Genomic DNA, 138,164 nt, shown 5'->3' with positions numbered 1-138,164 from the left:
TATATCATTTTAGATAATGGAATTGAGCATCCTCAGATTTTGATGTCCTTTAACAAATGATCCTCAAACACCAAAGGAGTATTGGTTATCACAGAGCAAGCAAAAAGAATGAATTTGGAGCCAAGAAGCAATAAATTTAAAACCCACACAAATGCTCTCCAGTGCTGTGATTATCACACTACTGAGCGCTATCCTTCCTCACGGAGAAGCCAAATAACACACTACCAAGCATGGTCCCTGGCACCTCTTAAGTATATCTGCATGCATGTGACCTGGAGCAGACACGTGACCTGAGCTCCTCCAATCAGATGCATCCACAGAAACTTGGATTCAAAAGTGAGCCACAGGGGCGATGGCTCAGGCCTGTCATTCTAGCAGCTGGTGAGGCTGAGGCAGGAGGATCTCAAGTTCAAAGCCAGCCTTAGCAACTTAGTGAGGCCCTGTCTCAAAATAAAAAATAATAGGGGCTGGGGATGTGGCTCAGTGGTTAAGTGCCTCTGGGTTCAATCCCCAGTACAAAAAAAATGTGAGCTATACATGTCCACACAAAATCTTATATGCAAATGTTCATAACAGCTTTGTTCATAATAGCCAGACACAAAAGATCACACATGGTACAATCCAACTGATGTGAAATATCCAGAATGGATGCAGCCACAGAGACAGAAAGTCGATTAGTGGTTACCTGGGATTACGGAGGGGAAGGACTTGGGGGGAAACAGAGGATGGCTATTAAGAGTGTGAGATTTCTTCTTGGGGAGGTAAAAATCTTCTAAAAGTGATTGTGGGGCTGGAAATGTGGCTCAAGCTGTAGCGCACTCGCCTGGCATGCGTGCAGCCTGGGTTCAATCCTCAGCACCACATACCAACAAAGATGTTGTGTCTGCTGAAAAATAAATATTGAAATTCTCTCTCTCTCTCTCTCTCTCTCTCAAAAAATAAAAATAAAAATAAAAAATAAAAGTGATTGTGGTGACAGTTTCACCACGCTGGATCTGCTGAAGTCCACTGAATTGTTTGTTTTACGTGGGCGAGCTAGATGGTATGGGAATTACACCTCAATGAAGCTGTTACCAAAAAAATATGTAATAAAATGTCAAGCAAGGATATGGAGTATGAAGTCTCATTAAGACAGGCTCAAGTGTGGCGTCTGACTTGGCCACTTACAAATTGTTTGACCTCGTGGATTGCTTTACATTTCCGATCCTTAGTTTCCTCATCTATAAAATTGGGATACCATCCGTGGGGTGATTGTGAGAAATAAATGAAGTGAATAATAGTACCTGAGATGTAATAAAGTGTTCAATAAATGTTGGATTTTATTATTAAATAAAAATAAGAAGCAATCCCCAAAAGAAGGTGGCCATAAAACAGAGAGCAGTTACCTGGTGTCCACTGCAATAGAACCAGGCAGGCGGGAAAGAGGTTTCTGGCTGGGCACAGTGGGCACATGTGTAATCCAAGCAGCTCAGGAGGCTGAGGCAGGAGGATTGCAAGTTCAAAGCCAGCCTCATCCAAAGTGAGGTGCTGAGCAACTCAGTGAGACCCTGTCTCTAAATAAAATACAAAATAGGGCTGGGGATGTGGTTCAGGCCCCTGAGTTCAATCCCCTATATGCCCCCACACACAAAAAAAGAGTTTTCTTGGGCCGTGTCCTGACTATGAGCAGTTCTAAGCTGCATGTACAGAGATTTTCTCCAGAGAGGCCCTCGAGGTGTGGTTGGGGCTTGTTCAGATCTTCAGTTTCATAATTTGCCTCTTGCCCCTCTCTCATAATCTGTGAGTTTCCCGCTCCCCTCCACTGCTCAAAAAGTGTCCAGTGTGAATTCTGTTGTCTGCAACCAAGAGCCCTAAGAGACACAGTTAGGAGAAATAAAGTGGGGAGACCAGGAGGAGACTGCTGTGGTCATTCAGGTAGAAGCTGATAGGAGACAAGATCAGGATGAGGAGGGTGTGGAGAGGGGACATGTGGGTGAATTTGGAAACAATTTGAAAGTACAGAGCTGGGCAAAATCAGCGTACTACAGTGACACAGCCACATCAACGTTGATAGCAGCTTAATTCACAATAGCTAAGCCCTTGTGAACCAATCTAGGTGCCCTTCAACAGATGAAAATGTGGATAAAGAAAATGTGGTATGGGCTGGGGATGTGGCTCAAGCGGTAGTGCACTCGCCTGGCATGCGCGGGGCGCTGGGTTCAATCCTCAGCACCACATAAAAATAAAATAAAAGATGTTGTGTCCACCAAAAACTATAATAAATAAATAAATATTTAAAAATTCTCTCTCTCTTTAAAAAAAAAAAGAAAATGTGGTATATATACACAATGAAATATTACTCAGCCATAAAGAAGAATGAAATTATGGCATTTGCCAGTAAATGGATGGACCTGGAGACTATCATGCTAAGTGAAATAAGCAGGTCCCCCAAGACCAAAGGCCGAATGTTCTCTCTGATATGCAGATGCTAATTCACAATAAGCAGCGGGGAAAGAAAAATAGAAATTCATTGGATTAGACAAAGTGGAATAAAGAGAAGGGAAAGCGGATGGGAATGGGAAAGACCGTAGAATGAATCGGACTTAACTTTCCCTTGTTCATATATGCACACACAATCAGTGTGACTCCACATCATGTTCAAGCACAAGAAGAGGGAGTTGTACTCCATGTATGTATGATAGATCAAAATACATCCTACTGTCATGGATAAGGAAGATGAAAAGATAAAAAAGTACAGGGCTGGGGGTGTGGGCTCAGTGATAGAGCATATGCCTAGCACACAGAAGGTCCCAGAGTCCCTGGCACATGAAAAAAAAAATATTTTAAAAAATCACCTTTAAACTGGGCACAAGGCCACATGCACACAGTCTCAGCTACTGGGGAGGCCAAGGCCGGAGGTTTGCTCTAGCGTAAGAGTTTCAAGGCCAGCTGACCAGCCTGGGCAACCGTGAGACCCTGTCCCCAAAATAATAATCGAGCTAGGGATGTAGCTCAGTGGTCGAGCGCTTGTCTAGCACGTGCGAGGCCCTGGGTTTGATCCCCAGCACAGCAAAATAAACATGTATTTTAAAAAATACATAACAAAGAATAAACACAATGGGTTTTTTTTAAAAAAAAGAAAGCAAAGCCACTTTAAACTGTCTAGATAATAAATTAAGACATTTTTAAAAAGAAAGTACAGCTGACAGAATTTGCTGATGAGTTGAAAATGTGTGTGTGAGACAGAGAGAGGTGGGGGCCGGTGGCTGGGGGCTCCACGGTTACAATGCGGCCTCAGCCTCTCAACGGGGAGGGAAGAGGAGAACATGCCGCCTCGGGTCGTTGGGAGGCGTCTCATCATCGAGGGTATAAAGCACTTAGTGCATTTTGTGAAACACAGTCACTGTCATCATTATTTATTACGGGGTAGGTGTGAGACAAGTCATCCAAACCCATCATCTTTCTTCTGGCACCCCCCCAAAACTCCTACATGTGTCCCCTAAGATTCCAAGAAAGGCCTCCTCCGTGCCCCAATTTCTTTAAAAACATCTACCTCCTTACTTTGTACTTTCGCCATCGCTAGAAAATAGGGGTGACTCAGGGCAACTTCCTCTCCTCCCACCACTCCCTGAGTGCTGAGGATTCTCCAGTCGGGAATCTCTTTCCAGAATTCCAGCTCCCTGCTCCTCCCTCTTTCCTGATTCCCTGTGTCATCCGCCGACCACCACCCACCTGGGCTTCCCCAGCCCTGCCCTGCAGGCCCTTCCAGAGCCTGGGATGCAGAATTCTCCTGGAACCCTGAGACCTGAGGAGTCTCATCATTACACACCATCAGGGGTTCCCAAACTTGAGGGTGCACAAGAATCAGCTAGAGGTCTTGCTAAAATTTAGACCCAAAAACTGTTGATTCAGGAGCTCAGAGGATCTGCCTTTCTGACAAGTTCCCAGGTGATGCTGATGCTTGTGGTCCGAGGACCACACTTTGAGAGTCACTGTTTATCACAGGTGGCCACAGGTGTGATGGTTAAAACTCTTGATCCTCAACGTGGGAGCATTAGAATCATGTGGGGCTGATCCACAGACCAGCAGCATCAGCATGGCCTTTACAGAGCGGTAGAAATGCAGACTCTCGTGCTGGGTATGGTGACCCACACCAGTAGTCCCAGCCACTTGGGAAAAGGAGGCAGGAGCATCTCGTGAGCCCAGAAGTTGGAGGCCAGCCTGCGCCATGGTGAGACCCATCTCTACACTTTCACGCTGTCCACAGGTGATTTGTGGACATATTAAAGTAGAAGAAACACTGGCATCAATGCCAGGGCTGCCTGTTATTCATTAAGATTTGGAGATTTGGAAGAGGAAACCTCATGTTGAGGTCTCCGTTTCCTCATCTGTAAAACGGGAGTGATGGAAACGCCCCCATCACAAGGTCGTAGTTAGACCTACATGAATTAAATGTAGGAGATGGGAGCTATCTTTGCCACCGTTATTATTTATTATCAATATCAGCTCCCACGAGTCTCTAATGTGCAGCCAAAGCTAAGAAATATGAAGCCAGGCCAAAACCTGTCCCTGAGGACCCCAGGAGCTATGGAGAGAGATCCCTAAAGATGTCAAAACAGACAGACACGGAGAGGCGACACCAGGACAGACGGCAGAGCTAGAAACACAGACGTGGGCAGCGCAGACATCAGAGACAGAGACCCAGGGATTCAAAGCCGAGTGGAACCTTCCAGCGAGGGGGACACAAGGTCTCCAGGGAAACATACCCCGCGGGGGACGAAGCGAAGGAGGCTGACCCCTCCCCTGGTCAGCAGCCGGCCAGCTGTCTGTCCCACTCCTGCCCCACTCCACGGCCCAGCCAGGTCCTCATCCCTCGCCACCCACCCAATGGGCAGAGCCTGGGGGGCCAGCCTGGTCCTGGTGGCCGCAGCTGGACGGGGGTCATCTCCTCGCCTTCAGAGACTCAGGTAGCAGCGGGGGAGGTCGAGTCAGAGGCACCCAAAGTGGCACAGGCCGTCACCCTTGGGAGTGTCCCCGCAGGGTGATTGGGAAGGGGAGCTCCGGAGTCAGGAGGCCGGGCGTGAATCCAACTCTGTCACCTACCAGCGCGGTGCCTCCTAAGGGGCCTGAGGGGTTCGGAGCACACCCCCCTCTACCAGGTACAGAGGTGCCTGGTACAGGGGGCGTCCGGAGCGCTCTGCGGGGCGCCAGCTCCCACTTGTCCCACGGAGGCTAGCCTCAGCCCTCTTGCTCCCAAGGCCTCTTGCTCCCAAGGCCTCTCGCTCCTTGTGAACCCCGCTGCCCCCTGTTGGCAGAGCTCGGTAGTGGCGCTTCCCATGGAGATCTGCCTTGTTCCCCAAGCTGGGGGCTCCTCCCGTCACTGTCCCCAGACCCATTCCCCCCGCAGGACCATGACAGGAGACCCGTGCTCATCCCTGGCGTCTAGGAGGGGCTTGACCATATCTGATGGAAGAAAAGACGAATTCCTTGGGCCCCAGCTAGGGCAGAGGGCCAGCTCCCACCTCTCCGCAGGGCCTGGGGCCTGGGGCCTGCTGCAGCAAGTGGGAGGGGAGGGCTGCTCTGGCTTAGACCTGAAATGTCCCCCAAAAGCTCACTGTTGAGGAGCTGGGATTGTGGCTCAGTGGTGGAGCACTTGCCTTGCATGGGTGAGGCCCTGGGTTCGCTCCTCAGCACCGCATAAAAAGACACAAATCTACAACTAAATATATGTATATAAAGCTCATTGTTGAGGTCTTGGTCCCCAAGGCAGCAGTGTCCCGAGGTGGGAGGCGGTTGGATGATGAGGGCTTTAGCCTCATCAGTGGATTAATCCACTTAGGGACTCATAACTTACTGGGTTCTTTTGGTGGAGACTTTGGGAGGTGGGGTCCAGTTGAAGGAGGTGGGTCCTTGGGGGCATGACCCCGGGGCTGTCCTCTCTTGCTCTCTGCTGCCTGGCCACCATGCGGGGCACATCTCTGCCCCACCGCCTCCCCCCACCACCATGCTCTGCCTCATCTCAGGCCCCAGAAACAATGGAGCCAACTAATCAGAGACCAGAACCTCTGAAAATTTGACCCAAAATATAACTTTCCTCCTCTGAAATGATTTTCTCTGGCATTTTGTCACAACAACAGGGAGATGACCAACAAGGACTTAAAGGAGGGGTGCACGGGAAGGACAAAGGGGAGAGGAAAGGTGTCTTTCGTCCCCGAAGACCAGTGAGGGGAAGAAGGCCCATGAGGTCAAGTTGGAAACACGCTTTGAACTCCCATCCTCCTGCCTCAGCCTCCCGAGCTGCTGGGATGACAGTCCGGCAACACGGCGCCTGGTGCGTCCTTATCATTGATTAGATCAAGTGACACATGAAAACATTAAAAATGTATGTACCCTCGGGGTGCCATGTGATGTTTTGACACATTGTGTCATGTTTAAATCAGGGGAAACATGCCTATCTCTTCCAACAGTCATCGTTTCTTCATGGTGAAAACATCCACATGCCATTCTTTGAGGTTTTTAAAATTTACAATACCCGATCGTCACCTTGCGTCACCCTGCGTCACAGAACCATGCACCAGCCCACCAGAGCTATTTCATTATAGCTTGGTCCCCACTGGTCATTTTGCCATCCCTCCCTCCACCCCATCGCCCCCCCCCACGGCATATAAATTTTAAGGGGACACAAATAGGCAAACAACAGCACCCCCTCAGGGGTTCCTAGAGACACAACAGAGAACCCACGGTAGCAGGTCTGGCACTGCGGAGGAGGGAGGCGACGAAAGGGGGGAAGTCCTTCTGCTCAGGGTCCCCAGCTCAGCTCCTCCTACCCCCACCTCAGAATTTGTGCCTTGTATCCCTCTCCCCTGGACCAGCCCGCACCAGTGCAGCCATTGCCAGGAGCATTGCAAAGGGAGAGCAAGAGGTCTGAAAATGTATATGGTGACACAGATGCCCCCAGGGAACCAACAGGAACAGGTGCTGGACCTGCCATTGATGGGTGGGCAGAGAGAAAGCCATCAATTAAGAATGGTTGGCTAGCCCAGTGCGGTGGTGCTCACCTGTCATCCCGTGGCTTGGGAGGCTGAGGCAGGAGGATCGTGAGTTCAAAGCCAGCCTCAGCAAAAGAGAGGCACTAAGCAACTCAGTGAGACCCTGTCTCTAAATAAAATACAAAATAGGGCTGGGGATGTGGCTCAGTGGTTGGGTGCCCCTGAGTTCAATCCCCAGTACCAAAAAAAAAAAAAAGAAAGAAAAGAAAAAGAATGGTTTGCACACCTGTAATCTCAGCACCTTGGGAGCCTGAGGCAGGAGGATCCAAGTTCCAGGGCAGCCTCAGCAAATTAGCAAGGCCCTGTGTCAAAATAAAAAGGGCTGGGGATGTGGCTCAGTGGTTAAGCGCCCCTGGATTCCAATCCCCAATAGAATGGTGTCAGGGTGAGCTCTATTACAAAAGACAGGGGTGGAGAGGGAGGAAAGTGAAAAAATACACCTTAAATAGAAAAAAAATGCATGGCATTAAAATTCTTCTTTCAGTATTTTGACCTTTTAAAAACGTTTTTATTTTAAAAAAAAAATGCTATAGACTTACAAGAAGTTACAAAAACACTACCAAGAGGCCCTCTGTACCCCTCAGCCAGCTTTCCCTAAAGATAACATCTGACATTCTGAACACAACATTGTCACAATACAGTGCACTCGATGACAGACCTTCCCGGCACCTCGCCAGTCTTAGCAGACACTCATATCTTTGTGTGCGTCTTTGTGTATAATTCCGGGACATTTAATCACATGTATAAATCTCATGATCAACATGCAGAATTGCTTCTTCACCACCAAGAACCACCTAGTGCCACCCCTTTCCTGTTCCTCCCTCCTGCTTCCTTCCTTCCCCTTGACAACCACTAATCTCTTCTCCGTCTCTATAATTTTGTCATTTCAAGAATGTTATATGGCCAGGTGGCGCATGCCGGTGATTCCAGCTGCTCAGGAGGCTGAGGCAAGAGTTCACAAGCTGGAGGCCAGCCTGAGTAATTTCGAGAGACCCTGTCTCAAAATAAAAAGAACTGGGGAGGGAGCTCAGAGGTACAGGACTTGCCTAGCAGTCATGGGCCCCTGGGTTCAGTTCCCATGAATCAAACAACAAAAAGTTACATAAATGGACACTTACAATATCTTTTTTTTTTCACTCAACCCAATGTCCTTAAAATCCATGTGAGCTATGTGTTATCAATGGTTTATTGCTGAATGGTATTCTTTTGTGTGATTGAGCCAAATTTGAACCATTTGGCTCTTGAAAGACATGTGTTGCTTCCAGTTTGAGTGTTTTGTTTTTGGTGGGATTATTTTTTTAGGCATGGATGGACACCGTACCTTTATTTATTTATTTATTTTTATGAGGTGCTGAGGATGGAACCCAGTGCCTCACACATGCAAGGCAAGCGCTCCACCCCTGAGCCACAACCCCAGCCCCAGTTTAGCATCATGACGAATGGTGCTGCTATAAGTATTTGTTTCATGTTTTTGTACAAACATAAATGTTGATGGACACAGTGGCACACCCCATAATCCCAGCAGCTTGGGAGGCTGAGGCAGGAGGATTGCAAGTTCAAAGCCAGCCTCAGCAATTTAGCAAGGCCCTAAGCAACTTGGCGAGACTCTGTCTCTAAATAAAATATTTAAAAGGGCTGGGGATGGGGCTCAGTGGTAAAGCGCCCCTGGGTTCAATCCCCAGCACCAAAAATAAAAAATAAAAAATAAATCTTCAGAATAAACGCCCAGGAGTGTGATTGCTGAGTCACACATGGTAAGTGTATGCTTAATTTTTAAGAAACTGACAATGTTTGCCTGGCATGTGCAAAGCCCTGGGTTCAATCCCTGGTATCACCACAAGAGTGAATTAATTAATCATTTAAATAAATAAATAAAGTAAAAAGAAAGAAAAGAAAGTGACAAATGTTTTCTAGAATGACTGTCATTTGATAGTCCCAATAGTCCCACCAGCAACATATTCACATCCCGCCAGCATTTGGTCGTATCAGTATTATCATGAGTCATTCTAATCGGTGCATAGTGATAACTCAACATGGCTTTAATTTGTATTTCACTAATGACTAGTGATATTGACATTTTTCATGTTTATCCTCTTTGACGAATTACCCGCCCGTCCCTGTCTTCTGCCCACTTTCTCTTGGATTGTTTCTTGTCTTTATGGATCAGTTTTGAAAGTTACATGTGTGTAAATAGGTCATTAGCCCATGTTGGATATGTGATTTGCATTTTATTTTCAAGTTAGTGACCTGTTTTCTCATCTTCTTAACAGGGTCTTTCACAGAGCAAATGGTTATTTTCATAAAATGCAGTTGATCCTTTTCCTAGTTTAAAGATGTGTTTCAGCGGGGTGTGGTTGCCCATGCCTGTGATCCCAGGATTGCAGATTTGAGGCCAGCCTCAGCAACCTAGCAAGGTCCTCAGCAACTTAGTGAGACCCTGTCTTCAAAGAGACAGGAAGGAAGGAAGGAAGGAAGGAAGGAAGGAAGGAAGGAAGGAAGGAAGGAAGGAAGGGAGGGAGGGAGGGAGGGAGGGAGGGAGGGAGGGAAAAAATTGTGTCTTTTTTTTTTAAGCCAGGTATGATGGCACACACTGGTGGTCCCAGCTACTTGGGAGGATGAGGCAGGAGAATCTCTTGAACCCAGGAGGTCAAGGTCAGCCTAGGCAACATATTGAGACCCCACCTGATAAAAGAAAAAAGAAAAAATAGCTAAATAAACCAAATCAAGCAGAAGGAAAGGCATAATATGTCTTTCAGATCCATCTTCTTTTGGTTCTTCTGGAATTTCAGTGATATGAATATTAGATCTTTTCTTGCTGTTCCAGACGTCCTTGAGGCTCTTTTCATTAAAAAAAAGAAAAATCAGTTTTTCTCTTTTGTTTCATTCTTCAATCTATTTACTACTTGCTCCTGTTGTTCCAAATGAATAATTTCTATTGATTTTCAAGCTGATTCTTTTTGAATAATTATTTTATTTATTTGTATGTGGTGCTGAGGATCAAACCCAGTGCCTCACACATGCGAGGCCAGTGCTCTGCCACTGAGCCACGGCCCCAGCCCTCACTGATTCTTTTCTCCATCATCTCCATTCACTAGTTGGCCCCACTCTGAGTTTTACTTCTTGTATTTTTTTCACTTGTAAAATTTCCATTCATTTCTTTGTATCTGCTGTTTCTTTTTTTTTTTTTTTTTATTAGTTATTGGCGGACACAACATCTTTGTTTGTATGTGGTGCTGGAGGATCGAACCCGGGCCGCACGCATGCCAGGCGAGCGCGCTACCGCTTGAGCCACATCCCCAGCCCCTGTATCTGCTGTTTCTTTACTGAGACTTTCTATTTTAAAATTTGTTTCAAGAGTATTTCTGATTGCTTGTTGAAGCATTTTTACAATAGTTAACTTACACCTCTTCTCGGCTAATTCCAATATCTGTTTCACCTTGATTTCTCCACCTGTTGCCTGGCTTTCCCAATTCTACTTGAGCTTTTCCTCGTTCTTGAGATGACAAGTATTTATTTATTGATTGTGGTGCTTGGGGTTGAACCCAAGGTTTCACATATGCTAAGCAAGTGCCCTACACCTGTGATAAAAAATATATATATATATATATATATATATATATATATATATGATGAATCATTATTTCTTGTATCTTGGAATGTTAAAGACTTTATATCATGAAGACTTTGGTTCCTTTTTAAATTTTGTCATTGCCAAGGCAATCAACAGAGTTCTGAGAGGGGCACAGTGGTGCAAGCCTGTAATCCCAGCAGCTCCCAAGGCTGAGGCAAAAGGATCTCGAGTTCAAAACCAGCATCAGCAACAGTGAGGCACTAAGCAACTCAGTGAGACCCTGTCTCTAAATAAAATACAAAACAGGGCTGGGGATGTGGCTCAGTGGTGGAGTGCCCCCGAGTTCAATCCCTGGCACCCGTCCTCCCCCAAAAAGAAAAAAACACACAGAGCTCTGTTCACACATTCCCAGTGACAGCCACCTTGCACAGTGACAGCATCCCAAGTTTGTTACATAGTAATTATAGCACAACATGCAAAGAGAATAAGCTTATTTGCATGTAAAAGGAAAGACTGTATATGTATGCATATGTAATTTCTTCATTCGCCAGAGGCAGGGGAATAATTGATCAGAAATGACTGCATAGGGTGCTTGGTGGAGTGGGAATTTGAGAGATGAGCCTCCACCATAGTTTAGGGAACCTAAGAGCTATGCCAGACACCCGAGTCGGCTCCCTCCTGTGAGTGACAGTTTTTGCCAAGTGAGGCTGGGAGCATGTGGTCTAAGAGGGACTGGCTTTCTCACAGGGCACCTGGCCTTTCCCAGAATGAGAGTCTCAAGAGAACCAAGCAAAAGATGCTTAGTCTTTTCTGACCTAGTCTCAGAGTTTATGCAGCACTGTATAGTTGAAGGCCAGCTGTGTTCAAGGGAAGGGAACAGATTTCTCAGTAGCAGAAGGATCAAAGATTTTGAGGATGTTGCAAAATCATTCATCTCTCTCCACCATCTCAAAAGTCTCATCTATCATGCCAGATTCAGATTCAGGGCCCAGGAGGTCATCATCTAAATCAGATCCCAGTATTGGAGAAGCTACACTAGTGCTAGCATAGAGGAGCTCCCAAACATCTCTGGAGGGGAGGAAGTAGGCACCATAAGGAGGATTTAAAACTGCTGTCTGCTGGGCAGGCACAGTGGGTCACACCCGTAATCCCAGCAGCTCAGGAGGCTGAGGCAGGAGGATTGCGAATTCAAAGCCAGCCTCCGCAACTCAGTGAGAGCCTGTCTCTAAATAAAATACAAAAAAAAAAAAAAAAAACAGGGCTGGGGATGTGGCTCAATGGTTAAGCACCCCTGGGTTCAAACCCCGGTACAAAAACAAAAACAAAACCTACCAAACTGTGCTACCCTAGTGGGGTCAGGTGGCACGTGCCTATCATTCCAGCGATTCTGGAGCCTGAGGCAGGAGGATCCCAAGGACACAGACCAGCCTGGGCAACTTATTGAGACCCTGTCTCAAAATAGGAACTAAAAAGGGCTGGAGATGTAGCTTAGTGATAGAATGCCCCTGGGTTAATCCCCAGTATGGGGATAAAAAAGTTGGAAGCCACTAGCTACCTATAGCAATTAAATTGAAATAGAATGAAAATTCAGGTTCTCCTTTGCATGAGCCAGATTTTAAATATTCAACAGCTGCATGTGGCTAGTACTATACAGTCATCCCCAGGTATCTGCAGGGGATTGGCTCCAAGATCCTCCATGGACACCAAAATTCACAGACACTCAAGTCCCTTATATAAAATGATGTAGTATTCATATATTCCTATGCACATCTTTCTGTACACTTTAAATCATCTCTAGTTATTTATAATGCCTATTATGGTGTAAATGACATGTAAATACTTGTTATAGTGTATTACTTAGGGAATAATGACCAAAATATAGTCTATACACACCCAATAAAAATGCAGTTATTTTTCCGGTCCATGTTAATCACATCTGGGCTGCAGAACCCACCCTTACAGAGAGCCAACCACAGTACAGTATAAAGACAGAATATTTCCACCACTGCAGAAAGTTCTACTGAGCAGATGTGCCCTGTGATGCAGCAACCCTGCTCCTGAATATATACATGTCTGGGTTTGGGTATCCCTAAAGCCTACCCTGAGCCAAGAGTACATGTGGTTGATTTGGGAAATGCTCCCTAGAAGCATAAGTGAGAGTGGACATTGAGACCAGAAGAGCAAAAGGCTAATAAATGTCAGGCACGGTGGCACACACCTGTCATCCCAGCGGCTTGGGAGGCTGAGGCAGGAGGATCGTGAGTTCAAAGCCAGCCTCAGCAACTTAGTGAGGCCCTAAGGAACTCAGTGAGACCCTGTGTCTAGAAAAAAAATACAAAAAAAGAAAAGAGTTGGGGATGTGGCTCAGTGGTTGAGCGTTTCTGGGTTCAATCCCTAGTGCCAATAAGTAAATGAATAAATAAATAAGCAAAACAACACAAATGAATGGCACAGCCTGGAATAGAGGTGACAGTGAGCACACCCCCCCTCTTCAATTTTGCACCCTGTGACCCCCCCTTGCCTCACCCCAGTAGCAGCCTTAAAAGGGTCACCACCGTGAGCAACCAGAGCTCACTACACTGGTGGCCCTCAGAAGACCAGGACCCGTGTAGAAATGCCCTCGGAGCTGGCCCCTGGGGAACAAGGCACCTGCAGGGTTCATCCCCTGACTCCGACCATCACTGGCCCACCCTGGGGAATGGGCCCTGGGGCTTCCGATCTGCCCTGCACGCAGACGGGGGAAAAGGCCTCACACTCACCAGGAAAGCAGGCACCCGAGGCGGGCGGCTGTCGCTGTGTGGGAACTGCCCACCGAGTCTGCAAGTGGCTGCACCCGCGAGCTGACGGGATGTGGTAGGAGGGCACCAGCTGGTGTGCTGCAGTATATTCTAGAAAATCTCCCACACAGAGGACAGGTGTGAGCCTCGTGACGGTGGAGAACTGGAGGCAACCTAAGTGTCCATCTCTGGGGGAGTCGGTAAGCAACAGCGCTGTGGGCGCACCCTGGGATCCAGCACAGCAGCGAGGAACGGGAACTTGATGTCCAGGGCTATAAGGAGAGCTCTCAGCCATGCAGCGTTCAGTTTCAAAGAAAAAAGAGAGAGAAGGAGAAGGAGATTTATAGCACGATCTCATTTATGTAAATTGGAAACACATACACACACAAAATCACAAATTATGAAGGTCTATCCTTGCAGCCGTATATCAAGCCCATTCAACTGGGCACTTGTGAGGAGGAGGGGTGGCGGGGGGAATGGGCAATGTGGGGGGGGACCGCAGAGGGTCTTTTATGGGCCATTTGTGATGCTGCGTTAGGATATGAAGAGTGTGATTAATAACTTCCTGCACCTAAGGACTAAGAAAAAGAAATAAAGGAACGAAACACGCAGGCCGCCTGCACATCAGAGCCATTTCTTACCTGGTCCACGATGGTTATGACCGCAGGGCTGGTGACAGCAGAGCCATCAGCCTGATGCCTGTCTCGTGGAAGCCCTCCTCAAAGCCTGTAAATGAGGGGCTGCCTGCCCCTTTCGTGCCACCCTGAGGAACAGAAAGAAGAGCCGGAGACGGCTGAGGCTCTCTGCTCCCAGCCCAGCCCTGTAGCCAACCAACTGTGGGCCCACGGGCAAGTCACTGCCTTCCTAGGCCTCAGTTACCACATCAGTGAAATGGGGATGATCAGCGCATTATCCAGGGCTCTCCAGAGAACAAACAGTCATGTGCCACGTAACAGCATTTCTCTCAGCGATGGACCCTCTACACCACAATGACCCCATGAGGTCACATTGTCTAATGGCGGGCCAGTGGTGCACCCCTGTAATCCCAGCAACTCAGGAGGCTGAGGCCAGAGGATCGTGAGTTCAAGTTCTTCCCAAACAACTTAGCAAAACCTTTTCTCAAAACACACACACACACACACACACACACACAATTATATTACCTAGTGGCATCATAATTTGTGTAAGTACCTTCTAGAATGTTCACACACCAACAAAATAAACTAACAATGCTTCATCACTCAGAACCTGTTCCCATGATGAAGCACTCAGGCTTGTGAGGAGCTATGTGCACAGCTAGGAGAGAAGGGGCGTAGGGGAATTCACTGGGGGCTCGTGTAATTACGGTGGCTGGGAAGGACCAGGGAGGCTGATGGCGTAACTCTCATCTGAGGCCAAAGGCCTGGGAACCTGGGGTCTGAAAGTCCTGGAATCCAAAGGCCAGAAAAGGTAAAGCTCTCAAGTCCCAGGGTAGGACAAGAAGGGTGCCCCAGCTCAGAAGAAAGAGCCAATTTGCCTTGCCTCTGCTTTTTGGAGATACCGAGGATTGAATCCAGGGGGGCTTTCACACTGAGCTTTCACACCAGCTGGGCATGGTGCACACCTGTAATCCCAGCAGCTCAGGAGGCTGAGGCAGGAGGATCACAAGTTCAAAGCCAGCCTCAGCCACTTAGTGAGACCCTCGGTAACTTAGTGAGACCTACATTCCCAGCCCCATTTTTCCTTTTTTCATTTTGAGACAGGGTCTCACTAAGTGGCTGACACTGGCTTTGACCCTGAGATCCTCCCCCTCCTCCAGAGTCCCTGGGATTACGCCATGCCCAGCTCCTCTGCCTTTTGGTTCCATCTGGGCCTCAGCTGAGTGGAAGGGGCTCGCTCGCACTGGGTGAGGGCGGCTCCTCCTCGCTCAGTCTGCTGACTCAGTCTCTTCCAGAAACACCTTCACGCTCACATCCAGAAATGATGTTTCTCCAGCTACCTAGGCACCCCTCAGCTAGTCAGGCTGACACCCAAAATTAACCATCACAATCACAAAAGGAGCTACTCATGGACTGTTAGGAGCATGAAATGAGCTAGTGGTGGAATGTTCTGGTACAAGGGCTTGAATCCAGGGCCACTCTACCACTGAACTGCATCTCCAGCCCTTTTTATTTTTTTTTTATTTTGAGACAGGGTATTGCTAGGTTGCCTAGGGCCTCCCCAAGTTGCTGAGGCTGGCCTTGAACCTGAGATCCTCCTGCCTCAGGCTCCCCAGTTGCTGGGATGACAGGTGGGTGTGCAACGCTGGGCTCACCTGGCCACGTGATACCTGCTTACTCGCTGGCTCCACCCATTCAGATCTTCCAAATCAAGGGTTGCATGTGTTCCTGGCCAACATGAATTCAGGTTGCACATTTAGCTGGGGTTAAAAAAGCGGAGCCAGGAGCCAGGGAAGCTGTTGTGATTTGGCCAAGACTCTAACAATCCCCATAGCAGGCGCCTGGTGTTGGTGACTATGGTGCTGGGCTTGGCCAGAACAAGACCTGGCCCCACCATCAAGCCCCCTACAACCAGGGTGGTATGTCACATTGACAGGTTCAAATCACTGTCAGCACAGGAGCTCCAAGCCCCACAGTCACTCAGCTGGCCGCCTGACACACCGATCCCCGCCAGGCCCATGTCCCCACCCCCCACCCACCTTCCTCTCAATATCCCAACGCAGCCCCTCCCCTGACCCTCGGCCTTTCTTTCAGCCATCTCACAGTCCATCCACCTCCTAACCACCCTTCTCCCACAGGCAGCCACCTGTCCCCACCCACTGTCCCCACAGCCCTCTGTGACCCAGGAGTCCCCTTTCACTTGTGCCCTCCCTAATCCTCCTGCCTCACCTGGATCCCCTGCGTTTGCAATGTTCCCTTCTTGCTGCCTCTCCCTGGACCTCTCCTGTCCCTGTCACGTGTTCCATGTCACTTGTCCGTTCCCTGTTCTCCACACTGTTCCCTCCGGGGCATCCTTGCCTGTCATCCTCACTGTCTCCCCTCGCCTGTTCTTTGTCATCTCTTCCCAGGTGTGGGAGCACCCTGTGGCCTCGAAGGCTGAGCTGGCCCTGACGCTAAAGGTTCTGGGGACCTTGAGTGACTCGGCCCTGGGGGGCGTCCTGGACCAGCCTCTTTGCACCCTGTACCCATCCGCTCCCAGCTCATGGCCTGTGAGTGTGCTTGGCCCCCGGCCAGCGGTGCTGTGGCTCTGGTCACCGCACTTGCCCTGTGCCCTGGCCCCACTCACATTCTCTTCTTGCCCACGAACCTCAGCTTGGCCCACAGCAGGCCACAAGGTCCAGTGGCTGCCGCTGCTGCCAACGCAGCCTGTTCCCGCTGGGTCAGAGTTCCAGGAGGCTCCAGAGAGGGTGACTGAGCGGGAGACCCACTGAGCTCTGGGACTCCTGGGAGCCCTGACCCCAGCAGCCACCAAGCCCTCCCTGCCTCCCCACAGAGTCCCTGGGCTGCCTCGCCCTCCGTCACCTCCAGTCTGTCCCATCTCCTAACCCGGGAACTGAAGTGCGTCCAGTGGAGACCTGTGTGTCTCAGGTCTGGACCACCCCAGCTTATCGGGGAGCCTGGCCTCATGTCTGCATTGGGCTCCGCCCTTATTTATGGAGTTACAGTCCTGACTCTTAACCCAGGACTGAGCTTATTTTTGTGCTTTCATAAAACATGTGCAAATAAACAGGAAGGAATTGGGACCTTCTGTGGCACATGCATCCTTCATGGTGTTTGTGGTTGTAGGTCAATGGCTGAGCATATCTGTCTGTGGTGCAGGTAAGATCCGTGACTGGTCAGGTGACTGCTGTGGCTATGCATCCAAGTGTCTTCCAAGCCTAACCAAAGCTGCACAACTGTGCATATTCGTACCTGTGTTCATGCATAGATACGTGTGCATATTCAGTGTGTGTCTTTAGACGTCTCTGTCTCTCTCTGTCAATGTGAACTGAATCTCTCTCTCTCTCTCTTCTATGTGTACCTGGGATGGATGGGGATCTATATCAGTCAGAACACTTTATTCTGTAAGTAATAAAAAAAACTCACATGGGCAAAATAAAAATGAGTTTATAATTACACATAACAAAAAGTTGGGCCTGGCGCAGTGGCACATGCCTGTAATTCCAGTGATTCAGGAGGCTGAGGCAGGAGGATCGAGAGTTCAAAGCCAGCCTCAGCAACTTAGTGAGATCTAAGCAACTCAGCAAGACCCTGTCTCTAAATAAAATATAAAAAGGGCTGGGGGATGGATGGGGCTCAGTGGTTAAGCATCCCTGGGTTCAATCCCCGGTATCAAAAAGGGAAGGAAGGAAGGGAGGGAGGGAGGGGATGGGAGGGGAGGAAAGGGGGGGAGGGAAAATGGAATTACAAATATCATCTCAAAGTGATCAAGATTCCCCCCCAAGGCTGAAGAAGAGCCCTCTCTTTGAAAACCTGCCCCCAGGAGGGTGAATAGCAGAATAAACTTGGAGCCCCCTGTTGAGAGCCCCAGCCCAATGGGCCCCAGCAAACTTTCAGACTGCCAGCTGATGATTGGCTCACAGCGGCCCAGCAACTTCTAACTGATTGGCTCCTCTGCGGTGATGCTCATTGGGCTGTTTCCCTGCCCTTTCAGACTACGAAGCTGCTCATTGGGGGACTTTTTTGGCTCCGCCCATGTGACCCAGCCAATCCGCCTCAAGAGCAGGAGGATTGTGGGAGGTGGAGAGGCTTGTGGTTGTGAGAGAGGCTTGTGGGAAGCTGTGGTGGCAGTTGGGCTCTGAAGGTTTTCCTGAGGAGCTGTTTTGTTTGGCGTGTGTGGTTCAAAAAATAAAGTTCGTTTCTTTTGACAAGTGGCTCCTGAATTGTGCCCAGCCAGACTGCGGCAGCCCCCAAGCGGGGGTGGGGTGGGGGGTTGGGGGTGGGGGGTGAGTTGGGAGAAGGGACCTGGGTAGAGGTTGTGCGTGGAGGTTCCGAGGTTCTGGCTCTCTCCAGGACTGATACTTGGCGGGTGACAGAGGGCAGCGTTGTCTCTGTCGTTGAAACACTGAAACGCTTTCACATCGGTGGGTAAATAGCTGATCCTCCAGCGCATACCCTCCTCATGCTGTCCAGCCTCTACCCTGGGACTCCCAGACCTTCCTACAACTCAAAACCAACTCAAAGAGTTAGTACAGCAGCCCAGCCCTCCTTATCCCCGGGGGACTCCATCAACCACGGGAGGAAGATATGTGAGAAAAAAATTGGGTCTGTAACGTACATGTACAGACCTTTTTCTTGTCTATTTATACAGGACTTCCGTTGTCTTAGGTATTATAAGTGATCTGGAGGTGATTTAACTGATTCAGAAGGGTGTGCTCAGAGCTCCTACAAATACGGTGATCCGCCACTGTATACAGGGGTCTTGAGCCCCAGGATTTTGGTATCCTCAAGGACCCTGGAAAGAATCCCCTGAGGATACCAAAGGACGACTATTTGGGTTAAACAACAAAAAGGCTTCATTATAGTGCTTATAGTATGGTAAAGAGTTCAAGAGTTGACTGAGAAAACATAGGGCTGGAAGGAAATTCCAATTTTTTTTTCTTAATTTTTTTTTTTTAGTTGTCAATGGACGTTATTTTATTTATTTGTATTTGGTGCTGAGAATCGAACTCAGTGCCTCACACATGCTAAGGCAAGCATTCTGCCACAGAGCTACAACCCCAGCCCTTATTTCCTTTCTTATGACACCTGCTTCCCTGGTTCCTTACAGCTTGGATTGGTCATGCACTCAGGACTTTTTAAGCATGCTAATTGGTGAAAATAACTCCCCCCACCCTTTTTGTACTGGGGATTAAACCCAGAGGCAATCTACCACAGAGCTATATCTCAGTCTCTTAAGAAATTTTTTTATTTTAAGTCTAAGCCTCAAACTAAATAAATAAAATAAAGGTATTGTGCCCATCTACAAGTAAAAATATTTTAAAAAAGACTAGGTCTGGGGATGTGGCTCAAGCGGTAGCGCGCTCGCCTGGCATGCATACAGCCTGGGTTCGATCCTGAGCACAAACAAAGATGTTGTGTCCGCCTAAATAATAAATATTAAAGCTAAAACTAAAAAATAAATATTAAAGATTTTCTTTCTCTCTCTCTCTCTCTCTCAAAAAAAAAAAAAAAAAAAAAAAAAAAAGGCCAGGCCTCTCTAAGTTTCAAATGCTGGACTTGACCTTGAGATCCTCCTGCCTCAGCCTCCAAAGCCACTGGGATCACAGGCATGTGCCACTGTACCTGCCTATGAAAATAACTGAAACAGAGCTTGACACAGAGCGAACACCACATATGCTGCTACTCTTATTACTTTAATTTTTTTCCTTCCCTTACATAAGGAAAACCCTTTTCTGTTCATTTCCTTCCTTCCTGTTTAATTTATTGGCATGAGGATTTGAGACTTGGAGCTGTGGCAGCCATTTTTAAGACAATAAACCAGCAAGCTTGGGATATGAAGCTATCATTCTGAGGAAGGCAGAACAAAAGATTAGTAACTTGAGTTTTGCTGATATCAATAGCCATTGCACTGGGCACCGGCACAGGCCTGTAATCCCAGTGGCTCAGGAGACTGAGGCAGGAGGATCTCAAGTTCAAATTCAGCCTCAGCAATTTACTGAGGCCCTAAGCAATTTAGCGAGACTCTTGTCTCTGAATAAAATTTTTTAAAAAGGCTGGGGCTCAGTGGTTAAGCACCCTTGGGTTCAATCCCTGGTACCAAATAAATAAATAAGCAAGCCATTGCACCAAACCCCAGCCTTACGTTTGATCACATGACTGAACATCTTTATGCTTCAGTCATGTTCATTTGGTTTCTGTTTCTTGTAGCCAGACGTAGCCCCAAAACACCTCTGTATAGCCATCATGAAACAGAAGTGACCATCGTATTTAATAATAAAAAATTCAATCATATAGGACACTTCTGAATTCAAGCATATGACTCTTCAATTATGGGTATTGCAGCTGGGGGTGGGATATGAAGGGGTGGGCTCGGGAGGCTGAGACAGGAGGATCACAAGTTCAAAGCAACTTGTGAGACCCTGAGCAACTCAGTGAGATCCTGTCGCTAAATAAAATACAAAATAGGGCTGGGGATGTGGCTCAGTGGTCAAATGCCTCTGAGTTCAATCTGTCAGTACCCCCCCCAAAAAAAAAATCTTGGGGATTTCTATGGAATAAAATCAATATGTAAATCTCCGGAGATGACAGACCTTGGAGAAGAGGCTTTGAACTGGATATATTTGGGTTCTGCCTGTCCATCATCCATTCCTCCTGGAAACAGCTCCCCAGTGTGCCCACCAAATGAAGGACGCCTGGCTCAGGTGTGATCAGTCGGAGCCTGCCATCCCCAGGGCCCGGCGACAACCTTCCCTGTCCTCTCCCATGACGGCCTTGGCTTGGGCTCTGCTCCCTGCTCAGGGCATTCCCGTCCCTCCACTGCCACCAAGGGGGGTCTCTGAGTCTCTGTCCAGCCACCCCATGTCTTACCAAATATCAGCTCCCCCTCTTCCCACCCCCTCCTAAAGGAGCACAGGGATTTCTTTTCCTTGTGTACGCCCCACAGACTTTCTCAACTTGGTGACTATTTGGGTTCAACCACATGAAATTGCCAAACTCTACCCTTCTCTTTCTTGGGGGGGGGGGAAGCTACTAGGGATTGAACCCAGGGGCACTCGACCACTGAGCCACACCCCCAGCCCTATTTTGTATTTTATTTAGAGACAGGGTCTCACTGAGCTGCTTAGCGCCTCACTTTTGTGGAGGCTGATTTGAGCTTGCAATCCTCCTGCCTCAACCTCCCACTGGGATTACAGGCATGTGCCTGGCTACTGTACCCTTCTTAATATGAAAAAAGGGCAAGTTCATGTTGGTTAACCTAATATTAGCAACCCCCCTCCCCCAAGCCACACAACCTGACATACGCCCCCCACTTAGCCAATCAAAGCATTCTACTCCCTTTGATGCCACAATCAGTGGGGGTGGGGAGGGCAGGTGACCTCATTTGAGCCAATCAGAGTCCTTCCCTGGGACTTTTCTCTTAGGACCAGAGCGTCTGCCATTTGACCTCTGGGCTCCGGAAGGGCTGAGTCTGTACGTAAATGACCATGCAGCTGAACAGAGCTGACAAGGAAGGAGGCTTGGCTCAGGGGTGTTCCTGTCCCTGAGTCCTGCTTCTTGTAGACTTACCCTTAATGCTGTTTCTTTCCCAGCTACATGAACCAAAACAAAAGTCACCTTTTCGTGCCTAATCCAGTTGAGCTGAATTTCTGTCCCTTGCCACCAAAAGGCCCTAATACTTGCCCTGATCCTTCAGGGTTCATTGGGCAGCTCCTCTGAGCTCCCCTCGCAGCCCAGATCCACAGCCATCTGCCTGTCTGAGTCACCATGGACACGAGTCACCACCATCTCCAGTGCCCAGCACAGGGCCATGCACAGTGCCCAAATGTCACCCATTGGTGACTATATGCCCTCTCTCACTAGAGTGCCCATTCTCTGGGTTTAAAGCTTTAAATTTTGAAAAACAAGCATGACATTGACCTTGAGAACTATTTCCTATTAAATGAAGGGCTCAGGGCTCTAAAGGAAGGTGGGCAGGGTGCCATACACAGGGCAGGACAGGACCAGGTGGGCCCCAAACATGTTGATGAGTGAATTCCAAGTTCTGAGATGGCAGTTCTTTACTTTGTTTTGAAGACAGACACATCCCACCCCAGAGCTGGGGTCTCCATGGAAATCAAACCACATACTCATGCAGAAAGCCCCCCACAGGCTTCCCACAGCTCTGAAACAAACTGCCACATCTTTTCTTTATTCTTCTTATTAGTAATAGTAGTAGTTGTTGTTGTTATTGTTGAGGATTGAACCCAGGGGTGCTTAACCACTGGGCCACATCTCCAGCCCTTTTATTATTTTTCATTTTGATAGAGCCTTGCTAAATTGCTGAGGCTGGCTTTGAACTGACAATCCTTCTGCCTCAGCCTCTGAGTTGCTGGGATTACAGGTGTGCACCACCTCGTCCAGCAACATGTCACTTCTTAATCACAGCCTATAAGGTTCTGCAGAACATGCTCTGTGCTTGCTTCTCCCATCTCATTCTTCCCCTCATTCCAATCCAGACAAGTCACCTCCAATACACCAAGCATACTTCTACCTCAGGGCCTTTGCACACGCTCTTCCCTTTGCCAGGAGTGCTTTCCCCCACAATGTATTCCTTCAGCTTTAATGCCACCCACATTTACTCCTCCCCCAACCTTAAATGGGTCTCATGGTCATACCCTGTGCCATCATCCTGTTTGCATTCTTTGCATGGCACTTATTTATCCTCATGTGCTATTTACTTCCTTATTTATGTTCTCCTCCCCTCTAGAATAAAAGCTCCATAAGCCAGGGTTTTCTTATTGTGTTTTCTCTATTTTGTTTGCTGCTGTAGCCCCTGCAATGGGTCAGGCATGCAGCACATGCTCAATAGAGTTCTATTAAGTGAAATGAAGACAATATAAGTCTGATGGTTAGGTTGCGGGATTTGGAGGTGATCAGCTGACCCATCATTGCTCTGCTCTTACGGCTTGTGATCTTGGGCAAGCTCCTTAACCTGCCTGACCTTCAGTTTCCTCATCTAGAAAACTGATTGCAACACGGCCCATCTTACAGGCCCACACTGCACGCATCAGATGCAGGCTTTCAATGTGATCTTGCTTATTATCAGAGTAACTCCACCTCGTGAGCGCCACGTATGGTGCACTGGGATCCACACTCTTTATTGTTGCACCAGGAGGGTTGGGAGCTGGGTGCCTGGCTGGTGGGAAGCACTCGTACCTGGCGTCGTCCTGACTGCTGCAAGTGAGTGTGGCCAGGCCCCTGGGTGAGGGAGCCTCTTGGCCTGTGCCTGACGTGCCTCTGTCCTTGCTGCCTCCCACCCTGTCTGCCCAGATTCATCCTCCTCCCTCCTGCTCTGTTTCTATTTTTGTCTTTCTCTCCTCCTCCCCAGGCCTCAGGGGGCCCCTCACTGGCTTGAAGCCTTCTTCCTGCTTCCCCAAGATGAGGAAGGAGTTTTCACTGCAGGGTCCCTGCAAGGGCTAGGGTGCCCCAGAGCCCCTAACCAGCCTTCCCTCCCCAGCCCAGCCCTCAGCCTCACCTAAGACAGCCCCCTCCCACATCACCTCCACATTCCCAGCTGACTCCGTCCACCTAGGACCCCTCAGATTCCAAATCAGTGACTCACCTAGGCCCCCGCCCACCCCGTCACTATACTGGCTTTAGATAGCTAAGTTCAGCTGAAGTCATTAGGGCCATTTCCTGGCCTCCATACACAGCCACCAGAGGCAACCTGCCAGCTCCACTATATATTCATGGGGGTGGGGAGGCAGGGGAGGGGCCCTTGGGCAAATGATTTTACCTCTCTCTGGTTCAAAATCCTTTTTATAAAATGAAACAAGGGCCCAGGTGCAGTGGTGCACGGCTGTAATCCCATCAGGAGGCTGAGGCAGGAGGATCACAAGTTTGAGGCCAGCAACTTAGCGAGAAGGCCACTCAAAATAAGAAATAAAGCCCAGAGCAATGGTGCATGCCTGTAATCTCAGCAGCTTGGGAGGCTGAGGTAGAAGAATCAAGGCCAGCCTTAGCAAATTAGCAAGGACCTAAACAATTCAGTGAGAACCTGTCTCTAAATAAAATGTAAAAAAAAAAAAAAAAAAAAAAAGGGCTAGGGATGTGGCTCAGTGGTAGGAGCCCCTGGGTTCAATCCCTGGTATGTATGTATGTATGCATGAATAAATAAATGAGCTGGGGATGTAGCTCAGTGGTAAAGCACTCCTGGGTTCAATTCCCAGTACTAAAAAATAAAATAAAATAAAAAACAAAGAACAAAGGCCTCCCACCTCACACAGTTGTAGGGGCTCAGAGAGTCAAAAATTCAGTGACCCTCAGCAGAGTGCTGGGGTTATGAGGACAGACCCAGAAGGCAGGCCACCTGCCTTTTAGTGTTGAGATGGAGTTAGGCTGGCCTAAACTTCCAGGTTCCCATGATCCTCTGTCTCAACCTCCCAAGTAGCTGGGAACACAAGTGTGTCCCCAGCTTCCACTCCACCAGCCTTTTAAAATGCCAATTTTGCCACCTTCTGCTTCTGTCACCATGGGCAGGTTAACTTTCTGGACCTCAATTTTTCACCTGTAAAATGGAATGGCAATACTATACTGATGTCCAAAGCTGGTTGTGAGGATTAGATGACTTAAGTGCTTAGCCCATAACGGGCATCTCCCTATGTGTCGGCTTCTAGTACCAATTTGCTTGTGTGATTATCCCCTCCCCCTCAAGTCTCTCAAAAGATCGGAAGCTGTCTGCCAGTCCTCCCGGCCGCCCGTTAGTCATCTTCTTTCAGTCTGACTTAGGAGTCCTTATGCAGCTATCTAGGTCATCCCCCCCAAGGCACATGACACACACTGGTCAGCAGAGCGGCCTCAGACACAGAAAAAAGTTTAATTCTGCTGCGGCGGAGGGTCCCGGCTCCGGTAGGGAGGGGGATTTGGTTTTGAATTTTGTTCGTGTGGGGATTTACTGGGGGAACAAGGGAGGCTGGGGAGAGTCTGGTCCTTCCAGTGGGACCTGCCCGGGAGAATGGGTGGTGGGGAAAGGAAATCGGGAGTCGGGAAACTGGACAAAACAAGGACAGAGGGAGAAGAGACACGACGCGGGGACAGAGAAAGGAGAGACAAGTAGGGAAGGACAGAGACGACAGAGGAAGGACAGAGACAGACGAGCGGAGAGAGAAAGGAAGACCCCAAGCCAGATCCGACGGGACCAGGGAGTAAGTGGGGTGGGGTGGGGGGGCTTTGGAGGCCGCCGCGGGACAGAATAGGATCTAGTCCAGCCAGATACAAGAAATGGGCCCCTCGCCCCTGCCCCGGGTCCCGGGCTGGGGGAGGGGGCTCGTGTCTCAGTGCTGCAGTGTGGGGGGGCCTGCCCCTCCCCGCGCTTCGCTGTGTAAGGCACCGGCTCCAGCGAGGTCCGCGAGCGCGCGGGGGGAGGGGCAGGAGGGGCGGGGCCTGAAGGGGAGGCCGGGCCCGCCCCCAGCCCCTGGCGCGGGGGCGTGGCCTCCAGCGCGGTCGGAGGCCGCCCCGCCCCTGGCGGAGGAGAAGCCGGGTCTCCCCTCCACTCCGACGGCCCGGCGCTGCGCGTTCTCCCCGAGTCCCGCCCCGGCGTCCGGGCGGCTGGGCGTTGGTTCTCGGCCCCAGGCGTCCCGGCGCCCGCCCGCCGCTCACACGGTACTCTCCAGCATCCACTCGGTGCTGGTAAAGGCCAGGCGTGCCCTGGCGGAGCCCAGCCCCAGGTCTCCATCCTCCCCGGCCGCGCCCCCTCCGGCCCCGTCCAGGTGCGGCGTGGACCGGTGGCGCTTTGTCCGCCGGGCGCGGCGCGGGTAACTGTGGCTCTGAAAGAGCGCCCCGTAGTCCCCGTCGAAGGAATAACGCTGCTGTGGCCTTGGCCGAGCCGGGGCGCCCCCAGGAACCAGAGCTAGAGTCGGGGGCGCTGAAGCTGGCGGCCCCAGGGCCCCTGAACGGCTCCTCCGAGGGCCTGCCGCGGCCCGACATTCCTCCCCAGAAGTTTCCTCGGAGGGCAGCAGGCACAGAGAGGTGGCCGAGCCGCCCAGCGAGCGTCCTAGGACCGCCTCCGGCTCCGCAGAAGCCGCCTCCACCGCGGAAACCTTAGCCTCAACGGCGACGGCTGGGGTGGCCACCTCGCGCAGCGCCTCGTAGCGGTCCTGCGCAGGCGGCGGTGGGGCCTGCTGCGCGCCTGCGCCGTTGGTCTGCGAGCACACGTGGCTGACCCGTGGGGGCGACCTGGAGGTGCCTTTGACCCGGCGGCCATCCCCATCACCATACACCTTGTAGCGAATCATGAGCAGAACGATGAAAACGAGGACCGAGGCGACGATGACACCCCCGATGGCGATGATCATGGTGCCGCCCAAGAAATGGGCCCTCAGCGGGCGGCAAGGTGCAGGATCCCCAGCCGTAGTGAACTGCACGCAGCCCACCACTCTCGTGGCTGGCAGAGCCGTGGCCCCGTCGTCGTAGACTGCCAGCACGCACAAGTCGTAGGCGCGACCTGCCGCCAGATCATTCACCAAGAAGGTCTGACTGGTGGACGGGATCATCCTGCAGGAGGGGGCATGATCAGGGCGGAGTTAGCCCTAGTCTTGAACCGCATCCTTTCACTTTATTCCCCACCCCTGGTGAACAGTGGGGACTGAACCATACTGCCTGTGTCTCACCCCCAACTCAGGCAGCAGCAGCCATCCTGCATCAGCCTATATACCCAGGCTTACGCGACCACGGCTACCACCCTCTCATCTGCATGCCTCAGACACACCTGGCTCTCTGAGATGCTATCAGCCATTCGACTACATCCTGGCTCCCACATGGGAAGAGCGCTTCATCTTACATCCCCTGCTCTCATGGGACATGCTCCCTCAGAGCGTCTCACTCCTACCAAGTCAACTACCATTCAAACTCCCTCATCTGCATATATCTAGCATATATGGGACTGGTGCTACGGGCCACACCCCCTTATCTATATGCCCCACCCCCACATCAGTGGATACCCAGTTCAACAACTCAGAAACCCTTATTCCCACTGGTTCCTCTTTTATACATATTCCTGCCTTTCAGGGGAAACCATGATGCAGGTCACACTCCCTCATCTGTATGCCCCACCCCCACATCAGTGGATACCCAGTTCAACAACTCAGAAACCCTTATTCCCACTAGTTCCTCTTTTATACATATTCCTGCCTTTCAGGGGAAACCATGATGCAGGTCACACTCCCTCATCTGTATGCCCCACCTTTGGGTAAAACATAGCTTCTGGGTAAAACATTTACTTCTGGCACAATTTCCAAGCGCTCAAGTAGACATTCCAGCTCATTAAGGGGCCACTGCTACAAGCTACTCTGCTTCTGACTGAAATGTGGCTTCCAAGCCACACCCCACAAGGTCAACTAGGGATGCTTCCCTCCCGTGCCTCGGACCACGTGCACCCTTTGCATGCCCTGCTCTTTGTCCAGGTAGTAGAGGCAGCCACCCCTTATGTGCATGCCTAACTCCGCCACCAGAAGTCACCATATCATGCTTCCAAACATTCATCTTTAATTGGGTCAAATGTAGCCAAGCTCACATGCTCCTTTCCTGCAACAGGTCCCTCCCCTCAAAAGAGGAGGAATATAGAGAAGTGGCTAAAAGCCAACCAAACCTGGGAGCCAGACTGCCTGGTTTTGATATCTCCTCTGCCCCTTACCAGCTGTCACCTCAGGTAAGTTTCTTAACCTCTGGGCACCATTTTCCCTACCAGAAATAATAGGAAACGCCACATCATAGAGATGGTGTGGGGAGTGAATGAGTTCACACATCCAAAGTCTGGCTCTTAATAACACCATTAGCTTAATGTCCCACCTAAAGTGGCCAGAAACCCTTGCTGGGGTTCCCACTCTACCTCGAGTTGCACTCCTCCTTGGCTGTAAGACTCTCCCCTCTGGAGGACATTCCTCTAGGCCTTGATCCCCTTCTATTGAGCACATCCCTTCCACCCTGTTGGCCGCATCCAGCCTCAGCTAACCCAGGACTGCCAGTCCACACCAATTTGCACACCCAACACCCAGCCTCACAAGCTCTTCTTTCCTGCAAGGCCTGAGTGGCTCACCAGGGACTGGAACCACACCTTCCTCTACCTGGGACCACGTGAAACAGCTGCAACACTGCTGAAAGGCCCTGCCCATCTCCAGGCCCTCTTCCCCTCCAGCAGGGCCATCTTCTGGTCCTGAAGCCCCACCCCCAGTCATCCTGCCTCCCAGGGCCCACCACCATGAGCCACCTTCCCACCCAAAGACTTCAAGTATGGCCACACCCCCAAAAGGGCCATCTCTCCCACTTTTTGCAGACCACTGCCAGCTCAGCCAACACCCTTGGCCTCTGGCTTTAAGTCTCCCTTGTCCCTCCTCATCTCCTGTCTTTGAGCCTTGGATTCCTCTTGCTTCTTCCCCTAAATAACCAGTTGCTAGGGGCTCCCCCCTTTTCAAGGACAGAGGCGGGCTCCTTAAGGAAGCTTGGGCCCATGTGTCTCTAATTGGCTGCAAGACCAGAGCAAGCAGCTGAGCAGGCTTCTGGTTGGATGTCACCTCCGCCCATGGCGGCAGCGAGGAAGTTAACCCCTGCAGTGCCACAGTGCAGGTATCTGCAATGGAGTTCCTGAATGAAGAACAGGAACTGAGGCCCTAAGAAGAAGGGAAAAGTCCCCAGCTGAGGACAGGGGACCATCAACATCAGTATATATTCAAGGTTTGGGGCCTTGAACCTTCCCCCATCCTGCCAGATGGTAGCCATGGGTCAAAAAGAAGCAAAGAAACAGGTGGAGACTCACAAAAACTGAGTCATTTACAGAAATGTATTATCCACCTCCCCTCCACCCTGCCTGGCAAACAGTAGGTGTTCAGTAAGTGTGTGTGTGCATAAAAAGGACAGCTCTGCTATTCCTGTGTGACCAAGGGCACGTGCCTTTCTCCACTGAGCCTCAGTTTCTCTGTTATAAAATGAGGAGAGGGCAGGGTGGGCATGGCAGAGCACTTGCCTAACATGCAGGCCACCTGGCATCACAATCCCCAGCACCACAAAAAAAATCAGCAAATCAAATCAAATCAGCAGGGGGATGCTGCCTGCTTTGCAACAGAGCTGGGAGTCAGCTGCCAGCTCTGGAGGTGTCTTATGAAGCTCTTTGTCTCATTCATTATCTACTCTTGGGACACTGGGCCAGTCTACCTCAGTGGGCCCTGGGACCAGCACAGGGTCTGACACACAGTAGGCATTTACTCAGTGTTTGGTGACCAGAATTAAGAAGACAAAAATGAGGAAAACAGACAAGGGAAAAGAGAGGCATGTATGCATGCAGCCAGCAGTGGGAACGGGCCTGCTCCATGCCAAGACAGTGGCCCAGGGAGCCAGGCGAGGATGGGGAGCAAAAGCCAGGCCTTTCTGAGAAGGTTTCCGCATTCCCAACAGCCGGGGCTACCCACAGTAGGGAATGGCTCTGGCCACTTTGGCATCTACAAGTACAGTTAAGCGCGAGGCAGGCACTCAGCAGCCCCTCTGCAGTGTGCACGAGGGAGAAGCATCTGTGAAGCCAACGGCTGTTCATGAAGTGCCCACTGTGTGCCCATCTGTAGCCAAGAGTCATACTGAAAACTACCATGATGGAGAGACACTGCGGGGCCATGACAGGGATTTGTGGTGCATGTAGGGCCCTGAAGGCAAGGACTGGATCTCTTGGTCTCCTTGGGTCCCCAGCACCCAGGTCAGGGCCTAGCAAAGAGCAAAGTCTAAGTACTTTCATGAGGAGAGAGAGAAGGTAGAGCAGATGGAGAGATGCAAGCAGGGAAGTAGGAGACAATGGGAGGAAGTAACTCCTTTGTCTGTCCACGCCATCACACCAGGACAGTGACTTCCAACCCACGGGAGGGTGGAAATAACTTATATTTTTGTCATGCATTTTGTTTTCTAGGCTGGGGTTGTAGCTCAGTGGTAGAGCGTTGCCTAGAATGTGTAAGGCACTGGGTTCAATTCTCAGCACCACATATAAATAAATAGAATAAAAGTCCATTTTTTCTGTATGATGTACCCAATGTGTTGGTATAGTACTTATAATTCTATAATTCTGTTTACAATTTATGAATAGGAATCTAAATATATATATTTATATGTGTGTGTGTGTGTGTGTGTTTGGGGCTCCCAAATGTGTAACTGATGAGGTGCACAAATCAGACACCTTTGGTGAGCAGTGACATTGATCATGCATCAGGTGACAGAGGGATCACAGTGAGCTCCTTCACTCTTATGACTCCAGTGCCCAGCCCTAGTCTTGCTCATGTAGGTGCTCAACAAATATTTGCTAAATGAAAAGAAAACAAAGACAGGAGGAAGGAGAGTAGAGAGAGGAGACGGGGACTGAGATCACCCTGCAAGGCCATCCAGAACCCCAGCTAAGCAAGAAGCCAAGGGAATCGGCTGGTGGGAGGAAGGGACCCTGGGCTGGGAGGAGATGGGGGTCGCAGCATCCATACCCACCTGTAGACGAGGGAGTCATCCACAGAGCTGTTGTACTGGACCTGGTACATGCGGATGCCAGGCACGGGCCTCTGGGCGGGCCAGCGGATGAGCACGGAGCTTGAGGTGAGTTCGGCTGCCACAAGCCGTCGCTCAGCAGCTGAATCGTTGGCACCAGGTCGGCCAGGGGTGGCGATGTCAGAGGAGCCAGGCTCGGTGAGAGGCGGCGGGGCGGCGGGCGGGGGCGCCATGAGCGGCAGAGGTACCACGCACACCTCCACAGGCGCGGTGGCTTCCCCCGCAGCATTGGAAGCGATGCAAGTGAAGGTGCCACTGTCCCTCAAGGTGGTGATGGTCACATCCAGCGTCCCGTCCCCACGGACCCGGGTCCGGCTGGAGTTCCCCAGCAGACGCCCATCTGGCGCCACCCAGTGCACCACAGGCTCAGGGTCCCCCACAGCCCGGCAGCGCAAGCTGACAGCCTGGCCCTCCACCACCAGAGCGCGGCCCCCCGCCTGCCGCGTGATCAGCGGAGGTTCACACAGAAACTCCTCCTCTGGGATGGACCAGAAGTAGCGGTCGGTGAGGTGCTCGGGGGTGGCGCAGGTCTCCAGGTCGTCCTCCCGGGTCAACCGCCGCAGCCAGAGCAGCTCGCAGTTGCAGTGGAGCGGGTTCCCGCCGAAGCTGACCGTCAGCGGCGTGGGGGGCTTGGGACCGCTGCCTTGGGACCTTAGGAAGAGCCCATCAGGGGGAAGTTTATGGAGGCGATTAGAGGTCATGTCCAGGCGCACCAGTTTATGCAGCTGCACAAAGGTCCCCTCGGCGATGTGGTCGATGAGATTGTGGTCCAGGGTGAGGGTGTTCAGGTTCACCATCTGGCCCACCGCCTCCCAGGGCAAGGCCTCCAGGTTGTTGTAGGACAGATCCAGGTCCTCCACCGTGGACAGGAAGGCGTCGAAGGCAGCCGACTCCACCCTGCGGATCTGGTTGTTGCCAAGGATCAGGTGGCGGAGGTTGCCCAGGCCCCGCAGCTGGTCGCCGCGCACCTCCGCCAGGCGATTGCTGTCCAGGTGCAGGGCGCGGAGGGCACGGAGGTCGGCAAAGGCGCCGGCCGCCACCTGGCCGATGGTGTTCCGGGAGAGGGTGAGGTGCACCAGGCTGGTCATGTTGGCGAAGTCTCGGCGGCGGACAGCGGCAATGAAGTTATCGGTGAGCCGCAGCTCCACCACGCGACGGTCGATGGCGGGTGGCACGAAGAGCAAGCCCGTCTTGGCGCACAGCATGGTCAGTGTGGGCGCCACGTTCTGACAGATGCAGCGGCCAGGGCAGGGCTGGCCTCGAGATGCCCCCGCCCAGAGCAGCAGCAGAAAGGACAGGGCAGCAGGTGGCGGCGAGAGGAGCGCCGAGGAAAAGGGACCTGGAGCCATGGCGCAATGAAAAAGCGGGAGGTGCGGGAGGTGAGACCTGCAGGGAAAGATACGGTTACCCACGCTCAGGGCTCCTGGGACGTCCTGCTAAGAGTCAGGCCCGGTTTCCTCCCCGCCAAATCACTGTATTCTATAGGACAGCGACAGGACTCACCATCGGCCGGCATGCATTTCCTATTAACAAATTACAATATTTCATGCTGGTCGGCAAATTCCCACTGCTCCTCCCTTGAGTGTCCCACCCGACCCCTGTCCCTCCTCTAGGTGCTCCCAGACCTTTTACGACCTCCTGATCAGACACCTGGCCCAGCCTGGTACCTTCCATACCCAACAAATATTTTGAAATAACTATTGACTGTAGTTTAAGGCCAGGAATATCAAAGCCGGACTCTCTGAGCTCAAATCCCTGCTGTAATACTTACTAGCTGTATGACCTCGGGCAAGTGTCTGAACCTTTCTGAATCTCGGTTTCTTCATCTGTAAAATGGAGATAGAAATAAGTCTTATTTTTTTGAGTATCATTTGGGTTAACAAATAGGGCAGACTTAGAACAGTGCTTGGCATGTAAAGTGGGATCAATACATGCTAGCAGTGACCGCCATCATCATCATTGAGTGCTTAATGTGTACCAGGCACAGAACTGTGCACTATTATTAAAAGCAAGTATAATAAAATCAAACAGATTCAAGTGCAAATCCTGGTTTCCCCTGTGGCTAGCTCTATGACCCCACACCAGTGACTCCCCTATTTCCCCACTGTAATTTCTTGATGCATAAATGATGGTCACCACGCATAGGAATGACTGAACACAAAGCCTGACATACAGTAAACACTCAATAAACATTAAGGTCTCCCCCACACACACACACTTTTGCAGGGAGGGGCAGAGAGAATGTTCAAGTAGGAGGGGCAGAGGAAAAGACATCAGTCTCCCAGCTTAGCCTCAGGAAGTTCCTCTATGAGTCTGGCTTTGTCTTAGGCTTAGCTGAGTCCCCAAGCAGGGCCAGCTTTGGTGCTCACATCAGTAGGTACACTCGAGGCCCCATGCATGCCTACACACACACACACACACACACACACACACACACACACACTCATGCTATGCCTCTGCTCCAGGCAAAACCTTCCGGCAGGGATTCCCCCTGCGGCGGCTACAGCCCACGACATGTCATTTCCCATCACAACACAGGGTGGGTGGGGGGTGCAGAGGAAAGGATGGGAAGGGGCCGTCCCAGAAACTGCTTTCATCCCACCCTGCCTTGTACCCTAACCCCTGCTGGCCCTCTTCCTAGAATCTGCCTGGGAGCAGTGGCCCTGTGAGTCTTGATCTTTCCGCCTGTGGGAGGGGAACTGGGACCAAGAAGTCAGGTGTAGAGAGGCAGGGAGGGACGGGGACAGGGATGGACTGGCAGGAACAGACAGACTCGGAGAAAGAGGCAGAAAAACAGGAAAAGTCTCAAAAGAAGATGAAGGTGCAGGGGGCATGGCTCGTGGTAGACCCCGCCCTGCATGCTCCAGGCCCTGGCTCCTCCCCAAGCACCTCAAAAGATCCATCAATCAATGTGAAAAGATGGGGTGACACTGAAGCAGAAAGACCGAAAAACTGAGAGTGGAAAGACAGGGGACAGAGGGACTGAGAGAAAGGGAGAGAGAAAGCAGAAGGGAGATAAGTAGAATAAAAAGGCCTTGGACAAAAACAGAGGAAGAGGAGTCGGAGATGGGGGGAGATGGTGACTGGGCTGAAGAGTGAAAATGAGACCCGGTCCCGGCACCCCACCACCTCTGAGCACCCACCCCCAAGTGTCCTCCTCTCCCTCTAGGACACTGTTCTGGATTGACTGAAATCCCTGGCCTGGAAAGTGGGGTTCCAAGGACAGGAGCCCGGTTCAGCCCCTGCTTGGCTGTGAGGTCACCAGCGCTCAGAGCCCACGCTTTGCAACAAGCACAGAGTTTTGTCAAAACTGTACACTCCCTCAGCCAGAGAGGGACCCAAAGGACCCACAGGAGCAATGACAACAGCATTTATTGAGCGGCCCTGCAGCACTGCAGGACAGGACCTGGACCCCACTGCCTGGGTTCCCACCCCAAGTTCCCGCTGTGTGACTTTAATCAGGTGACTCCTCCTCCATGCCTCAGTGTGCTCATCTGTAAAAAGGGATAACAATGGGACCTACCTCCTAGTACTGTTGTGAGGATTCAGTGAGATTGTATTTTATAATGCTTCTAGTTCCCAACAAGGAAACCCTACATAAATGTGAGCGGCTGCTGTTATTATTATTACTATTATTAATTTATTATTTTCTCTTACTTTCTCTCAGCTACCCAGCAGGTCAGAATAGCAGGTCTTCTACACACACGTCCAAACACATCTCATATCCACATCTACATCCAAGCCATTACTCATTTTGTTTCCTGAAACCCTCTTGTACCCATTTTGATATCCTGAGGGAACCCCTCTTTCCTGACTACCTTTTATCCATCCTGTGAGGGGATGCCTCCTGGCCTGAGACCCACCCCTGTCTCAGAGCCTCCTGAATGCCATGAGCCAGACATAATGCTCCTGGGCTGGCCACCACTTCTCAGCCTGGGGCTGGAGTAGGCAGGAATCTGGCCCCTCTGGACACTGCTGCACCCTGTGCCGGGATTCCTGTTGGGCAGGGCTCTGGACTCTAGCAGGTTGGACAAGCCTCATCACCCCACATCTCTCTCCCCGGCTCAAGGGCTCTACTCACCTCTCTTCAGCAAGTCAGGGCCTGGGCCAGTACCTGCAAAGGAATAAAACCACCCTGTTAGCATTCTGCAGCTCCTTCCTAGGCACCAGGGCAGGCCTTGGGGGATCATCTGAGCACATGAAATCCCTGGGGTGATCAGTCTCTCAGCCCTTCTGCAGCAGTTCTCCAGTGCCTCAGAGGCCTCAGAAGTTATCTCTGAAGACCTAGGAGACTGAGCCTCAAGACTGTTGATTCTCCAAAACCCAGGAGTCCAGGATGTTGGCCACCAACTCCCCACCCGCCTCTTCCCTTAAGATCCTAGAGTCTGGGATTTTCTCCCTTCTCTCTCAGACCCAGGACTCTAAGTTCACAGGCTTCCAAGAGTTCAGATCAGATGCTTCCTCCTTTAGGACTCAAGGGTTTACATCCCAGTTCCCCAACTTTAAAGGCCTAAGTAGGTACCAGGAGCTGGAGAGGGGATGGGCCAGTGGTTCCCATCTTTACCATCACCCTGTTTCCCAACCAACCTGTGTGGACCTGTCCAAACCCACACAGGCCCATGCCCAAGGCGCTACATCTGGATCTCCATGGACACACCAGCATGTTCTGGGCGCTCCCTGCCTCCCATGGCTCCTGACCAACAATATGGGCACACTGTGTCCAGGGACTGCAGGCTGGACCCGGACATCCTATAGGTCATGCCAATGGGCCTCAATCCTGGTGAACCCAGAAGTGAGGTCAGCCTTGTGCTAGGGACACAGCACTTGCATCCTGTACTTAGGTTTGAATGGATATAACCCCTCTCCCCAGAGACCAACACTGAAGCACGAATGGACTCTCAACATAGAGGGACACACCTGCATCCAACATCACACAAACAAACAAACTGACCTTCCTTCACACACTCACAGATGCACAGACACAACAGAGAAACCCACATGCCCCCTAACAGCCAACCCGGTACCTGCACCTAACACCTTGCACTCTCACCAACACACAGGGGCACCCCCAAAACATACACACCTGCACAATCAGCAGTTCATAGATGCACATTCTGAAATGCCCAAACACACTCACAACTCCACATTCTCACGATGCACAGTCATGAAGCTGATCTCTTCCCACACCGACCAACACACATGCATACACTAGCTGGTACACACCTCACACATGTACTCTGAACTACAAGTGTACACAGACACTTGCAAGGCTGGGAGATCCTGGAACAAGCAAACACAGGCACAAAAAAGATCCACCTTCTCAGGCACTCCTAGATGTTCACTCACACAGACACATATTCATACAACAGTCCTGTGAGGGATTTACACACTTATAAATGCATACAAAATACTGAACCACAGTAGCCCAGACAACCCACAGGCCCAGATTCACACTCACTCACAGGCATGGACACACATTCCTTCCAGCCCTGAGGCACCCTCACCCCACCTACTTCCCAGACCAAAGAAATGCTAACATCCCTCCCAGCACACTCTGCACCGCCCCTCCTCAAACCCAGGCACAAGCCTGGAGCCAGAGGTCAGAGTTCAGCAGGTGGAATCTCAAAGGATTGGGGGTTGAGTCCCAAAGCACCATTCCAAGGAGATCTCCCCAGCAGCACCCCGGAGGTCCCCCAGCCTGGCCACGGGGATGCAGACAACTCTGGCCCCATCTGCAGATATCTGGCCAGTGGGGGAGTTAGGGTGGGGTGGATGGGGAAGGGCCAGGTCTTTGCCCCCCCCACCCCAGAGCCCATCTGTCCATCCTTCGGCCTCTCATCCCTCCATCTGTCCACCTCCCGGCAGCCCATCCCCCCCAGCCACCGGGAAGGGGAAGACATGGCCGTCTCCCCCAAGGACCGTTGAGGACCCCCCCCAGTTGACATGGACCGAGGGAGCGGCAAACTCCCCTCCCCCAAACCCACACAGAGGCCTGGACCCACAAGGCACCGAGCCTCAGCCCCCGGCAGGAAACCTGACGTGGACTCACAGACACACACCCTCGGAGACACACAACCCGCAGACACACACACACACACATACACACACACACAAATGGACACCGGAGCGAACACACCCGGCTACACAGACCCTCGGATGGACATCCAACCCGGACACAAACACCCAGCGCGGCCAGCCGCGCACGCCGGCTGGGGGACCCGCACCTGGGCACACAACCCACGCACACACACCTGCACACGGCCCTCCGATGGGCGCAAGGCAGCCCCCCGACACGCCGCCGGAGGGCCAGCGCTCGCGGGGACACACACGCACGGCCGGACACGCCACCCAGCGCGACACCCCGCACACACCCGGATGGCCACACTAGCGGGGCGCCGCACACGCCGGCGCCGGGCACACACAGGGCCGCGGGCGCACGCCGGGCCGCCGCAGCGCGCGGACACACTCGCACGCCCGCACGCTCACGCCCGCTCACACCGCGCCCCCGCCCGCCGCCTCCCGGCCGCCGCGGTCGCGCTCACCCAGCCCCGGGGGGCCCCGGGCCCGGCCCCGCCGCCGCCGCCTCGCTCCGCGCCATGGTGGGGGGAGGGCCGGGGGAGGGGGCGCGGTGCCGCGGGGCCGCCTCCCGCCCGCCTCCCGCCCTCCCGGCAGCCGCCGAGCTCCGCCCTCCGCGCCGCCCGCCGCCCGGGCCCCGCCGCCGCCGCCGCCGCAAGGGGGGAGGGGGCGCCGAGCCGAGGGGCGGCGGGCGGGGCGGCCGCACGCCCCAGACCCCGGCCCCGGGCCGCCGCAGACCCCGCTCCACTGCGGAGCCGCCGCGGGCCCGCCCCCGACCCCTCCCCGGCCCCACCCCCGGCCCCGGCGGCCTCCCGAAGACCCCCAGACCACGCCCCAACTGGAACGGGGACCCCGGCTTTCCCTGCGGAGACCTGGGATCACGTCCCAATACCCAGGGGACCTCAGACCAGGCCTCACCTCCTTTGAGGGTCCAGACCATGATGAAGAGCCACCCCAGACCACGAACGGTGTCTTATTCTCCTGGGTGACCTCAGACTGTACCCTGCACCTGAGGGACTCCAGACAGTGCCCCCCAAGCACAGAGACCCTCGATCATATCTCAGCATCCAAGGGGATCCAGACCACCCCTCAGGGACTTTAAATCGTATCCCAACATTCAGGTAGCCCTCAGACCACACCCCAACACCCAAGGAGGACCCAGACCGTATGCCAAAGGCCAGGAGACCACCCGATCATGCCTTACTCACTCTGGGGACCCAGAACATGTTTCCAGGACCATAGCCATCCCGAACCACAGTCATCGAGGACCACAATCTTTAGGGACCTCAAACCAGGTCCCACTCCTTGGAGACCCCAGCCATGTCCTTCCACACTCAAGGACCCTAAGCCACTTCCTGGCTCCCAACAGGGACTCTGACCATGTCTAACTTCTAGAGGACCCCAAAATGTCTTTTTTTCCTCATGGAGGACCCTAAATTTTTCCCATTAGACCCCAAACCCTCCTCCAACTCCTGGGGCCTGAGATCTTTCCCTCTCTTCCTTTCCTTTCTTGTTTTCCAGAACCCTGGTTTGCAGGACTTCCCACCATTTCTGCTCCCTTGAAGACCTTGATTCCTTTCTCTTGGACCCTGTGGACCCTTCCTTCTGGCTGTTAACTTTCTTTTTTTGGTGGGGGTGGGGGGAGGTGGGTACCAGGGATTGAACTCAGGGACACTCAACCATTGAGCCATATCCTCAGCCCTTTTTGTATTTTATTTAGAGACAGGGTCTTGCTGAATTGCTTAGCACCTTGATTTTTGCTGAGGCTGGCTTCGAACTCGCCATTCTCCTGTCTCAGCATTCCAAGCCCCTGGGATTACAAACATGTGCCACTGCACCCAGCCTGACTGTAACTTTCATGGAGCCAGAAGGCCTTGATCCTTCCTTGTTCAGCTCCTTTGGTCCAATCTCTACTCCAGAGCTGACCTCCCAGGCCCTCCCTCAAACCCCACTAAATGTCTCAGGCCATTCTCCATCTCCTGAAAAACTCACAAGTTCCCCCAAACAGCAAGAACTCCCCTCAAAATTTGTCCTTTTGGGTTCATGCTGGAGATAGAACCAGCCCCTGGTGCATGCTAGGCAAGCGCTTTGCCATTGAGCTAGATCCCAGCCAACTGTTTCATTTATTTTAAGACAGGCTTTCACTAAACTGCTGAGCCTAGCCTCCAACTTACAATCCTCCTACCTCAGCCTCCCTGATGGATCATATTACAGGTATGTGCCACTGTTCCAGCTTCAAAATGTCTTATTGCAGTCCCCCAGATCCCTGGAGTCTCCAATCATTCCCATTTTTGATCTTACTGTATGGCAATCCTCCTCCAAACCCCTTCTGAATATTCTTCCTAACTGTGCCAGCACATGAGGCCTGCCCTGGCCCCAGAGCAAGCTCGCCTATGCAGATCCTCCCTGTAGTGAACCTTGACTCCTCTCACAACTACCAAGTGCCTCAGAGGACACTCACAATCTCTACACTGCCTAGACTCCACCTCCCCGCCTTTACCCCCCCACTCACAGGCCTCATCTCCACCCCAACCCCATGGTTCCTACTGGAGCATGGGACCAGGGCAGGGGGATGGAAGTAGGGAAAAGGGTAAGAACAAAGGTCTGGATTATAGTGGTAGAATACCTGCCTCGAATGCACAAGGCCCTGGGGTCAATCCCCAGTGGTTAATCCCAACCAAGAACAAAACAAAACACAATCACACACCAAAAGTGAACACACATGCAGCACTAGTGTGTGCCAGCAGTGGTTCCAAGTGCTTCGCGTATCTATATGAAGTTCATCCAATCTTCATGACGAAGAGTCCCTTTACTATCCCCATTTTATGGATGAGGAAAAGAGAGGCATCCAGGGGTTTGGTCTCTTGCCCAAGGTCACACGGGTAGAATAGGATGAAAGTGAAGGGAAGAAGAGGAAGGAGGGCAGGCCTGGACCAGACAGGAGTGGGAAGGGGTGAGGGGAAAAAGACAATAAGAGAAACAGACACACAAAGATGGAGAACCCAAGAGCCTGAGGCCCGGCAGAGGCGCCTCCTTCACAGATCTGTGAGCTCGGGCCGCTGCCCACCTCCTGATCTCATTCGCAGCCACTCTTACCTCCCAGCTTCAGTGAGCCTTCACTACCCCCAGCTCACAGCAGCCCCGGGCTTGGCTCTCTTCCTCCTTTCCTGGGCTGGTTCCTCTTTTTCATTCAGGTCATAAATGTAATCCCTTCAGGGAGACCTTCCCTTTCCAGCCCAATTTACACGCACGCGCACACACACATACCCACACCCCTCAGGTCCCACCAAGTGTTCCAGTGTCTGCAAATTACTTTGAAATGCATAAAAATTAAGATGAGTTGATGGACGGCTATGTAATAAAGCAAGCACTGTGAAATGTTCACGGTAGAATCTAGGTGGGAGATATACGGGTGTTCACTGGAAAATTATTTCAACTTTGCTGCATGTTTGAAATTTTTCATAATAAATGTTGGAGATGGAAAAAAGCAGGAGGATGCTTCTAGGGACTAAAGTGGCAGCAAAGAGCCCCAACAGCTCTTACCATTCGTAATACTTAACACTTTCTGAAAGAATCTTATCATTTACATTTTTTCTATTTATTGCTTATTTAGTGGTTCATTGGTTTGTTGTTGTTGTTGTTGTTTGTTTTGTACTGGGGATTGGCCCCAGGGGTACTTTACTCCTAAACTACATCCCCAGCCCTTTTTTAAAAAAATTTGAGACAGGGCCTCACTAATTGCGGAAGCTGGTCTTCCTTTAATTTGCAATCCTCCTGCCTCAGCCTCCTGAGTTGCTGGGATCACAGGCATGCGCCTCTATGCCCAGTGTCATTGTTTATTTTCTAGTCATTGAAAGGTAAGCCTCGGGCTGGGGATGTGGCTCAAGCGGTAGCGTGCTCCCTGGCATGCGTGGGGCCCTGGTTCGATCCTCAGCACCACATGCTGTGTCTGCCGAGAACTAAAAAATAAATATTAAAAATTCTCTCTCTCTCTCTCTCTCTCTCTCTCTCTCTCTCTCTCTCTCTCTCTCTCTCCCCTCTCTCACTCTCTCTTAAAAAAAAAAAAAAAAGAAAAGAAAGGTAAGCCTCTGTCTACTGCCATACCACCCTGACCACCCCCCCAGGTAAGCCTCTTCACAGCATGGACAGCGGAGACTGGCCCCTGTAGGTATTCAGTGAACAAGTTCTTGAGTGCTCCTTAAGAGAATGTTGGGGGCTTGGGGTTGTGGCTCAGTGGTAGAGCACTTGCCTCGCACTGGGTTCGATCCTCAGCACCACATAAAATTAAAATAAAGGTATTGTGTCCACCTACAACTAAAAATATATATGAAAAAAGAGGGGCGGGGGCTGGGGAGCGAGGCTGGCTGCAAACTCCCCTCAGTTACCTCAGTGACCCTTCCCAAGCCTGCAATCACTAACTGGGAAGGGGTGTGCCCCAGCACGGGGGATGTCCCTTGTCAGGAAGTGCTTGCTCACTGGCCTCAAGTGTAGGGCAACAGGTGGGCGTGGGCAGGGTAGTTGTTTTCATGGGACCCTAATCCTATCCCAGACATTTTTTTTTTGTACCAGGGATTAAACTCAGGGGGGGGTTTAACCACTGACACACATCCCCAGCCCTTTTTTATCTTTATTTAGAGACAAGGTCTCACTGAGTTGCTTACTGCCTGGCTTTTGCTGAGGCTGGCTTTGAACTGGAGATCCTCTGGCCTCAGCCTCCTGAGCCCTCAGAGTACAGGCAGGCGCCACCCCATCCCCGCCCAGACTTCCTAGGACCAATCCTCGTCCTCAACAATATAGGCCCCGCCCCAAGCCTAAGCTCCACCCCCTTTCTTAGGCTCTGCCCCACAGCAAAAACTACCCCCAATCTGACCCTTAGGAGCGACTTCCAAGTCCTTTCAGAGGAGGCCCACACCTCTTAGAGACCACCCCAAAGTATAGAACATCAGACTTCCCCAGCCTGGACCCCACCCACCGCCTACACCCTCAGCCTGAGCCCATCCTTCCGCCTTGGCCTCCACACTGACAGCATACTAACTTTGGGTCCAGGCATGGCGCTGCATGCCTAGACTGGGTTTTCCCCTCCCAACTCCTCCCTGAAGACCAGACTTTGAAATATAAGCCATGCTCACATTCAAGATTGGGAGGAAACCGTGCCTCAGGGAAAGTCTAGAGGCCCGATTTAAAAACTAGGGAGCTTGGATCTTGGGAGTCTAAAAGCTCGGCTGGCAGAACTAGAAAAGGTGGTCCCTGGCTGGTACCGCCCCTCTGAGGAGTCAGACTAAACCCAAAGCCACACCCCATGTGCTGACTCTTCATTGGATAACAGATTCTGTTCTAGCCTCTCTGATTGGTCCTTCCACCATTCTAGTCATACCCACTCTGCATTGGACTGCCTCCCAGAGTCTCCCTCTTTGATTGGTTTTTGCTTTCCAAACTCTTGGCTCCTGATTGGGCAACTCCTTGTACATGCTCCCTTCTGATTGGATTATTTACAATCAAGAGCCTGGATGCCATGGATGGGAACTGCAGGAAAGGAGGGGAAGCAAGAGGAAGAGATGGTTCTCTAAATCTCTTGCTAAGGGAGAGTATGGCCATTGATCACAAGGTGACCTGGGGCTGGTATTTTAACTATACAGACCATCTAGCCATGAGGCTTCAAGCGACCAATTTTAGCTTCTGTGCCTCAGTTTCTTCATCTTTAAATTGGGGATAGTAATGGTACCTTCTTCGTGGGCTATTGTAAGAATTAAATTAGTTAATACATAGTGCTTATAGAAGTGTGTTGTACATAGGGAGCCCCAACAGAAGAATTAGCTATTATCATTTATTAGATTATGTAAGTGTATGACCTTGGACAAGTCCCTTTGCCTCTCTGACCTTCCCAGGCCAGTTCCTTGTTATCTTAATTGAATACTTCTCTTATCTCAGCCCTCTTCCTTTCCATCTCCATCCATCAGGCACTGGGGCTGTGATCAGTGGGATAGGTAGAGGGATGGAGGTGGGGAGCACCAAGAGAAAGGAGAAGAGCTCCACTCAATACCCCAGAAAATTGAAGCAGGGGAATTTTTCTATGGCCCAGGGTACAGTGATTCTATCCTGAATCCCTCCTGCAAAGGACTTGTCCTATTGGGGACAAGGGCACAGGGGGGCAAGGGATGGGGCAGAGTGGAGTGGCCAGAGGACCTTGTGTTAGGACTTGGGAGGAGAGAACAGGGTCAGAGCTAGACTTTTAGATCCTCCTCCAGGAACACCAGGTTCAAGGTCACTTTGTCACTGTTACCATGGCAACGGCCACCTCTACAGGTAACCTGGAAAGAAGTTGGGGGAGGGAGTTCCCAGGTGCCCGAACCTGGGGATAGAGAGGGACAATGAGAGAGAAGCAGAGAGAGGCAGAAAGAGCATGATTCATCTCTGTGAGGACCTGCCTGTCTCAGAATTCTCAGAGCCCGCTTCACCATAGGTGGTCCATGAATGTCCTTGGGAGGCAGAGACAGAAGACCTGAGAGAGGTCAATGCCCAGAGGTGCCAGAAGAAAGGAGGAAAGAAATGAAATGGGGTGGGTGGGGTCTCCCTTCACGGACTCTTCAGCCCCTCTGGGGTCCACTGGGATCCTGGGGGACTTCCCACGGCCCTGGACCCTCAGGCCTGTCCATCCTCCCCAGCCAACCACCCCAGCAGCTCCCAGCCTCCTGGAGCAATTATGTTTGGTCCTTTGGAAACTTTTTGGACTTTATCTTTTTCTACCTGAGGACTCGGAGGAAAACAGCAGTAAGCGGAGGCTCAAGTCTGTGAAGCCCAGAGCCTGGGAGTGGAGAAACCTGGGTCAGAAATGGATACCCTACCTTCTTCACTCTTAGGTGTCCTTGTTCCCCTTAGGAGTGACCCGTGCATGCGTTCAGCTGTTCCCCCACATTTTCCAGGACACCTAGACCTCCCGCCTCTCCAGCCTCGCCAGGAAATCCTGCGGGCACCTCCTTTTCTCCCACAGGGTCCGGTCCCCGCTCTTGGATCACGAGGTCGGCCCGCCCCCTGCCGGCACAGGCTGGTACTGCAGGACGGTGAGCGGCAGAAACTCGACAGGACAGAACCGAGGTCGCCGAGTTCCGGCATTTTAATGTGTTTCCAGTCGAGGATGTTCCGATCCTACGGCGTCTGAGGCTCCGGTCCTGCTGGGGGCTCACACATCAAGAATTCATGTTCCTGGCTCAAAGGTCAACGAAAGAAAGACAACTTCTCCTGGAGCCAGGCCTCGGTGAGGTCGTCGGTGGTTCGGATCTCAAACACCTGGACGAGGGCAAGCTCCGTTAGGATCCGATCCGGGAGGACTCAGGCCTGGAGCCTCCTCCCGCCCGCCTCCCGCGGACCCAGCCCCCGGACCCTTCCGTCTGTACTGGGGAGCCCGTGCCCCAGGACCTTTGTGAGCTCCGCCGTCTGCACCAGCCTGTTTTTACTGCCCGCGTACATCATCTGCTGCTCCGGCTTGCAGCCTGTGTAGGAGAGAGGACAGGGCACAGCTGGGGGCCCAGGAGGGCTCACAAACCTCCGCATGGCCTGCAGGCTTCAGAGCGTCTTAGAAGCTGTTCTAGGAGGTCTCTGAAGCTGTAATTCAGAGTTTTTAGGTTTGTTTCGGGGCTTCAATTTGTCCTGAGGGCCTCTGGAGATGACTTAGGGGCCAGACAGAAATTTCTAGGTAAAAGAGATGGGCTTATGCCTGAGGTCGGAGGATGCTGTTGGTGAATCAGAGCCCCCCCACTGCCCTCACTACTGCTCCGCACGTGTTCTCCTTGTATCATTTTTTTCCTTCAGTGTCAGAGATGGAACCCAAGGTCTTGCACATATTAGGCTACATCCCAGCCCCATGCCCCATATTCGTGCCTCTTTTTTTTTTTTTTTTTTTTTTTTTTGGTACCAGGGATTGAACTCGGGGCACTCAACCACTGGGCCACATCCCCAGCCCTTTTTTGTATTTTATTTAGAGACAGGGTCTTGCTGAGTTGCTTAGCACCTCACTAAGTTGCTGAGGCTGGCTTTGAACTCAGGATCCTCCTGCCTCAGCCTCCCAAGCTGCTGGATTACAAGGGTTCACCCAGCCTGATGTTCACACTCTTAACCCAGGAGCCTGTACACATTGGCACACAAACACATAATCACACACACATAGACACAGGCACCTATACACTTTCACATATGTGTGTACACATGTACATGCCTGCATTCATATACCCTGGCGTACACACCCCATACACAGAATCTAAGACCTGTTCCTTAGGAAGGGTAGAGCCATGCCTCACCCACAGGGCTGGAGAAGATGAAACACAAAGGATAGGACACTCGGCCGTCTTCATGCACATACTTGTAGCTGTAGACCACAAACCTATATCATGAAAGGGAATTCACACTCAGGATAGGATGAAGCCCAGGCCCAACAGCCACTCCCCAAATCCACAAGCCTGACTCTTGATTGAGACTCAGAACCGAGGCTTGACACTGACTCAAACACTATAAATGATTGAAAATAATAACAGCAGCTGGGTACAGTAATGCACGACTGTAATCTCAGCTACTCAGGAGGCTAAGACAGGAGGATCATAAGTTCGAGGCCAGCCTCAGCAACTTGGCAAGATCCTATATCAATAAAAAGGGCTGAGAATTTAGCTCAGTGGTAGAGCATTTGCTTAGCATGAGTGAGGCCCTGGGTTCAATCCTCAGGACCACAAATAATAATAGCAAGAGGGGATGAAGTATAACCCAGTGGTAGAGCAGTTGCCTAGTACACACAAGGCCCTGGGTTTAATCCCCAGCACTGCAATCTATTATCTATCTATCTATCTATCTATCTATCTATCTATCTCTCAATCTGCCTAATGATAATAGTAAAGGTTTACTGAACTTCAAACCTATGAAATAGGTGCTAGAGTTATTTACAAAATTCAAATTAGAAAACTGAGGTCCAGAGTCACTGGCCCAAGATTCTATGGATACAGCAAAGATTGGTACCCAGGAAATTTATCGCCAATGAATGCTCAAACACTACGCGACACTGTCCCGTATACTAGAACCTGGGCCCTAACCAGGGCTGGCTACATAATTTTCCAAGCCCAATGTATAAAAGAAAGATGCAATGCCCTTGTTAGGAGGCTGAGGCAGGAGGATCGTGAGTTCAAAGCCAGCCTCAGCAAAAGCAAGGCACTAAACAACTCAGTGAGATCCTGTCTCTAAGTAAAATACGAAATAGGGCTGGGGATGTGGCTCAGTGGTAAAGCACCTCTGGGTTTAATCAAATGAAAGCAGCAAAATATTTTTCTTTCTTTTGCGGTCTTTCTCTATATTGATTACAGTCTTTTTAAATTAGTGATTTAAAGTTGTGTGGGGTTTTTTTTTGTGTGTGTGTTTTATCAGGGACACTTAACCACTGAGTCACATCCGCAGTCCTATATTTTTTTTTTCTTGGTTCTGGGGATTGAACTCAGGGGCACTCTACCACTGAGCCACATCCCCAGCCCTATTTCATATTTAATTTTAGAGACAGGGTCTCGCTGAATTGCTTAGGGCTCCACTAAGTTGCTGAGGCTGGGTTTGAACTTGTGATCCTCCTGCCTCATCCTCCCGAGCCCCTAGGAGGTGTGCACCACTGCACCCAGCTAAAGTTGTGAGTTCTTGTGAAGGAAGTGCAGATGCCCACAGGAGCCCCCTGTAAAGTTGTGTTGCAGGGCTGTGGGCCAGGCCCTGAGGTCCTCATGCCCGCAGGGCAGAAGCAGAGACCCCCGTCCAGATGAGGTGGCAGGAGGCGGGACCTCATGTGAGCCAAGGCTCCAGGCCCCCAGCTCATGTTCCATTGTCCCACCAGACTTCATATAAAACACAAGTTCAAAGACAAAACTATGAAGAATGTCAGATTGACCTCCTCAGGTGTGATGACCCCTTCTGAGTATACCTAGGCAACTGTCAATCGCCCACAGAGCCAGGGATCCAAATGAGCTCAACTGAGGTGGAAAATCTAAACAGATCAATTTTGCAGAAATGGTTAAAGAGCTCTTCCTCAAAAAAGCACCAGGCCCATGTGGCTTCACCCAGGATTCTACCACATGTGAGGCCCTAGATTCCAACCCACAACAAGAAAAAAAAAAAAATCTTTCTACCTAAAGCATTCCCAAGCACTGAAAAAAAAAAGGAAATCATTATTTAAAAAAAAAAAAAAAAAAGTGAGTCAGCCGCACTGATGCGTGCCTGTAATCCCAGCCACTTGGGAGGCTGAGGCGGGAGGATTGCAAGTTCAAGGCCAGCCTCAGCAATTGAGGGAGAACTTGTCACAAAATAAAAAGGGATGGAGTGTGGCTCAGTGGTGGAGCACCCCTGAGTTCCATTCCTAGTTCTGAAAAATGAAAAGTTCTAGAATATGAACTCTTGGTCTGAGACACAGAGATCCTGAGTCCATGCATAGGACTGGAGCCTAAGCAGTCCTCAGCCTAAACCTCCATCATTACCCGTTCCCCCAGCCTGGTCCTCCCCTCAGAATACCTGGGCTGTCTCTCTGGCAACTCTGATTTGAGCTCATCTGGAGAAATATTCTGAGGCAAAAAGAAAGAGAAGAAAACAAAACAAAACAAAATGACCATCACTAAATGAGCACTTCATATAAACCAAGGCACTATACTAATGAATTCATTGAGCTCTCTCAGAACCCTATGGGATAGATCCTATCATTATGGCCACTTGACTGTTGAGGAAACTAAGACCTAGTAAAGTCAAGTCCCTTGCCCAAGATTGCAGATATTGAGCAGCAGAGTTCAGATGTGAATCTGTGTTCCCATGATAAATACTTCCTTTCAGAGGGCCTGAGAGAGCCCAGCTCACAGCCCGGCACCCTCCCTGGGCCAAGAGTGCCAGCCTGGGGCTCTATGACCTCTTCCTAAATCCTTATCATGACCCCATGACAAAAGCTTTATTATTGTCCCCATAGGACTGATAAAAAGAGTGGGGCCATAAGAGGGTGAGGTCCACCCACTTATCAAGGTCTCCTGCTAGCTTTTTCTTAACTACCCGGGAAACTCAGGCACCCAGGAAGTACTATCATTATCTTTAGCACTTTATTGAGCATGTACTATGTTCCAGGACCTATGAGATCCATGACAGGATTAAATCATTGGATTTGCCAACGACCCCATGAGGTAGGTCACAGGTGAGGACCCAGAGAAACATCAGGTGAAGTCCCTTGCCTAGGGTCACCACTGCACCAGAACTTTCTGGTCCCCAGTATGGGGCTCTGTGTATCTATCTGTCCACCCTGTGCCTCTGGGGGTCCCATCCACATGGCCCCTCACCTGAAATTCTTCCTCCAGCACCACCATCTGCCGGTCTTTGTCCACCTTCACTGGGGAGGGATGACACACGGTCACGGTCACCCGCTAGCCTGGCCCTCCTTGCTTGTCCCCTCCCCCTCCTGGCTTTCCGAGGGGACAGATGTCACTCACTTATGATGGCCGCGTTGTCTGTCTCTTTTCGGAAGCGGAATTTCCTCAGCTTTTCCTTTAGCTCTGGGTCCACCTCGCACACCACCAGCGAGTCAGACTGCAGGAGGGACCAGGAAGGGCTGAGCCAGCCTGGCCTCGCCCTCCTTCCTTCCCCAAACCTGAGTTTTGCCATTCACCATGAACAGGGGGGTCCCACTGGCCCATCTGAGACGCCTGTGAACATGAGGCAGGGGCCTGCCTCCCCAGGACGCAGCTGGGGGGACAAGGGCAGAGGCTAATCCCAGCCCTCCCCCCAGGGGTCCCCTTGGGCTCTCAAGGACACCCAGAGGTGGCTGCCTTGGCCTGAGCCCTGAACCACCGTCTCTCTTCCCTGCCAAGTTCTTTGCCACGGTTGGGTCTCGGTCCCTCCCGGTGACCCCTCCATCCCACCTCCACTCGGGGCCCTCCCAGCCCCTGCCCCAACCCTAGTCCAGCCCCCAGCCCTTCCCGCTGGCCCCTGGCCCCTGACCATGGTCTCTCCTGTCCACAGGCCTCTTCTTTTCTCAGTTCCGCTGTCTTTTAGGGGTGGGGACCAGGGCTGCGGGGGGCGGGCTGCAGGGCAGGGGGAAGGTTTCACCCAACACCACATCCTGTTTATGCCCTTTCTGGGACAACTGTCACGGGGGCTCCTCCCCCTCTTCCTTCCCCCCATCTGTCAGGACCTGGCAGACTTTGCCATCACTCAGGGTTCTAGGACTGCCCACCCCTGCGACTGACTTGAGGATGTAAATTTGGCCCTCTGAGTTGGGATTGTCATGAGGACAAAAGAGCTCTCTCCCCGATGGTGCCCAGCAAGGTGGAGGTGCTCAACAAAGAAGGGACGTTAGCCGGGCGCCATTGTGCACACCTGGGATCCCAGTGGCTTGGGAGGCTGAGGCAGGAGGATTGCAAGTTTGAGGCCAGCCTCAGCAACTTAGCAAGGCCCCAAGCAACTTAGCAAGACCCTGTCTTAAAATAAAAAATAAAAAGGGGGGGGGGCTGGGGATATGGCTCAGTGGTTAAGCATCCTGGGTTCAATCCCTAGTGCCAAAAGAAAAAAAAAAAGTAGATGATAATTTTGGCTTTTTGCCTCTCTCTTCTTCCAAGAAGTCTTCCTGGGTTATTTATCCCTATCTGAAATATCCGAATCCCCGAGTTAAGAAAAGAGGGATACAGAGACTTTTGCTAGTCATGCTCCCTCAGCCAGCTGATGGACAGTCACCTCCATATTGCTTGAAAGGTGGGAATTTTTTTTCCTACACACTTATTCAATCTCATGGACCCAAAGACCTCATAATGGCTTCTGAGGCCCTACAACAATGGAGTCAAGCCCTATCCGACCTGTATCCCTCTCGTGTGTGTGGTATTAGGGATCAAGCTTCCCAGGGTCTTGCCAAAGCTAGGCAAGTGCTCTACCACTGAGCTACATGCCAGCTCATCTTTTAAATTTTGAGGCAGAGTCTCACTAAATTGCTGAGGCTGGCCTCAAACTTGCCATTCTCCTGCCTCAGCCTCCTGAGTAGCTAAGATTACAGGTGTGTACCACCGTATTCAACTCCATACCCCTACTTTAAAAAAAAATAGTTTTATATTGCCCTGGTTTCCATGTTGAAATGAAATTCCTAGGTCATGTGACCTACTTACACAAAATAAAAATTTAAAGATCAATATAATAATCTTAACTGTCATTTAAAGAAGAAATAAAAGGAAAGTAATTTTTTAGTGAGAAAATTCAAGCAAATAAAAGAAAAATTTCCCAGGGTCCTACCCCCACTTTGCTCATCCCACCTGTCCCCGGCCCCACCCCACCTGCTCAAGGGTATCTCCGTGACTCTTCCTCTCTCACCTGTCATCAATATTCTCATAATCTCTACTGAATCTTTCCCCCGCGCCTACATGTAGTGTTATTCATTCATTCATTTCGTCCTTTCTTTTTTCTTTCTTCATTTATTTATTTGTACTGGAAATTGAACCCAAGGGCACCCTACCACTGAGCAATGTCCCCAGCCCCTTTTATTTTTGATTTTGAGACACAGTCTCACTGAGTTGTGGAGGCTGGCCTTGAATTGGCAATCCTCCCGCCTCAGCCTCCCAAGTAGCCTGGATTACAGGCATATTCCTTCCATCTTAAAAACAAAAAAACCTACCTCCTGCCCAACCGCTGCTCATTCATTTCCTTCCCTTTTCAGCAAAATTTCTCAAAAGAGTCATCTGCACTTGCTGCCTTTTATTTCCCCTCCCTGTTTTCTCTTGAGCCCTCCCCCGCTTCCTCCACTGGCACCCCTTGTCAGGTCACTCAGGCCATCCATGGTGTGGACCTAACAGTCACTTCTCAGTCCTCATTAGCTGTGTCCAGCGTGGTCACTCACTACCTGTTCCCTGAATCATCTTGGCTTTGGGGACGACCTACTGGCCAGGTTTTCCTCCCACTCCTCTGACTGCTCCTTCTCAGCCTCTTGCTGATTCTCCTGACATTGGAGTGCCCCAGGGCTCAGTCCTTCCGTTGCCTCTATTTGCCCTGACCTCACCCAGTTTTCAAAAAGGACACCCTCATTCTTTCTCCAGTCTGGGGCTCTCCCTGAACACCAGACTTCACATCTCCACCTGGACGTCCTGCTCATGCTTGACCCTTATCTTTTGCAACGTACATAGGAACTGGTCAGCTCTGGACTCCAGCATATAACCAGAGGCTGGCCACTTCTCCCCCCTGAGCCCATCTCCTAGGTCTGCCCACTTTTATCTCCTGCCTGGATTTGGTAGCTGCCTTGATGCCGATTCCCTGACTCTGCCCTACCCCCCCCCCATCTATTCTTCACATAACTTCAGGGAGCTTCATAAAACCAATCAGATGACATCCCTGGGGTATATAGTGCAGTGGCAGAGTACTTGCCTAGCATGTGTAAGGTTCTGGCTTTGATTCCCAGCATGGTTAAAAAAAAAAGACATCTCTGTCAAAACCCACCCATGGCTCCCATCTCCTCTGGGTAAAAGTAAAAGCCAAAGTCCTTGCAGTGACCTTGAAAACTATATTTATTTGTATTTCTTCCTACAATGTTCTTTTGGACCTTGTCCTCCACTATTCTCCTTTGGGCTCACCCCACTCTAGTCATGTTAGCCTCTTTGATTCTGTAAATGACCCTGCCACAGGGCCTTTGTATATGCTGTTCCCTTTTTCTGGAATTCTTCCCCTCTTGGATCACTCCTTCATTCGTTCAGTTATCTGCTCAAGTTTCACCTGATAGAGGCTGTTCCCTATCTGAAATAATTCTGACTGCCCCACTCCATCCCTTTAGCTTGCTTTGTTTTTCTCCGGGTACTTACCACCAAGTTACGTTGTATTTTGCTATTTATTGTTTGTGTCCCTTAACTAGAGTGGAAGCATCACAGCAGCAGGGATTTTTTTTTTTTTTTGGGGGGTCTGGTTCATTGTCCTATTTCTACCTCCTTGAGTAGAGCCTGACACACTCAAGAAATCTCAGTGAATGAATAAACAAACCAGCATTGATTTGAGCACAACCATTCCATACAGCAGGAGTGTTTATATGTAGTAGGCAGGGTTTGTGATGTCCTCCACCCTGGCTTGAAATGGCCTCCTCCCAGCATCTGTGAGACCGGGAACACCTGGTTTTCCTGCTCTCTCTCTTGCTGTCCGTTCTCAATCATCCTTGTCATTCCTTTTCTCAAGTGTTCCCATTTCTCAAGGTTCTATGAGGTCCAGTCTCCATTGGTTCTTTCTACTCCCTGGGCTAGGTCACTTACTCCCGGAGCTTCAACTACTATCTTTCATGATCCTTTAACCTTGGTTTCCAGCTGCAGTTCTTCAAGGTGCAGGCTCCCGGGTAGGGTACCCTTTGTGCTGGGCATCCCGCACTGAGCTTCTCCCCGGGGGTCAATCTCCCAGACAGAACTCTAGCTTTGTCCTGGACTCCCCTCCCCCGCAGCCAGTTTCAGAGCTTGTTCAGTCTACCTCTTGGGCGTCCCTCCCCCCTGTACCTCTTCCCCTGCCCACAGTCCCGCCCTGGTGCAACCCTTCTTCTGCCCCTGTCCCCAGCTGCCTCCCTGGACCCCCGGATCCTAGTGCCAATCCTTCCAATCTACCCTCCATATATAAGCCAGAGACACCTCCCCAAATCCCCAACTCGCCATGACCCTGCCCTTCTTGAATCCCTTCCCTGGCTCCCCCGTGCCCCAGGACAAGTCCAAACTCCCTCCAGTGGTCAAACACCTGGCTGCAACTCACTCCTCACCACCCAGCCCTGAAGTCCAGCCTCCACCCCGACTGCATGTCTCTGAATTCCTGTCACAAGCCACGTCTGTCACCCAAGAACCTTCTGAGCACGGGCCCCATTCTCATTAATTCACCCCGACGCTGGACAGTTAGTGGATCAACTAGATTACAACAAAAGTCGTAGCACTCATTCCCGTTTATTGACGGCCTCCTTGACGCCGAGCGCTTACGACGCCTTCTCTATGTCCAGCCTAAAGGGTCGATCTCGCCTCGCTAGTCCGGTCTGCGAGGGGCGCAGAGCGGTAGGCCGGGCCGCCGGGACCCGGGAGCCCCGCGCACTCTGCCAGACGCTCCCCGGCGGCGGGGTAAAGGCCCTCGGTGGGGCGTGTCGGAGGGGCGGGGAAAAGGCCCTGGACGCCAGAATGAGGAATTGTGACTTGGCTCCGGGCCGTGAGGTAGACCGGCGCGAGACTGCCCCCTGCGGGCCTGGAGGTCCAATCCCGGGCTCCGCCGGGCCCGTTGCCCTGGAAACCTGGCGCGCGCCCCTCCCCTTCCCCGCCCTCCGCCCGGAGCCCCAGACCTGGCGGACTGCCCGTCACCCCCACGTCCGACCAATCCCTCTGAGGAGGGGGCGGGCCTCTTGGGCCTCGTTCCAGCCCTGTCGCTCCCCTCCTGGCCAGGACCCCGCCTTTCTCGGCGCACACCTCCCGCCCTTCGGGCTGCCCTCGCCGCCCGTTGGCTGGCGCGCCGTTCGTCACCCGGGCGTAAGCTAATGCCGGCGCGCGGTGGCCCCGTCGGGGCGGGGCCTGGGGCGGTGACGCACGGCGCGGTGACGCAGCGCGACGGCGGCGGTGGCGGCGGCGGTGGTCGGTGCGGGAGGAGGGAGGGGAGCTCGCGGGCCAGAGAGGGCGCGACGGCGGCGGCGGTGGCCTGAGGAGGCCCGGGCGGCGGCGGCGGCGGCGGAGGCCGAGGCGGTGAGTCTCCGGCCGGGCCGGGCGGGCGCGGGGCGGCGGCGGGTCGGAGCGCGCGGGGCTCCCCTCAGGGCGACCCAGGCCGCGCGGGCGGCCCCGCCCCCTCAGGGACCCCGAGCCGCGGGCGGCGGCGGGCGAGGAGCGCGGGCCTCCGGGGGCCGGGCCCGCCAGAGAAGCCCGCAGCCGGCCACCACTCTCGCTGCCGGGCCCCTTCGGAAGCTTCCCTCCGAAACCTCCTCACGCCCTCGGGATCGCCCCGGGGCCGCCCGGGGACCTCCCTCCGAGCCGCGCCGATCAGCCGGGAGAGCCCCGGAAGCTCTTGGGGCCGCCGCCTACGGCCCGAAAGGCCTCCCCAGAGAGCAGCCCTCGCCTTTCAACCGCCTTCCCCGGGGACCCTCGGGTGTCCCAGCAGCCTTCCCCGCAGACCCCCGCCCTTTGGCCCCGGTTCCCCGTCCTCCTTCCCGATCGAAAACATCCCGCGGAGGCCACTCCGCGTTTCTTCTCACGTCTCCCCCAGGAGCCGCCCTCGTCACCCCCAAAACCTCTCCCCTTCCGAGACCTCCCCCCGAAATCGCCTCCAGACCCCCGGGCATTCCAGAAACCCCCTCCCCAGACCTGCTTCGCACGTCCCAGCAGTCTCCTCCTCACACATCCCAAGAATTTTCCTCCCACCCACCCCGATTCCAGAACTCTCCTTACAGATTTTCACTCATATCCTTCCATAATCCCAAATGCCCCATGAACCCTGAATATCTCCTCTGAAGATTTCCTTCCCCTCCCCCCCTCCCCCCAATTTTACTCACACTGAAACGCCTGACCCTTGAAACTCATCTGGAGGACCCCCCAGTCACCCTGTTGCATCCATCCTCCGTGCACACTCCCGCTTCACAGTCTCCTTTGGACCATTCCGCAGATGCCCCCAGATTTCTCCCAGAGACCTCCATGTTCCTCACACCTCCCCACCCTGAGATGTTCTAGGGATTATCCTCAGGTACCCCAACAGTCCTTCTGCCAGACTCTCTACCTCTATTCTAAAATTCCAGAAATTGCCCGAAATCTCCAGAGAATTTTTCTCCCAAATTCCGAAAACCTCTTCCAGAACCCCTTTAATGCATCCCAAATCTTTCCCAGTAACACATACTACATATTCCAAAAAGTTCACTCATTGCCTCCTGTATTCTTGAGAACCCTTCTTAGAGCCAGGCTCTGTTTGGTATGCCTGTAATCCTAGCCACTGGGGAGGCAGAGGCAGGAGGGTTGTGAGTTCAAGGCCAGCATCAGCAACTCATCGAGCCCTAAGTGAGACCCTGTCTCTAAATACAAAGTAAAAAGAGCTGGGGATGTGGCTTAGTGGTTAAGTGCCCCTGGGTTTAGTCCCCGGTACAAAAAAATGAATAAATACCCCCTCTTAGATAACCGGGTTTTGGAGGTTCCCCCCGCCTTGTGGACCTATTTTAGATTAACTTTATTCTAAAGAACATCCTTAGAACTCCAATAAAACTCTTAAGATCCTCTTCATGACCCCTTTGAAATATAATTTTCAGCGCCCCCCCCCCCTTCAAAGGATCCCAATAACCGCCTGGAGCCCTTCTGAGATAGCCCGGGAAATCCTTCTCAGAGACCCTCCTGACACTCAGGACCCTTTGAATCATTACTCAAATCCTGCCTTAGAAGAGACCTTCCTAGAGATATCGCTCCCTCGGGGTCCCCTAAATGTGCTGGAACCCCCTGTAGAAGGCTCTACACATACTTAATATCCTGCCAAAATAAAAAATCCTACTCTTGACACCCCCAGGTCCCCCTCAGAAGGGTTTCTTCCCACTTCCTCACATGCCCTTATGGAGACTCAGGTTTCTCACAGAAATGTCTGAGGAGTTTTGGGGGACAAGATCCCTCTATCAGAACTTTCAGAAGACTACACCTTCCCCAGACAACTTTAAGAGAATTTTCTCCAAAATTGTCCTGTATCAGCAACCCCCAGCACTTTCTGAGACTTCCTTAGAATGCTCCCTTACATTTCCCCTGTGATAGCCCCTAAGAAACCTTATTCAGGAGTGTGTCATATTTACTGCCTTTAAGACCTTATATACACCCTTTATCTTTACCATTATCATTCCTCCAAAACCAGCTCAGAGACCGTTATGAGTTCTGAGCCTCCTTCTCCCATTATGTCTTCAGAGGCCCCAGTATCCTCCAGACTTCTCCCTCCAATCCTCTGTGTCTGCTTTTAAGGATTCTCCCTTACCCCAAACTCACACATATATACTGGGAATCCCAGTGTTCAAAGAGTTTTCTCTTGGATAGTTTTTTTAGGCCCCACCCCCAAAGACCACCTTCCTTCAGAGACAGACTTAACTCTCTCCTTTAAGACTTATTGAGAACTTTCCCCATTTTCCTTTCAGAAGTCTTCTTCCTTTTCACTTTGAGGGATCCTTCACTGAAAAACCTCTTCCTATTCAGTAGTGGTTTTCAAAGTCTGTTCCTGGGACTAGTAGCAGCTGCAGCACTTGCTAGAAATGCAGATTCTTAGGTTCTACCCAGACCTGCTGAATCAGAAAACTTGGGAGCAGGGCCCAGCAGTCCTGAGTTTTTAACAATGCATGCTTAACTTTCAGAACCTCTGCCCTCTAGGCTGCTTTCCTTTCCCCACAAAAAGTCCCTAAAAAATGGCTCAGAGTTGCCTCTGAGCCCTGCTCCCCACTCCCATTTCCCTTTGTGAAGTACCTATCCTCCAAAAAGACTCCTTAACCTTCTTGAAAGGATCTTGACTCCATAAGGTCACCCCACTCTGTAATTACTTCACGTTCTGCCTGTGCATGATTCTCTTTCATATACTCCTTAGCACTTTCTCCCTCTGGCTTTCCCTCTACCCCTCCAGCCCACCCCCAAGTCTTTAGTGCTTTTGCTTTAAGTTGCTACCTCCTTGAACATGTGTGTCCCTCTCATCTCCTCATTCATCCCTCTTCACATAAGCGCCCTCCCTTGAGGCACATTTCGGTCTTTTCATTCTGTGTCTTAACTGACAAGTGCCCTCCATTGTATTTAGAGCTCCACTCACCTTCTCTCTGGTGGTTTTTGGTATATTTGACCACTCAGCCTCACTGGCCTGGGAGCTCTGGAAGTACAGGAATGTGTCTTGTTCCTCTCTCAATCTACCAGGTGGGATCTGCATTCCATGAGTTATTGGAAATCATTGGGGAACTGGTAGCCCATGGTTTTCAGCTCTCACTCCCCATTCAGGTTCAGCACTTGTTCCCCATGCCCCCTTTCCTTTCACCTCTTCTCTATACCCAGTCCCCTCGCCTCTCTTCCTGTCCCACGTGCTCCTATGTATAGGACTTCGCTTTGTGCTAACCTATCCCAAACTCTGTTACTGGTGACCTGCCTCATCCCATTTTGATTGGTTTCTCTTCTCCCCTAGCCCTTAAGTCTGGTGCTTCCCCAGCGCTGTCAGCTTTTTTTCCCCAAGAGGAAACAGATTCTAGGTAAACACTGGTACCTGCCTTCAGGGAGCCTCACAGTTCGGTAGAGGGCTTGGGCAGGGAGACCAGGCAGAGCATGAGGTACAAATTATATGTTGTGGAGATTCAGCAGTGAGAGGGAGCCCTTTATTTGGAAAAACTTCCTAGAAAAGTGGTATTTGGGCTGGGGAGTATTCCACAAGAGTTGGAGCAGTGATGGGATGCCATCCGAACAGAGAAAACAACATAAGCAATGGGTCAAACACAAGAATGCCTCATTTCTCACTCATGGGGTCACTTCTGTTCACCTGTGGACAGATGAAAGAAGACATCTCTTTCATTTGGTAGTATTTTCCAGCTGCATTACTCTATAGCTCTTGAGTGGTCTACAGAGTAATATTAATAATGACTACTGTTTATTGAATTTTTTAAGTACTTAACTCTGTGCTGTCTCATCTCATATTCATAGGAAGCCTATGAGGAAGGGAAACTGTGATTGTCCTCATTTTATGTATGGTGAAATGGGGACTGATAGAAGGTCTTTGGGCCTTGTCTGTCCTAAGATTGTAGTGCCATAGATCAGAGAGTTGGATTTTCAGTTCAGATAGGGGTGGCTGCCAGTGGGGTGTTACAGTAATGATTAGGTATGCAGACTTTGGAGGGCCATATAGGATTTGCATCCCAGATCATCCCTTACCAGTATTGTGTCCTATGACAAGTTATTTAACCTCTTGTCCTTAATTTCCACAATTAAAAAAGGGAGTAATTCTACTGCATTGAATTGTTATAAGGACTAAGTTAGTACAAGTGAAATACTTAGAACAATGCCTTGAAGTGCTAAGTGTTAGCACAGAGTGGTTTGTATAGTCAAGATAGGAGGATTTCAAATTGTGAGCAATAGAACCTTATCTCAAAGTGGTTTAAAAGGGGATTTCAATCCACAGTACCACAAAGAAAAGCTGCATCCAGGAGTTCAAATAATATTCTCAATCTTCTCATTTCTCCCCTAAGTTAGCTTTATCCTCAGGACTCTGCTTTGTGGTTACAGAGATGGTCCTTAGCAATCCCAGGTTTCAATCCTACCCCTTTAGCAGCCTCAGTGAAATTAGAACTTTTTCCTAAGAGTTTCAGTTTGGAAAGAGTTTTTTTCCTTGAATAAATATGAAATGATGACAGAGAATCTTAGAGACATGTTTTGGTTCTATACAATGGAACTCAAATCTCTTGGTTGCTGAGCCAAATCATCCCATGACATTTTTGGGCCTTAATGGTAGCTCCCCTCTTCACTGTCCCCCAGTCCCAGTCATCATCCGCTCTTGATTGATTGATTGAATCTAGAAAGATCTGATGGCGAGTCTGACCCACCAGACTCTTCCTTTAAGATCTCACTGGAAGAGGCAGGGATGAGGTGGTCAGATAGACCTACTCTATAGTGACTTGCACGGTATCCAGTAGTCCTGTGTTCATTTCCTAACCTCTGCTTTGCATTTCCTGGTCTCAGAACTTTGGAAGAGAGTTAAAGGAGGTTGATAGGAGTGGAGTTTTGTTTTTGTTGAACAGACTCTGGTTGTGGGAAATTATAGAACAGCAATGTATGGAGTATAAAAGTCTCAAGTGTCTCCATGAACTTCCAAGTTCATGGAAGCACTATTTTAGGTCCTAGACATACAGCAGAGAATAAAACGGTCGAGAGGAACTCCTGAAACTCATGGAGCTTACCTGCTGATGGAGGGGAGACATACAAGCCATAAAAGAAATCCGAGTGTGATACATGCGATGAAGAAAATAAAACTGTAGGTGAAAGAAAGGGTGGGGATGGGGATGGCCAGTATAAAGTGGTCAGAAATGGCCTGTTTGAGGAGGTGACTATGGAATCTGATAAATGAGAAAGATGAGAGGCACCAGCTGGGGGAAGACCTGGTAATGGGATATTCTAAATGAACCATTATTAACATGCAAAGAAAGGACTGCCACAGGGTGAGGAAATTTATCACAGGTAGTTCTTGAGACCTTGCTATGTCCAGGCTCTGTGCTGCAGAGTGGAGACAGAGTAGTGAAGACTGGCATAGTGTTCCCTTCCCTCGTGGCTCTGAAGTCTAGGGAATTTGGGACAGAGTTGCAGCCTTTGACAGAACACCTTTTGGTAATATCAAAGACTCCTTCCTGCAGGGAAGGTGAGGGAGATGAGGACAAGCCTGAGTTCAGATCTGGTTAAAAGGGTCAAGTAGGATTGGATTAGAAGGGTTTGTTTTGTTTTTAAAGCAAGACGGTGACATCTTTTTTTTTTTAATTTAAGTTTCTTAGGTGGACACATTATGTTTACATTTATGTGTGCTGAGGATTGAACCCAGTGCCTCGTGCATGCTAGGTGAGCACTCTACCACTGAGCCACTGATTTTTCTTTTAAAGAAAGATCACCTTGGATTTTGTGAGGAGAACAAGGGCAAGGATAGAAGCAGGAAGTTGAGTTAAGAAGCACTCCATTTGCCCAGATGAAGGAATGGCGACTTGAAAGTGGTGGTGGTAAAGATGAAGAGAACCCAGTGTGTTTTGGGGTGTAGAGAAGATAGGATTTGATGAGATCAGAGAAAGGAATATAGGATAGAACATTTATGTCTCACAGCTCTATCGAGGTAGGTATTGTGAGGCTGGGGTTGTGGCTCAGTGGTAGAGCACTCGCCTAGCACATGTGAGGCCCTGAGTTCGATCTTCAGCATCACATGAAAATAAATAAAGGTATTATATCCAACTACAACCTAAAAAATAAAATATTTTTTAAAAACAAAAAGATAGGTGTTGTGATTAAACCTGTTTTGTAGATGAGAAAATAGGCGTAGCAAGGTGGAATCACTTGCCTGAAGTTATGCAGATAGTAAGTGGTAGGGTTATATTTCCAGCCCAGCAGTCTAGTTCCAGAGCCAGTTGGATTTCAGGAAAGAAAAGGACATGCTTAGCTGATATTAAGAAAAGGAACTAGGGGCTGGGGATGTGGCTCAGTGGTAGAGTGCACACCTAGCATGCATGAGGCACTGGGTTCCATCCTCAGCACCACATAAAAATAAAAAAGATATTGTGTCCACCTAAAACTAAAAAGTAAATATTAAAGAAAAGGAACTGGATTTGGGCCATGGCACACACCTGTAATCCCAGCAGCTCAGGAGGCTGAGATAGGAGGATCGAGATCAAAGCCAGCCTCAGCAATGATGAGGTGCTAAGCAACTCAGTGAGACCCTGTCTCTAAAGAAAATACAAAATAGGGCTGGGATGTGGCTCAGTAGCTGAATGCTCCTGAGTTCAATCCCTGGTACCCACCCTCCCTCCCCACCCCCCCAAAAAAAGAAAAAGGAACAGGTTCTGGGGTTGTAGCTTAGTGGTAGAGTGCTTCCCTCACATGTGGGAGGTCCTGGTTTGAACCTCAGCATCACATAAAAATAAATAAATAAAATAAAGGTATTGTGTCCATCTACAACTAAAAGATAAAGGAACTATCAAGATTTGATGACTGCATCTTCAGGAAGAGGAAACTGTTGAAGATGACTCAAAAATCCTGAGTTGTCCACAGAGAGGTGATGGTTGATCTACAGGAGTTGATTACATTCCTAAACGGGAAAATACAAATGTACAAAATGAATGAAAGGGTAGACTTTTTTAAAGGGGAAGGTTCAACAGATTTAAAAACGGAAAGAGGAACACCAGCTTCTTCTCTATTCCAGGGTTTCCTGGAGCTCCCCATGTTTTGCTAATCTTCCAGAGGCCCTTTCTCTCTTGTCTCCTTCCTTCCCCAGGACCATTCATATTCATACAAAAGGTTGAGGCAATAGTGTGTGTGTATAATGTACATATGTGAGGAGTTTCTGGAAATAATTGGTTCCTTCAAGAGAGGTATTAGGCTCCTTTGACTTCTGCCATTCTATTCTCAGGATGGTGATTTAACCTCAAGGTAACTAGCTTGTTACCTTGCTTATGAAATAGGTATCCTCAAAAGCCCATAGAAGAGCTAGGAATGGGCAGGAAGGCTAATAGAAGCCTTTATTTACCTAGAGATGACATTAAAGGGTATACCCATAGGCCCAACTTTCTAGGCATGGAAGAGGTTTTATAGACTGCTACAGTGTTTTGGTCACAGGAGTAGGAACTCTGAAACAAAGCTATTTGACCCTTGAAAAATTTCAGCTTAGCTATGCATACAGTCATACAAGGCACCCTTCTGTCCTGAAAACATATTTTGTTTGTGCCTCAGTTTCTCCATCTGTAAGATAAGGATGCTCATACATTTTGTGTGTGTGTGTGTGTGTGTGTGTGTATTTTGTTTTTTGAGACAGTCTGGCTGTGTTGCCATGGCTGTCATCTGATTTGTGATTCTCTTGCCTTAGCTTTGTGAGTAGCTAGGATAAGGTCACAGTATCCTACTCAGCTTGTTTGTTTGTTTGTTTTTGATACTAGGGATTGAATCTAGGGATGCTTTACCACTGGGCTACATTCCTGGCCCTTTTTTTTTTTTTTTTTTAAGACATTCTCACTAAACTGCTGAGCGTCTCACAAAGTTGCTGAGGCTGGCCTCAAACTTGCCGTCCTCCTGCCTCAGCCTCTTGAGTTGCTGGGATTATAGGCATGAGCCACCCAGCTGCTCACATATATTTTTAGAATAGATTTTTTTTAGGATCAGTGAGCTCATCCTTGGAGAACTGTTAGCTTGGGGGCCTGGCACATGACAATCTATGATGTGTGAAAACATGCTCAGCATCATGCTAGGTATTTTTATATACATTGTTTCACTTAATTCTTATAAGAAGCTTCAGTAAGGAAGAAACTGAGTTACTTGCCAAAGGTCAACACAGCAAGTAAGTATCAATCAGCAGGAGAGCCAGGATTGGAGCTAGGTCCTGTTTCTGAATGAAAGGAGCTGACTTCCAGAGACATACATTTTCTGTTTGTGGACTCCTTCCTGGTTTGGGACCAGGGAGGAAGCCCGGAGGACAGTTTTCCCTGGAACCTCTTAGCTTTTTGTTAGTTCCATTCTCACCTCCAACAACAGTAGGAACTTCCCAAGAAGGTTACTTGGTCCAAATATATCATAAAGACTGCAGTATTACAGGCTGCCGAGAGATTTGCCATAGAGGTTTTCCTGTTCTGTCTTTCCTCAAAAGCAGGGAGTCATTTTCAGTTGTATGAGGACAGAGAGACCAGAGCAGTGCTGAATTTTGTTTTGTATGGAAGTGACCAAGTTCAGTTTTAAGGAACAGAAACCAAACTCAACTGTCCTAAGCCAAGAAGAAATGTATTGATCTATGAAACTGGAGAGTCTGGGTCACTAGTTTGAGGCTAGGTAGATCTAGGTCTTCAAATGTTGTGACTAGGTCTCTCTTTTTCTCCCCTAATTTCTTGAATGCTTTTGTCTGAGTTAGCTTCATTTGAAAGCAAGAATCCACTAGCGGTAGCAGAGTGGCAGCCAGTAATTGAGAACTTATTTTCTCCACTTGTTTCAGCAAGAGTCCAAGGAGGATGCTTTAGCCAGTGTCCACTTGTAGAACCACTTTACCTGTGTCCACTTGTAGAACCAAGAAAGACATTATTTTTCCAAGAGGAACTCACAATGGTGGGAACAGGAAATGGAAATGATATTTGGCAGGCAGAGTAAGGTGGTACTATGGTGAGATGTCTTATAATAATTGATGCTGCTGCCTTATCCATGTCCTCTTGTCTCACTGTAGCCAAGCACCTGGGAGAGAGATGATTGAAGACCTCTAGTTCTTCAGTGGAAGAATCTCAACCAGTCTTCCTTTTCAGTCACCATACAGACCAAACTCAAGGCACCCTTCTGTCCTGAAAACATAGGGAACGCTAGGGGTGATTTTTTTTTTTTTTTTTTTTGACAGTACAATCTTAAAAGTGACTGTTTGCCTGAAGCCCCCAGTATTTACTGCAGATTGTCAGCGCCCTCCTCCGTCACTAGATCCTCTCCACCAGTCATGTTCCCTGAGCAATGGGTGACTTAAAAAAGTTATAAACTAGACAGTCTTATCCTAATTTGTGTCCATGTGTTCAAGGATCACAGGCCACAGGTTTTGTTTATTCTGTGTAGTAGTTCACAGTTGCTGTTTTAATTTGAATTCGTTTCCAACATTTAAAACTAAGGGAATTTTCTTTTAAAAGCCAGATTTCAGCTCTTCTTTTAAATAATCTTAAGACTCAATGGTACTGGACCCACATTCCCACATGGCAGCAGTTGATCAGAGCTGAATAGTGACATCTCCCTTTAGACAGGGTGTGTACTTTCCAACTCACCATAGTTCCTGTTGGCCTGCTTTGTTCAAAGCCTGGCCTGTCAGCGTCCTATTTGAGACCCCATTCTGTCCCAAAACTTTGCTGGAAGAAACTGGATTAATGTTTAGTCAGCTGCTTATTTGAGGGATGCAGTGCTATAGCTTAGGAAAAAGTAACAACCCAGTAAAAGAAACTGTGGGAAAGGAAAGAGTATGCACAGCTTGGTCTGTTTGTGGATTTGGTCATCTTTTTGCTGTAAGTGCTGTTGGCATATCAAACCTCCCGTCACAGATGTACCCTTTGAAATAGTAACATGTCCTTCTATCATTCTGAGTTGCCACCCAGTGAAGGAATCCCTCCCACTCCCAAGGGATGTTCATCCAGCCTCCGTTTGACCACTTCAGCAGCCAGGGAGCTTATTACCTCCTCACATGGCAGCCAGTTCCATTCTTGGACAGATATATTATTTTAAAATTCTTCCTTATGTTGAAGCAGCTGTTGCCTCCTTGGGACTAAAAGCCACAAAATGCTGGAACTGGGAAGGGAAACTGATTTTTTTAGGCATGTGAGCTGTCACTCATCTACCCAGCATCCCGGGCAAACATTGATAATTAATCCCAGTACTCTTTCTTACTAATCCAGGAAGTAGAATGCAGGGTTTTTTTTTCTTAAAGTTAAATTCTTTTAAAATTACAAAAATAGTGAAAAAGTACAAAATTGCATAAAGAGTGTTTATCATTCCTGTCTCATCAGAGTGACCAATCTTAGCCTAGTGTGTATTCTACACATTTCTCTGTACACATGCAAATAGATATTAGTATATAAGGGGCTTTGTGTATGACTTTTTTCTTTATAAACAAAAATAGCATCTTATTGTACATACATCTATGGACATCCCTCCAAGTTACAGGTCAAATACTAGATATAGATTTATTTTTGTATTTTTTAATGTGTTGTTTGTTTTGGGGTACTGGGGATTGAACCCAGAGTCCTCTACCACTGAGCTATATCTCCAGCCCTTTTTATTTTGAGAAAGGGCCTCACCAAATTGTTCAGGCAGGCCTCAAACTTGCAATCTTCCTGCCTCAGCCTCCTAATAATTGGGATTACAGGCATGGACAACCAGTCCTTGCTCAAGCATTTTGTTTTTTACTTTTTTGCAGCAATAGGGATTGAACCCAGGGACACTCCACCACTACGCCCTTTTTATTTTTTTATTTCAAGACAGGGTTTTATTAAGTTTCTGAGGCTGGCCTCAAATTGGTGATCCTCCTGCCTCAGCCTCCCAATCTGCTAGGATTACAAGTATGTGCTACCATGCCTGGCTCAAGTGTGTTTTTAAATAATGCATAGTGTGGGATCTGTCCCAGTTTATTTATTTATTGTGGTGCTGGGGATTGAATTCAGGAGCATTGTACCTTTGAGCTATATCCCCAACTTCTTTTTTTGTTTATTGTATTTTGTGACAAGGTCTTGGTAAGTTGCCGAAGCTAGCCCCAAGCTTGGGATCAGTCCTTCTGCCTCAAGCCTTCCAAATCACTGGGATTACAGGCAACCCCAGTTTATTACTCATTCCCCATTGATGTCTTATTTTCTTCATTTCTTTGGGATCCTTCCTCTCATAGTGCTCCAAGCAGCTACTACCAATCAGTTGGAGTTTGCCTGTGAGGTAAAACCTATTTGTCATGTCTGACCTAGGTCAGCCTCTTATCTCACACATTCCAGAGAAAAAAAGCAGATGTAATTTCAAAATCAAAGTGAATCTGAGGCTGGAGTAGGACTAGAACTAAATTTTCTTGACTTTAAACATTTCCCATATCCCGTGTTGCCTGTCACTTAGAGCTCTCTATCTACCCTGGTAGATGGCTCTTTTTTCTAGAGTAAAAGAACAGATATGTCTTGTCTTCTGTATGCCATGTCTTCAGATATTCAAAGTTAGTATTGCAAGTTCCCCCAAGTCTTCTCTTTCCCCACAGGGAACTTAGTATCTTCAAACTTTTCCTATTAGGACAAGATTTCTAAATCCCTTGAAACAACCTATTGTAGTTCCAGCCTAAGAGAGGAATTTGGGTACTTCTTGCTCCAGAGTTTCTGATTTTTGAATCTCCCCTTCCCCTCAGGTTGGTCCATCAATGGACCATTTCTTCTACCATCTTTTCCTTCAGGGCTGTAGAAATCCCACTGTGACTTCCCCACTCACTTTTTTCATATATTCATTTATTTATTTAACAAATATCAAACATCTGTGTGTCAAGTACCATTCTAGGATCTGACTGTCCATATAGCTTGCATTTTGGTGGGAAGAAAGAAACAACATAAATCAGGTGGTATTTGAGTTATATGAAAGAAATAAAACAATACAAAATAGTCACTGGGGAAGGTCTTCTTAGATTGGATTGTTAGAGAAGCTGTCTCAGGAAATGACAGAATGAACCTGAGTAATAAATAGGAGCTACGGGAAGAGAAGTGCAGTGAACAAGAAGGAACTTGGTACAGGATGAAGTTGGAAAGGCTACAGGAGTCCTCGGGAGGGCCTTTTTGCATTTAGTTTAAGTGCAATGGGAAGCCATTGGAGAATTGTAAGCCAGGGAGGCAACTTCTTATTTTGCCTTTAAAAAGATTTGAGAAGGCTTTTTAACTTGGAGCAAGGTTTCATCTTCTCACACCTTTTTCTGCTTCTTATATTAGAGGTATTGACAACTATGCTAGTTTGCTCTGTTTGGGGGTTCTGCAGGGGATCTGTGTGGCAAGTGAGTTGTTAACAGCCAGATGTACTTCACAGCTCTCCTCAGCAAAGACGGAACTTCGTGGAGATGAGAGTAGCTCCCTAAGACCTGCGCCCAACAGGTTCAGTGGGTCTTTGTGTAGAGTTCTCAGTCCAGGGAAACTCTGTCCTTTGGCAGCCAGAGGATTATGGAGCTGAATGTGGTTTGGGGATGGTGCCAAGGACTTTGGTTTCGAGAGAGACAGATGGGGGAGATATTGATTGGAGACCTGGAGCTCAAGTCAACTTAGAAAAAGGGTTCAGAGGGGTTGAGGTTGTGGCTTAGTGGTAGTGCGCTTGCCTAGCATGCATGAGGCATGGGGTTTGATTCTCAGCACCACATACAAATAAATTTTAAAAATAAATAAAGGTCCATCAACAACTAAAAAAATATAGAAAGAAAAAGGCTTCAGAATGAGTGTCCAGAAATCATCAACTGAAAGGTAGGCCTGTTGGTTGCCCAGATGAAACAACCTCTGTGTAGTTCCTGCCTAAGAGAGAAATTTGGATACTTTTTGTTTGGGAGCCTTTGAATTTTGATTTCTCCTCTTCCTCTCTGGTTGGTGTATTCTTGGCTCTCAGGGGTTTGGATGAGAGATTGGTGTTCTAGAAGTCAAGAGGACTTTCCAACCTAGAGAACTTGAGTCTGAAGCAAACTTCAGAGGAATGAAGAAGAGTTCTGGGAGGAATTTACCTTGTATAGAGATAGGTAGTATCTTAGAGATCAGATACGTATATTTTCCAGAGTAGGAAAGCTGGGTTGAAGAGGGTAAGATTTCCTCAGCCTATTGATAATCTTTGAAAAAGAATGTTCTTGCTCATGTCCAAGGGCTGACTTGTACCCAGCCAGTTAGGGACTAAATAGCTGTCTATATTCCTGAGATCTCCACTGGGGTCACCACCCCATGTTCACCCCTGACCAAGTCTTGTAAGTTTTGGTTTAAAGTAATTATGGAGCCCTTAGGGTCCTTCCAGCATGTGAGTAGTCACTGGTTCCAGCTCTCAGAGGGAAGGAGTCAATGACCAGCAGGGTTAGGAGATGTGCTCAGAGTCCCATGTCTTCTTTGTCATGTTCCATTAATTCAGATCTTTTCAGATAATGTGAAGCCTGTCTTATTTTTCTTTTCTGAAAAATCTTCCCAACTTACTTTCTGCTTTAACTCCACCTCCTTTGGCCCTCTGGCAACCCGGTATAAGGGGTAGCATCTTCTCCTTAGTGTCTGGGGGGGTCTGTGAGTGCCAGTGCCTTTTCTCTGGACCTGGAGATTGATAGGAAGTTGGTTTAGTATCTGAAGTTGGCTTCATCTTTTTCCTTCGAACAAGTACTCTGAAAGAGTAAGGCATGGGGCTCTGTACCTCCTCAGCCCACACTCTCCTGGACAGCTTTGGCCCCTTTGCTCTCTCTGATCCCTTTGCTTCCTTTTCCAGGAGCCTGGAGAGGCGTGGCTGGACCAAGACCTCCCCCCATGTGAGCAGGCCCCCTCCTCCCCTAACCACCCATTGCCACCACGCCAGGGAACGTCCTCAAGCCCTGGCCCTCAGGGGAGAGCTAACAGGAGCCCAGAGCCGAGACCATGTGACGGCGCTGGCCCTTGCCACCGCCGTCCCCCCCACCCTGGCCCCAGGCCTGGCACCATGATGTTCCGAGACCAGGTGGGCATCCTCGCTGGCTGGTTCAAGGGCTGGAATGAGTGTGAGCAGACAGTGGCCCTGTTGTCGCTTCTGAAGCGGGTCACCCGTACCCAAGCCCGCTTCCTGCAGCTCTGCCTGGAGCACTCGCTGGCGGACTGCAATGACATCCACCTGCTGGAGTCGGAGGCCAACAGTGCTGGTGAGTCTCTGCCCCTAGAGATGGGAGTGAATTAGGAGGGTGACCTGGAATGGATGTCAGATGCCCAAGAAGGCCAGTCTGTAATGGTGCTAAGAACTTTGTGTTCTGTGCTTTTGGGAGTTGGGAAGTCCCTGTCCTCCCAAGCCTTCATCTTGGCTCTCCTGGGGCTTTTTTGCCAGATATCCTCAGGGTGGAATGGGAGACTCCCAATGGGGTGGCAAACCCCTAACCGAGAAAGGATCGTGTAGGGTTGCTTGTGTGGGCAGCTGAAAGGAACAGACTAAAGTCATTACCTATGAAAAGAGGGATAGAAAGTGAGCAACAATTTATTTTTCAAGCTTCAGGACATCAAGCTGGGTATGATGGCACCTATAATCCCAGTGGCTCCAGAGACTGAGGCGGGAGGTTCACAAGCTAGAGGCCAGCCTGGGAAACTTAGCAAGACCCTGACTCAAAATAATAAGAGCTAGGGATGTTGCTTAGTGTTAGAGGGTTCAATCGCCAGTTCCCCCTTCCTCAAAACAACAACAACTCTGAGAGGGAATTTTAGAACTCTTCCAGAATTCATAAGTCATCTACACTATTTTTTTATCCCCAAGGGTAGGTTGGACTTAAGACATAAATAGCTTCAAGAGAGTTTGGAATTTAGATATAGTTCTGTATTTCCAGTCCTTAAGCATCCTGGAGAGAGGCACTCCATGTCTTAAAAGGTTGGCATTGGGATAAGTGAGCCAGGCTTCTCTAGAACCTGTCCCTAGGCCCCCAGTCATAGATAGGAGTAAGGCCAGAGAACAACCTCAAGTACCACTGCTAAAGCCTTTCTGACCTTCTGGGCCTCCAAAGGGCTGAAGAGAGAGCTGCTGACACCACTGACCAGTGAGAGATGGAGGCTGGAGAAGAGGGAGGGCAGTGGATACCCAAAAGTTAGCTAGGAGGGGGACAGGGGGCTCCATGCAGTTTGTCCTAATTAGTCATCCTCACTCATCCCACCTTCTTCACAATCATAGTTGACATTGAACCCTTACAAGCTAAGTACTCTTTTTTTTTTTTTTTGAGTATACATCAAGGAGGTACCATTTTTAAATTTATTTAGAGCAAAGTAATATAATTTATTTTTGAAACAGAAAGGAAGCAAAGGTCCCACAAGGGAGGGGTCTTGAGAAGGTTGTCCCCAAGTACCCTTTACTTTCTATTTATTAACTTGGAAAGCAGTGTTCTCTGGTGGCTCTCAATTCTTATTGTCTAGGTTTAAATTACAGTTTTCACTTGCCATGTAACCGAGTAATTTAACCTCTCCATGCCTCAATTCTGTCATCTTAAAGTCAAAATTATACTTATATTGGGCTGGGGATGTGGCTCAAGCGGTAGCGCGCTCGCCTGGCATGCGTGCGGCCCGGGTTCGATCCTCAGCACCACATACAAACAAAGATGTTGTGTCCGCTGAGAACTAAAAAATAAATATTAAAAAATTCTCTCTCTCCCTCTCTCTCTCTCTCTCTCTCTCCTCTCTCACTCTCTCTTTAAAAAAAAAAAAAAGAAAACAAAATTATACTTATATTGACCTTTTAGAATACTTTTGAGGAGTCAGTAACACGTGTAGAGCTCCTAGAACAGTGGCTGGCATGTGGTAAACACTCAGTGACTGTCAGCTGTTGTTTTTATTGTCAGTAATTCAATTGGTCCTCACAACCAGTCTTGTAGGTACTATTATTATCCCATGTTTAAAGGTGAGGAAACCAGCATGGGCTTCTAATATTGGAGTTTGGAGAGCCACAGAGCTCCCTGGCCTCCCTTGGTTCCCCAGGCCCACCCATCTTAGCAATAGTCATCTTTCTTTCTATTTTCTTTCTTTTCTTTTTCTTTCTTTCTTTCTTTTTTAAAAGATGTATATATTTTTAGTTGTGGATAGACACAATACCTTTATTTATTCATTTTTATGTGGTGCTGTGCATCAAACCCAGTGCCTCACACTGCTAAGCAAGTGCTCTACCACTTAGCCCCAGCCCCAGCCCAGTGAGCTTTATTTCTTATTGCATTTTTATGTGTAAGTCACAGAAGTGCAGTGGTTATAGGGGAAGGCAGATACTTAGACCAGGAGCCATATCAGCCTAATTCCCAGACTGGCAGACAGAGCAGCAAGAACCCAGCTCAGCTGCAGCAGGCACAAGACTCAGCCTCCCTACTAGGGAGGGCTCCCCTCTTTAGCACCAGGGGCAGGAGTTTGTGCTAAGACCCTGTTGTCAGCATGGGGGCGTTTTAGGGACAGGCTAGTGTCTTATACAGCTTTATCACATAACCTTCTACCACTTCATCCATGAAGGCAGTTGGATAATTTTGGGGTACCAGTTTTGTCTGCGTATCAGAACCGCTAGTGGTGCTTATTGCTATTGATATATTCAAGAGCATTTTCAGTCTTTGCTTTTGTTTTTAGAACTTGTAGTAAAAATCAAACCATGCAGGAGGTGAAAAGTGAGGTCTCCTTTTCAGACTCCCATGTTCCCACCTTCTTGTGTTATGTTTTGTGAGATGGATTCTGTGCATATATAGCTACAAACTTATTCTCCTTCTTGCTTTAAGGTGTTTTAAGGGCTGGGGCAGAGCGCTTGCCTAGCATATGTAATGCACCGGGTTCAATCCTCAGCACCATATAAAAAGAGACAAATAAAATAAAGGCAGTCTGTCCATCTACAACTACCAAAAAAAAAGAAAATTTTTTAAAAAGTTGTTTAAACAAATATAGCCAGATATGTGTATTAACCAGTTTGCTTTGTTCACTTATCAAAATAATTTCATACCATTCCATATTTAGCACATACTTAAATGCCTTGTTATTAATGGCTTGCCAGGGCTGAGAACTGCTGGGCAATAAATTGAATGACAAGTACATGAATCAAGGCCTTTCTCTATATCCCCATATCAGGTGGTAAGAATTTTGTTTTGTTTTGTTTTATCTTTATTTTGTTTATTTTTATGTGGTGCTGAGGATCGAACCCAGTGCCTCACATGGGCAAGACAAGTGCTCTGCCACTGAGCCACAATCCCTGCCCAATAAGAATTTTTATAACAAGCTGGTACTTACATGGTTAGGGGAGTAATGAAAACTACAGGAGGGAAGAGAGGGAAAGGAAAGAAATTACCTGTGATCATTTCTCTATCAAATCAAGCTCTACTCCAATCTTGATGTGCTCACTGACTGGTTTGCTTGCTTCTTTCCTTCCTGCATTAAAATATTAAGAACTGTTATTCTGGGGCTGAGGTTATAGCTCAGTGGTAGAGTGCTCGCCTCGAATGTGGAAGGCGCTGGGTGTTTTGTCTGTCTATAACTAAAAAAAAATTTTTTTTTAAAAAGGACTGTTAATCTAAAAGAAGGTTTTGGGGCCCCCAAAGAAAGTAGTATGTTTGGCTGCGGTTCTGCCTACCTTGTTACGAAGAAAGGGAGAAAGCCCACCAGGATGGGAGTAGAGTGTGACTTGAGAGAGAAGTGATCACAGGTAAATTCTGTTGGGCTTTGAATGGAATGCCTCTGCCAAATAGACATGAGGGCTCCAAGACTAATACAGCAGTCTCCTGCCTCACTCTTGCCCTCAAATAGAATCCCCCACCCCTTTCACCTTATTTGTCTCTTGGGAGAAATTGCTCCTCCCTTATTTCTTTTCCTCTGTTCATTATTGGCCTTTCCATTCACTTGGGTTTTCCAACTTGCATCATCATCAGAATCCCCCAGGATGGGCAGTAACTTAAAATTCAGATTCCTGGCCCCCTCACTGTCCCCCCAGACCCACTAAAGGAGCACCCTGAGAGGATGGTCTTGGGGAAAAATACCCAAATTTTTCTGATGACCAGTCACTATGGGAGATGATGCCCTGCTGGGTGATTGAACTTGTTATGAAGCATAACACATCAAAGTTCTAGATCTAGCTCTACCATTAACTCATACTGCTCTTGAGTCTGAGGATCCTTATCTAGTCAATGAAGGGGTTGTTCTAAGTCCTTTTGAGGTACATCTTTAGGCTCTGAAAAAAAGTGTCAAAGTTGGCAGAACATAGACAAGCATACTACTTTCTTTGGGAGCCAGCACATTCTAGAGCAATAGTTCTTTTTTTTTTTAACATTTATTTTTTAGTTATAAGTGGACACAATATCTTTATTTTTTTTTTAAGAAAGAGAGAGAGAGAGGGCTGGGGATGTGGCTCAAGCAGTAGGGCGCTCGCCTGGCATGCGTGCGGCCCGAGTTCGATCCTCAGCACCACATACAAACAAAGATGTTGTGCCTGCCGAAAACTAAAAAATAAATATTAAAAAAAATTCTCTCTCACTCTCTCTCTCTCTCTGTCTCTCACTCTCTCTTAAAAAAAAAGAGAGAGAGAGAGAGAATTTTTTAATATTTATATTCCATTTCTCAGCGGACACAACATCGTTGTTTGTATGTGGTGCTGGGGATCGAACCCGGGCCGCACACATGCCAGGCAAGCGTGCTACCGCTTGAGCCACATCCCCAGCCCTTTATTTTATTTTTATGCAGTGCTAAGGATCAAACCCAGTGCCTCATGCATGCTAGGTGAGCGCTCTACCACTGAGCTACAACCCAGCCCTAGAGCAATAGTTCTTAATATTTAATGCAGACTGGAGATATAGCTCAGTAATAGAGCACTCATCTAGCATGTGCAAGGCCCTGGATTCAGTCCGCAGCACTGTCCCCTGCCAAATTTTACTGGATGGACCCTCGCTTTCTCAGAGAAGTGTACACATACCCCACTAACCAAATCCTGAGTTAATTTGGCCCACCAGTCCCCAATTAAGAGCTGCCCATTACAGGGACTGAAGCCCTTCCGTAGCTCTTCAGCTCTCTTCAGAGCAGGAGGCCTCAAGAATGAGGTGTAGATCCCTTGCTTTTTTCTGGGTTTTGTCTCTGTCCCACCTGATGAACCTACCTCTTCCTTCAGTTCTCCAGGGAGTCCCTGGGTTTGGGTCAGAGTTGCCTACATGCCTCTCTCGTCCACAGATAGGGCAGGGAACACAGAGAAACCAACCTAAGAAAGTGTCCCAGTCCTGGCTTCAGGTCACAGTCCCCCAGAAACTTCCTAAAAATAATGTGAGGCATAGGTCCGGCCCTTAGAGATTTAAAGCTCCCTAGGTGACTCGTGTGTGACCCAATGGAGAACGATTTGACACTTGCTGTTGCTGATTCTAGGTGAGCCTAAGAATGTGGTAAGGAATGTGACCTGTTGAAAGTTGGGGTGGGGGGTACAGCCTAGGCTGTCCCCCTGGGGACAAGGAGGATATATGGAAGTCATCTATCTCCAGCACCCCACGCTGGTTTCGTAGAAACAGGACCTGAGGCAATATTCAAGAAAGTAATACTCCAGAGCTCTGGAAGAGGGGGAAGGACCCAGGTGTCCCCTCATCATCATCCTTGTTCCTTCTCCTGTATTCCCGTCTGTTTGGAACTACAACAGTAATCTTGGCACTCTCCTTTCCCTGATGCTGCCTTAGACTAGAAGGGAAGTCTCATGGACAGGAGGATGGTGAAGAATGGGGGCCAGGGGAGCTGAATTTCCCCTTCCGTCCTAATTCTATAGCATCCTGGGCCACATTTCCTGCCTTTCTTCCCACCTCATCTCTTCTGAGTCAGTTCCCAAATCCAGCAGGTTTAAGCTCCTCCTCCTTGGCTCCCTGGGTCTGGGTGGGGAAACTGAGGTCAGGAGGGGCCATGACAAGTGAGTCACCAGACTGGCTCAGTCCTGATGCCTCCACCCTCCCCTTTCAGACTCTACTGACATAGTTCATCAAACAAAAATGTGAGCCCCTTGGCCCTCCCGCATATCTTTGTGAGCTAGGGTCATGTTTGGAGCCAAACCCTAGCCCCTCTGACTGGTGCCTGAGGCTTCCAAAATGGTTGCGACAGCCCAGCACATAAAAATGGTTTGGCTCTTACGGCAGTTCTCAAAAGATATATTTGGCTCCTATGATTTGCCAGGACCCAGGGTTATGGCCTACTTAGCTCTGGTCACCTGGCCAGACCTGCCCCGTGGCCACCGTGCCAAGGCAGGCACTCATACACAGCCTCCCTCGCTCTCTCCATGCCTGTGGAGTCCAGATTTGCAGCTTGGTGAGAAGCAGCTCTTGGCGTCATGGCATTCCCCAGCCCCCTCCCCCATCCACCCACCTCCAGAATTTCATCACTGCTTGTTGTGCCTCTAGCTCCAAGGAACCAGAGATCTGTCTGTTTTTGGTAAATAACTGTATGAAATTCCCCATCCCTATTGGGAATCTTAAGGGGGAGTCCCAGATGTGCTTTCCTAAGTGAACTTCTCCCCCAGCCCTGAAACGGCATGGTTCTAGATCTTCAACCAGGAGCAGTGACAGTAATAGTCAAATGTACTGAGCATCACACATGCCAGGTGCTTTGCATGATTGTTTCCTTCGTTTTATAACCAAGTGACAAGGGCTTTTTTGAGGGGTAGGCAGTACCGGGGATTGAACTTAGGGGCACTTGACCTCTAAGCCTCATGCCCAGCCCTGTTTTGTATTTTATTTGGAGACAGAGTCTCACTGAGTTGCTTAACGCCTTGCTTTTGCTGAGGCTGGCCTTGAACTTTCGATCCTCTAACTCAGCCTCCTAAACTGCTGGGATTACAGCTATTGGCATAACGCTACTGCGCCTGGCAACAAGGGCTTTTATAAACCCCATTTGACAAAAGAGACCAAGGCTCAGAGAGGTAGAAGGACTGGCTCACAGTGGTGTTGACTTAGGTCTTGGAGTTATAGCTGGATTTTGAACCCAGACACGTTTGCCTTTTGAATATGTATTTTCATTCAGTATGCTCTGCTAGGTAACATGAGGTTGGGGGAGCCTAGCTAGGGGACATTATATACATGGAAATATCATACCTTCCCCGGACCATCTGGGTTCAATTGGGCAGGTATTCATTGGGCCCCTGATGTGCCTGTACTTGGGGCCAGACTTTTCTGATCTGGGCAGGAAACTAGAGGTTCCATCCCCACCCATCATCTGCAGCCTCAGCTGGGCTCACCCCAAGGGGCCTGAGGCTGCACAAATTCCTTGGACCAGTTCCAGTACTCATTGATGCTTCCCAGTCATGGGAGGCCCGCCCTTACCACCACCACCACCACTCAGACACATGAACACACATTTCCTCAGGGTCAGCTTCCATTCGTCCAAAACCACTCTCCCCTTTCTGGGCAGTAGAACAAGGTCTTTCATTGAACCCAACCCTTAGGGCTGTTCTGTCACGTCCCCTGGCAGTACCAGAGGAGAAGCTGTGTCCCTTAGCCCTGGGGTCCTGGCAGTACTCTGGGGTGGGGGAGGGACTAGACAAGGCCTCTCTGTCCCAGATGCCTCTGGCTACCCTGTAAGGCCCAAACAACAGCAATTGAGAATGTCAGGGTAGGGATGAAGGGACTGTGCTGGTGGAGAAGGGAGAAAAACACCCATCACTGAGCCACATCCTGAGAGTTTACTATGGGCAGACTCTTTCACATGCTTTATATGCATCACCTCCCTGAATCTTCTCAGTAGTCCTGTCATCCCTGTTTTACAGAGAGGAAGCATATTGTCCAGGCAACATTGCTGCATGCTGCGATTGGGATGCAAATTCTTTACTTTGTCCCTATTATTATGCACTATATTTCTTATCCAGAACTGAAAACTTGCCAGGCGCAGTGGTACACACATGTAATCTCAGTGGTTCAGGAGGCTGAGGCAGGAGAATCATGAGTTCAAAACCAGCCTCGGCAGCTTAGCAAGGCACTTAGCAACTCAGTGAGACCCTGTCTCTAAATAAAGAGCTGGGGATGTTGCTCAGTGGTTAAGCACCCCTGGGTTCAATCCTTAGTACCAAAATAAATAAATAAGAACCCAAAGCTAGGGACTATATCAGGGAAGGGTGGGTGCTAGAGAAGTTCATTATCATGTGACCCAGTGAGTGCCAGATGGAGGTGGGAGAGCAGGAAAGACTAGATTCCCTAACTTTAGGAATGCCTGTCCCATCTTGGAATGATCTTTAAATGTGGAGGTAGCCTGGGGAGAAAGTCTTGTGGTCATGGGGAGCTGGTTCAAATAAAGATAGAGGGGATGCAATTTCCTAACTTTGAGTGGCAGTTACTGATGGGAATCTGGAAAGCCAGCCAGGGAAAGGAAGGGGAAGAAGGGAGAGTCTGCATCAGAGAAATAGGTTGTAGTGAAAATTCTTCTCAATTCCAGAGGCAGATAGACCTGGGTTCAGATCATGGTATTGTCACTCACTAGCTTTGTCACTTGGGGGAAGTGAATTCACCTTCCCAAATGTTATTTATCTGGAAGATGGGAATGCTAAAACAGGACAAAGGAGGGAATGAAAGCCAGTCATACTGTTCATATAGTGGCTGGAACATGGCAAATGTTCCTAAATGTTATCCGTTGTTATTTTTAATGGCGGTAGTATTATTAATTCTGTTATTAATTTGGGGTAGTGTTATGGCCATAGCATGAGTTGACTTTAAATGAATGAATGGATGAATTTCTGGGTACTTTAACAGGGTTTCTCTAGGAAGCTTGGAGCAAAGAGGAGAGCCAGGCCAAGAAAATGCACGATTTACACATAGCCAGGAATTGGGAATTGAGTGTTTCATTTTCCTGGGGTTACAGATTTAAATAGAATTAGAAGTTAATGGGAATTCCAGGCCACAGATTCCTAAGCAATTCATTAAGAAAGAGGGTTGCAAAAGCGACACTTTTCAAATTTCTATGCAAGGAACCAAGTATATATCCTGCATTATGGGCAGAAGAAAGAAGAAGCCTTTGGATTTTTTCTTCTCTCCATACTAGGTATTGAACCCAGGAATGCTTTAACCACTGAGCTACTTCTCCAGCCCTTTATATTTTTTATTTTGAAACAGGGTCTTACTAAGATGACAAGACTGGCCTTGAACTTGCAATCCTCCTGCCTCAGACTCCTGAATTGCTGGGATTACAGGCGTAAGCCAAAGCACCTGGCAGTCCTTGGAATCTTAAGGCTTAAGAAACTTGCATTGAAAGACCCTTGGATGCCTAGGTTTCCTTATGCGTGCCTATTCCCAGCTTCTCTGTTTCCTAAGATAGAAGATTGGATTGTGCTTTTACAATCCATGTATTAAAAGGAAGGAGCCATTGTAAAGTATACTACCCATAATACTAATTGTGCTAGTTTTTCTGATGCTGTGACAAGGTGCCTGAGAAATCAACTTAGAGGAAAAAAATATTTATTTTGGCTCACAGTTTGAGAGGTTTTAGTTTATGGTTATCTGGTTCCATTATGCTATGGGCTTGTGATGAGGCAGAGTATCATGGCAGAGAGGACATGGTAGAGTAAAACTGCTTGCCCATGGTAGAGGGGAAGTGAGAGAGAGAGAAGGACCAGGGGCAAGATATACCCTTCCAGATTAGTTCCCAGTGATCTACGTTTTCCAACTAGACCCCACCTCCTGAAGTTCCCACCACCACCTAATAATGCCCTCCGCTGTGAACCCCATCAGAGGTCAGAATTCTCATGACTTTAATCATTTCCCAGGAACCTTACCTCTGGACATTGCTGCATTGGGTACCAAGCCTTTAACCCATGAACCTTTAGGGGGACATTCCAGAATCAAATTATAACAGTAGTAAAAAAAAAAAAAAACAGCAAATATTTCCCAAGGACTTAGTTTATGCTGTGGTCTCAATTCCTAGCAGCCATGCCAGGCAGGAATAATTCTGAGTTCCCCTCTAAAGACAAAGCAGAGCTCAGGAAAGGGGCTGCTATTTCCCAAAGTTACATGGTTGATGAGCAGTGAAGTGACATGAGTCATATCTCTACCTGTTCATTTTCATTATCCACTCTTTGGGGGTCTTAGTTTTGTCCACTTAGCGCCAGCTTCTTTGCCTCCTTCCAGGATCTTACCATTAGCACATTTCTCATCATCCTGTGAATCATCATCTTGGCTACAGGTGTGAACCCAGTTGCCCAAGAGTGAGTTGGCCTTGATCCTTGAACACTATCTCTTCTTTCCAAGTATTGGTGTTCTTTGTCCTTTTTCAGCGTCATCTCCATCCTCTACTTTGTTTAGCTAATCACAGAGTAACAAGGTTTTTGAGGGGGACAGTCAGACCTGCAGTGGGTCCTTCCCAAAGTCTCCTTTATGCTGCCAGCCTGGGGCCTTATTCTTAGGGTGCTCCCTTCTGGGTGATGGGGAAACCTTGGCTCATTACTCAGGTTCTCAGATATGAAATGAAAGGAGAGGTCAAGATGACCCTGGCACAGAGGAACCAGGGGAGTCTTCCTGGAGGAGGATAGGTTTAGGCATTCTAAAAGACGTCACATTGGTGCTCACTTTAGCAGAACTAAGCTAAAATTGGAACAATACAGAAAATTAGTCTGAGACCCCCTCAAGAGCAATCCCAAATTCTTGAAGTGCTCCATATTGTTTTATTTATTTATTTGTGTCATTAAAGAGAAGAAGAAGAGATAGAATTTGGGCAGAAGGAAAGAGGTTGCTACAGGCTAAAGCCTCAAATCTCAGCCTGATTGTGGAAGGTTGGATGAATGTAGGGTTTAGAGAGCCCCAGAGAAGATGGGAATATGTTCTAGCTGAGTCTTCATCTGGAGGAATAGCTGGGGAGTGCCCTGGAAAATGAAGGTGATATTGGGCTGTAAGTCTTGGTGAAGGTTGCCATTGTAAAACTCCTGGTGAGGAACATGACATCCTAGTGAAGTTTAGGAAGATCAGTCAATCTGTATGTACGTGTGTGTGACTCAGTTACATGAGAGACAAGGTCAAGCATGAACAGAAAAAGGAGAGGAGATTAGAAATGAGGGAATAGACAGTGGATTCTTGGGTTTGTAGTTGTTTCCACCCAGACTCTCCTGACATTTCCTCTTATCCCCTCTGTAGCCATCGTCAGCCAGTGGCAGCAGGAGTCCAAAGAGAAGGTGGTGTCCCTCCTGCTGTCCCACCTGCCTCTGCTTCAACCAGGCAACACGGAGGCCAAGTCGGAGTACATGAGGCTACTGCAGAAAGTGCTGGCTTACTCGATTGAGAGCAATGCCTTCATCGAGGAGAGCCGCCAGCTGCTCTCCTATGCCCTCATCCACCCAGCCACCACACTGGAGGACCGCAATGCGCTGGCCCTCTGGCTGAGCCACCTGGAAGAGCGGCTGGCTAGTGGCTTCCGTACCCGGCCAGAACCCACCTACCACTCACGCCAGGGCTCAGATGAGTGGGGGGGGACTGCAGAGCTGGGCCCTGGAGAGGCAGGGCCAGGCTGGCAGGACAAGCCACCCCGGGAAAATGGACATGTGCCCTTCCACCCATCCACCTCGGTGCCGCCAGCCATCAACAGTATTGGGAGCAATGCAAATACAGGTGAGGGGGTATTGCAGGAGGCCATGCCTGAAAATGGCCAGACTGGGTTTTTTTTTACTCATTGTGTGGCCTTGGGAAACTCCCATAACTTCTCTGGGCCTCAACTTTTTTAAATAGTACAAAGGTTGGAAACTTGCACTCCCAGAGCCAAATTGGACCTACAGACATATTATTAAATCCACACTTTGGTTTTGTGTTTTTACGTAAATTTTAGTGTGGCTGGACATGGTGGTTCATGCCTACAATCCCAGTGACTTGGGAGGCTGAGGCAGGAAGATCATAGGTTCAAAGCCAGACTCAGCAATTTAGCAAGACCCTGTTTTAGAATTTTTAAAAAAGAAAAAAAAATATGGGAATGTAGCTCAGAGGTAAAGCACCTTGGGTTCAATCCCCAGTCCTCAGTAAAAAAAATAAAATTTGCTTAATTTATTAATTTAGTGATATTAGATTTTTTTCCCTTAAAATCGAATTTCCAACTTCTCTTGAGAAGTCCAAAGATCTGGCAGCTCAAGGCCTGTATTCTCAGCAGCAGCAACAATAGGAGAGGAAACTGAATATCAGCCACCTGCTTTAAACTCTGCACATGTGCTGCAGCCTACCTCTGACTGACCCAAACCATCTTTGAGCATTTCTGGTACCTGGCCTCTGCCACCTTGAATTTGTGACCCCCTGTTAGAGGAGTAGACACCATCATCTGAGGTCCCTTCTAGCTCACTGGCTGCAGTGAGCTACCTTTAGCTTACAGTCTTGCTTACAGTCTTTCTTCTTAGATATCTTTTGTGGTTTTTTTTTTTGTTGTTGTTGTTGTTTTTATCTTTTTTTTTATATTTATTTTTTAGTTTTCTGCGGACATAACATCTTTGTTTGTATGTGGTGCTGAGGATCAAACCCAGGGCTGCATGCATGCCAGGCGAGTGCGCTACCGCTTGAGCCACATCCCCAGCCCCTGTTTGTTTGTTAATGTAAGATATAACTCCCACTTGTGGTGGCACATGCCTGTAATCTCAGCTATTTGGGACACCAAGGTAGGAGGATTGCAATCTCAAGGCCATTTCAGCAACTTAGAAAGACCCTATCTCAAAGTTTAAAATGTGGGAGATAGGAGTCAGGCATGATGGCATGTGCCTGTAATCACAGTGACTTGGGAGGCTGAGGCAAAATCACAAATTTGAGGCCAGCCTCAGCAACTTAATGAGACCATGTCTCAAAAAATAAAAAGGGCTGCAGATGGGACTCAATGGTATAGTGCCTCTGGATTCAATCCCTAGGACTGCAAAAAATAAAATAAAAAAGTGGTGACCGGGAGAGCACCCCGGGTTCACCCCAGTACCACACGAAAAGAGACATATTCCTGCTGCAAGGCATTAGTCATACTAGGTATTACTAGGTGACTGTGCTAGGTACTCTTTTTTGCGTGTGTGTGCATAATTTTACACAGTACTGGGATTCATTGTGACATACTGGTACATGCACATAATATAATTTGGTCAATTTTATTTCCTGGGCATTCTTTGAATAAACACTGTTTCAGATATGATCTCATTTAATTCTCATGACAGTCATATCATTAGTCCCATTCAACAGATGAGGACACTGGAACTCAAAAAAGCAAAGTCACATATTCAAGGTCGCACATAGAACAAGTGGTGGAACTGGCCAAGGTTCACACCCAACCATTCTGATGCCAGAGCCGGCCTCTGACCACTGTGCTGTCCTGCCAACTAAGTGGGCTTGAAAGGCTCTCTTAATAAGCGCCCTGGAGGCTGGGTGAGCAGGGGGAGGTGGTGTGGCAGTGCCTTTTTGAAATGTTAGTCGAAATGAACAGGGTAAGAGAGGGTAGGGTGGCTTTTCCAAGTCATGGTGACATGGCATGACCCTAGTTGAGACAAGGGGCCATGACTCAACCTCAGGGTGGCCAGTCCCTTTCAGCAGGCACTGGTTAGAGCTGCTGCGGAATGTCACAAGTGTCAGTAGAGGGGGGATGAAGCCTGTAATCCCAGGAGTATCCAGTTCTCTGCTACCATGTGCACATCAGTTACCCCCCGCCCAGGCTATTTTCCCCACAGTTAATGTCGATGTCTTGGTCAGCCTGCCTAGGAACTCGTAACAACCTGGGAAGATAGAAAGATAGGAGGGCATTTCCAGGGAATTCTGGCAACCTGAGATGCCTTGGGCCTCCTTTTTCAGTCTTAGAGCACCATAGTTCCTGAATCCCTATTGGGAGAATATATTAATAATGATAATTCTGGTTTAAAAATGTTGGACGCTGCCAGGCACAGTAATTTATACCTGTAATCCCAGAGACTTGTGAGGCTGAGGCAGAAAGATGGTAAATTGCAAGCCAGCCTCAGCAACTTAGCAAGGCTGTAAGCAACTTTGCAAGACTTTGTCTTAAAATAAAAAGGACTGGTAGTAAAGCACCTCTGGGTTCAATCCCCCCACTGCAAAAAATAAATACAGTTTTATATACAGTTTATACACACACACACATACATATACATATACATATATATATATATACACACGCAAACATACACAACTGCTTGGAGCTGTTCTAAGAACTGTAGATCTGTAAACTCAGAAACTTGGCTGAGTCAGTGAAGTCACTTGCCCAATATGGTATACCTAGAAATTAAATGTAGGCAATCTGGCCCCAGAGCTTATACTTTGAATTACTGTCTTATGTTTCCTTCACCTAGAAGTGACCCTCTTGGAGATATATGCTCAGACCTCATAGGGAAGGGTCACCCATGCAGGGTAACCTCTCCACATTTGTGCAGGTTTTTGGTTCTGTTTTTCCCTTTGGCAGTACTGAGGGTCAAACCTAGGACCTTGCACATGTTAGGCAAATGCTCAACCACTGAGCTACATCTCCATCCCCACCTCCCCAGCAACTTTAGAGACTAGTGTTGGGATAGGGGCTTGAACCAGAAGAGAAAAGAATTGGGCATTCCACACAGAGGGCACAGCGTGAATCAAAGGCACAGGAGTGACAGAGGGGACAGCATATGGCAAGTATGGCTGTGATTAATTTACATGAGTAATAGCAGTAGTAGATACTTATGTTTACCATGTGCCTATCATTGTGCTAAGGACTTTGTGTGGGAATGGAGGCAGAGGGGTTAATGAAGTGATCTGCCTAAGAGCACACAGTTCAAAAGTGGCAGAGCCAAGATTTGAACTTAGGTCTTAGGGCCACAGTCTTGCAGGGGGACAAGACCAAGCTTTTGGATTTCAGGCAGTTGCAGGAAACAGGAAACCATTAAAATATTTTTGAGTAGGAAGCAAGGATTGGCTTGGGAGGGCAGGCAGGGTGGGTTTGGGGCGCTGCCAAGGACAAACCAGGGTTTCTTGGAGAGTACGAGGCCCCGGATCTCTGGCCAGCATTCCTGTTTTTTTATAATTCTCATACTGTGGCCAGCCTCCACCCCAATGCAGGGCCAAGCAGGGTTCCTCAGGAACTACATGTCATGCCAATCAGAATAATTTCCTGCCCTCTCAGCCTCGCCTGCCCCCTTCTTGGCTGAGAAGAGAGGAAGGAGGAGGCTAGAGACACCAAGACAGCCACAAAAGCCTCTATTGAGATTCTCCAACCTCCCAGGCCCAAAGTGTGCCATTTTTCTTTAGAAGTCCCAAGTGGAGCAGAAACCAAGGCCAAAAGAGTCCGGAGACTTGGAGGAAACCCTAAGTAGAAGATACCAGAGGTCTTTGTCAGGGACAGGTTGAGTTGGCCTTATGGGTTAGCCCGTGAACTGCCCACTCCCTCAGGTGACTTCCTGGCTATGAGCATCAGTATTGTCACAGATAGCGACAGAAGGTGCTTTGGGTCCTGCACAACCGGGTTGGCCCTCCTTCCTGGACTGGGTGTCAGTGGAACACTGGCAAGAACCCCAGCCTTTCCATTGAAAGCAAGGCCCAGGCTCTGTGTCTCTGCCTCTCAACTCCCTGTGGGAACTGGAGCAAAGGGCATGAGCTTCCTGGGCCTTGATGTCCTTACCTACCCAGGCTTTTTAGCTTTGTTTACTTTTCTTTTGCTCTCAGCTAACTTGGGAGGGGCTTCAGAATTCCCTGTGTCAAGGGCATCTTGGTACCCTTAACATCCTTTTATCCTTTATGAAACTATTGAAGCACTTCCGTGTGTCATGCCCTGTGCCTAATCCTGGGCTTGCAGAAATGATTGGGCCGGTCCCTGTCATCCACAAGTCCCCCAGTCCATTGCCTGGGGCTGGCTAGTGAGGAGACCGGCAAACATCATCACCAGGCAGCTACAGAAAGGCTGCTTGTATGAAGTGTGGAGACAAAAGCAGCTGGTGGAGAAGGTGGGACAGCAGTGGCTGGGCAGTGGGAAAAGGCACATAGATATGTAGGAGAGCCTGTGGGATCCCCTCCTGTTTTGGGAATAGTTAAAAATCACTGGTGTGGTGGTACACACCTGTAATCCCAGCATCTCAGGAGGTGGAAGCAGGAGGATTGCAAGTTCAAATCAGTCTCAACACCTTAGGCCCCAATTTAGTAAGACCCTCTCTCTAAATAAAATAGTTTAAAAGTGCTGGGAATGTGGCTCATGGTTAAGCACTCCTGGGTTCAATCCCCAGTACAAAAAAAGTCAAGTGGTAGCTGGGTGCCATGATGCAGGCTTGTAATCCCAGCAACTTGGGAGGCTTAGGCAGGAGGATCACAAGTTCAAGGCTAGACTGGGAACTTACTGAGACCCTGTCTCAAAATGAAAAAGGCTCTGGATATAGCTCAGTAGTAGAGCACCCTGACTTCAGTGCCCAGTAACAAAACAAACAAAAAAAAATGTTGGATCACCCTGTTTACCTCAGAAATAGGATGGACAAGAGAGTGTGAAATGTCCTATGGAAGAGGCCCCTGGGTTTACCTTCAGCCACCAGACCTCATGGGTGGCCAGTTTGGGCTCAATACAGAGAAAAAACAGAGATGTGAGGCCCAGTGACATGACACAGAGCACATACTTTATCCATCTCTAAGTACTAATGAAGCAACTCTTCTGGGCTACGCCCCCACTATAATTGCTAAGGATAGAATGCTGTTTAAGAGAGGACAAGTCCCTGCTATCACAAATCTTCTATTCCAGCCAAGGGATTCGGTAATAAGCAAGTAAACAAATAATTAGATAAGATCATTTCAGGTAGTGATAGGTGCTGCAAGAAGATAAGGCAGTAATTGGGATTAAGGGTTGGGGAGGCAGTGATTTAAGATTGAATGTTCAGTGTAGGCCAAAGGAGGTGACACTTGAGATGAGACTTGAGGGAGCCAACAGCTGAGATTAAAAGCACAAGAAGAAAGAGCAAGTTCAGGGCTAAGGATGTGGCTCTGTAGAGTGCTTGCCTAGCATGTGTGTGTGAGGCCTGGCATTCCCAACACCACACGCATGCGTGTGCGCAAGTGTGTGTACACACACTTACGAGAATCCCTTACAACAGACTTTGAGTATTCCAGGGGCAAATGGGGATCCAGGAGAGGTGAAAGCTACAAAGACTTGAACCAAGGGCTGAGTGTGGGAGATGAGAGGTCAGAGGTGAGCAGGGGCCTTCTAGGTATGTGGAAGAGCTTGAATTTTGTTTTCACCATGAAGGACCCACATGAAGTTAAGCAGGGAACCATCTTGATTAGAATTTGTACTTTTTCAAGGATTAGTGTGGCTACTTGGAGGGAAAGGAGACTGTAAGAGGCAAGAATGAAGGCAAGACAGGTTGGGTGGCACACGCCTATAATCCTAGCAACTCAGGTGGCTGAGGCAGAAGGACTGCAAGTTTCTGAGGCCAGCCCTCAGCAATTCCACAAGCCCTAAGCAACTCAATAAAACCTTGTCTCAAAAAACTAAAAAGGGCTGGGGATGTAGCTCAGTGGTGAAATGCCCCTGGGTTCAATCCCCAGTACCAAAAAAAGGAAAAAAAAAAACAGTGAGGAGGCTGTGGCAGTAATTTCCATCCACATATGCTACAGCTGGATTAGCCTAGCAGGGAGTGGGAATAGTCAAGAGAAGAGGCTGACCATTTGCTAGGGAGTTGGGCTTCGGGTGAAGGAATGCTCAGTATCTGGTAGGTGGATATCTCTTGGACCCCACAGTCCCTTCCCCTTGGAGAATTGTGGCTCTGAGTGCCATCACAGCATTGAGGACATGGTCTCTTGTAGTCAGATACCCAAGCCTGACCTCTTGCTTCTCCCTCTCTGGCCAGGTCTCCCCTGCCAAATCCACCCTAGCCCACTGAAGCGCTCCATGTCACTCATCCCTACGAGCCCTCAGGCCCCTGGTGAGTGGCCAAGTCCAGAGGAGCTAGGTGCTCGGGCTGCTTTCACCACGCCCGACCACGCACCCCTCTCGCCCCAGAGCAGCGTGGCCTCCTCTGGCAGTGAGCAGACGGAGGAGCAGGGCTCCAGCCGGAACACTTTCCAGGAGGACGGCAGTGGTATGAAAGGTACAACAAGGAGGGCAAACCAGGCCCCGCTCTAGGGCTTCCACTGAGCTTAGAGGACAGAAAACTGCTCTGCCTGTCACCTGCCTTCCCTGAAGAGGGGACAGGTCTGTGAGAAGTAGATAGTCCCTACACTTTGGGTTCAAGACAGAGCTGAGACCCCCCACCCCCACCCTCGTAGGCCCTGGTGTGATGGGGAAGGAGCCCCTACCCTCGACAGTTTTATCTGATAAGGCGACCAGGACAGGCAACTGATAGAGGTTCCAGGAAGATGTTGAGAGAAGTCATTGAGGTCACCTGACATCTTAAAGGGTCAGGTGTCCTACCCAGGGGAGGCACCTGAAAGGTCCCTGCTGAGTAGATGAAGAAGTAGCTTATGATCCCACCCCCTCCTAGTTTTCTGGAGCTCTTAAGACTGCCTATAGTTTCTGCCCGGTCCCTCCCTAAAGCCTCCCCCTGTCTGGTCACCAAATTCCTGACCTACCTCTGTCCCTCCTTTCCTACAGATGTGCCCTCGTGGCTCAAGAGCCTCCGTTTGCACAAATATGCAGCCCTCTTCTCACAGATGAGCTACGAGGAGATGATGACACTGACTGAGCAGCACCTGGAGTCACAGGTGAAGCCGAGGGAACTTCATGGAGGTATCAGGGGCAGTACCATTTGGCACTACCCCTACAACCCAAGCCTCCTGTCTCTTTGGTCCTTTTGGGACACTGCCAATTACATCACTCTCCCATTTCCAGCTTCTTGTCTCTCTCTCTGTCCTTATTGTAGAATGTCACCAAAGGTGCCCGCCACAAGATAGCCCTGAGTATCCAGAAGCTGCGAGAGAGGCAGAGTGTCCTCAAGTCCCTAGAGAAGGTGAGAACCTGATATCCCAATCTCCAAGTCCAGTGGCTACCTAATGGGACCAGGAGACCAAAGGCTTTGGGTCCGCCTTGCTGCCAGCTGCCCAGCCATCTCTCCTCTGGGCCTCCCCTCTCCTTAAGATCTCACCTCCAGTGGCCTCAACCTTGTGGAGCCAGATTCTAGGGTCCATATGCAAGTTGGCATCAAAGGGCTCCCTTGCTAGTTGTTAAGAGGCTTCCCTCCCTGTTGGCCCTGGTTTGTGATTCCAGAATGTCTCATCTAATGCCGCCCCTTCTTTTTCCTTTTGTTTTTCCGTTTCTGACTGATCTGTCTGTCTGGTGAAGGAGAGTGTCTGTGTGTGTTCTCTTTCCATTTGATTCTTACCCACTCACTCTCCTGCATCAGCCTGTTTGCCTTCCTTTTCTCCCTTTCCCTGCTCCTTGCCCTCTGTCCCCGCCACCCTGTGTCTTGGTCTGAATCTCTGGTTCCTCCTGGCTGGATCCCTGAGACCCCAGCTTTAAACTCCCTTCTCCTGAGTGCTGTGGGCCTCCACGCCAAGGGGAAGAGGGAACATGTGCATACAAGTATGTACCTGTCTGCATGTGTGTTGGCAGTGCCCTTACCTGCCCTCTCTACGAATCCAGAGTGCCACCCTTTCTTTTCCAAGCCATCTGGCCCCACTTGTGTAAACATTCTTTTTGTCTCACTGTGAGGTCTATATGTGACCCCAACTGTGTCCTTCCCATGCAGGATGTGCTAGAAGGTGGGAATCTGCGGAATGCTCTACAGGAGCTGCAGCAGATCATCATCACCCCCATCAAGGCCTACAGTGTCCTTCAGGCTACTGTGGCTGCTACCACTACCACCCCTACTGCCAAGGATGGGGGCCGGGGGGAGCCGCTGCTGCCAGGTGCTGAGCCTCCCCTAGCCCACCCTGGCACGGACAAGGGCACTGAGGCCAAGGACCCTCCGGCTGCAGAGAAGTATCCCCCTCCACCAGCTCCAGCTCCCACTGATGGCAGCGAGCCAGCGCCGGCTCCTGTTGCTGACGGAGACATCCCCAGCCAGTTTACACGGGTGATGGGCAAAGGTAAGGCCAGCTAAGGCCTAGCTCGAAATCCTGAGGCAAGCCAGGCATTGTGGTGCATGCCCAGTGGCTTGGGAGGCTGAGGTAGGAAGGTTGCAAGTTCAAAGCCAACCTCAGCAATTTAGTGAGGCCCTAAGCAACTTAGCAAGACCCTGTCTCAAAAAATGGGCTGGAGATGTGGCTCAGTGGTTAGGCACCTCTAGGTTCAGTCCCTGGTACCAAAAACAACAACAAGCCAAAACTCCTGAGGCAGAAAGCCAGGTGAACTCAATCAACCATTAGGAGTCAAATTCAAGTTAAGCGCTGGGAACAGAACATTTTAAAGCCCTCTGGGGGGTCTAATATTGTGGAAAGTATCAGCTTCCCACAGTCAAGGGTGGCAAGCTCCCTACTCTTGGGCAAGCTTGAGCTGATATCGGGACAACATGTCAGAGGAGACTGCCTGCAGTAAAGGGTAAACAAACATCTAGGGGATGGGGACAATGAATCTCATGGTAGATTTAACCTTTCCTGAGATAGCATGGCATAACAGACCTCCTACTTGGATCCAGATCTTTAGAGCTCTGTGGTCTTGGGCCAAGTGACTCAATCTTTTGGGGCCTTCAGTTTCTCAGGCTAAAAATGCTCATATTAACAAGATTATTGCTGTGTAAAAATTAAAAATGAGTGTTGTGGCACACACCTATAATCCCAGCTATTTCAGAGGCTAAGGCAGGAGGATCAAAAGTTCAAGGCCAGTCTTGGCAACTTAGCAAGACCTTGTCTCAAAGTACAGAAAGGGCTGGGGATGTAATATAGTGGTAGAGTGTTTGTTTAGCATGTGTGAGGCCCTGAGTTCAATCCCCAGCATTGCCAATAAGATAAATAGAAGATTTAAAATGAGGTATTATTGACTTCCTATCTGTCTTGTGCCAGGCACTGTGATAGGTGCTTAATTATATATTTTTCACAATAACCCAGGTAATCTGAGTGGAGACTTATCCAGCCCACGTCTCTTGTTCCTCTTCCTGCACCAGCTGGCTGGGACTGGGGAGGCTGAAAGCTAACCTCCTGTTCTTTCCTATGTCCTGCAGTGTGCACCCAGCTGCTGGTGTCCCGACCAGACGAGGAGAACATCACCAGTTACCTCCAGCTCATCGAAAAGTGCCTGACTCATGAGGTAATACCCTCTATAGGGCTCCCAGGAAGAGAAAAGCTGCTTCCTCTCTCAGAGGACAGCATTCCAACATTCTAGCATCCACCCCTTCCCCACGCCCTCAGCTTACCAGTGTTGGCTGCAGAGCCTTCTTTCTTAAGAGTCTTATCAGAAGCAGTCCCTTCCCTACTGCTAACCCCTCAGTCCTGTTTTGACATTTGTATGGGGACTCAAAGACACCCTCAACCGACTGCTCCTGCAGAGTTGGGTTTCTGGTGGCTCCTGCTCTACGCCCTCACTGGGAGGGGTGACTGCACAGCTATCACTGCATGTGTGTTTCCCTCAGCTAAGCTGTGAGCTCTGGGAGCACAGCCACCTCTGTCTAGCATCTCCTGGCACAGAGCAGGCAAGCATGAACACCTAAGCAGTGGATGGAGAGCAGGTATCAAAGAAGCAACCCTCCCTCCCCCAATTTTAGGCTTTCACAGAGACACAGAAGAAGCGACTGTTGTCCTGGAAACAGCAAGTGCTGAAGCTCCTCCGGACATTCCCGCGCAAAGCTGCGCTGGACATGCAGAACTACCGGCAGCAGAAGGGGTAGGCGGTGCTCTCCCTAGGCTCTTGTGATTGGCAGATAGGTGCCTAGAGGGGTAAATGTGTCTGGGCTGGGATCCTGGTTGTATTTATTCAAAGCACCCAGTGAAGGACTTTCTTAGAAGAAAATCAGAATGAGCCAGGTTCTGTAGCACATTCCTGTAATCCCAGTGACTTGAGAGACTGAGGCAGGAGGATTGCAAGTAAAGGCCAGTCTCAGCAAAGCAGCTGAGTCCCTAAATAACTTAGACATTGTCTCAACATTTTTTAAAAGTTGGGGGTGGAGAGGTGGGGATGTAGTTCAGTGCTACAGCACCCCTGGGTTTAATTTCTAGTACCAAAAAAAAAGAAAAGAAAGAAAGAAAGAAAAGGAAAGAATACAAGGGTGTTGTTACCAGAATAGGATACAAAGGCTGGGGGCATAGCTCAATGGTAGAGCACTTGCCTTGCATGCAGAGGTCCCTGAATTCAATCTTGTAGCATCACCAAACACATTAAGATACTGAACCGGCAAAAAATAGCATGTGTCTAGAGAGCAGGCCCCTTCCCTCTACATTTTCCTCTTCACCTGTGTGCAGTGGGCTCTAAAGTCCGTGGTGCTGAGATCAAACCCAGTGCCCCACATGTGACAGGCAAGCACTTCACCACTGAGCTACAGCTCTAGCCCTGAAGTCCATTCTTGTACCAAATAGTAGAAATCTCTCTCTTGAAACGAAGGTTAGATAATTGTTCTGAGTGAACAGTGAGGAAACTTTTTCATACTCCCAGTCTCTATTCTTGGAGTATCCTTGTGTCAGGAGGAGATAGAAATGTGTGATGCAGAGATGTTGTCAGGGAATCCTTGCTCAGAGCAAGTCTTGTTGTATCCGACTCATTGGGGCTGTGGAGAAAGTTGAAGGAGGGGTGGACCAATGGGCCCCATTCACCTAAGCTAACAGCTTGCCTTTTCTCTCACAGCTGGGCATTCGGCTCCAACTCACTCCCCATAGCTGGCTCTGTGGGGATGGGGGTGGCCCGACGGACCCAGCGGCAGTTCCCAATGCCTCCCCGGGCCCTTCCACCTGGCAGGATGGGTCTCCTGAGCCCCTCGGGCATTGGGGGTGTCTCCCCTCGACATGCCCTCACCAGCCCCAGCCTCGGGGGCCAGGGCCGACAGGTGAGTCTGCAGGAAGTGGAAGCCCTGGTACTACTGGGGTTGGAGTGGTGGTGTCTGGGATGTATCTGACTCTACATCTGGGCCCCACTAAATGGGAGGGTCCTTCTTTATCAGCTCACTCCTGGGCTTTTCTTCACTCACCCTCTCTGTTATCCTCCCATGTCCTATGCAGAACCTGTGGTTTGCCAATCCTGGAGGCAGCAACAGCATGCCCAGTCAGAGCCGCAGCTCCGTGCAGCGAACCCACTCGCTCCCAGTCCACTCGTCACCCCAGGCCATTCTCATGTTCCCTCCAGGTGAGGTACCCCACCTTTGAGACTATACCTTGCCAACCAACTCGCCTGGCCTTTCTCTTCTCTGGATCTTACATTCCTTATTCCTTCCCGACTGCGTGAGCATTTCTCTCCATACTTCCCATTTCTCGGTACCCATCTCCTCTACTGTTGTGGGAGAGGTTTTTTTTTTTTTTCCCCCCTCTGTTTCAGTTTTATCTCTGAAGTCCTGCTTTCTCTCTTTCTCTACCTCTACCTTTTTTTCTTACCACTTACCAACACTCTATCTCCATATCTTGTGCAATGATCTTATTATCATTATTGTCTCTTCATAGGATCATTAAACACTCATTTTGGAAGAGGTTGAGGGATGAGAGGTTAAAGTGTGAGGTTGCTGTGGAAGGGAGTCCTGTATTAGCCAATCAGCCCCTTGCATTCTTTCAGAGGCCAGTGACCACAAAAGAGCCAGTAGGCCCCACCTCTTAGATGAGGTTCTACCTATAAAGGGAATTTGGAGTAAAAGGGCTTTTACCTGTGTTCAGAGACCAGCCTGGAGATGCAAGGTCAGGAGGAGGGTCAAGTGGGCAAGAGAGAGATCAGGAACACACAGTCACAGTCCCTTCCTTGTTGAACATGGTGGAGTTGGCTCTTCCACCTTGGCTGGCCCACTGCTGAGCACTGGTGGGTCATCTGCAGACAGATGATGCCCTGAAGAGATCTTAAGAGTTATAGGTGACCTAACTGTGGCATCAATAGGAATTTTTTTTTTTTTTTTTTTTTTTAATCACAAGCATTCACCACCACAATCAGGATTCTTTTTGGGCGGGGGGGGGGGGTGGTGCAGGTATCAGGGATTGAAGTCAGGTGGGGGCTACTGAGCCACATCCTCAGCCCTATTTTGTATTTTATTTAGAGACAGGGTCTCACTGAGTTGCTTAGTGCCTCACTTTTGCTGAGGCTGGCTTTGAACTTGCAATCCTCCTTCTCAGCCTCCCAAGCTGCTGGGATGACAGGGGGATTATTAATTTATGAGATGCTACAAACTGCCACCTGTGGAGCCAGGGAACCCCCATAGTTTCACTCTAGCACAGGGCTTGGCACATGGAAGCCATCTGTAAATGATGTTAAGTGAGTGGTTGGATAAATTATAGGAGCAAAAAATAAGAACTTTTCCTAGTATGCTGTGTGCAAGGCTCTGTCAGAAAGCTTTTCTGCACTGTGAAATTTAATTCTCCCACCTGCATATTAGGTTCTACTCTAGTAGAAATAATATTAGAGCTCTAATATTATTCCCATCTTTTTCTACATCAGTGTCAGCCTGTGTGACAAGTCTGCTAGGACCTGAGCTCAGGGTTTGGATGGCTGGGGATGAAAGGTGAGGCTGGAGATGGGAGCCAGCTCTCTGAATTCAGGTCAGAAGCTCAGCCTTCCTCCCAGTGGCAGCAAAGAGCTGAGAGAAAATTTTAAGTAGTGTAGCGTGGGGTCAGGTCTGCCCGGGGACCTGGCTACTGCCCACATGCTATAATATGAGGACCTTTTGGGGAAGCAGTTTGAGGACAAGCTCCATGGCTGCTGTCCTATTTTTTCCCACCTGCTCCTATCCAAAGGAGAAAGTCTTTTGCCCCACCCACCGATCCAAAGGAGTAAGTCCGAGAGGGAAAAGGGAAGAGTTTTAATTTAGCCTTTGCACCAGATACAGAGAACAAGTCACTAGTCGGGGAGCATGGGTCTGCCCAGTGTCTAAGGCAGGTGCCCAGACTGACCAAGGCATGGTGTCATCTATGTCCAAAATAGTCACAGCCTGTGTGTGGCCTCCAGGAAAGCTCCCTCAGCTTCAGTCACTTCCTCTGTCTGCAAGTCCAGCTTTTTGCATTGCCAAGTCTTTGTCCTTACTGTTGTGTCTCCTGCCTACTCTCTGACAACCCCAGGCCTCTCACCCTTTCCTCCCTCCTCCCAGTCATGTCCTTCATCCATATGAATGCATGCTTTGGGAGCTTGTTTCTGTCTCTTGTCGCCCTGGCTCTCGTATCCACCCAGTCAGTTCTCACCACCTCTGTTCTCCTCTCTCCCTCCCAGACTGCCCGGTCCCTGGGCCTGACCTGGAGATCAATCCCACCCTGGAGTCTCTGTGTCTGAGCATGACAGAACACGCCTTGGGTGGTGAGCATTTCCTCTTTCCCTGACCCAGCTCCCACCTACCCAGCGTCTCCATCTCTGAAACTGAGCAACTCAGAGTCATCCTAAGGGTCCCAAGGGGAGGCCAGACTCCAGGGAGGGCCTGCCTGGGATTACAGGCTACTTGAGTGCCTTTCCTTGGGCCTCCTGCCAGCTCCTGATCTTCCTCCCTTCCTCCCTTTCTTGTCACAGATGGGACAGACAAAACCTCCACCATCTGACAGGACCCACAGCCCAGCGCACCCATAGGCTCCCCGGGCGGCGGGCGGGGGCCAACCCCCAACGGGCTTCTCTGCGGCAGCAAGAGGGTGGGCTGGCTCAGCTATACATTCTAATATTTTTCTACTCTCTCACCCTTTTAACTTTTGTTTAACATTGGCACATGCCTTGCTCACTCCCAGGCCCGTTGAGGGATCTCTGCTGAGGCCAGGGGACTGAGGGGGCTGCCAGGATCAAAGGGGCAGGGACTGGTCAGAGTGCCTGCCCCATCTTCCCTCCCATATCCCCCACCTGGGCCTGTCCCAACCCTGCCTCTTCCAGACTGCTGATCACCTGTCCCTCCCCAAGGGAGCAGACTCCCAGACAAACTGACCGCTACCTTGTGGAGCCTGCTCAGAAACCTTTGATATTGAGGGACCAATGAGCAGGGTTGACAACCCCCTCCCCATGATGTTACTGGAGAGGAGCTGGGGAGAAAAAGAGTGAGGAGAGGAAGTGCTCTTCCTCCCCTCTCCATGTCTGCCCTTCCCCATTCCCATCATTCCCTAAGGACAGGAACCACATTCCTCTCTCACCTCCTCTTGCCCTGTTTATCAGAGGTTCTCTACAATTAATTTCTTAGGCCTATTTAAGATACATATTTATATAGTTCTTAACGGTTTTTCTCTCCGATCATTCCCTGTCATTTTTAGAATCCCCAGGCCTCTCTTTGAGCCAAGATAGTGGTGGGGGAGCCTGAACTTTGAGTGGAGAGGGCAGAGCCCACTCCTCCAGCCCCCCTCACCCTTCCCTTTTTCCCCTAGCCCTGGCTTCTCTGATGCAGAGGTTGACGGTGGGCAGCCAGGGCAGCGGTGAGGTCAGGAAGTCTGTTGCCTTAACGTCCCCTTCCCCCAACAGTACACACCCTTCTTTACTCCCAGGTCTGGTTGGTAAAGACTTGGGGGTTAGGAATACGGGAAAGGGGATTGTTTGGTTTTTGTTTATTTTCCCCGCCGCTCCCCACTTTTCTTTCAGCCTTTCCCATTCCCCATTATGTCATGACCTCATGTAAGTGCAACACTATATCATAATCCAGAGGTGCATCCCAGCCCCGGAGTCACATAGACCCTCTGGTCCCTGTTCCTGATGAGGGCTTGTGCTGGGGCTCAGGTGGAGGGAGGGGATTTGGGGGTTCATACTGTGGGGAAGCCAGGGTCCCCCTATTCCAACCTCCTCTTCCCCCTAAACTTACCCCTCTCACTGGGACGTTCTCAAGCTTTTCACACCGAAAAAGGAAAAAAATGTTATTTTTAGATACATTTTATGAATAACTTTTGTTATGAATATGGCTGGTAACCATTGTGTATGTTATTAAAGATACAAAATGTTGGGAAAAAAACAAAAAACCAAAAAAAGAAAAAAAAGTTGAAAACCACCACCCTCCCTGTGCACTATCAGCCCATTCCCCAGACCTTCTTGCCTCTACCCTCCTGGTCTGTGCACCTCCCTCCGCTCTGAGCCCAGGGAGGGGGAAGAAGCCAGGGGGTAGAGTGGCCCTGGGGACCTGCTTCCAGGTTCCCACCTCCTCTCCCAGTGCCGGGCTGGGTGGGGTGTCAGGTTTATTTATGTACCTCTTGCACACTCATCAACCTATGCAAGTCCCCACCCCGGCCCCTCCATGTTTCTGTGCCTTTGCTCATTCCCCTCAAGCTCCCAGGGCTTCTCCAGCCCCCTTCCCACTAGCCACAGGAAGTGGGATGGATGGGCCACCTCGTTTTGGAATCAGCAGGGTGTCCCTCTCATGGGACCCTCACCTCTCCCTGGCTGGTTCTGTCTTGTTCACTCCCCGTCAGGGTGAGCTGACCCTGCCTGGCACTGGGAGGTGGTGAGGGACACCCTCTCACACACAAAGGGAGGCGAGAGCTGCCCCCTCCCCACCTGACAGCAGAGTGTGTAGGACGCAGGCGGCCCCACTCTGATGGGCAGGACCCTGACCTTCTGCTCCCCTCCACCCCCTGGCCCCCAGGCCTCCTTCCATGATTTCACCCTTCCTACCTACTTCTGTCCCCAGCCCCACTGGCAGAATCAGCTTTGAGTAACTGTATAGTTTTTCTCGCTGTTGGAGAAGACTTATTTGTTGGAGTTCACTTGTTTAATGGTCTGGGCTTATTTTGGAAAAAAAAAAAAAAAAAACACAAAAACAAAAAGATTCTGACCTTTGTTATGTTCCATTTCATGGGAAACCTAGTGGTTCTTGTTTCTGTGCCTCAATCTGAGGTTTTTGAGCATGGGGAGGGGGGGTTGAAATGAGACCAGAGGCGCTGGGAAGATACATCAAGAGAAGTTGACTTTATTAACAGCAAAGGTTGGTGTGGGGGGGAGGGGGGTGACAAATAAAGTGAAGGGCTCACAAATAGACCACTAGAAAAGTGCCTTGCTCTGAGCATGTGTCTGTGCTTCCCCTCTGAAGGGTCTGGGGCTCAGTCACTATCGCTGTCAGCCTCACTGGAATCAGAAGCTGCAGCTTCACTGCCATCTTCCTGGGCTGAGTGTTCACTGCCACTGGGGAAGGGGCTGGCGCTCCGGCTCCGGCTCCGGCTCCTCTGGCCACCCCCATCACTGCCACTGTCCGAATCATTGTCACTGCCACCTCGGGCCCGTCCTCTGTCCTCATCATCAGAGTCCGCATCATCCTCCGAATCCGCATCACTACCAAAGATCTCCTCTTTGTCCCGAGCAGCCCGAGCTTCATCCTCACTGCTCTCGTCCTCACCACTTCCACTCTTGTCACTTGCCTCCTCCCTGTCACCTTCCTCTCGTTCACTCTCACTGCCTGAGCGCTCGTCCTCGCTGCCCTCCTTCTCACTGCTGCTGCCCTTCTCGTTCTCCTCATCTGTGAGGGAGCAGAAAGAAGTGAGACCCAATTTCCTGCCCTCTTGAGGTTCCCAGGGTCTGGCCTGTTCCTCTTTACCTGAGCCCCCAGCTTCTTTCTCTTCTGCCTCCATCTCCTCCTCCTCTTCCTCCTCTGGTTCGTGGTTTTCCAGCTGGGCCTTCCGTGCCTCCTAGAAGCGGCAGGATTGGGAAGAAGGGTGTTCTGTCAGGCTTCTTCTATCCTTCTCACCCACCACTGCCCTCCCTAAGGGTGCCCTGGTCCAGTGGTGCTTATTACCTGGGCTTCTAATTCCTTCTCGTTCATGTCCCGGTGTTTGACCACAAGCAGGGCATTGGTGCCTGACTGAACTCCAGCCTTGGCCCGGCGCTTACTAAGGCGGACCCTGCAGTGGGCAAATTGCACAAGTATAGAAGATGTGTTTTAAGACCCCAGAGGGGTCTGGTCTGACTTAGTTCCCAGTCAGTGCTTGGCCCAGAGCACACCAGTGGAAGGATAAACTACTTGTGATATGTGTATATGTGGTATACTCGTGTGTGTGTGTATTAATTACCAATACTTAAAAACCAGGAGAAGCAGGGCTGGGACATGGCTCTGTGTTAAGACTGCACCCCAGAATTAAAACCAGAAGAAGATGGATTTCTGGCTTTTGAAAAACAGGCATTTAGTAATGGGGTTGTAGTGCAGTGTCAGAGTGCTTGCCTAGCATACGTGAGGCACTGGGTTTGATCCTCAACACCACATAAAAACAAATAAAATTAAGGCCTTCTGTCCATTCACAAGTACCAAAACAAAAACAAAAACAAAAAAAATACAGGCATTTAGGGCCCTACTAGACCTTTCTTACCCCAACAGAGTGACAAAAGATGACAGATGTCCCTTAGAAGCTGCCAAGAGTTCCAGGTCACCCTGAGCCCACAGCACTCTGTTCAGTCTTTCACATTTCCTGCCTGGCTTTTGGATCAGTATTTCTGATCCCTCCTTTAAACAAAAATTCAGGTCATGCTTTCCCAACCTAGGGCCCTGACACAGCAGTTAACTCTAAGCCCTTAGTGGAGAGTTTGGGGGTCACCTTTTGAAAATGGTTATTAAAATATATATGCCAGTGTTATATATTCCTTATGCCATGGCTATGTTCTTTCACATGAAGTTTTATATTAACAGTGTATCAGGAAAGTTGGCTGTCCACCATCCACAAAAGCTCTAAAGGTTTCCTGCATTACTTAAACATTTTCTTTCTGACTTCTTGTATTAGAGCCAGGTCCAGCCCATGTAGGTGAGCAGGTTCCTGCTGCTCTTGTTTACAATGCATAAATCCAAAGGCACAAATGACCTCCAGGATGGTTCTTGTATACCTCAGTGTCTTGAAAAGCACAGAACCAGGCTAATTGGGAGTGTGTTGAGTACCTGGTCTCCAACTCATTGTAGTAAACTCCATCACCCTCTCGAAAGATGAAGAAGTAGTTTTCCTCGTAGCCCTTGCTAGCCTTGTTCTTCACATTCCAGTTGTACTCCCGAGCAATCTTGTAGTCATACCTGAGAATGACAGAACAGAGTCAGCCCCATTTTCATCCTGACAAGGAGAAAAGGAGACATCTCAATTCCTAAAACCTAACCCCAACCTACGCACACATCATCTGGTGCATAGTCCATCTCCTCCTCCTGGTCCCGTTTTCGTTTCTTCAGTGTCTCTTCCACAGGTAAGAAATAGGCCACAAACTGGTTCCCTTCCTCATCCATCATGCCCCTAGTTGGGAGAAGAGGGATGTTAAAGAGTGAGGCAGAGAGACAGGTGAAGGTAAACAGGTAAACAGGAGGAGCAGGTGAAGGTAAACAGCAGAACCACTGACCTGATCATGGCCTGAGACATCATCTCCAATGCAGCTGCACCACTTGTGTCCTTGGGAGCTGGATCTGAGTCAAAGATTACTTGAGCACATGGGTTGATCCACATCTGGGGGAATGGAGGGCACTGGGTTAGTCTGGTACAGACAGACATGGGAGACCATCCCTCGACCTCTTGCCCTAGGCCTGACCTTAAAGTCTGGGAATACAGGCATGACCTCCACTGGTGTCACTCGAGGCTTGCTGTAATGCTGGGAGATCTAGTGGGAGCAAAAACAGAGTGAGGGGAAGTGCTCAAGTCACACTTCTGCTTCTCCCCACCCTAGTCCTTCAATTACTGATTTCTGGGCATCCTCAAAAGTCTTCTCGATGGCCGTGATCTGGCTATCCCTATCTTTATATATTTCTTCCTCGGTGAACTGCTGCTTCACAGAAACCCCAATCCTAGGAGTGAAGACAATAAACTTTAGGGACCACTGGACTTAGCGAGAAATCTCCCCATTCCCCCATCCTTCCCATCTCAACTTACTTGACCTCAGGTTTCTCATTAGAGATGCCATAACGGTTGAATTCAGTGGAAATGTACTCTGTCTTCCGCATCCATGGCACTACTTTTGCATGTTGCTGGGATCTGGGGTAGGAGATGAGGTACTTTAGAACCCCATGCAGGACTTCCTCTGTTTGCAGAGCCTATCCCAGCCAGACCCAGTACCTAGTTGGCACCTGCTCACCTCTTAGAGCTGGTGGGAGCCTGAATCTCCTCTTCTAAAAGCTTCTCATCAGCTGGATCCAGGAGAACTAGAGAGGGAAGAGGCAGGACCACCATGAAGGAGGCCCAGGCCTGGCCTCTTATGGTCTAGAGTAGACCAACCCTGTCTTCCCACGAACCATTTGGATCAATGCGGTAGGTGTCCGGGTTGATGAGGTCAATGGTGACTCCCAGATCTGGCTCAGTCAGGAGGTCATGTTTGTGCTGTTTCTCTAAGGAGGTCGCTTTATACTGGACAAACCTGGGTAAGGAAACATATCCACTGTGGATTTCTGATTCCAGCTTTATCCCTCTCTTCCCTGCTTCCCAGAAGCTAAGCTCTGGGGAGAATCTCAGATGCTACTTGCTCCATCCATGAGTATTTACTGAGCACCTGTTACTGTGGCTGGGTAGGTACCGAGTAGACCAGAGAAAGAGAAGTAAAGAGCCTAAGCAACCTTAGGCTCCTCATTTCTGAGTAGTTTACCCATCCCTGATCTTAATCTCACCTGTTCTGGTCAAAAGGGTATGTGATGAATTTGGGGTCGAAGGGGATGTCAGGGAGACTATTGCAATACTTGACTCGGCAGACCACTCCAGATCTAGGAAAACAAGAACTCAAAATTTGGCCCATGCTGCCCCACTTTCGCTTCCAGCTCCCACGCCCACTTCTCCGGGGAAATCACAGTGGGGCTCACCTCTCAGGTAGAGTCCGGTGGGAATTGGGCCTGGTGGAGAAAAAAGAGACTGATAGAACGAAGGAGTGAACAGGGGTTGATAGAGGAGTGAAAGAGGTTTCTCCAAGCTTCTAAGAGGTGCACCCATTTTGGGGTGGGGGCAGGCATTCGATTCCGTTTCGCGGAGTGTCCCCAAAAGCTTTCAATCCAGTGTTTTAATAAAAAAAAAAAAAAAAACACGTACTCAATCGTTTTGGGAAGAATGGTTTCCAAACGCTTGACTGGAGTGATCTAAGCGCTCAATCGGCCGGAGCGCCTCCAGAGGAGTAATTCCTTAATTCGGGGGCAGGAGAGGAAGGGGTAACACCCGAGTCCCAGGAGGAGCCCGCCCCCTCGATCCAAGGTAAGCGCTCAGTGACCTCGCGGGCAGCCCTGGGGAGCCAATGACGACGTGGGCAGATACCCTCACCGGACCCCCGCCTTGCTGAAGCCCTGGGAGACGTAGAGGAGAGGGGTAGAGCCAGGCAGCGTGGCGCCTACCTGTGGCCATCCTCCCGCTGGGCCTGGGTCTGGATGGTGGGCGCCATAGCGACGAGGCGACGGCGGCCCGAATGGGGTCCTTGCTGCGCCGCGGGCAGACGCGGAGGGGCGTGCCGACCTCCGTGGACGCCGGACCTGAGGCAGGACTCAGGATGACGCCGTTCTCTGACGGGGAGGGTTAGGGTGAGAGGCTGGAGGGAAGAGCTTTGAGCAAGACTCAGGAGAACGCTCAGGCAGCGCCACAGGCGGACTCACAGCTCCGGCTCCACCAACTGCCGCCAAGACGCTAAGGACCCGACAGGTCGCCTCAGGCCGCAAAGCCTTCCGGGAAATAGAGTCCGGATCAGAAGCACGCACGGATTGGAGAGTTTCTGGGTAAAGGGTGGAGCCATGGAGGGAAAACGTCTTGTGATTGGTGAGAAGAAATCCCTATCTGGACGTCGGATTAGAGACTGATGGAAGGTGGGGGCATCTCCTCTCCTTTCATTGGTTAAACTGTCTGAAGGCGGAGTTAACTAGTAAACGGGGCCTACCGATGGAGACACTGAGACCCGGGAGCAGCACTTGTGACGCACTTCCGGCGCTCTAAGCAAGGAAGATGGCTGCGCCCCAGCAGCAGGCTTCAGTGGCTTCCTCAGCTGGTGGTGTATCGGGTCCGGGTTCGACTGGTGGCCCAGGTTCCCAGCAGCAGCCGCAACCGCCAGCACAACTGGTGGGACCTGCCCAAAGCGGTCTCCTGCAGCAACAACAACAGGACTTCGATCCTGTGCAGCGCTATAAGATGCTCATCCCGCAGCTGAAGGAGAGTCTACAGGTGATTGATCGGGAGCTGTGAGGAGAATGCAGGATTTGGCAGTCTGATTCCAAGAGGGCGTGCTGAGGGGTGGTTTAGTTGTGGAGAGATCATAGTAGGGAAGAGGAGAAAGACGTTCATTTTTGTGATGCCAAAGCGAAGCTCTGTGGAGTGACATTGTGGGGCGGGATCAATGTAGATGTTGAGGCTGGGATTGGCCAGAACTTGAGTGGGAAGGGGTGTAAGGGGAAAGCCCGCCTCTGGTCGTTAAAGCCTGTGGAAAGGAGTGTCTATTCGTAGCTTCTGCCCGTGATTGGTGGATAATGGAGGTTGTTGGTGAAAACCCAGGCGAGGGCAGGCTTCCGGGAAAATACCAGTGTCTGATATAGGAATGGAAATCAGCATTATTCTGGAGTGTCAGGAGGGAGATGCCAAATGAAGAGGAGGACTAAGGCTGGGTGTTATCTCAAGGAAGAACGTAGATCTAACCAAATTATCCTCTCTGTTTCTCTATCTCCCGCATCTTTTTTTCTTTTTAAACTAGACCTTGATGAAGGTTGCAGCGCAGAACTTGATTCAGAACACTAACATTGACAATGGACAGTAAGTGCAGCCCTCTTTCCCCAGGATATCCTCTCTCCACCCCAGCCTTAGAAATCCCTCCCCCCACCACCCTCCTAATTTCCAGCTCTGCTTCAGATCCCCTGGGCCTGTCCCTGGTTTCCTGATGAACACTTAGTTGTGTAGACCCTGGTGCCTCAGAGATTGGAAATCCATTCCCCTCTTTTCTCCCGGATGCTAGAAAGAGCAGCGATGGACCCATACAGCGCTTTGACAAGTGCCTGGAGGAGTTCTACGCACTCTGTGACCAGCTGGAGCTGTGTCTGGTAAGGAGTCTTCTGGGCATTGGGTGCCCACAATCTTACCTCAGTCCCTGGGATCTTCATGAACCATCAGTCGGCTCATTCACTGGGTACCTCCTCTGGGACAGACCTGGGCTTCATCTGATGCTGGAGACACACTGTTGCCCTGATCCTTGCTCTCACAGAACTTGCAGTTTAGTCCAGTGACAAGTGTACTCCCAAACAGGGACAACTCACAGTGGTCAAGGCTGTGATGGGAGAAGTCCAGGCCACAGTGGTTGGGGCTGTGAAATGGAGCACAGGCAGTGGTGTCAGGGCTAGGATGGAAGGCAGCTGAGGGGATGTGGAAGCATGGGTTGAGAGTAGAGAGAGAGTGGTTCAGGGAAGGCTGCTGAGGAGAGCACATCGGAGAGAGATCAGAACAAAGAACAGAGAGTGCAAGAGGTGAGAGGCAGGCCTCTAATCAGACCAACTTCCTGTGAGCCTTGGGTTCCTCCCTTGGAAAATAGAGTTTCAGAGAAAACTCAGCAAGATCATGCATGGAAAGTACATACCCATCATACTAGGTATATGGCAAGTGTTTCCTATAGTATTATCATTCTGGACCAGGTGTTAAAGGCAAGGCAGAATTGAGAAGCGGTTGGGGCAACACTGTGTTCCAGCCAGGAACAACTTATGCTTTAAATTTCAGGAGATTATTAGGAGATTCAGTCTGGCTCAGGTGTAGTAGGAGTGGAATTTTGAATGTAATGCTGAGGGCACTGGGGAGCCATGGAGGATTTCAGGTAAGGGAGAACATGGAACAGTTTGCTTTTTAGTAATATAATATGCCTCTGGCTGCCAAAAGAAGATTTTGTAAGAGAAGCTGAGTAAAGAACTTGCAGTTCAGTGAGGCCCAAGGATGCAACCAGAGTGGGGCTGATGAACTGCCCCACCCAACACCTTCAGTGCCCTGGTTCCCATGTTCCCAGTGTCCTGGTTCCTCACTTCTTGAGGAAGAACTTGGGAGCTTCTAAGTTTTGTCAGGCCACAGGACAGATGGGCTATTAAGGGAGGACTTTCCAGGATGGGGCCCAGGGCTCTGGTAGGAATGGTAGAATCATCTGAGATGGGGACCCATGAGAAACAACAGTTTGATGGGAGAATATGAGGGAACGGGCCTAGGAATACAAGGGAAGCTAAGGACAGAGGTGTGGGCACCGTCATTGAAGAGGTGGGAGCCCAGTGTGTGGGGATGACAGCCGAGGGATCATGGGGAGTGGAAGGAGAAGGAATCTGGAAACTGCTGCTCCAGTCTTGAATAGAGTGAGAAGTACCTGGTAGGAGTGACCAAACAAGTAGGAGAAAATCCATGGCAGGTGCCATCAGAGAAGCCACTGCCAATGCTAAGCTTGGGGTCAAGGCAGTAACAGTCATAATAACTGACAATGATCAGTTAGTCCTTCAAATGATGTACCAGGGCCGGGTGCTGATGCACACCTGTAATCCCAGCAGCTCGGAGGCTGAAGTTCAAAGCCAGCCTCAGCAACTTAGCAAGGACCTAAGCAACTCAGTGAGACCCTGTCTCTAATAAAATATAAAAAACAGGCTGGGGATGCAGTCCAGTAGTTAATTGCCCCTGGGTTCAATCCTCCATAAAAGAAAAGAAATGATGCACTAGGATCTGGGCCTCAACACACCTGTTCTTACTGTTCTTACCTATGAGGTCAAAAGAGGTAGTCCTTAAACCCATTTTCCAGAGGAGGAAACTGAGTCTCAGAGAAGAGCAGTCGCTTGCTTCAGGTCACCCAGCCAGTGATTGGCAGGGCCCAGCTCTGACTCCCAAGACCTTAGGACTCCAAAGATCTAGCAGGCTGCCCCAGGCTGGCCCCCAGGGGGTGGGGAACCCTGTGTACCTAGAGTGAGGCTGATGCTGCACCCCTGCTTCTTGTCCACAGCGCCTGGCGCATGAGTGCCTTTCACAGAGCTGTGACAGTGCCAAGCACTCTCCGACCCTGGTGCCCACAGCCACCAAGCCAGATGCCGTGCAGCCTGACAGCCTGCCCTACCCACAGTACCTGGCCGTCATCAAAGCCCAGATTGCCTGTGCCAAGGACATTCATACGGCCCTGCTGGACTGTGCCAACAAGGTCACAGGCAAGACGCCTGCACCACCTACTGGCCCCGGGGGCACCCTCTGAGATGGCATGGCAGGGAGCGGGGCTGGCATTGGGGGATAAGGGGGGCAGACAAAAGAATGAAGATTGGCCTAAACCAAAAAGCCCGAGTTGTGTCTCATTTCTCCTTCTTTCCTGAGCATTGAGGATTGGAGCCAGCAGGGGGCAGCAGAGGCTAGCAGGGAGACAACAGGTCCCAACCGCGCCTCTACTGCTCTCCTCCTCCCCTCCCTGGGCTAGTATGGACTTTGAACTGAGCCTTCTTGATGACCTTTGTTCCAGGGGCCCTACCCGTGCCTGGTGTAGGTGTGGCGTGGGTGTGGCCTCCTGGCTGGGCCCTTCCCTCTCAGTCTTCCCTGGAGTTTGGTCAGTTGGGGGTGGTTTGTGTTTCTTTCTCCAGCTGCTCCTGTCTCCTGTGTTGTTTCTCTCTCTCTCTCATCTTTCTCTGCCCCATTTCAGTCTCTGCCCCTGTGGTTTTCTGTATCCCTGTCTCTAATAGTCAGTCCTCTTTGGCTGCCCCCAACTCCTAGCTGGCACTCTTGTCTATGAAGAGAGCCAGAAACCTTGGGTTTCTTGGTGCTGAGGCATCATTTCTAGGACCACAGCCAAGCCCAGAGACCCTCAGCATCTCCCACATTAGCCCAGCCTGCAAGGTCTTGAGCCCAGGAAAGAAGAAGTGGAGGAGCTGAGGCCCTAACCTCAACATGCCTGACTGGGGAGCAACCCAGGCCCCCGCCTGTCCCCAGGCCCTGCGTCAGCGGAACACCAATGTGGGCCATTGTGCAATCTGTGGGGCAGCCTGGCCCAGCTGGATGCCTGGGTCCCTGTATTTTTAGCCCAAAGAAGAAGTGAAAAGGCCCCAGTGGTGTGAATCATCAGTCCTGGGGAAGAACCCAGCTCCGGGAAGCAGGCCCTGGGGAGGGGGCTTGAGGGAGGGAGGGAGTGCCCCACCAGGCTTCCCCTGTCCCCAACAGCTGAACAGCTTCTGGGGAAGCTGAGCCATGGCCGTCAGGCCTGGGCAAGTGCCGGGCAGAGCTACCATCCTAGGCCCAGCTGTTGGGGTGTGAAAGGCCCGGTGACTCAGCCTGGTCGGGGAACTGCCCCACCCAACACCTTCAGTGCCCTGGTTCCCATGTCACCACCCAACAGCCTCCTCTCCTGGACCCCATGTTTGTAAGGAAACCCTGAGACCATGGAGACCTCTGTGATTCACTGTCCCATACTGGGAAACTGGAATGCGGCCCAGCTGTGTGTGTACATCCCAGGAAATTCCTTCCTGAGCTTCCTTGAGGCACTGGTGCTCAGGCAGGAGGCAAGCTGAGGCACTGACCGCAGGTGGCTGTCTTCAGGGAAGCCTTAGCTCAGCCCCTGTCTGATTCAATCAGCTTTTCAAACAATTGGAACTGCGGCCCAGCCAATCTGACACACACTTGACCATCCAGCTGGGTGCAGGGGCACGCACCTGTAATGCCAGTGACTGGAGGCTGAGGCAGGAGAATTCCAAGTTCAAGGCCAGCCTGGGCTACTTGGTCAGACCCTGTCTCAGAAATGAAATTTAAAGGGCTGTGTAGCTGAGTGGTGAGGCACCTCTGCAACGGATCCCCACTACATCAACAAAACAAACACCATTAGTCCCTGTCCCGTGGGCATCCACACGTCTCCTTACCTGTACTTAATCTCTAATAATAGTCTTCTTTCTGCCTAGCAGGACTTAGTTATCTTTCATACGACTGAAAATATGCTAACCCTGTCCCAGCAGAGCCTACCAGCTCCCAGCCCAGGGGTACATGTCACATACTGGCAGAGATGTGTCAGTTCATGAGCATATGTGCAAGACAGGTACAGCTGGCTCCGCTGGGTGGTGTCAACGTGACATCACAGGTGAAGGAATAACATCCCAGCATCCAGGAGACAAGGCCAGAGTGCAAAAACCACACCTAGGAGACACCACAGGCAGTGGGTGATGCAGCGCAGACAGTGGAACAGGGGCTGAGCATCTTGTGTGGGCCAAGCTTTGCAGTGCGACCCAAGAACCCTGTGCTGATCCTTGAGAGACAGCATAAAAAATAAGACATGGTAGATCAACATGCTACTCAGGAGGCTGAGGCAGAAGGATCACAAGTTCAAAGCCAGCCCGGGCAATTTAATGAGACCCCGTCTCAAAAAAATAAAAAGGGCTAAGGATGTGGCTCAGAGGTAAGGAGCCCCTAGGTTCAATACCCAGCACTGCAAAAGAAAAGAAAAAAGGGCTGGCATATTGAGAATTGTCAATTTATTGAAAACCCTCATTGGGTAGTCATCCTGTGAACATCATTTGGGTTTATAATTAGATGTAACATGTTTATTATGTTCAAGTGATGATAAGGTTATTTAAATTGGAGGGCTGGTGGTGTGGCTCAGTGGTAGAGATGCGCTTAATATGTGTAGGACCCTGGGTTTAATTTTCAAAACCAAAAAGACAAAAACAAAAAAACCAAGCACCAGATACATTGGTACATGCCTGAAATTCCAGCTACCCTGGAGGTTAAGGCAGGAGGATCGCTTGGGCCCAGGAGTTCAAAACCAGCCTGGGTTATGTAATAAACCCCATTCCTGTCTCAAGACAAAAAAAAAAAATCCTTAATAGAGGTCAAGGCAGGCCTCACTGACGTGTTAGAGTCAACATGGAGAAGGAATCCACTGCGAGAGCATTCCAGGGAGAGAAGTGCAATGCAAAGGCCCTGAGGCAGGAATGTGCTGGTGAGTTGACCCACCAATGAGGAGGATTGGGGTTTTGATGAAGGAGCAGGGATAGGACAGAAAGCCCCAGCAGATTATCCAGTGAGGACTTGACTTTGCTAGGTTGTTAGGCACAAAGGGAGGGTGTAGGACCTGGTGCTCAGGGGGGTGTGTATGACATGCATGCACAGCCACCACACAACACACATGAGGCAGCACAGACTATGGGCACCGCACAGGCACACACCACCCTCACCCCCTCACCGTCCAGCAGAGACTAGCAGAACCCACCACCCCACTACCTGATGCCCCAGGGACCCCATCCCATTGGCAGTCCCACAAACAAACTCTAAATGAATAACTCAACCATGTGAATACACAAACACCCCTCTAACCACCACTTTGCCCGCTATCTCTCACCCCATCGCAGACTTTGCCCATCAGGGCTGAGTCAGCTCTGCCCTCAGCCCAGTGGCAGCAGCACCTCACCAGCTGGGGACAGATAAGACTGGCTCAGACACAGCTTCTCAGGTGCGGGTGTGTGCATGTCTGCGCTGCCCACAGAGGCAGACACATGGAGCAGGGCGCCAATCACTCTTCCCATCATGCGCGCTGTCGACGTCAGGCACCAAAGTTCACCAATTTCACTGCCTTGTGACTGGGCCACAGAGGAACTTCATCCAGACACTAGCCTAATGTGTCGTCATGCACATGCAGCCTCAGGCACACCCACGGCTAAGGACAGACGCGTGGACACCACTCATACACCTAAAAAGCATACACACTGAGCCACAGCTGCAATCACCTAGAGGGACTTCAAGGTCATGAAATCACCTAGCTTCAAGGATATCTGCAGACCCCCAGCCACACCAGCAGGTACAGTCAGTCCCTGGCCAGCCCAGGCACCTTAGTCACTCCAGATCCCACAGTGGCTCAGAGCTATGTACAGATGGCAGCGGTATGGCAGTGCAGTCCCATAAATCCAACTCAAAGACAGCTGCAGAGCAATGGCAATTCACCGCCTCCCCACATCCAGTTGGCTCCAGCGCTGGTGGTTAGTCAATCTATTACACAGATAGATGGTTTCACATGTTTATTCACAGAGTCCTGTCCTTGGGGATCATATGCACACGGCCCTTCACACAGGAAGCCGGCACACTCAAGTCCCACACCTACTTCCCCAACTGCAACCCCAGGCGCCCTGACCTCCTCCCCCCAGAGGTGCAGGGCACACACCTGCAGGAGCACACTATTTACACTAGCGGTGCACACCAGCAGTCCCACACCGGGGCACACACGGGCCAGCCCCACCTTGGCCACACCCGCGGCCGCCCAGGCAATCACGCCGGGCACACACGCAGCCGGGCACACGTGCCGTGAGTACACCGGCCCCTGCTCGCCCGCGCACTCACACGGGCTCTCACACCCCCGCGTTTCCCGTCCCCGCTTGTTTTTCTGGAAACTCTGCTCCCCGCTCTCCTCCCCCTGGGCCGGAAGTGCTCGCGGTATTTTTAGCCTTTCTGGTTTCCGCCCCTTTCTCCCCCCACCCGGCCCGCCCGCCCAGGACCCGATCGGGGCGCCCAGCCCGGGACCCCGGCCACGTCCCTCCCCACCGTCATTCCAGAGGGGATTCCCGGGGCCGCTGGAGCCGCGGATTTTCCCGCTGGCTACGTGGGGAGCGGGGAGGAGTCCTGCCGTGAACTTCCTCGGGCCTGGGCGCTGGGGGCAGGGCCCCCGACTCCGGGCCGAGAGGGGAGGGTCCGGGCCCGGGTGCGAGCGAGACGCGCCTGGGGGCCGCAGCCCTGCGGGCGACGGAGGAGGGCCTCGACCCTCGCTGTCCTGGCAGGAGAGGCCCAGGCCCAGCTTCCAGAGCCTCCCACGTCGGCCTGGAGTTTGGGGGAAGCAGGGGTCGTCCCGCCCTGCGAGGGTGGCCCGATCCCCAGCGTCCAGCTCTGGTCCCGATGACTCAGCAGATGGCACAGGGGAGGGGGCCGGGCCGACTCAGGAGTGGGAAGGGCGCCCTGTCTCCAGGGAATCGAAACTGGACTCCCTCCCCCTGGGCCGTGGCCAGAGCGGACCCGGGCTGCCCCCCACTCAGGTTTTCCCCTCTAGTCCCTGGAGCGACAGCGACGGCGCTGGCCTGGGCGGGAGGCAGGTCCCGGGGCCCCTCCTCGCGCCCCCCTCCCGCCGCTCTTCCCCTGGTCCTCGAGGCTCTGTTTACAGCAGACAGGAGCCCTGGTTACAGGAGAGGAACCCGGGCGTCCCGGCTGAGCCTCCTCGTCACGGCTTCCAGGAAGCCCCCTCCCCCGCCCCCTGCGAGTGAGTCACGGGCGAGCGGGAGGCCGCAACCGTGCCAAAGCCGCCCGCGGCCCGCCCCGCTCACGGGACCGATCTAGGAAGGCCCCTTGGCCTCAGAAAGCGCCACATTAGGGATTCCCCCCGTGCTACGACGAGGCAAGTTGGCTGGAGCCTGGCCAGATCTCCCCACCTCAATACAAGCCCGCGGCGCAGCGTGCAAGAATGAACTTTCCACCATTATCACTCCGCTTCACGGCAATGATTTCTATCTACCCCCGTCTTTTCTCTCAAGGCAGCCAGCTCATCAAGATTCCCCCCAAAAGGTCAATTTACTTCCCAGATCTTAAAGAGTTTTTACTCAGGGCAATCCTTTGAAAATAAAGGGCTTGCCAATGTGGGGGATGATCCTTGAAAATGGAAATTGCTGCAAGGCAACCCTCATTGTAAGTCCCATTCAACCGTTGAGGAAAGCCCACGGCGACCATCTCTAAAAACTGTTGAATCCAGGCAGTCCTCCTCCGATCCAGACCCCCCCCCACCCATCTTTAATTTTAAATGTCTTGGAATTTGGTGGCTGAGGTTCACTACCTTTTAAAGGAAGTAACTTGACCTCGGTTTCTTTGTGCTTAAAATGGGTATAATACCTCCCTGAGAGGTGGCGGGGATTGAGTTAATGTATGTAAAGCATTTACACAATGGCCCACCCCGAAGAAATTAGAAGTGCCATTATCAGCGTCAGCAGGAGGTGCCGCAGCGGCCCGTTTCAACCTGGCCAGGTAGCCCGGGCCTCACCCAACCCCCACCCCCCTGAATGGGACGTGGAGAGCAGTCAGGTCGGCCGATCTAGGTGATGCTGCACCAAGTAAGGTCTGCGAAGAGAATTCCCTTCCAAAAGGTCTGTGGTCTCGGCTCTTCCTTTTGCCCCTGCAGATTTCTGTCTCTCTGCAGGAGTTTCTCACTGTTTTTCTCCTTTTTTCTTCTGTGCCTCTCCCGTGTCGTTTTTCCCTTCTGAATCTGTCTCTCAGGGGCCATCTCTGGTTTCCCCACTTCCTCCTCCCTCCTCTTCTTCCCTTCCTCTTCTGTGCCTTCGTTTTTTGTTTGTTTTTGGTTTGGGACTAGGCATTGAACCCAGGGTGCTTTGCCACTGAGCTACATCCCCAGCTTTCTTTTTTCTTTTTCTTTCTTTCTTGCTTTTCTTTTTTTTTTTTTTCCTCTCTCTCTCTCTCTTTTTTTTTTTTTTTTTTTTGAGACAGAGTTTCACCAAATTGCCGAGGGTCTCTCTAAATTGCTGACACTGCCCTGGAACTTGGGATCGTCCCGCCTCAGCCTCCCAGCTGGGTTACAGGTGTGCGCCTCCGCCGGGCGGGGCTAGGTCTCTAGCTGCGTGCCGCTCTTTGTTTTTCTCTCAGCATCTTGTCTTATCTCTGTCTCTTTCTCGGTCTCTCCCCTCCCCGAGACTGTCCGTCTCGCACGTGCACACCCACTCGGCCTCAGCCCCTCTCTTTTGCCCCTGGAGCCATTCTCCCCGTTCCCTGGGCGCTTCAGGCTCTAGCTTCCCATCCCAGGCCCTCCCGCTGGGTCGTGGCGGCCTCCCGGCCAAGTTCTGGCGCATCCTAGCCGGGGGCGGGCGGAAGGGAACTGGTACGAGGCCCGGCGGGCCCAGCCGCGGGCGCGCGTCCGGGAAGCGCCCCTCCTGGCCCCGCCTCTCGTGACCACGCCCTCAAGCGGTCCTATAAAATGCTGGCTCTCGCCGCCCGCAGCAGCCTGACTTCAGCGCTCCGACTTTTGGCCCGCCCTTCATGGCCACCCGCGCCGCCATGGATCTCACTGCCATCTACGAGGTGAGTGCCCTCCGACCGCATTCCCGAGGGACCACACGCCTGACTCTCTACTCTTCTGGCGCCGCAAACTCGGGCCCGGGCCGTCGGCCTCCTTTCTCAGACCAGCCTGATTATCAGGACGGGAAAATAGAGCCCACAACTCCCGGGTCGCAGCCCAAACACGGGCGGGGCGGCCCTGGAGACGGAAAGCTGGCGCACTTTTCTCAAACTAGGGTTGCCTGGAAGCGGAAATGGCCCCCACACCTGGCTCACCCCTAGTTGCTGAGGGCGCGGTTTTGCGCGGAGGCGTTTCAGGGGTTGAAGTTCCACCGCGGGGGGCGGGGGGACCAACTTCTGCCTCCGCTCCTAATCAGAGTTCCTAAAACCCAAGACGCGGTCTCCTAGGTCAGCTTTGCCTGGCTCCCCCAGTTACGAAACTCATCCGTATCCCCGGAGGCCCAGAGGCTTCAAATTGAGGAACAGTTGTGTGCTCTAACTTTGGGACCCCTCTTAACTCCTCAGCGGCGCGAGGAGGTGTTTCTGGGTCCCTCAGAATAGGCGTCAGTCGTAGATAAACCCAGAACCTCCACCGGGATCCCTGGGATCTGGAACCCAGGAGTTTCTGTAATGGGGTGGGGCTCAGGCCCGGAGCCCACAAACCGGACTGGCAGGCTCTTGTGCCGTGGGGCGGGGCGTCACCCTGCGTTTTCGGTTTTCGGGTGTCCTAACCGAACACTATTCCCACAGAGCCTCTTGTCGCTGAGCCCTGACCTGTCATCCGACCACGGAGGAACTGAGTCCTCTGGACTCTGGAGCCTGAACTCATCTGACTCCAGCCCTTCTGGGGTCACCTCCCGCTTGCCTGGCCGCTCTACCAGCCTGGTGGAGGGCCGCAGCTGTGGCTGGGTGCCCCCACCTCCTGGCTTTGCACCCCTTGTTCCCCGCCCGGGGCCTGAGCAGTCGCCCTCACCCACTTCGCCTACTGCCACCCCTACCACCTCCTCCCGCTACAAGACTGAACTGTGTCGGACCTTCTCAGAGAGTGGGCGCTGTCGCTATGGGGCTAAGTGCCAGTTTGCCCATGGCCTGGGTGAGTTGCGCCAGGCCAATCGCCACCCCAAGTACAAGACGGAACTCTGCCACAAATTCTACCTCCAGGGCCGCTGCCCCTACGGCTCACGGTGCCACTTCATTCACAATCTCAACGAGGACCTGGCGGCCCCTGGCCACCCCCATGTGCTGCGCCAGAGCATCAGCTTCTCTGGCTTGCCCTCTGGCCGCCGAACCTCTCCACCACCACCAGGCCTGGCAGGCCCTTCCCTGTCCTCATGTTCCTTCTCACCCTCCAGCTCCCCACCACCACCTGGGGACCTTCCGCTTTCACCTTCTGCCTTCTCTGCTGCCCCTGGGACCCCTGTGACTCGAAGGGACCCCACCCCAGCCTGTTGCCCCTCTTGCAAAAGGGCCACTCCTGGCAGCATCTGGGGGCCCTTGGGTGGCCTGGCCCGGAGCCCTTCTGCACACAGTCTGGGATCTGACCCTGATGAATATGCCAGCAGCGGCAGCAGCCTGGGGGGATCCGACTCACCTGTCTTTGAGGCTGGGGTTTTTGTGCCACCTCAGCCACCTGCAGCCCCACGACGACTCCCCATCTTCAATCGAATCTCTGTTTCTGAATGACAAGTGCCTGCCTAGTAGGCATCAGCTGGATCTCAAGGGGAGGAACTTGTGCTGTGGGAACCTGGGGGATTCCTGATTTAATCAAGTGGCCCTCCCTCCACATTCCATAATGCATTAACCCCTCCCCCATGCCACCCTGGGGCAGGTCCCCAGTGTGCAAGCTCAGTGTTCATGGTGTTGGGGGACAGTGTTTTCTGGGGTTCTTTAAAACATGTAGCATATTTGAGGGAACCAGTGAGTCCTCTCCCCTGCCCAACTGTCTCCTGGAATTGTTTGCTGTGAATAGTAGGCCCCTATGTCCCCTCCCATTTTCCCCTAGACCCGAGGTTCCAGTGTTTGGTGATTGGAACCTCCCCGAGGGAGAATCCTGGTGCTCAAATTTCCCTCCACAAGCAAGTAGCCAAAGTTATTGCCAAATCCCTCCTCCCAAGCCAGGGGGCCCCTTATTTATGACGACTTTATTTATTCTAATAAGATTTTATAGTTATTTATATATATTGGGTCGTCTGCTTCCCTTGTATTTCCCTGCCTTTTTGTAATATTGGAAACGATGGTATAATTATTGTAAGTATGCTATAATATATTAAGTAATATATTGTCTTAAAATTTTATTTTTGTGTTTTTGTTTTTTTGAGATTTTTAAATAAAAGGAGTCTATCTGCAAAAGAATGCTGTTTTTTTCGGGGTCTAGAGGCGGTGAGGGGAGAGGGAAGGTCGGTGTAACTCAGCAGGGTAGAGTCGACTGACCTTTGTGAACCCCAGCGCCAGTGGCACTTACCTGGCAGGAAGTGACGTCAGCGGACCCGGCCCTTCACCTGAGAGGGCGGGTCCAGGTGAGGTCACCCGTAAGAACCGGGAGAGCCAGTTCCCGGGGCGTGGGGGGCGCTGCGCTCCTGTCTCATCGGGCTCCTTGACCCAGCTCGGGCGGGGACGGGATGTTTCCGTCCCCACGGGGCCAAGGGAGGCGGGCCGGGCGGAGTTGAGAGGACGGAATGTGCCGGAACGCGAGCCCAGGGCGGGCGGGGGCGGCCGGGCCGCAGAGGCGGGGGTCACCCCCGGGGCCCAGGCTCCTGGGGCCGCGGCACCCGCCTCAGCAATTGAACCCGGGGGACTCGGACCTCCAGGCTGTTGCGGGAGGAGGTCCGACGTCTCCAGAGTCGGGAATCTCAGGCTGTGTCGCTTCCAATCTAGGCACGACTTCCTATCTAGACGCTGGGGTCTCTCGGGGACCCCCGGGACACTGGGACCTCGGGGTTACAGGGTTGGGGCTTGTCGGGACCCAGAAGTTCAGAACTTCGGGATCCGGGCATTTCTGGACCTTGGGAATGCGAGGCGTGGGACTCCTCCAGCCGGGGTGGCCTCTCCCAGCCGGTGTGCGTGGGTCGTGGACGCGCGTCCGGGCGGGGCCCTGGGAGCCGCGTCCCCGGACCATACAAGGCAAGAGGCGTCGGGAGCCGCCCCCCGGAGTGGGGGCGCCGAGCCCGGAAGCCGCCCCACGTCAGACCTTCGCCCCACCCCTCGCCCGCAGTCTCCTCCCTCCCTTGACCCCTCGGTTCTCTCCACTTTCCCTCCTCCCTCCCACTTCCCTCTCGTCCCCTCCCTTTTCCCCTTTGCCTCCAGGTCGCCTTTTCTTAGCTCCTCCCTCCCGGGTACTCCTCTCCCCCAGCCCTTCCTGCCCCTCACCCCCTCTTCTAGTTACCCTTCTCCTCCTTTCTTCCCTCTCGATCTATCTTCCGCCTCCTCACTCTTTCCTCTTCTGCAGCCACTTTCCCTCCTCCCCTCCTCTGCCTCCCTTGTCCCACTTCTCATCCCACTGGCTGATTGTGACCTTTGGTCTTCCCTTCCAGGAAACTGCCTCCTTGTGGGAAAGGGCTCAGGCCCTGGTATGTGGGAGAGAGGGAAACAGAAACCCGAAGACCCAAAGGCAGAGAGCAAGAGTAAGCAGTGCCAAAACATCTGCAGAAAGAGACGTGCACTCAGAAAGAACACCAAGAAGCAGAAATATCTGATTGATTCCCAAAACAGTAAAACCTGCAACCTGCGCTGGGGGTGTCACCAGGGGGAGAGCCCCTGCTCAGCTATACAAAGCCCTGAGTTCAGTCCCAGCACCAGCCAAACAAAACGAAACCCTCAGCTAACAAAATGACACCTACCACCAGTGATCAGGACTCAGGCCAGACACCTGGGACCTGGGAATCCCTTGTCACCTTTCTCAAACCCATACTGCAACAATTCATCGACCAGCTCCACCCTCCCCCAGGACTATCTCCCCCTGGTCCTATCTAGCATCTCCCACTTGAGCCTTCACCGCAGCTTCCTCAATCTCTCTGCTCCACCCTGTCCTTTCTCTTTCCTCCACTCCCCCAGGGGACAAACAAGGACACCTGATCACAAAAAGTCAAAAGTCCTAAGTCCTCTATGCATCCTACACAACCTGGCTCCCATCTGCTGTCCTCCCCCTGCTCATGTGACCTCAGTCACTGCTTTCCTAGCTGCTCCACCAGCACATCTGGCCCGTTACAGCCACAGGGTCTTTATGCTGGCTGTAAAGGCTGTCCTGTCCCTCTGCCTGCATGACACCCTGGTGTCCTCAAAGCTTACTCCCCTCCTTTGGGTCTTTGCTCAGATGAGATTATCCCGGACTGGTTCTATTACAACCCACACCCCCTCCATTCCCCAACTTTCTACCTTGCTCTACTTTCTGCATGGTATTTGTCATCACCCAACATAGAAAGTGTACTTCATTCTGCCACAGTGGTGGCACAGGCCTATATTTCTGCTGCCACTCAGAAGACTGAGGCAGGAAAGTCCCAAGTTCCGGGCCAGCCTGGGCAACTTAGCTAGACCCTGTCTCAAATTAAAGAAATACATAAAAGGGCTGGAGACCTATCTCAATGACAGGGAGCCTCTAGGTTCCATCCCCAGTACTGGAAAAAAAAAAAAAATTTTTAGGTTTATTGGATTCTACCTTCTCAGTAGAATGTCAAGTTCTCAGGGGCAGAGACTTATTCACCGCTGTATCACCCACAACTAAACAGAACCTGGCACATAATGAGGTTTTCAAATTAAAACAAACAAACAAACAAACAAACAAAAAAGTCGAACCAATGCCTCCTGGGGAGCTGAGGCGAAGGATAATTAGTTTGAGGCCAGCTTCCGCAATTAGTGAGACCCTGTCTCAAAATAAAAATTTTTAAAAAGGGGGATGCAGCGCAGGAGTAAAGCGTCCCTGGGTACAATACCCAATACTGCCACGGAAAGAAAATAAATGGATTAAGAGACCGAGAAAAGAGGGTTAAAAAGAGGAGAAATATAGAGAAAGCGGCAAAGTTCTCATACAGTTTTGCGGACCCACAGCCTGTCATACCGCTACAGAAGTCTTAAACTAGGTGAGTCCCATCCAACACTGAAAAAAAGAAAAAGTCATAAACTCAGATTTACAGACTCAAATCGAGGCTCAAGACATCTGGTGAGAGGCGGTACCTCCCCCTGGCGGCAAGAATGGAAACGGCACCTTCCCACTATACAGAACACTTTCTCAACCCATCGTCGCGAAATGAGTTTTTCCAGCCGCAAAATTAAGATGGAAGTGTTCATTGCTCTAAGTGATGTAGATGTCTGGTTGACCCACAAGACATATAAGAATAAAAACTGATGAGAAAACTAACAATGTTCCTTAGGGAAAAAGGAGTGCTCCAGGTGAGGATCGAACTCACAACCTCGGCATCGCTCCGCCCGCACTGTCTTATAAGTACCGCGCGCTAACCGATTGCGCCACTGGAGCTCCGGCCGCACCCTTGCGCCACTGAGTCCTTCAGGCGTTCTTAGCCACGTGACCTCTCCAGGAGGATTCTTCCCTATATTGTGTATGCAAATAGAAATCTTTTGACTGACCAATCGGAAAAAGAGTACGTCCTGTTCCGGATTCTCACGCCTCGTAGGCCCTGGCTGTAAAAGGGAAAAGTCTGCGAGGCGCTTGGAATGTGGGGCTGTGGCCGCCCCGAGGACCCGCCTCCTCATGAATATTCAGAATCAAGGCGGGGGAGGGGCCTTAACCCTTCGTTGGCGGGCCGGCCGGAAGGCGGCCCCTCCCCCCCACGGGCGGGAACAGGATGTGAGCCCGGGCGGCAGAGGGGGAGGGGAAGCCTCCGGCGACCGCCCCCCACCCCACAGCTGGGACCCACTTCTCCCGCCCCAGATGTGGCGGTGACGCAGCCGCCGGAGCCCCGTGCCATCCATCTCGGAGTCAGAGGGGTCCAAAGTCTCGGACTCGGGAGTCTGGATTTCTGCACCGCTTCTTGAGAGACCTCGAAGTCCAGGCCCCCGCGACCCTACTCAAGGACCTCAGGTGCCCAGCGCCCCCTCCTGGGGGAGCCAGGAGTTTGGGACGTCAGCCCCTCAGGACCCGGGAGGCCGAGCGTCCGGCACCCGCGTTAGAAGAACTCGGGATCCCCGAACTCACATCCCCTCCAAGAGTTCAGAAATCCGAGCCACGGTCCCGGGTTGGAGAAACTTGGGATCCGGACCCCTAGCGCCCCAGCCAGTCTGTTTGGGGCTGCGGCAAGCACCACTTCAAGGGGACCCAGGAATTCTGGACCCCTTGCGCTCCGCCTCGAGGTGATTTAGTCCCTGGCCCTAGAGTTAGGGGAACTCACGGACCCGGGTTCTCCCACAGTTCTACCTAGAAGGTTAAGGAGTTTGGGTCCCAGCGCTCGCATCCGAGACGCCCAGTACCCCCCTCTTAGAACACCAAAAATTCGGACTGCCGGACCCGCTTCCCGAGGGGCCCGGGATCCTGGTTCCCGGAGTCCGAGAGCCCGAGGTCCACAAGCCTGAGTTCTGCTCCGGGCCTCCCTGGGGACCGGCTTAGGGTAGACTGGGAATTCGGCTCCCCGGCGCGCGCGGGCAGCTCCCCGGGAGGAGCGGGGAGGCGAGGGGCCCGGGCGGGCTGGGGGAGGGGGCGGCGCCGCCGTGAACAATGAGGGGGCGTGCCGGCCGGGCGAGCGGAGGCGCCGGCGGGAGTTGGGGGCCGAGGGGTGTGGGAAGGCGCTGGGGAGATTTTGGCGGCCGGGACCGTGATCTGGTCGGGAGGGATCGACTGGAGGAGGGTGGAGGGCTTGCGGCCAGCGCCCCAGCGCTCAGTCCTCAGCGGGGGAGGGAGCCGTCTGCAGGACCCTGGCATCCGGTCCCCCAGCCTCCGCCCTCCCCTGGGACCCCGCGGCCTCCCGCCCACGGCTTTTCCCAGCCCTGCCCCTAGCCCTCGGCTCCAGCCAGAACTCAAACGTTCCCAGGATGCCTGATTCTCCGACTCCAGGCCGACGGGACTCCTAGCTTCTGCGACTTGCTCTTTTCATTCTTTGTCTCAACCTTCCCATCTTCTCAAGGTTCTCTCCTTATCCCCCTCTTCCTGTCACTTTGCCTGTCTTCCCCATTAGTTCCTCCCAAGGGGCCCCTCCCTTCTAATTCCAGAGCCCCATATGTGAGTGTGGAAAGCCAGGAGACCTATGGGGTCCTGTACCCAAGAAAGGGGTCTTTCTGCAGGTTGCTGCTGCAGTGCTGCTGAGCCATGCCTGAGGGAGCCCGCGGACTGAGCCTGTCCAAACCCGGCCGTGGCCCCAGCCCCAGCCCCGGGTGCAGTCACAGAGGTCAAGCCTGTGAGTGCCCAGCTGTGGGTGAGACTCCGACAGGTGAGCACCCAGGCAGGTAGAGCCTGTAGGCATGTTTCTTATTCAAGATTTGAGGAACCCTGGGTGGCTAGTCTAGTGCTGGACAGTGCTGGCAACACAGGGGGTGACCAAGACAACCCAGCCCTGTCCTCACAGAGTTCCTGATCTGGTGGGAAAGACAGCTCTTCACAATCAGTGACAGTCTAGAGGGGAAAGCCTGGGACCAAGTGGCCTGGGCTGTGGTGCAGACACCTGGGAGGTATGGGAATCCAGTCTGGGAAGTCAGGCTTCCTGGAGGTGGCAATAGCTAACCAAGAATTGAAAGGTTGGGAGGAGAGAGTTGGACAAAGACAAGGAAGACTGTCCCCACAATGGCCACACTGGGAACAGTATATGCAAAGACCTGAGCCGCAGCTTTGGGTAACTGAAAGAAATTGGGGGTGACTGGAGTACAGGGCAAGGTGAGGTGCGGCAGTGGGAAGAGAGCTGACTGGAGAGGTGTGGTGGCCACTTTGCACGGGGGCCTGTGGATCTGAGGAGTTTGGGCGTTAGTCAAGGGCATGAGGGTTACCTTCCTGTGCGCGATGGAGTACGGGGAGCAGGTGGGTGGAGTAGATAAACTAGTGGCTGAAGCTCAGAGAGCCCTGATGGGAGAAGGTTGGGCCGTGAGGAAGACAGGAAGAAACCTTTGGGAAGGATTTGGCCAAGTGAGGTGAGTGGGCTATGGGAGGGGGCTTGGCAGAACCCCTGACCTCTCACTTCACATCCCAGCAGCCCCTGCAGCCCCCGCCATGGCTTCCCCTCGAGGTTCTGGGAGTTCCACATCCCTGAGCACTGTGGGCTCTGAGGGAGACCTGGCTCCAGGGCCCAGCCCAGCCTGCTCAGCCTCCAGGCCAGAGCCCCTGCCAGGTCCCCCCATTCGCCTGCATCTGTCACCCGTTGAGGTCTCTGGTTCGGCAAAACCCTCGAGGCTGGAGCGTGTGGCCCGTGAGATTGTGGAGACAGAGCGGGCCTATGTCCGGGACTTACGCAGTATCGTGGAGGTGAGGTGGGCAGGCACCTGAGGGCAGTGGGGACTGCAGACAGGCCCCTTGGCCCCAGTAACCCCAGTCATCCCTACAGGACTACCTAGGTCCCCTGCTGGATGGCGGGGTCCTGGGGCTGAGCGTGGAGCAGGTGGGCACCCTGTTTGCCAACATTGAGGACATCTATGAGTTCAGCAGGTGAGGCGGGGGTGCTGAATGCTGTTGGGGGCTGTGTCCTAGCGTACACTATAGAGCCCTGTAGCATTCGCTCCAGGCTGGCACATGGGGTATGGTGACGTCAGTCAGGGTTCACGATAGAGTGAGGGCCCAGGAGCGTAGGGGACAGGAATCTAAGAGTGTGGATGAGGTCCAAATATCAGGAGGGGGTCTCAGTGCAGTGCCAGGCTCACAGTGAGTCCAAGAGTCTTGTGGGGCCTGAAGGTCGTAGCCATGTCAGCACTGTGACCAGTTTGTCCTGATTTGCTCAGGACTTTCCCAGTTTTAACCCTGCAGGTCCCTTGTCCTGGGAAATTGCTTAGTCCCAGAGAAATCAGATGGTTGGTGGCCCTGGTGAGGAGGGTGTTGGGTTCAAAAATCATGACATCTCTGAGTGCTTTGGTGAGATCTCGGGATCACAATAAGGTTGTGGCTTTAGCAGTCAGGACACCCTTCTCCCCTGGGCCATAGTGTTCCTTTTATGTCATGACATAAACCCACCCTCCCCACCCCTGTTCATACCAGTTGTGACAAGATTTCAGTCTAAGTAGTGTGAAGCTGTCCAAGGACAGAGTCTAACCAGGTTGCAGTACCCGGGTAGTCAGCAAAGACCCTTCCTCTGGACAAGACATCCCCTTGAGAGACCCTGGCTATTGCCAGACCCTAGCCCCTGTGGACTATTGGGAGGTCCTCCCGTGGGGGACACATGGAAGTAGTTCCTCACCTTCCCCTCCTCCACAGTGAGCTCCTGGAGGACTTGGAGGGCAGCCGCAGCGCAGGGGATATTGCTGAGTGCTTCGTGCAGAGGGTGAGTAAAGCCAGGGTTCTCAGCCAGGACCCGCCCGGCAGAGGGGAGCAGGCCTGGTCTAGGCTGGAGGGGGCCCTGGGAGCTGGGGTTTCCCTGACTCCTGTCTCCTGCAGAGTGAAGACTTTGACATCTACACGTTGTACTGCATGAACTACCCCAGGTGAGCTGTGGGGAGCCCTGCAAAGCCCAGGCTAGTAGCCAGCCCTCCTCCCTGTACCCCCTGACTGCCCTTGGCCCCGCCAGATCCTGACTGTCCCCATACCCTGGCCACTTGCTGAGCCCTTCCAGCTCCGCCCCTAGAACTGCCAGGCCCCCTGACCTGTGCTGTGCCCCCAGCTCCCTGGCCCTGCTCCGGGAGCTCTCGCTGTCTCCACCAGCGTCCCTGTGGCTGCAGGAGCGCCAGGCCCAGCTTCGTCACTCACTGCCCCTGCAGAGCTTCCTGCTGAAGCCCGTTCAGCGCATCCTCAAGTACCATCTGCTGTTACAGGTCAGCTGGCCCCTGGGCGAGGGCAAGGTCCCAGCCATTGGTCACCTTCTGGTACTTCTGGACCATGGGCCCAGCAAGAGTTGGGCCAAGCCTGCGGAGGTGTCCTCTGACTTTCCCCCAGACTCTGCCCTTGGGGAGGCATCTGGGCCGCAGAAACTGGGCCAGTGTTTGGTGTCAGGTCTCACTGGCCATAGGGACTGGCACCCCACGTCCCACAGCCCGGTTTTCTCTGTCTCTGCCTCCTACTCTGCATTTCTCCTCTGGTAACTCTCGTGTCCTCTTTTCTTCCCTGCCTGTGTACCTGACCTGCTGGCCACGTGGCAGGAGCTAGGCAAGCACTGGGCAGAGGGCCCTGGTGCCGGAGGCCGAGAGATGGTAGAGGAAGCTATTGTGTCCATGACAGCGGTCGCCTGGTACATCAATGACATGAAGCGCAAGCAGGAGCACGCAGCGCGCCTCCAGGTGGCCCAAGAGTGGGCTGGGCTGGCCGTGGGGAGTGAGCCGTGGGCCTGGGGCGGGGGTCAGTGCTTCGAGGCAGCCTTAAAGGGTTGGCTCAGAGCAGGTCCCTGTCACTAACCTCCCCGTGTGGCGTGTGTATTTATGTGCCACCTGTTCGTGCCTGTCCCTGCTCCTGGTGGGGTCCCAACAGGAAGTGCAGCGGCGGCTGGGCGGCTGGACTGGCCCGGAGCTCAGTGCTTTCGGGGAGCTGGTGCTGGAGGGCGCCTTCCGAGGTGGTGGAGGGGGTGGCCCCCGGCTGCGAGGGGGTGAGCGGCTGCTCTTCCTGTTCTCACGGATGCTGCTTGTGGCCAAGCGCCGGGGGCCAGAATACATCTACAAGGGCCACATCTTCGTGAGTTTGGGGATGGGGCTGGGCTAGACTGTTACTACCTGGTATGTTCTATGTCCCTGTAACTAAACCTAAAAGGGTGGGGGAGTTAGCCTGGTTTAAAAGTGCCACATTTTCTTGGGTTCAAATGTAGCTTAAGGCTTGTTAGGAGGTACAGGGCTGGTAGGGTATGCGAGTAGTGATGGGGTGAGATCTGCAAGGGAAAACCTGGATTTGCCCACGAGGTAAGTGTCTTCAGCGGGAGGGACCATGGGGGGCCTGGTGAGGGTGAGAACAGAGCCTCGCCCTGTGGGGAAAGGGGACCCGGCATATGGTCTTATAGGATGCATCCTTTGGGGGCATAGGCCCAGATACACCTCCCGGGCATCTTAGTGCCTGCAAGACTTGGGGCTGGGCCTACAGGACATTGAACCAGGCGCCTCTCTGCCCCTAATCCAGTGCTGCAACCTGAGTGTGAGTGAGAGTTCTCGAGACCCTCTAGGGTTCAAGGTGTCCGATCTGACCATTCCCAAGCACAGACACCTGCTCCAGGTGAGCATAGGGGTGGGTGGGGCTGCAGGGTTCCTCCAGACCTCGCTCCTGGCTTCCTGACTCTATCCCACCATCAGGCTAAGAACCAAGAAGAGAAGAGGCTGTGGATTCACTGTCTCCAGCGCCTCTTCTTTGAGAACCACCCTGCCTCCATTCCTGCCAAGGTACAGCTCCTGCCACTGTGCGGGGCCGGGGGCTGGAGTGCTGGAGACCCTACCCCCATAGTACCGGAAGACCCTCTGAGTACAGGGACACTCCTGTAACATGGTCACTAAAGGCACAGAATTAGACCACCTGGGCTTGAATCTCAGCTTTACCATGACCCTGCTTTGTGACCTTGGGCAAGTCATTTTTAACCTCTTTGGGTCTCAACTTTCTTACCTGGGGGAATTCTGGTGGCCACCTCCTACGTTCGTGGTGAGGACTAGTGGTCATCAGGCCTGATGCAAAAGCACCCGTTTATGAGAATGGTGTGGTGCTCGCAGACCAGCCGACTTGACCCTCACCCGTGTCTCTTTCAGGCAAAACAAGTTCTCCTGGAGAACAGCCTGCACAGTGAGTTGGGACCTTGGGCCGGGAGGCTGTGGAAATTGGACAGTTACTTCCAAGGAAAAGTGGGCTTTTAGCCTGAAACTCTCTCCACAGGTGCTCTGAAAAGTAAGACTGTCCCAGAGCCTCTTACACCCCCCCTCGGGTCTCCCCAACCTCGGGATGCTGGAAATTTCACCCCTGGCCGAAGGAATACAGGTAAATGAGGGCGGGCTGAGGCTGGCCCCCCAGCCCTCCCCTCCCAGGATCTCGGGACGGCTCCTTACAGGATTCCGACCTGCGTCTCCTACAGCTCCATCCCCAGGGCTCTCTGCTGCTCGTCGTGGCCGCAGGCAGTCTGGTAAGTACCTCCACCCAGAGATGACCCCGAAATCCAGTGAGAGTGAGGCTCCTGATATCACTGTATCCTCCCCAGAGCCAATGAAGGACCCGTATGTCATGTTTCCACAGAACGGTCAGTGACTGGTCCCTCCCTCTGTCTGTCTGTTTCTCTTACCCCAGGGGATACCCAGGGTGCTGGAGGAAGGGGATGGGGTCATTCATTAATTAGAAGGAGTAACTCTTTTCTGCATCTCACTCTTTCTCTTCCTGTTTCTCCATCTCCAGATAAGCCTGGATTCAAGGTAAGAAGCACCCCAAGGCAGGGCCTAGAGGTCTGGGTCTGATGGAGGAGTTTTGAGTTCCAAAATCCTGGGTCTAAATAAGAGGGTTGGGGCTTAGATTCCCCCAACTGAAGGAGGGAACTGGGACCCAAAGTCAAGGGCCAGGGCCCTCCTGGCTCCTGGCTTCCGCTCACTCTCCTCACAGCATGCTGGCAGCGAAGGGGAGCTGTATCCCCCCTCAGAATCGCAGCCAACAGTCCCAGCTTCTGGACCCCCTGAAGACCTGGAGGATGCTGGGCCCCCTTCACTGGACCCCTCTGGAACCTCAATCACTGAAGAAATCTTGGAACTGCTAAACCAGAGAGGCCTCCGGGATCCTGGGGTGAGCTGGGCACCTCATCATGGTGTTCTTGGGACTCTTGTTTTTCTTCTTTGGTGCTGGGGTTTATTCCAGGGGCACTTGCCCACTGAGCCACATCCCCACCCCTTTTCATATATTTTTTAGAGACAAGGTCTTGCCTGTTGCTTAGGGCCATGCTAAGTTGCTGAGGCTGGCTTTGAACTTACGATCCTCCTGTCTCAGCCTCCCAAGCTTCTGGGATTACAGGCGTGTACCACCGCCCCCGGCATGTTCTTAGAACTGTGTCATGGGCAGAGAGCAGGGACCAGGTCAGCCAGCCCACCCTGATGTCTTGGCTTCTTCCCATGCTCACTACAGCCAGCAATCCACGACAGTCCCAAGTTCCCCAGAGACTCCCAGGTGCCAGGCGACAGCAAACCGCTCACATTCCAAGCCCTGCCCAGCCGGGACTCTTCAGAAGAGGAGGAGGAAGAGGAAGAGCTGGAGATGGATGAACGGGAACCTTCTCCACTCCACGTCTTAGAGGGGCTTGAAAGTCCCAGTGCAGCTGAAATTCCCGACATTCCCAGTCTTACTAAGATTCCTGACATACCTAGCCTCCCCGAAATTCCCGAAGTTCCCTGCCTTCCTGGTCTCTCTGACATTCCCAGTGTTTTTGAAATGCCCTGCCTTCCATCCATTCCCAGTGTGCCTGACGTTCCCAGTCTCCCCAGCGCTCCTGCTCCCTGTGACTCCTGGCTCCCATGCCCTCTGCAGGAGCCGGCCGAGGCCTTAGCCCTCAGGAGAGAACTATTCCCTAGAAGCAACCCTGGGGAGCTGGGAGAGCCTCCCTCGGAAAGCAGGGCAGGACAGGAGCAGGAAGGAGAAGGGATATCATTCCCAGATTTCCAGCCCCAGGATGTCACCCAAGCTCAGGGATTCCCAGATGAGCTGGAATTTCGCTCTTGCTCAGAAATCCGAAGTGCATGGCAGGCATTGGAGCAGGGGCAGCTGGCCCGGCCAGGCTTTCCAGAGCCACTGCTGATCCTGGAGGATTCGGATCTAGGTGGAGGCAGCAGGAGTGGGAAGGCAGGAGCCCCGCACTCAGAGCGGGCAGCATCCCGAGTACGAGAGCTGGCCCGGCTTTACAGCGAGCGGATCCAGCAGATGCAGCGGGCTGAGACGCGGGCATCAGCCAATGCCCCTCGCCGCCGGCCTCGGGTCCTGGCCCAACCCCATCCATCCCCATGCCTGCTCCAGGAGCAGGTCGAGCCAGGTGAGGTCTGGGTGGGTGGGTGATCAGTGGAGGTGGCCCAAGATGGGGCACTAGAATCCAAATGTCTGAGAGGTTTTGGGACAAAGATAGTGGAGGGTTGGCTGGGATCTGATGGTCCAGGTGCTGCCATCAGCAAAGGGCTGGCCGCAGGATCAGTCCTGACTCATCCACTTTGCACACAGGGCCCCGGCCTGCCTTTGGACATGTGCTGGTATGTGAACTGGCCTTCCCACTGACGTGTGCCCAGGAATCTGTCCCCCTGGGCCCTGCTGCCAGGGTTCAGGTGGCCGCACCTTTATCTAGCCTGGGAGGCCACCTGGATGGCCAGAGTCTAAATGTTTCAGATTTGCCTGAGCAAGGCCATCTGGGCATTCATGCTCCCACTGTTGCCCCTTTACTTGGGCAAGGAAGCCTCCAGAATGTCCCCGCTCCAGCTGCATCACCTTTGCCAAAGCAAGAAGGCCCTCTAGCCATCCAGGCCCCAGCTGTTCCAGCTGTGTCTGATGAAGGCCACCTGGAAATCCAAGTTCCAGCTACCACTTCTTTGCCTGCACAGAGAAACCATGTGGATACTCAGGTTCCTTCCGCCACCTGCCTTCCTAAGCAAGGGCGCCATGTGAACGTCCAGATTCCAACCAGCACAGCATGGCCCCAGCACAGAAGTTGCTCTGATGTCATGGTTTTAGCCAGCAGCCCTTTGCCCAGGCAAGAAGGCCACCTGGATAGCCAGAACCCCACCAGCATCCTCAGAACTGAACAGGGAGGTGCCAGGGCTGATCAGGGCTCAGCCAGTGTCTGTGTCCAAGCTGTCAACCTTTTGCTGACACATGAGAACAGCTTGGACCATCAGATTCCAGCCAACACGCCACTTGCTTCGTCACGTCACCTCCCAGACACTCAGGTTCCAGGTACCTCACCTTTACCTGCACATGGAGGCCCCCTGGACCATCCGCTTCCTGCCAGTGCTCCACTGTCTTTCCTCCAAGAACCCCCAGACATTCAGGTTCCAGCTGCACCCCCCTCGCCCCAGCCACAAGACCTCTCGGACACCGGGGACACCGGGAACCAGGCCCTCCCCCCTTCGCTCAAGCAGGCAGGCCTTGGGGACGCCCAGGCTCCAGCTGCTTCCCCACTGCTTCCAGAGCACAGCCTTGTGGACACACAGGCCCCCAAACTCACTCCTTTGTTGGGGCAGCAGAACCCCCTGAACATCCCTGTTCTGGCTCCCACGCCTTTACCTGAGCAAGGAAGCTCTCGGGACGTTCAGAGCCTGGTGCCCACCCTGGTTCAGACCACCATGGTTTTATCCAAACCAGGAGGCCCTTCCATGTCTCTGGATGCCAGGTCAGAGTCTTCAGACTGCACCCCTCCCCACAGTCCCCCGCGCCCCACACGGCAGCTCCTGGGCCCCAATGCAGCTGCCCTCTCAAGATACCTGGCCGCCTCATACATCAGCCAGAGTCTGGCTCGGCGGCAGGGGCCTGGAGGAGAGGCCCCTGCAGGCACCCGGGGTCCCTGGTCTTCCTCTGCCCCCACTTCCAGGGCACCTTCGCCGCCACCCCAGCCCCAGCCCCCACCGCCCCCAGCCAGGCGGCTCAGTTATGCCACCACTGTCAGCATCCAGGTGGGGGGTGGGGGGCGGCTGCGGCCAGCCAAGGCCCAGGTCAGGTTGAACCACCCTGCTCTGCTGGCCCCCACCCAGGAGCCTGTGGGCCTTCGAAGGGCCCAGGGGACTCCTGATGCCCCTTTCCACACATGAGCCATATCAGGCCACCTAAAAGGCGTTTGACCAGATGCCATGTGCTCTCAGGATCCCACCTGGAAGTTCCGACACAGGTCTACAAATGGCTTCAGCTGCATACCTGGGATCTGCTTTCATAAACGTCCCTTGCCTTGCTACAGCAGGGGTAGGGAAGAAGATGTCATTAATATTTTGTTAATTAACATGAAATTATGTGTGTTTTCCGGTTTGGGAGGTGGTGGGGGATAATAGGACCTGATGAATGGGAAGTGACACACAAGCCCGTGACTGGCGTACCTCTTCCAATTCATGAGCCTACCTGTGGGACCTGCTTATCCAGCTATTTCTACCCTCCTCATCCTTGCACCCAACCATCACCCAACCCATGTCGCATTCCATTCCTCCCCCAGGCCACCTGCCATCTCCCCTCCATCCTAACAACATCCATCCATCCACATTTCCACCCTGACTCCATACACCTCGCTCAGCCATCTCCAGATCCGTCAGCTGACCCATCTGTTCCTCCCTAATTGGGTTCTTCTGGGTCTTTGTACCACAAAACTTCAGAGATATGCCAGAACCAGGGCAGATAAGGTTTGGGCCCTAGCAAAAGTGTCCCACATCTGTTTGGTTTCTCTTAGCAACAATCCTCCCCAGTATGAATATCCCAATTCTTTTGCTCCCCCTCACTTGGGACCTCCGCAGTTCTTCAACAGGCCCATGTGGGAGGAGGCTCCCACAAAGTAATTCAGATTGTGGAAACAGAAGGCTTTTTATGGTGGAGCCCTTCTCCCCCTCCTTCCTACAGTGGTATGCCCGGTGAGAAGCCTAATCTACACAGCTTGTTTGATGAGAATACCAGCTTTCATCAAACACATCTTGTGCTTCAGCATGTTGTGTTTTTCTGTGGAATTCTGAGGCACCCGTGTCATGACTGTAAATTCAGGCCCTATATTTATTTACTTGGTGTGTGCCCTTCCTCTCTGAGCCTGTTCTCATGTACAAAACGACTCAGGAAAGACCCTAGCATTGAGCTGTGTTCTCATTTCACAAATGTGTCTGCACCTCTGACCAGGGGCATCATTGAAATCACAGATCCTCCAAGGTCTGATCCCTCCCTACTGAATAAAAACCTCTAGGCTAGGAGCTTAGGAATCTGAATTTTAGTACTAGCTAAAAACTGGATTTAGCTCAGTGTGGTGGCACATGCCTGTAATCCCAGCAACTCAGGAGGCTGAGGCAGGGGGATCCCAAGTTTAAGGCCAGCCTGGGCAATTTAGCAAGACCCTATCCTGTCTCAGAATTTAAAAAGGGAAAATAAAAGTTGATATTTACTGGGTACTAGCTGCATACCAGAAGTCTTATGGACACTTTATGTAAAGTCAATCACTTTTGGTCTTAACATCTCAAAAGGCAAGTGGCAGGGAGGGTGGGGGTGTTTTGTTGCCCAGCATTTAACCCAGGGTCTAGCATGTGCTTGACAAATGCTCTACCACTGAGCTACACCCTCATGCTCTAAGGATGTGTCACTCAAGATGAGGACACTGAGGCAAAGAGATAAGGCACTTACTCAGGGCCACAGCCAGGTTCAAGTCTGTGCTCTTGAATTTGAGCGCCTATCCAATGCCCTGTCATGCTTGCCCCCAAGAGACATTAAGAGCAGGTGTTTCTTTGGCCCCAGGAGGCTCGCGGCCAGATGCTCCCAGGATCCCAGGTGATCGATGCTTAGCTGACCCAGGCAGCAGCCCAAGGCCTGGCTCAGTGTTGGCTGCTGTGCCCCAGGGCCTGGGCTGAGTCCTGGAGGCCTCTGATGGAGGTGGACTCAAGTTTGCAGTCATCAGGACTCCACTGTAGCCTCCAAGGTCAGGCCTGAGCAGCACATTCCCAGCCGCCCCCAGCTGTCCATTCCCTGAAGGAAAGTTCCCGGCTTGGCCTGAGCTCCCAGTGCGGTGGAATTCCTGGTATTTAAGGAGAGGGGAGGGGAAAAGGGGCTGTGTCTAAGGCAGCAACTGGGAAGGAGAGGCTGCCCCTTTCCAGATGTGCTCCAGCTGTGTTCCTGGGAGGGAGCCAGGAGCCTCAATAAAGGGATCTTTGGACCCTTTGGGAATACCATGGGCCCTGGGCCCACCCCTCAGCCCCTCCTCCTAGTGTGTGAATCCCATTTCTCTGGCCCAACTCCTGCTATAGGGCACTTCTTTCTTTTTAAATGGTACTGGGAACTAAACCCAGATGTCTCCTACCTATGAGCTCTATCTCAAGGCTTTTTTTTTTTTTTAATATTTATTTTTTAGGTATAGATGGACACAACACAATGCCTTTATTTTTATGTGGTGCTGAGGATTGAACCAGTTCCTGGCCAGTGCTAGGCAAGCGCTCTATCACTGAGCCACAATCCCAGCCCCATCTCAAGCCTTTTTAAAATTCCTGAGTTTGCAACCCTCCTGCCTTAGCCTACAAGTTGCTGGGATTACAGTTAGGAACCACCATGTCCAGTTAGGAGTGTCCTGCTGAGGGCCAACCAGTCTGCCTGCTGAGTGTCTTTTTTGGAGATAAGGCTAAAATCAGGTTCAGAAAGTTACTCCAGCACGGTGTTACATGCCTGTAAACCCGGTGGCTCGGGAGGCTAAGGCAGGATTTTTAAGTTCAAAGTGTGCCTAAGCAACTCATTGAGACCCTGGTGTCTAAACTAAATATTAAAAGGGCTGGGGGAAGCCAGGCAGTGGTGCATGCCTGTAATCCTAGCAGCTCAGGAGGCTGAGACAGGAGGATACAGTTCAAAGCCAGCCTCAGCAAAAGCAAGGCAACAACTAGTGAAACCCTGTCTCTAAATAATACAAAATAGGGCTGGGATGTGGCTCTGTGGTTAAGTGCCCCACCTCCACCCCTCAGTTCAATCATCCCCCCCCCCCCCCCGCAACAAAAAAGGGAGGGGGAGGGTGGCTGGGGATGTGGCTCAGTGGTAGAACACCCCTGGGCTCAAACCCCAGTACCAAAAATGAATGAATAAATAAATAAAAAGGGTTAAGCTGGCTGTAGTCCCAGCTACTCTGTAGACCAAGGCGGGGGGATCACTTGAGTTCAAGAATTAAGAGGCCAGCCTGGGTAATGTCCCGAGACCCCATCTTAAAAAGTGGGGACGGGGGCTGGGGATGTGGCTCAAGTGGTAATGTGCTCGCCTGGCATGAGCAGGGCGCGGGGTTCGATCCTCAGCACCACATAATAAATATTTTTTAAAAATTCTCTTAAAAAAAAAAAAAGGTGCAGGTGAGAAAACGAGACTCAATAACCAGAACCAAGTTACTGAGAGTGGTCTTCAGCAGACCCTGGCTCAGATGGCATTTCTCCCTGGAAGCCCACCAGACATTCCAGGCAGGGTCCAGTATTTCTGTGGGCCCAACTTCCTGGGCTTCTCCCACAGGTGGACTATTTTGAGTTGCTGCTTACTGACTGACTGGAACAGAGAGGGGCTCTTGGATAGAACTGTGGCTGCCTCATGTATTTACAGCCTGGGTTTTTCCACTGCTCAACTGCCCCTCACTCACACCTTTTACTAGGTGCCCTTGGACAACTTACTTCCTGGTGCTTTTCCTTTTCTCCTCCACAATTGGGGAAAACCTAAAGGTGGCTTTATCTACAGCAATACAGGGTGTAGGCATTCCCTACACCCTGGTTCCTACAACACCACAGGCCTGCCAAATGGGCACTTGAGCCCATCTCAGAAAAGGGTTGACCCCATAAAAACCGAGTTGCCCTGGGGTACAACTTGGTGGTACAGCCTGTAATTCCAGGGATGCAGGAGATTGACAAGTCCAAGGCCAGCTAAACCCTAAGCAAATTAGCGAGATCCTGTCTCAAAAAAAGTTGCCACACTGAACACACTGGGAACTGCTTTTTGGACAGGGATAGCCTCCCAAGCAGATAAAAAAAATTATTGATACTGGATGAAGCCAGCCATGGAGCACAAGAAAACTAAAGCGGGGCTGGGGATGTGGCTCGAGCGGTAGCGTGCTCGCCTGGCATGCATGCCGCCCGGGTTCGATCCTCAGCGCCGCGTACAAATAAAGATGCTGTGTCCATCGAGAAACTAAAAAATATTAAACCCCCCCCCCGTCTCTCTTAAAAAAAAAAAAAAAAAAGAAAGAAAGAAAACTAAAGCACATGCTTAAGCTGAGGTGGAACACTTAAGATCAGGAGTTGAGACCAACCTAGACAAAAAAGCAAGAACCCATGTGGGGAGAAGAGACCAAAGAAACAAAACAAAAAGCCAGCACTGGGGGCCAGTGTCGCTCAGTAAGATGGGAGAAGCAGATTCCTTAGCATGTGTAGATTCCTGCACTTGATTCCCAGAACCCAAAATAGCAGTCAAAGGACTGAAAAAAATACAGAATGCTGGGTAGTGGTATGTACCTACAGACTGAGTTACTTAGGAGGCTGAGGCATAAGCATCACATCAGCCTAGGAATTTGAGGACAGTCTGAGCAATTAAGGGAGACCTCTCCTCTTAAAACAAAAACAAAAAACCCACCACCAAACCCACATGCTCCTAACCCTACAGCCACCAACGACACAGAACCACTGCCACCTCAGCTGTGCTAGTATGCTGAAGTCTACAGGAGGTGTAGGGAAACAGATCCTGCCTGCGCCAACCTGGCACCTCCACCCATAAACACCAACCCCAGAGCAATCACTTCTGAGATGGGTTAGAATCACAACCAGCCATGAGATGGGGCTTTCCCTGTTCTACTAAAGACTCACTACCACAGAAGACCACAGTAGTCCTTGGGCCCTTAATATCCCACACTGTTTTATTACAAAGGTGAGCTCTGATCTCCATGATGGGCTTATCGGTAGGACTTCTGGTAGCGAGCACGAGCACCAGGACCTCCAAACTTTTTGGACTCGCAGCGACGGGGGTCAGCAACCAGCAGGGTCCGGTCATACTGGATGAGGATGTCTTTGATCTCCTTCTTAGAAGCCTCATCTACATCTGAGGAGATTAAAGAGTGTGAAAATTTATAAAGTCCTGAATTTGGTCCCCAAACACCCACCCTGACTAAGAAGGACCTTCTTTAACTCACATTTCTGGTAATAGGCCACCAGGGCTTTGGAAATTGACTGGCGGATAGCTGTGAGGAAGAGACACAGAAAAAGGTATGTGAGCTTGTGAAGGCCCAAGACTAGGGCCTTGCTACCAGGGCCACCTCATACCCATGTGTCCTGATCCTGAGACTCACCATAAATCTGGGCCACATGACCACCACCCTTCACACGGACCCGGATGTCCACGCCAGCAAACCGCTCCTTGCCCAGAAGCAGAACGGGTTCCAGTAACTAGAGAAATAGGAGGAAATGAACAGGGCTTTTAAGTTACAACTTCAGCAGCTTAGCCACCTCACCGAGCATTCATTCTCTCCCTACTTCTGCCACCACCAGTCTCAAAGTTCTACTGGAAGGAGATCCAGTTGTCACCAAAGGCCTCTGTACAGAGCCAGGAAGAAAGATTCAAAAAGGCCAAATAGAAGACTAACACAAGGGCTGGGTTTGTGGCTCAGTGGTAGAGCGTGTGCCTAGCATGCGTGGGGCACTGGGTTCGATCCCCAGCACCACATGAAGACTAACACAATTGCAACAAACAGGAAAAGGCAAACTGATCTGAGCTCCTTCCTTTGTGTGTCCCTCTCTGGACCTCGGATATCCCCGCTTTAAGATGAGTTCCTAGAATACTGAACAGTAAGAAGCATTCTATGGCAACTACCAGGGCTGTTTTCCAACCATGGAAAACCTTTCTAGAGCTACTTAGGTAGCTTTTCTGAATTCTCAATTTCCAAAGAAGTTACAACTACACTGCGAACTCTGCCACATTCTTCCTTTCCCAACTCTAGTAGGTGTTTTCACCAGTGCCTATTTATACACTTTTGTTTGTATTTGTGTTCTTTTCCCTCAGCTGGTGACTTCACAGATTCAGCAGAGGTTGAACCAAGGGGTACCACTGAGCCACATCCCCAGTCCTTTTAATTCTGAGACAGGCTCTTACAAAGTTGCTGAGGTTGGCCTTAAACTTGTGATCCTCCTGCTTTAGGCTTCCAAGTTGCTGGGATTACAGGTATGTGCCTTGGCCCAGCTAGACACTTTTTATTCTGTTTGTTTTACCTACTTGGGTCTCTTCTTTCCACCCCTTCCCAAGCCTTCTCTGTGCTCCACATTCCAGCTCTGGCCACTTTGGATCAGTTTCTGATATTAAGTCCAGCCTATCTTCCCCACTAGTCTGGGAGCTCCATGAAGGCACCTGAGTTACTACTCTGTCCCCCAAATTCAATAAAAGGTAACAGACAAATCCTTCAAACAAACCAACAGCCAACAATAAACTACAATATTCAGCCAGGCACAATGGCGCATGCCTGTAATCCCAGCAGCTCCAGAGAATGAGTTCAAAGTCAGCCTCAACAAAAGCTAGGCGCTAGGGGGCTGGGGATATAGCTCAGTTGGTAGAGTGCTTGCCTCTCATGCATAAAGTCCTGGGTTCAATCCCCAGCACCACCAAAAAGAAAGGAAAAAAAAGTGAGGCACTCATCAACTCACTGAGACCCTGTCTCTAAATAAAAAAATACAAAACGGGGCTGGGGATGTGGCTCAGTATTTGAGTACCCCTGAGTTCAATCCCCAGTACATAGGGGGAAAAAAAACCCTACAATATTCGATAGCAGCTATACAAATGAATCTCAGACACCATTCAATGTGGATGTTCCTTCCTTTTAAAAGTAATTGACTTAAAAGAAGAAAGCAACACATCTTACATGCCAGAAAACTTTCTCAGAGAATCTTATTTTGACCTCATCATCCTTAAGAATAGAAATTATCCATTTTTCTGAAAATGAACCCAAGGCAGAGAAAAATCTACTAACTTGCCTCAAGTAAAATAACTAGACACCAGGCTCAGATTACTTTCCTTTCTGAGCTAGCCCCCAAAATTCTAAATAGTAAGTGGAAGAACCCCTTTCACCACGGAGCGTTTAAACACACTCCAATTCGGTTTCTGTTCTTAGTATCTATTGTATTACATCCAGACCTTACTTCAGACACTTGAGATTTATCAGATACAAAACACTGACCCTTCCTTAGATTTTCTAAGGAAGGAAAACCTACAACCAGGACGCATAAACTCTAGTATTCCTGTTGCCACCTGGAAAAATATCCCAGTTTACAAAGCACTCCCTGGACCTTCTACACCCACGTTTTCACTTTCCAAACTCAGCTTTTATATTTTTGAAACCCAAGCCCGGCTCTATTAATAAGTATCCCATTTTTATGCCCCAAACTCAGTGCCTAAATCTTGCTCTAACAATGCTAGCTCACTCCGCTTCCAAGATCGGTAACATCTCCGTCTCCAAAATGAACCCGCTCCACTCGACGCCCATCCCCAATCCCAGTACCTTGTATTGCAGCGTGCGCGGCTCGATCATCTCCAGCGGACGCCCATTCACCTTGATAAGGCCGTTGCCCCGTTTGCAGTGCGCCACGGCTGTGGCCGTCTTCTGTGGAAAACGAGGGAGCCAGATCGGCGTATGAGCTTTGGGTCCTGGCTCCCAAGGAGACCCCAACCCTTGCCCAACTGGCCTCTCACAGACCCGGGCCTCCCCTGACCCCACCCACCCAGCGCCTAGCCTACCTTGCGTCCGAAGACTTGTACGGACTGAAGTGGACCCTTGGCCGGCATGGCTGCGAGCGTAGAGAGCAGTCCTCACCGCGCGGTGCTGCAACCGGAAAAGGGAAGCATGGGGGTCACCCAGGCCACTTTTCAGGGTCTGCGCAGGCGCTCTAAACGCCACGTCGCGACAGTTGGAAGCTTTACGGCTGACGTCATGCCGGGGGCGGGGCCTCTGATAAGGTGCGGGAGACCCAGCCTCCTCACAGCAAGGGGAAGGCGGAGCCTGAGAGGTGGAAGAGGCGGGGCCGGGGAGCGTAGCCTGCCGAGCGAGAAGCCTAGAGGGAGGGTGATGAGTTTGCGTCAGTTCTCGGTCTCCCTCCGCCCCTCTCTGTTTCTATTCTTACTCTCCCACCACCGGCCATGTTCCAGCCCCCCTCCCCAACAGTCTTCCCTGGAATCCTGCACGAGAAATCAAGCTGGATTCCCAGAATCTTAGCCCCAGAACCCACCTTCTTTGAGAGTTCTCTCCCAGAACCCCACGTCAGGGGTCACTCCTCCAGAACCCGACTTTCACCAGAACTTCTTTCCTTCCAGAATCTCCTCTTCCCCGGAACCCAGACTTCCCAGAAGCCTTTTAAGAGGTTCACTTTCAGATCCCTCCTGAGAACCCTCACCTTGGACTTCTCTTTTTCCCCAGTCTCCCTCCACTCCGGGCCCTCTTCCCAGCAGTCATTCTTCCCAGCGTCCTCCTTTCTTCAGGACCCACTCCTGGAGTTCCCCCTCCAGAAACTCCCTTTCCTAGGAGAACCCACTTTTCCCAGGGTACTTGCCCCAGAATCCCCGTTTACAAAATCTCTGAGTCCCCTCTTCAAATCTACCTTTCCCCAGAATTGTTTTTCTTTTTGTTTATTTAATTATTTGGCACTAGGGATTGCACTCAGGATGCTTTACCACTGAGCTGTATCCCCAGCCCTGTTTGTTTATTTTTTTAAATTCTAAAGCAAGTTCTCGCTAAGTTGCATAGGGCTTCGCTAAATTGCTTAGGGCTTTGCTAAATTGATGAGTCTGGCTTAGAGTTTGGGATCCTCTGGCCTGAGACTCCCTCACCCTTGAGTCTCTCGAATTACAGATGTGTGTCACTATGCCAGCCTTCTCCAGAATTTCTAACCCTTTGGAGTCTCCTTTCCCCAACAGTTGTTTCCCTGATAATTTTTTCCCATATAATGCCCCTGTTCAGGATCTCTAGAATCTCCCTTTCTCTAGAATTCTCCACGTAATCTCTTTACTCCCCAAAGTCAGCCCTGTCCTCACAGAATTCTCCATCATCAGTCCACCTGAGAAACCCCAGCATTGGTTGTCTCCTCCCTCCCACACAGACTTACCCCCATTATTTATTTTTTAGTGCTGAGGATTGAATCCATGGGTGCTTTACCACTGAGCCACATCCCCAACTCTTTTTTTGGAGACTGGGTCTCTTTAAGTTGCTCAGGGCCTAAATTGCTGAGGTTGGCCCTGAACCTGCAAAGGGATAGAGGGAGCTCACAGTTGCCTCAGTTTCTCTGGCAGTACAGGGTCTGGTGTCCAAAGTTCAAAGGAGCATTGCTTTACCTTGCCACAGAGGGTGGAGTTGGTGAAGTCTGGAGAGCAGGGCTGGCCCAGAGTGAGATTCTCCAGCCCAGAGTCTTTGTGTATGTGTGTGTGTGTGAGTGAGTGAGTGAGTGTGGTGCTGGGGATGGAACTTATAGAGTATTTCTTAAAGGATGAGAGGGAGAGGGGCTGGAAAGAGGAAGAAAGAGGGCACCAGAGACATTCCTGGAGGGACAAACAAGACAGAGACAGTACAAGAGAAAAGCAGACTCAGGGGCTTGGGGTTATAGTCAGTGCTTGCCTAGCATGCCCCAAAACCTGGGTTTGAACCTACAACACTGAAAAAAAAAATAGGTGTGCTGACACATTCCTGTAGTAATCCCAGTAACTTGGGAGACTGAGGCAGGAGGATTGCAAATTCAAAGCCAGACTCAGCACTTTGGGAAGCCCTGCGAAACTTAGTGAGATCTTGTCTCAAAATAAAAAATAATGGGGGCGCTGGGGTTGTGGCTCAGCGTAGAGCACTCACCTAGCATATATGAGGCACCAGGTTCAATCCTCAGCACCAATATAAATAAATAAAATAAAGGTATTGTGTCCACCTGCAACTGAAAAAAATATTTAAAAAAATAAAAATAAAATATAATGGCTAAGTGGTAGAGCGCTTGCTTGCCTAGCATGTGTGAGGCACTGGATTCAATTCTTAGCACCACATAAAAATAAGTAAATAAATAAAAAATAAAAGGGGTGGGGATGTAGCTAAGTGGTTAAGTGCCTTTGAGTTCAATCCCCAGTGTCAAAAACAGATAGAGAGAGTGAGAGAGAGAGAAACAAATGTAGAGAAAAACAAAAAGATGAAGGAACCAAGGGAGAGGAGGAGAAAAATTGAGTCAGTCAGAGATGGATCCAGAAAGTACCAGCCCAGAAGCTGAGATTCAGAAACAGGCCAATCCTCAGAGAAAGAGAGAAATACAGGCAGGCATGAAGATTCTCCACTACTTGAGACAAATATAAAAAAACAAGAGCAGAGGCTGGGGATGTGGCTCAAGCGGTAGCGCGCTCACCTGGCATGCATGCGGCCCGGGTTTGATCCTCAGCACCACATACAAAGATGTTGTGTCCGCCAAAAACTGAAAAATAAATATTAAAATTCTCATTCTCCTCTCTCTCTCTCCCTCCCCCACCTCTCTCTTTAAAAAAAAAAAAAAAAAAAAAAAGAGCAGAGCCCTAATGTGTATCTGCAAATAAAAATAAGGTGCAGTACAGGTGTTTTCCAATAACGGCACAGACCACAGAAGGTACACTCTGAGCCAGAAGTGGTGGCGCACTTGTAATCCCAGCAGCTCAGGAGGCTGAGGCAGGAGGTTAGAGAATTCAAAGCCAACCTCAGCAGATTAGTGAAGTACTTAGCAACTCAGCAAGACCCTGTCTCTAAATAAAATCTAAAAAAGAGCTGGGATATGGCTCAGTGGTGAGGCATCCATGGGTTCAATCCCTGGTACCAAAAAAAAAAAAACAAAAAAAAAAGGACTCAGGAGGCTGAAACAGGAGAATCAATCACCAGTTCAAAGCCAGCCCCAGCAGTTTAGGGAAATCCCTAAACAATTTAGCAAGATCCTATCTCAAAAACAATATAACCTGGCACAGAGGTGCATACCTGTGATCCCAGTGACTGGGGAGGCTGAGGCAGGAGGAGTTCAGGTTCAGGGCCAACCTCAGCAATTTAGGCCCTAATCAACTTAAAGAGACCCAGTCTCCAAAAAAGAGCTGGGGATGTGGTTCCGTGGTAAAGCACCCATGGGTTCAATCCTCAGCACTAAAAAAATAAATAAAATGCAAATTCTACTACCTTTTGGGCCAAATGGGATGGGAGGGGGTGTTCAAACTCCCCAGGCTCTAAGCATAATCCTCACACTTTGCTCTCTGAGTTTGGCAGTCCAGGGCCTTCTCCTCTGTGGTCACCACCTTCCCCAGCCTCTTGGAGCACATTCCTTGAATATCAGTGGCTTCAGTGAAGCTAGCAGGGGAAGGCTCAGGGGCAGTTCTCCTCATCCACTCCAGTCTTCCAGCCCCAATCACTTTTTACCCCCAGATGATCTTTTGGTGAGTACTTCAGTCACTCCTTCCTGAAACTGGATAGTTAGGGAGAATCCACTGGGCTTTGTGATGGGGCACACATGCCTGGGGAAGGAGAACTGGTGTCCTAGCTGTTAAGCTCCTGACCCATCCCTGACCCCACCTTAACAGATATATTTTTTTCACTGCTGTCTGCAGTACGTAGAACAGTGACTGATATAATAACAAATAATGATAGTGGTGATTACAACTACATTTAGATAGTGCTTACTCTGCCAGCTGCTGGTCTATGTGCTTTAAGTGTATTAGCTTATCTATTCTTCACAACAATCTTATGATGTAGACAGGGCCACTATCTATGGATGTGAGGGTTGTACACTGCACAAGGATCCCACATCTATGAGGACAGTATTTACTTCTTGAACATTGTAGACTGCATATTTGTTCACTTCCAGCAGATGGCAGTAAAGAATCTCCTTCTAATAAATTTATCACTTAGAATTATCTTAAAGTGTGTCTTTTTTTTTTTTTTAAGAGACAGAGTCTAGGGCTGGGGATGTGGCTCAAGCGGTAGCACGCTCGCCTTGCATGCGTGCGGCCCAGGTTCGATCCTCAGCACCACATACAAACAAAGATGTTGTGTCCGCCGATAACTAAAAAATAAATATTAAAATTAAAAAAAAAGAGAGACAGAGTCTATGTTGCTCAAACTGGTCTTGAACTCCTGAGCTGGAGTGATCCCTCTGCCTTGATCTCCCAAATAGATGGGACTACATACAGGTCCTAAGGTACAATGTTATTAGGGTGGGGATT

General features: G+C 50.9%; 8 protein-coding genes and 1 non-coding gene across 12 annotated transcripts; 4 read left to right on the top strand and 5 right to left on the bottom strand.

Annotated features, from left to right (window-relative positions):
- Positions 1 to 25,580: 25,580 nt before the first annotated feature.
- On the bottom strand, positions 25,581 to 31,908 carry Lrfn1 (leucine rich repeat and fibronectin type III domain containing 1). The gene is made up of 2 exons (XM_026411590.2): positions 30,503 to 31,908; positions 25,581 to 26,548 (listed from the first exon to the last, which is right to left on the bottom strand). The coding sequence occupies exons 1-2, from the start codon at positions 31,906 to 31,908 to the stop codon at positions 25,651 to 25,653; spliced, it is 2,304 nt and encodes a 767-aa protein (XP_026267375.1). The 3' UTR covers positions 25,581 to 25,650.
- An 11,835-nt stretch (positions 31,909 to 43,743) lies between these two features.
- Positions 43,744 to 48,667, bottom strand: Gmfg (glia maturation factor gamma). Its single transcript, XM_026411571.2, has 7 exons — positions 48,614 to 48,667; positions 48,106 to 48,202; positions 47,956 to 48,005; positions 47,153 to 47,202; positions 44,926 to 45,008; positions 44,048 to 44,121; positions 43,744 to 43,918 (listed from the first exon to the last, which is right to left on the bottom strand). Exons 1-7 carry the CDS (start codon positions 48,614 to 48,616, stop codon positions 43,847 to 43,849), a joined length of 429 nt encoding a protein of 142 aa, XP_026267356.1. The 5' UTR covers positions 48,617 to 48,667; the 3' UTR covers positions 43,744 to 43,846.
- A 4,589-nt stretch (positions 48,668 to 53,256) lies between these two features.
- Positions 53,257 to 95,085, top strand: Samd4b (sterile alpha motif domain containing 4B). Of its 2 annotated transcripts, XM_026411577.2 has the most exons (13): positions 53,257 to 53,325; positions 67,240 to 67,642; positions 78,551 to 79,021; positions 85,225 to 85,464; positions 85,968 to 86,077; positions 86,236 to 86,322; positions 87,061 to 87,400; positions 88,471 to 88,556; positions 89,011 to 89,129; positions 90,084 to 90,282; positions 90,455 to 90,578; positions 92,631 to 92,714; positions 92,922 to 95,085. In XM_026411577.2, exons 2-13 carry the CDS (start codon positions 67,447 to 67,449, stop codon positions 92,948 to 92,950), a joined length of 2,085 nt encoding a protein of 694 aa, XP_026267362.1. In that variant the 5' UTR covers positions 53,257 to 53,325; positions 67,240 to 67,446; the 3' UTR covers positions 92,951 to 95,085. The 2 variants fall into 2 exon arrangements, with proteins under 2 accessions (XP_026267362.1, XP_077649016.1); XM_077792890.1 differs by lacking the exon at positions 67,240 to 67,642 and having other exon boundaries at positions 53,269 to 53,325.
- Positions 95,086 to 95,261: 176 nt separating this feature from the next.
- Paf1 (PAF1 component of Paf1/RNA polymerase II complex) lies at positions 95,262 to 99,912 on the bottom strand. The gene is made up of 14 exons (XM_026411578.2): positions 99,628 to 99,912; positions 99,109 to 99,138; positions 98,920 to 99,012; positions 98,551 to 98,672; positions 98,394 to 98,460; positions 98,192 to 98,293; positions 98,001 to 98,106; positions 97,854 to 97,922; positions 97,668 to 97,771; positions 97,448 to 97,564; positions 97,225 to 97,353; positions 96,097 to 96,202; positions 95,899 to 95,989; positions 95,262 to 95,820 (listed from the first exon to the last, which is right to left on the bottom strand). Exons 1-14 carry the CDS (start codon positions 99,672 to 99,674, stop codon positions 95,408 to 95,410), a joined length of 1,596 nt encoding a protein of 531 aa, XP_026267363.1. The 5' UTR covers positions 99,675 to 99,912; the 3' UTR covers positions 95,262 to 95,407.
- Positions 99,913 to 100,149: 237 nt separating this feature from the next.
- On the top strand, positions 100,150 to 103,526 carry Med29 (mediator complex subunit 29). Its single transcript, XM_026411580.2, has 4 exons — positions 100,150 to 100,441; positions 100,965 to 101,023; positions 101,223 to 101,307; positions 103,221 to 103,526. Exons 1-4 carry the CDS (start codon positions 100,226 to 100,228, stop codon positions 103,461 to 103,463), a joined length of 603 nt encoding a protein of 200 aa, XP_026267365.1. The 5' UTR covers positions 100,150 to 100,225; the 3' UTR covers positions 103,464 to 103,526.
- A 6,213-nt stretch (positions 103,527 to 109,739) lies between these two features.
- Positions 109,740 to 112,636, top strand: Zfp36 (ZFP36 zinc finger CCCH-type). The gene is made up of 3 exons (XM_026411579.2): positions 109,740 to 109,800; positions 110,216 to 110,296; positions 111,023 to 112,636. The coding sequence occupies exons 2-3, from the start codon at positions 110,255 to 110,257 to the stop codon at positions 111,953 to 111,955; spliced, it is 975 nt and encodes a 324-aa protein (XP_026267364.1). The 5' UTR covers positions 109,740 to 109,800; positions 110,216 to 110,254; the 3' UTR covers positions 111,956 to 112,636.
- Positions 112,637 to 115,646: 3,010 nt separating this feature from the next.
- Trnai-uau (transfer RNA isoleucine (anticodon UAU)) lies at positions 115,647 to 115,739 on the bottom strand. Its single transcript is given in 2 exon segments — positions 115,647 to 115,682; positions 115,702 to 115,739. It is a non-coding gene; the product is annotated as a tRNA-Ile (tRNA).
- Positions 115,740 to 116,099: 360 nt separating this feature from the next.
- Plekhg2 (pleckstrin homology and RhoGEF domain containing G2) lies at positions 116,100 to 127,069 on the top strand. 3 transcript variants are annotated; one of them, XM_026411561.2, is made up of 19 exons: positions 116,100 to 116,303; positions 117,497 to 117,642; positions 118,393 to 118,664; positions 118,744 to 118,844; positions 119,604 to 119,670; positions 119,784 to 119,830; positions 120,007 to 120,157; positions 120,482 to 120,619; positions 120,807 to 121,007; positions 121,443 to 121,535; positions 121,613 to 121,699; positions 122,057 to 122,090; positions 122,181 to 122,282; positions 122,377 to 122,424; positions 122,500 to 122,538; positions 122,691 to 122,707; positions 122,892 to 123,068; positions 123,405 to 124,302; positions 124,485 to 127,069. In XM_026411561.2, exons 2-19 carry the CDS (start codon positions 117,522 to 117,524, stop codon positions 126,059 to 126,061), a joined length of 4,170 nt encoding a protein of 1,389 aa, XP_026267346.1. In that variant the 5' UTR covers positions 116,100 to 116,303; positions 117,497 to 117,521; the 3' UTR covers positions 126,062 to 127,069. The 3 variants fall into 3 exon arrangements, with proteins under 3 accessions (XP_026267346.1, XP_026267347.1, XP_026267345.1); XM_026411562.2 differs by having other exon boundaries at positions 116,100 to 116,572; positions 118,396 to 118,664; XM_026411560.2 differs by lacking the exon at positions 116,100 to 116,303 and adding an exon at positions 117,055 to 117,339.
- Positions 127,070 to 130,830: 3,761 nt separating this feature from the next.
- On the bottom strand, positions 130,831 to 133,819 carry Rps16 (ribosomal protein S16). The gene is made up of 5 exons (XM_026411558.2): positions 133,710 to 133,819; positions 133,474 to 133,575; positions 131,278 to 131,374; positions 131,122 to 131,169; positions 130,831 to 131,030 (listed from the first exon to the last, which is right to left on the bottom strand). Exons 1-5 carry the CDS (start codon positions 133,755 to 133,757, stop codon positions 130,885 to 130,887), a joined length of 441 nt encoding a protein of 146 aa, XP_026267343.1. The 5' UTR covers positions 133,758 to 133,819; the 3' UTR covers positions 130,831 to 130,884.
- Between the last annotated feature and the right edge of the window lie 4,345 nt (positions 133,820 to 138,164).

Source organism: Urocitellus parryii, chromosome 15 (genome assembly GCF_045843805.1).
Source record: "Urocitellus parryii isolate mUroPar1 chromosome 15, mUroPar1.hap1, whole genome shotgun sequence".
Lineage (NCBI taxonomy): Eukaryota > Metazoa > Chordata > Mammalia > Rodentia > Sciuridae > Urocitellus > Urocitellus parryii.
This window is presented reverse-complemented; position numbering and strand designations above follow the sequence as displayed.

Bases quoted from the DNA above. Each gene is read 5' to 3' on its own strand.
- Rps16 (XM_026411558.2), bottom strand. From the start codon at position 133,757: ATGCCGGCCAAGGGTCCACTTCAGTCCGTACAAGTCTTCGGACGCAAG. The intron at 131,170-131,277 runs GTGAGTCTCAGG...TCTTCCTCACAG, and splicing joins TCATGTGGCCCAGATTTATG to CTATCCGCCAGTCAATTTCC. The intron at 131,031-131,121 runs GTGAGTTAAAGA...TAATCTCCTCAG, and splicing joins GGTGGCCTATTACCAGAAAT to ATGTAGATGAGGCTTCTAAG.
- Plekhg2 (XM_026411561.2), top strand. From the start codon at position 117,522: ATGCCTGAGGGAGCCCGCGGACTGAGCCTGTCCAAACCCGGCCGTGGC. The intron at 121,700-122,056 runs GTACAGCTCCTG...TGTCTCTTTCAG, and splicing joins CTGCCTCCATTCCTGCCAAG to GCAAAACAAGTTCTCCTGGA. The intron at 124,303-124,484 runs GTGAGGTCTGGG...CTTTGCACACAG, and splicing joins CCAGGAGCAGGTCGAGCCAG to GGCCCCGGCCTGCCTTTGGA.
- Samd4b (XM_026411577.2), top strand. From the start codon at position 67,447: ATGATGTTCCGAGACCAGGTGGGCATCCTCGCTGGCTGGTTCAAGGGC. The intron at 86,323-87,060 runs GTGAGAACCTGA...CTTCCCATGCAG, and splicing joins TCCTCAAGTCCCTAGAGAAG to GATGTGCTAGAAGGTGGGAA. The intron at 90,283-90,454 runs GTGAGTCTGCAG...TGTCCTATGCAG, and splicing joins TCGGGGGCCAGGGCCGACAG to AACCTGTGGTTTGCCAATCC.
- Paf1 (XM_026411578.2), bottom strand. From the start codon at position 99,674: ATGGCGCCCACCATCCAGACCCAGGCCCAGCGGGAGGATGGCCACAG. The intron at 99,139-99,627 runs GTAGGCGCCACG...TTTCTCCACCAG, and splicing joins CAGCGGGAGGATGGCCACAG to GCCCAATTCCCACCGGACTC. The intron at 98,673-98,919 runs GTGAGATTAAGA...TTCCTTACCCAG, and splicing joins TACCCTTTTGACCAGAACAG to GTTTGTCCAGTATAAAGCGA.
- Zfp36 (XM_026411579.2), top strand. From the start codon at position 110,255: ATGGCCACCCGCGCCGCCATGGATCTCACTGCCATCTACGAG. The intron at 110,297-111,022 runs GTGAGTGCCCTC...CTATTCCCACAG, and splicing joins ATCTCACTGCCATCTACGAG to AGCCTCTTGTCGCTGAGCCC.
- Gmfg (XM_026411571.2), bottom strand. The intron at 45,009-47,152 runs GTATTCTGAGGG...TTCATGATATAG, and splicing joins TTGCCAGAGAGACAGCCCAG to GTTTGTGGTCTACAGCTACA. The intron at 43,919-44,047 runs GTCCTGGGGCAC...GCCCTCGTCCAG, and splicing joins AGACGGCGGAGCTCACAAAG to GTGTTTGAGATCCGAACCAC.
- Med29 (XM_026411580.2), top strand. From the start codon at position 100,226: ATGGCTGCGCCCCAGCAGCAGGCTTCAGTGGCTTCCTCAGCTGGTGGT. The intron at 100,442-100,964 runs GTGATTGATCGG...TTTTTAAACTAG, and splicing joins AGCTGAAGGAGAGTCTACAG to ACCTTGATGAAGGTTGCAGC. The intron at 101,024-101,222 runs GTAAGTGCAGCC...CCCGGATGCTAG, and splicing joins ACTAACATTGACAATGGACA to AAAGAGCAGCGATGGACCCA.
- Lrfn1 (XM_026411590.2), bottom strand. From the start codon at position 31,908: ATGGCTCCAGGTCCCTTTTCCTCGGCGCTCCTCTCGCCGCCACCTGCT. The intron at 26,549-30,502 runs GTGGGTATGGAT...CCCCTCCTGCAG, and splicing joins GATGACTCCCTCGTCTACAG to GATGATCCCGTCCACCAGTC.